A 144,179-nucleotide genomic window follows, 5' to 3' on the forward strand; every position below is an offset into this window, starting at 1 on the left:
GGGAGAGGACCACACCATCCACTGACCCATCTTGCTCCTTGACTGCCAGGAGGTCAGGGAGAGGATCACTATCCTCCTCCCCTCCAGCATCTGTAGCCATGAGCATAGTCACTTCCGTCCTCTCAAAGTGGGTTTTGAGGCGGTTCACATGCAGCACTCTCAGGGGCTGCCTGGGAGTCTTCAGGTTAACCAAATAGGTAACCTCGCTCTTGCGCTCCACCACCTCATATGGCCCAGACCACTTGTCACGGAGCGCACAAGGCTCCACTGGCGCCATCACCCACACTTTCTGACCAGGTTGGAACTCAACTAGAGAAGTGTTCTGGTCATACCACCTCTTCATTTCCTCCTGGCTAGCCTCCAGGTTCTCTTGAGCGAGCTTCCTGAAGCGCTTGGTCTGGTTGCGAATGGCCAGCACATAGCTGAACACATCCTGAGGGGTTTTCCCACGGGATTTCTCCCACCCCTCTTTCACTAGAGTCAGAGGCCCTCTGACAGGGTGGCCATACAGCAACTCAAAGGGACTGAACCCTAAGGATTTCTGAGGCACCTCCCTGTAGGCAAACAACAGGCATGGCAACAAGACATCCCATTTCCGCCTCATGGGCTCTTCCAGGCCCATAATCATGCCCTTCAATGTGCGGTTGAATCTCTCAACCAAACCATTTCCTTGAGGGTGGTAAGGAGTGGTGAATTTGTATGTCACCCCACACTCACTCAACAGGGACTTCATATACTTAGAAATGAAGTTTGTCCCGCGGTCTGAGACGACCTCCCTGGGAAATCCCACCCGGGAAAAGATCCCCATCAGGGCACGGCCCACCACTGGGGCGGTGACTGTCCTGAGCGGGAGGGCTTCCGGGTACCGAGTGGCATGGTCCACCAAGACCAGGATAAACCTGTTGCCTAGGGCTGTCTTGGGATCCAGGGGCCCCACGATGTCAATGCCCACCCGCTCAAAAGGGGTGCTCACCACGGGAAAGGGTTGGAGGGGGGCCACGCGCTTCCCTCCACTCTTGCCACTGGCCTGACAAGTCTGGCAAGATTTACAAAAGGCAGAGACGTGTGTCTTCATCTGGGGCCAGTAGAAATGGGTGATAAGCCTGTGATAGGTCTTGTCTTGCCCCAGATGTCCTGCGAGAGGCACGTCATGAGCCAGACCCAGTAGGAAGTTCCTGAAGCGCTCCGGTACCACCAGCACACGGGCTGCACCGGGCTCAGCGAACTTAGGCTCACTATAAAGTAAGTCATCCTCCCAGTAGATCAAATGCTCCTTGGACCCCAGGCCTGCGGCCTGGTCGGCAGCCTGCTGCCGCACACCAATGAGAGAAGGGCACTCCTTCTGAGCCTGGCAGAATTCCTCCCTGGAGGGACCACCCTCTTGCTGCCACTGGGACAGCTCAGGCAATTCCTCTAGTTCGGCCACCTGCTCCCCTGTAGGTTCCAGGGCATCCCCCTCGGGGTCTGCCTCCTCCTGGACCGTGGGAACAGTGGGGGCCGGTTTCCCGCGCCCTCTACCCCTTCCTCTCTTGGCAGGTCCCTGGGCCATTGTTCCAGGCTCCAGTTCTGCTAGACCGCCCTCTCTGGCTGTCATTGCACGGGTGGACACACAGATCCACGCAGGCAAACCCAACATCTCCAAGTGAGTCCTGTGCTCCACCTCTTTCCATGGGGAGCTCTCCAAGTCATTACCTAATAGACAATCTACAGGCAAGGCATCACTTACAACAATTTCCAAAATACCGGAGACTCCTCCCCATTCAAATGGAACTTTTGCCAACTTGCAGTAGCGCACTGAACTGTCAGCTGCCACCACAGGCCGGAGTACCTGGGGAATAATTTGCTCTTCAGACACCCACCGACACCGGACAGATGTCACGCTGGCCCCTGTGTCTCTCAGAGCCTCCACCTCCTGTCCATTGATGGTCACCTTCTGCCCGTACTTCTTAGTGTTTTGGGGCAGCAAGGTTTCCTGTGCCATCTCTTGGTCTCCTAGAGAGACAAGGGTCATCAAGGCTAACCCCTCCTCCCCACTAGAAATCAAATTCCCTCCCAAAGCTACACTGGCTAACGCCGGAGCTGGAGCAGGAGCACCAGTGGGTGCTGATTTCTTCTTTGGACAGTTTGGAGCAATGTGCCCCACCTCCCTGCATGAATAGCAAGTAAGGGTCTTTTTGTCCTGCGGGCCCTTATGGGGCCAGGACTTCTTAGGCTTGGGGGGTTGAGACACCTTCTCCTGGGAACTACTTTGGGGCCCTTTAGAAGACTCCTTTTGATTACCCGTGTCCCCCCCACTCTTCTGCTGGGGACCCTGTCCACCTTTGGCTGGGGTACTTACCACCCCCTTGTGGACCCTGGTGCTCGTCCACCGGTCCGCCTCTTTAGCAAGCTCACTGGGATCAGTTAACTTGCTATCCAAAAGATGCTGGCGCAGCTCTGGGACACATAAACTACTTAAGTGCTCCCTACTAATCAAGTGACACAACCCCACATAATCAGTAACTTTGCTGCCCTTCATCCAACCTTCCAGTGCACGCGTGTACATACTCACACACTCCACCCAAGTACTTGAATCAAGCTTCTTGAAGTTCCTAAACTTCTGGCGGTACTGTTCAGCAGTGAGCCCATACCTGAGGCACAAAGCCTCCTTCATGGCGGAGTAGGACAAAGCATCCTTTGCTTCTAAGGGTGCCAAAACATCCCTCCCAGAGGCCTCAAAATGCTTCCACAATCCTGCTCCCCAATTCTTCTCAGGCACCTCATTCATCTTTAAGGCAAGTTCATACGCTCTGGACCACGCATAAATATCCTCACCCCTCTGATAATTCTGTACCAGATCCTTTGGTATGTATACCTTACCCGCCTGTACTGGTTGTGCGCTGCCACCATTAGAACTGGACACCCTCTCTTTATATTTGAAGTCCAACTCCTTCATGCTCCTCTCATGCGCCAATTGGAGCTTCTTTTCCTCCAAAGCGAGGGTATGTCTTCTCTCCTGCGCCGCTCTCTCCTGCGCCTCTTTCTCAACTTCCAGGCGCAGTCTCTTCTCATCGGTTTCCGCTCTGAGCTTCAAAAGCTCAATCTCATGGGCCCTAACTCGCTGATTCTCCTCTATTTCCTCTGGAGACATAACCCTACTGGAGTGGTCGCTGCCAGTCCTAGACCCTGGCTTCCTCACTGGCAATTCACTGGGCAAAAACCCATTCTCCTGTGTGTCTCCCTCTCCAGTAGCAGCTTCCGGGTCACCATGTTTGACCTCCCACCAGGCCCTCAGAGCTGTCCGTAGCTCTTCCTTATTTGCGCCGCCCCTTACTGGGCATTCAAGCTGTCTGCAGACTTTTCTCAGTTGCTCCTTGTTATAGGTTAACAACTCCTGGATTTCAAATTCCACTTCCACGTCTCCATTCACGCTTGGCGCTTTCCGAGACATGATGCTTCCTAACCTTTTCAACTAAAAAGGTTTCACCAAAAAGAAAAAAAATCTTGTGCAACCTGTGCCGCTAAACTAGACTAGTGATGTACAAGAGATCACTGCCGGTCAAGTGCACTTATTAGTTCAAAAATCCGCACCGCGAGCCACCAATGTTAGAACCCGGGGTCTCTGGTTGGCAGAGGTAAGTACCTTAGACCAAGTAGGGACCCTTGCTTCTAGTCAGGGCGAAGGAATAACCCTCTGAGATAACCCCTGCTCACCCTCTAGGTAGCATGGCGCGAGCAGTCTAGGCTAAACAGAGGCAATGTGGATAACATTTGCACTTAACACAACAATAATCTCCCATCCACCACAAACTGAGACCACACAGGTAAGTATATATAAAATATGGGCCCGATTCACAGAACTAACTTAAGACAAAATCCTAAACTTACTACCATTTACGTATTCACAGAAGGCACTTACTCATTTTGGTATTCACAGAAGACACTTACTCATTTCGGTATTCACAGAAGTTAGGACTCCTAACTTTAGGACTCCTAAATGCCTTCTGTGAATACCGAAAGTCTTAAAATTAGGATTTTTCTCAATTTAGTAGTAGTGAAGTTAGGACTCCTAACTTTAGGACTCCTAAATGCATTCTGTGAATACCGTAAATCTTAAAATTAGGATTCTTCTCAATTTAGTAGTAGTAACGTTAGGACTCCTAACTTTAGGACTCCTAAATGCCTTCTGTGAATACCGAAAGTCTTAAAATTAGGATTTTTCTCAATTTAGTAGTAGTAAAGTGAAGTGAAGTAAAGCGATCTTGGGGGGGGGGGTATTCCTGGCCCCCGGGCCGCGGTGGTGACACAGCTCACAGTCGTTTTCAGTGCGCCTAGCAATGGGAAGGCCCACAAGTCCCCGGGCTGCCACACACACACGCGTGTCGATGAACACGCCGATCTTGGCCCCTCAGCAGGCTGGGTCAGCGCGGCGCTCTCAAGCAGATGAGAGAGCAGCCCACGCACTGATCGGGCAACCTACAGGATTTCACGATCTCCTCGCCACACAGCAGCTTCAGGGGGCACAGCAGGGTCCTGTGGTCCTTGGGCAACCTTTATGTTCCTGGGTTGCAGACAGGGGGCCAGCTCTTCTCAGGCCCTTGGAGATTCAAGATTGTAGACACAGCACACAGCAAAGTCTTGGCAGTTGCAAGCAGGCAGGGTCACAGCACACAGCAAAGTCCCTTTCTCCTCCTCAGCTTCCAGGTAGACAGTAGAACAGGTCAGCAAGGCAATCTTCCTTTGGTTCTCTAGCCGTCCTCCTTCCAGCCGAGGTTCCTTCTTGGTTGCAGAATTTCAGAATCTGACTTCTGTAGTCAGGGGTCCTTTCCTTATACCCCTCAATGTCTTTGAAGTTCTTTGAAGTCTTTGTGCATGGAGGCCCTGGGTCCAGTCTAAACCAGTTCTGGGGGTTGCGGAGCACTGAGGTGTCTCTGGTTTTCTTCTTCCTGTCAGCTTCAGGGCCAGAGGTGTCAGTTGACCACCAGGAGGGAGCTAGCAGGGGGAGGCAGGCCAGCGCAGCCCAGCACTTATAAGGCATTCCTTCCTCCCACCTCCCAGGCAGGCAGATGTGCCCTTTCATCCCCGGGCTGGCTCCGACCCTCTCCTCCGGGGCTCTGCAGCCCCCCCTGTCACATCCAGACCAGGCAGGCATTCCACAAACCCAGGCACACAGAAAGGTTTAGACAAGAGAACAGCCACTTTCTAAAAGTGCTATTCTCCAACACAGGATTTAAAAACACCCTTCACTAAAAGATGTGTCATTAAATTCTGAGTTCAGGGATATCTTTCACTTATGTCCCATCTTGTTCCTATGGGAGGATAGGCTGGCATCACATGGGGCCAGTCTCCTCCATGTTACTCTATGGAGCAAGAGAGCCTTACAGCAGTGAGCACATAAAATGGCTGCTGCCCACTACCAGAGCATGTGACCTGCACTAGTACATGCTCTACCTTAGCTATACACTGCACCCTGCCCAGGGGGGTACCTTGAGCCTTCCATAGGGGTGGCTGATGTGCACAGACAGGGAAGGGTTAGGCCCAGCCAGTGGAGACACTGGCCAGGGGGACAGGGCAGTCCACTGACTGCACACAGGCCCTGCGCTGGCAGGCCTGAGTCACTATTTTAAAGCTACTCATGTGGGTGGCGCAATCTGCGCTGCAGGCCCACTAGTAGCATCTGTCATCACCAGCCCTGGCACACACAGTGCACTTTACTAAGGACCCCATGGTGATACAAATATGCCAATCAGGTATATTCAATTAATATGGCAATTTACAGAGGGAGCACTTACACTTTGACACTGATCAGCAGTGGCAGAGTGTCCAAAGCATCTAAATCAGCAAAAACGAAATCCAGCACAGCATCAAAACACATGAGTCAGAGGCAAAAAGATGTGGGAAGAACCACGCCAAAAGGTGTCAGGTCTAACAAATACTGATAAAATATCGCAGTGACATTTCAAAAAGACCGGACAGTCTTTTCTTAAAAGGAAGAACAGAGGAAGAGGATCACCCCCAAACGTTATTAAATCAAGACTACTTTACTATTAAGAACATTACTTACATAGGATTGATCTAGATTGAAAAAGATAAATCAAAAATCAGAAAGATCAGAAAAATTAGTAGAATAATCAGAAATCTCTCATGCGTGGAACATTCTAATCCTTTCTAAAAACATTTTATTCTAAGTTTTACACGTGAGGTGATATTCATAGATGTTAACAATAATTCTAACTGTGACCAAAGTTCTTCCGTTGTGTTCAGACCTGTGGGTGCCAAGGTATTTAGTTCTATAATATACCTTGATTCCAATTCTGCGTAGAGTTCTTACTTTATCCCCTCTTCTTTCATGTTTAGGGGCATGGTCTATACAGAAGAATTTCATGAGATCATGGTTACTGTTATGGAAACTCTCGAAATTGCGTGCTACTGGATATGTGGGATCCTTTTTACTTATTGCACGCATGTGTTTCAAGATTCGTTTTTTTGTTGGATGAATGGTACTGCCACATATCTTTTGAGACCAGGACACTACAAACAGGATACCGTGCACTACGAGTTGCAATTGAGCAACAGATTGATCGTTCTCATTTTTTGTTGACCCTTATGTTGAATGCTATGGTTATTGACTTTCTGGCTGTACTTACACGCCTTGCACTTCATACAAGGAAAAAACCCTGTTATGGGCTCTTTCCGCCTTGCAGATGTGACGTAGTGACTGGATACCAGATAGTCATTCAGGGATTTGCACCGCCTGTGTGTAATCAGTGGTCGTTCTGGGATGACTAACTTGAGGACAGGATCAGCTTTAAGAATGTGCCAATTTTTTGGGAAAATAGGCATTAATTCCGGTGTTCCAGAGCTTTATCGGGTGATCATTCTAGCGGGCTGCACTGTATTTTTAAGTCCTCTGCTCTGAGATTTGGGGACAAGAAGCTCAGACCTATTTAGAATATCTGCCCTTTTCGCAGCAGTTTGTAAAACATGTTGTGAATATCCTCTGGCTTTAATTCGTTTAAGGGCCTCACTCTTAGCAACATTATATTCTTCTAGGGATGTACAATTTCATTTTAACCATAGGAGTTCTCCATACGGGATGTTATTGGTCATCCTTCTGGGATGGAAACTTTGCGCATGTAAAACGGAATTGCCCGCTGTAGGTTTACGGTACAAGCAGGTCATGATTTTTCCACCTGTTGCGTAGACTTCAAGATCTAAATAGATCTTGTTTCATCGATGTGGAAAACGATGCAGTTGTGCATTTGTGGGGGTTTGCAACCCCCCCACGACCCGCCATTGTCAAGCGGCTTGGGTTCTTCACGAAAACGAGTGCTGGATATATAAATATATATATATATATATATATATATATATATAGCCAAATATTTGGTAAAAAGTTATTTGATCATTTCTATCTCTTTCACAAACCCTTTTTTTAAAGAGAAAGGTGAAAGAAAATATGACAGTGTAGCCTTACAGGCTGCCCTTATGTAAAAGTGAAAACAGCGTCTGCTGTATATATCTTTGTTACCCTTATTAGGTCTCGACTGGTGAAAGCAGCGTGCATGCGCTGCTCTCGTCATACGAGAGCTGCTTGCAATCAATACAGATTCCAAAGCTCTTGGAGGCGAAGTTGAAGCCCTGCCCATCTTTTTGATTGGTTCGCATCATATTGTATACAAAACACTGGCTTTTCATTGTAAAGGAGGCTTCTTAGTCCCTCCTTGTTGCCGCCTTGTCTCCTTTTGGCCCCGCCCACCGGGATTTGATCTTTTACGTGCGGCGTGACACTCTCTCCTTCATTAGTCCCTACACACTTTTTTTTCTTCATTCTGCTTTGGCAAAGTCACTTAAAGTGAAAGCGCAATCCGAAATTAAACATGCGGCTGACTTTGCGGTACCGTGCTTGTTTTACTTGTTTAAGTTAATGACAAAGATTCGTTTGGCGCGTAGACCCACCTAACCCAGTGTTTGTATTCCGCACCATAGAACACTGCAAGCTGTCTAAGAATGCTCGCGGGCGCGCGCTATATAGGTACTGCTATAAGACAAAATTGCTAAACTAACCAATAGGTCTGTATTTGATATGCTAATGCTTGGCATGCACACATGCTGCTTTGTTACCACGCTTTGGCTTTGCCATTGGTCGTTTATTGTCTGGTGTGTTTATAGAAACAAAAATTATTTAGGATATTCACATTATAATGCGTTTAAATGCCTGGCGAAGCCTCACCATTAACAAACAGTGACGAACCACCTTTTGCCCCAATCAGGTTGCGGAACGGGCAAGAGACGCAGTGGCCATAGGTGTGGCTAGGGAGGTGGGCGGCGCATCAGGGTAGTTTGCGCTGAGTCTTGTTACAGAGGTAGGCTAGTGACGTCGCATGTACCACAGTGATGGAGCAGGGGCAGTGGTAGGGGCAGCGGGGTTAAATGGGAAGAGGGATTTCCACCCGTGAATTATCTGGAAGGACCAGAGAGCTCTGCCTTCCGAATGACCCGGAGGGCAATGAAGGGCCGCTGCCCTTTCGCCTGTCTGGGCTGAGGCTCCACACATGGATGCGCTGCCCACTTCCAGGTAAGGACATCTCTTTATCAGGTCCCCTCATCGTCCCCAACCCTCGACTGCATCACATACCCAAGACGCAGCGTCACAAGGGAGTGTCTGATGGGAGGCCTACTGTGTGATAGCGGTCTCAGAGGTCCTAGAATTAAATCACATGGGTGTGGATGCCCTGTGCCGAGGAATTGACGAGCATTGAACTTGACCGGGGACGAGGAGGCCGTCATTCAGACGAGTTGAACTCTGCCCCCCTGCCTGTCCTCCATGAGTGCACTGCTGCCCCTTCATGCATGTCTCGCCTTCATGCATGTGTGCTCCAGGCAGCCTTTCATTAATTCTTGCATTCAGCCCTGTTTGCAGTTCTTCCACTCACTATGCAGTGAAACCTCTAGGCTTTGCGTTCCTTCATGCAGTCATTACTTCCTTCATGAAGTAATTCTTGCATCCAGTCCTTTATGCGATTCTTCCATGCTCCATGCATTGAGATCCCCAGGCTTTGTATTCCTCATGCAGTTCTTCCTCCATGCAGTCATGAATTCATCCTTGCACTCAACCCTTTATGAAAATCTTCCACTATTGTATATCTGAGGCTTTGCATCCCTTCATTCAGCAGTTCCTCCATGCATTCACGCCTTCCTCAAGTTCATTCTTTCATTCCAAACATTTCCTCGTTTGTTTGACACATAAACTCTCTTATTTCTGGCTTTCTTAACTTCATCCACAGTATCACACCAGTGTTCCTGCATTTATTATTTCCATTTGTAATTGTTATGCATATATTTATTTCATTTGTGAAGGTGTTTTTTAAGGTTTTTGTTTATTCAGTCACTCCTCTCTTTACATGCCATTCATTTTGTGCGCGTGCTCCTTTATCAATGCATCCATGATGCATCTTGGCGTCACATAGGATTCCTTGGGGCTTATTCCCTGCACATGCCGCCTGTTGCTGTCGGTCACCCCTTTCCCTTTTGTTGTTATCCGCACTGGCTAAATATCTCGGGCCTCATTTATGAGAAATGACGCATCGCTGCGTGAAAGCAGCGATGCGTCACTTCTCAGTGCGTACTCCTTGCGTTATGATTGATGCGTCATATTTATAATATGACGCATCATGTCGCAAGGAGTTACAGATACGTCAGTATTTCTGACGTATCTGTATGCGCAAAAGTGACGCATAGCTGGGGTGTGTCACAAAAGTGACGCAACTCCAGCAATGTGTACTTTCACATGGGCATGTCCCATGTTGTTAGTGCCTGCGTCAGTCTTATGCCTGCCATGAAGCAGGCGTAAGATTTTGACGCATTAGCAGCCAAGAAATGGCGCAGTGAAATCTTATAGATTTCACTGCGTCACTTCCATGACCCTTTCTTGCGTCAAAACGCCCCCCCTTGCATACATTATACCTGGCGCAGGTATAATGTGGCGCAGGGGTTTACAAAGTGACACATCTACCTAGATGCGTCACTTTGTAAATATGGCGCAACAAGGCGCATTTATACGCCTCTAGTGCGTGACAAAAAGTGACGCACCGGCAGCGTAAAAGTGACGCACAGCCTCATAAATGAGGCCCCTCGTGCGTGCGTGCACCGTGAGCGTGCCCTTTGCCGTGTGCCCTGAGGTGGTCAACGTACCATTTCTGTACAGTGTTCGCCATTGTCACCCAGAGTGTTTTTACATTGTAGATATTACACGCCGGCTGTATCAGCACCGAATACTGATAGGCCAGGGTTAACTGAGCTCGGGGGATTGTCAGAGTAAAACGTGCCATGCGTGTAAAGGCTTCCGTGTGTGTGTGAGCATCCCACCCCCTGCCGTTCCTAATGATTGTGTCAGAAGAGGGAGTGGAAGGAGGGAGAGGACAACAATGGGCTTTAGTCGCTAACCTTGAGGGTGTGTGCGCACCGATGGCTTCGGCTCGGCGGAGCCTGCATCTGCAGAGAACGCACACACCGCAGCGAACGTACCACAACCAGGGCGCTGCTCATTCACAGACAAGCGTGTGCTAGACAGATGGCAAAGAACAGAGGGTCCTCGCTTTGGGTATTTCTTATGAATCCGCCTGGGGGTGGGGACTGACTGTTATTTTGGAAGAGGATAGCTGCTCCATCTTTTAAAAAAAAGCATTAAAAATGATATAGGTCTCGCCTTTGATTAAGTTAAAGCCATTTGCTTTGCTATACAATACCATTAGCAAAGCAAATGGCTTTAACTTAATCAAAGGCGAGACCTATTGCATTTTCAGTGCTTGTTTAAAATGCAATCTGAAGAAATTAGCCAATGTAGCCTTTCTTATAGGCTGCACAATATTCTTGAGTGTTCCTACAGGCCTTTATTATGAAAGGAGAACATCTACACTCAAGATATATTATGAAATGTGCTCTAGGATCTCTGCATGTGAGCATTCGGTGCTTATGGCTTCAATGGAGATTCCCCAGAGAACTGGGGTTACAGGCAAGAAACCATATCTTCTTGCAATTTCTATCAGTCTTTTTGGCTGTCAGACTTGTAATTGATGGGACTGGACTACCTTGACAGGATATAGCCTTTCACAATGAAATACTTTAGCTGCTGAATGGTAAGGCTGTGCAATTATGCTTTGCACAGACTTCTTGAATAATAGCCTATTTTATTTTTATAATTGTATTAATAACTGCAAGCTGCCAGTTTCTGGATGAACTATTGCAGGACATCCAATAGACTTGAGGTTGCAGGACAGGAGTCACTGAAGAAACAACCTCCTTTCTCTCCACAAAAGCTATAGGTATAAAATGAACACAAGTCAACTAAATTCATTGAGGTGTACAGACACAGCATGCTAATGTTTCACCCTAGCCATACTCTGCTAATCCACTTCCGACATATTGACAAATGTTTTTTTGCTCCGTTCCTATTTGGTTTTATTGCCATGATACTTCTTAAGATTAATGTTGAGTACTCGATATTTAGTTCATGCAATGTTATCACGGTCACTGATTTTCAAACATGATGTAAGCCATTCGGTTGTATTGATTTCTAATCTAGTTGGCTTATGTTTCTTGGTTTTAGCATTGTAAACTTATTTTAAAGCAGGAACTAACTGTATGAAGTACAGAATATTTCATAGAGCAATATTTGACCTCGGCCTGGACCTGAGAGATGGCCACTAACCTTTAAAGAAAAGTAAATATTTATTTGTTGATTAATTAAAATCATTACAATCGATAAAAAAAACATACATATGCAGTAAAAAACGACATTATAACTTCAAATTCCTAACAGTTCCTAACAGGTAATATATGTATTACATAAACCTGCAAATTAGATGATATCAATAAACTTTACAATCTAGGTAAATGGCAAATTGTAGAGTGCATTTGTGCTGACATTATAATCACAATATAATCAAACTAAAAATCAAGCGTCTTTATTCTCTGGATATACTTATTACCTAGTTTATAAGACCACATCATCACAAGATAATAGTTTTTTTCCAGCTATTAAAATAAACTTAACAAAACGAAAAGTCATTCGTGGTGATACGCCAGTAAGGCATGTGATGGTGACATTTCTACAAGATCTTATGCCCAATTCATTAAAAATGGATTTTAATAGGAATTTCCACTCATCTAATAATTGGGGAGACAAAGTTACAATATGAACTAGTGTTTCATCACATAATCCACACAGCCTGCATACTTTGGAGGGCCATTTTTCCCCATTTTGGGAATCCATCCTTAGATGGGTAACGCCCAAACCGTATTAACATAAATCTGTTCTTAAAAAACGGTTTTAGGTAAGACAACTAACCTTTAATTATCTAAGAACATGGAGTGTTTCTTAATTATCCATAACACTGGCGATCTAGTTTCTGGTAGCAATCAAGAAAGTACTTGATGCAATGTTTAAGCCATGTGTCATGTGGTAACGAAGGTGAAGTGTGCCGGACGGTGGATCAGCTTTGGCAATCACTGTAAAGTTTTATACCTCAAGTTCAAAACTAGAAGGAAGGCCATTGACTATCCCAATATGGGACCTGTATTAAGCTACCAGAAAAAGAAACTAAAAACACTTATTGAAAGTAGATCTTTATTCTCACAGCAATAAAGTTTACATTGAAGTGCTTAGATTAGTTTTGTATAAACATTAAAACATTGAAGGTGTGTTATATGTACGTAAGGTTAAGAAGTCATGATTAGAAAGTCTTGGTGTAACGATTAGTACAAGGTATGGAAATGGGTACAATTGAAGCATGATAGAATGTAAAAGCCCAGCCACTGTACAAACAGTCCTCTAACACCCACCAAGCTTCCTGTTCTGATCTTTAATCGGAGTATGCCAGAGAATTCAGAACTGGTGACTTAAACACACAGCAAAGGATTTAACATGGTGGGCCGGGACAGAAACTCAATGTATTCATTCCTAATCTGAGTAAAGTAGGCACCCCGACCCCATCGCTTCACACTGTTTATGGGGCTGCCTTACGAGTCAAGAATCCATAAACACTACATCTTTCTGAATTTGCACTTGAGGAAACCCGACGGTTTACACTGGACGTAATACCCTCCACCCTTAGATTCTCCAAAGCACCATTAGCCCATGGTCATATATGTATATTTCTCAAGGTACTTTAATTACAGTAAAATCACAGCCCCAAGGTTGATGTGACAGATTTGTAGAAAAACATAAAAGCATCACACGCTGCACTGCAGAATCACAGAATGAGAGGCAGCCGGATCCAAGGCGTGATATCAGGATACAGTTGCTGGTTAGAGCTTGGATATTTAAGAGCCACCTGCCACCATCATTTATTCTGGGGGAAGAAAAGAAATTGGTAATGAGGAAAAGATGTAAACCAAGGTTCTCCATACCTACCAATCACTGTAATTCTTGGCAGCACCCCCCAGGTCAATTTTTTTCAAATCTAAAACACGGATTTACAGGTAGTGTTTGCCAGCTGTGACAGCATAGTATAAAATGTAAGAAGAAAAAGTATTCAATCAGCTCTCTGCTCCAGTGATTTGTATGCAACTATTTTTTCAAATCTTTAAAGGGGCAGTGACAGCTCAAGGATTTCGGGGGCCCTGGGCCAAACGTATTTTGGGGGCTCTTATTCGAAACAGCTTTTGAATTTACGAACCAATGTCAGCTCTTTCATGCACTCTTTGGCCAGCTCACTTACAGTGCACAGGCACACTGTCCAAATTCTAAATGTATTTACTTATAATATTCAGCGATAGTGACGAATTTTCGATATTGTATTGCAGCAGCTCACTAATATTACTGCAAATAAATTCTTTGACAATCTGTCATTTCTCATGTGTGAGCTCATCTTTAGATCTAAAAGGAACTTTTTTTTATAGATGTTGCATGAAACATAAAAGCAACATTTCTTTGCAAACTGACTGTAACAGACTCTCACACATCACCCACATTAAAACAGATTAAATTAAAATTGTATTTAAAACAATCTGTTTATCAATTATTCAAAGTCATTAGGGCAAGATTCTGCAGAACAGAGCTGGCTCTATCAGGGGCCCCCTGAAAGGCTGGGGCCGTTGGCAAGAGCCCACTTTGCCCATGTCTTAAAAGGTCTCTGTATTCAGGGTGATCCATCACATGCTCAATATGAGAGTCATGAACAGCCACCGCCCGTGCAGGTAAGAACAGTGGAGCCGAGTTGGGGGGGATTTGACAAACGACCACAAGGGAAAATTTAATAAATAAATATTTTTCCCTTGTTGTCGTCGTCTTTCGAAATACCCCCTCACCCGGCCCCACCGCATCTACCTGCATGGGCCGCGGCTGGTTGTGTAGATATTTAAAATAGAAACTGGTGGTACAGTGGACAAGATTTGATGAGATCACTAAGTCTTCTCTAGATCCAAATGCTGACATCAATCAATCAGGGTTTTATATAGCGCGCTACTCACCCGAGAGGGTCTCAAGTCGCTGGGGTGGGGGGCAGTTCCGGATCAGTTGAAGAGCCATGTCTTGAGATCTGTCCTGAATGAGTGCAGGGTCGGGGAGCGTCTGATGTTCGCAGGAAGCTCGTTACAGGTCTTGGTTGCGATGTGGGAGTAGGCTCTCCCGCCTGTTCAATTCCTGCGGATACAGGGGACATCTGCCAGGGTGAGGTCTGTAGATTGGAGGTTCCTCTTGGGTGCGTGGAAGGATAATCTCTCATTGAGATATTTGGGTCCGATGTTGTTGAGTGATTTGTAGGTGTGGGTGAGGAGTTTGAAGGTGACCCTCTTCTCGACAGGGAGCCAGTGGAGGTGTCGTAGGTGTTGGGTCATGTGTTCGTGATGTGGTGTCCTGAGGATGAGTCTGGCTGCAGAGTTCTGGATGGTTTGGAGTTTGTGTAGAAGGGTTCTGTTGATACGGGCATATAGGACGTTGCCGTAGTCCAGTCGGCTGGTTGTGAGTGCGTGGGTGACGGTTCTTCTTCAGTCGGTGGGGGATCCATTTGAAAATCTTGCGGAGGATGCGTAGGCAGTTGAAACTGGTGGAGGCAACGGCGTTGATCTGGCGGTTCATGGAGAGGGAGGAGTCGAGGATGATGCAGAGGTATCGTGCGTGGTCCGTGGGAGTGGATGGGCTCCCCAGGGCGCCGGGCCACCAGGTGTTGTCCCAGAAGGAGGTGCGGGGTCCGAGGATGAGGACCTCGGTCCTTTCAAAGTTGAGCTTCAAACCGCTCTCTTTCATCCAGGCTGCCACATTCTTCATTCTTTCCTGGAAACAGAGTTTGGTGTCTTCTGGCTTCTTGATGAGTGAGAGGATGAGCTGGGTGTCGTCAGCATAGGATACAATGCTGAGCCCATGCTGTCTGACGATGTTGGCGAGGGGGGCTATGTAGATGTTGAAGAGTGTGGGGATGTGCGATGATCCTTGGGGAACTCGGCAGTTGATATCAGTGGGTTCGGAGAGGAAGGGAGGGAGCCTGATCCTCTGGGTTCGGCCAGAGAGGAAGGATTTAATCGAATTGAGGGTAGTTCCTTGTATCCCCTCGTTGTGAAGTCTGGCTGCCAGTGTGCGATGTGAAACTGTGCCGAAGGCTGCAGAGAGGTCCATAAGGATGAGGGCCGCAGTGTGTCCCTGATCGAGCAGCATGCGGATGTCGTCAGTAGCGGTCTCTGTGCTGTGGTCACTGCGGAATCCAGACTGGGAGACATCCAGGATGGAGTTCTCTTCCATGAAGGCGGTCAGTTGAGCGCTTACAAGTCTCTCTGTGACTTTGGCCGTGAAGGGGAGGAGAGAGATGGGCCAGTAGTTTTTCAGGTCTGTTGGGTCGGCCTCTGGTTTCATGAGGAGGGGTTTAATCTCCGCCTGCTTCTAGTCGTCTATGAAGATGCCGGACCTGAAGGAGGCATTGATGGTCCGTCCTGGTTCGGGTGCGATGGCAGCGGCGGCCCTGTGGAATATGTGCATTGGGCAGGGGTCCGTTGGGGCTTCTGAGTGGGTTTTCGTCATGGTCGTGGTGATGTGTTCTATGGTGGCGGGATTCCAGGTCATGATGGATGGCTTATCGGCGGCAGGGGGGGGGGTCCGGCATCTGTTCGTTGAAGTTGTCGTAGAGGGCCTTGATCTTCAGATGAAAGTAAGAGCTGAGCTTGTCGCAGAGTTTTTGGGAAGGTGTGATGTTCAAGGCTTCGCTGGGGGTTTTTACGAATTGCGTTATAATGTTGAACAGTTCCTTGGCGTTGGTTACGTTGATCTGGACTTTGTCTCTTATGTCCGTTTGGTGTCTTTTATGTGCTGGTGGAATTCCTCAGGGCGCTCCTGTGTTTGTTTTGTGCTTCTGTGGTTTTCTGGTTTCGCCAAGTTTTCTCTAGGTGTCTGCAGGCGCGTTTTGCTTCTTGTAGTTCTGTAGTGAACAAGGCAGCCTTCATGGGGCGTCGATTGGCGGGGCGGCAGAGGGGTGCGAGTTTGTCGGTACAGCAGGAGATCCAGCGGTGGAATACCCTGGCTGTTGAGTTTGTGTCGGTCGAGGCACTGGGGGGGTTTGGAGGAGGGTGGTGTTGAGGAGTTCCTCTGAGTTCCTCTGAGACCTTGCTCCAGTTCCTTTGTGGCGTGGGAGGATTGGGTGCGGTGGTGGTGTTGAAGGTGAAGTGGACACAGTGGTGGTCCGTCCAGAGGGGCTGGGTGTTGTGGCTGAAGTGGATGTTCGTCCCCCCGCGTAGATTTGGTCGAGAGTGTGTCCAGCTTTGTGACTGGGCATGTTGACCAGCTGCTTCAGTCCGTGGTTGGCGAGGTTGGCGAGGAGAGTGGTGGAGTCGGGGTCGTCGCAGTTGTCGAGGTGGAAGTTCAGGTCCACGAGTAGGATGTAGTGGGGTTCGCGATGGTAGTTGCGGAATGGGTGCGAGGTCCTGGTGGTCTGTAGACGAGGGTGCTGCGTAGCGTGGTCCTGGGACTGGGCTGTATCTGGAAGTGGAGGTGTTCGGTGTTGGAGTGGGGATCACTTCTGCTGGATGTGGAGAGTTGGAGGGTGGTCTTGTGTGCCAAGACGAGTCGTCCTCCTGGGCGGTTTGGCCGGTCCTTTCTCTGGATCTTGTAGCCGTCGGGGATGGCAATGGCGATGTCGGGCCGGAGTTGGCGTAGGTCCAGGTTTTTGTGAAGAAGGCGACTTCGGACAAGAGGGTGTCGATCAAGTCCCAGATATCTACGGCATGTCGGTGGAGGGAGCGCATGTTGAGGAAAATGCATGTTAGGGTTTCGGCGGGGCGTGCATCATGCAGGCCTTCGGCAGTGGAGGTGATTTTGTCAACGGTGAAGGATCTGCGGCAGAGCCTTCAAGAGAACTGTCCCTGGGTGGTGATGCGCGAGGATCGTTCGCAGTCGGTGTGCCTTCCGGGGTTGAGTGCATGAAGGGCCGCAGAGTTGTATGGCGGGGTCCCGGAGATACAGGGTTCCTGGCACTGGCCGGGTTTTGGGTCTGGACATAGGCGCCAGAAAGAAAAAATGTATACAATCTTTCCAGTATACCATATTTAAAATGTTCTTTTAACTTGCATGGTTATAAACCACCCAAAAAGACAAATATATGCAATCTACAAAATTCTACCTCAATGGGTCTTCAAAATACATCGGGGCTTATTTATGAGCCCCATGCAACACTTTTGAGCCAGTGTTGCGTCACTTTTCATGAAGAAGCAGCGGCATAAATAATGCGGCACGTTGCACCATATTTACAAAGTGACACATCTGGGTAGATGGGCTACTTTGGAAACTCCTGCGCCACATTATACCTGCGTCAGGTATTCAGGGTGGGCGTTTGCCTGCAAGGAAGCCTCGAAGAAGGGGCCCAGTGAAATCTGTCAGATTTCACTGCGCCACTTCTAGGACGACACTGCATCAAAACCTTATGCCTGCCTCATAGTAGGCGTAAGTGTGATGCAGTGCAATAGGTATAAGCCTCACCCATGCATTGCTGGAGTCGCGTCATGCTTACGTCACAACTCCTGCAATGGTTGAGTTTCGCGCCGATAGATACGTCAGGATTCCTGGCTTATCTGTCAATCCTTGCAACATGGAGTGCTGTACAGTAGATACGGCCCATGGTGTTGCAAGGAGGGCGCAGTGAAAAGAGTTGCATCGCTGCTTTACCGCAGCGATGCAACACTTTTCATAAATGAGGTCCACAGTTACTTCAGAAGTAGCATTTTCCCTCCCAATATATATATATATAAATATATATATATATGAATCCACAATCCTGAGTGCCAGCAACAGCGCACAGACACGAAACAGGCACAGACCACAAACGAGGTTTTCAAAAAAGATGAAGTGCTTTATTCCATGGATGGAGACAGCAACATGACGCGTTTCGCCCGGGGAACCCGGACTTGATCACATGACAAAACCAGAGAATCATGTGGTTAAATACTAGTTACATTCACAATAGGCTCCTCCCATATTGCAAACATAGAAAAAATACTACCATTTATCACATATATGGCTGATAAATACAAAAATTACATAAAATATAAAGATTGTATGTAAACTCAATATATAGACTAAATCCTTGTTGATAAAGGGCAAGTGCCCAATTGTGTATATCGCCAATACAAACTACATGAGTGAAAAAATGGTATAAGATATAGTAGTTGGGCCATAGTGAAAAACCAGTATCTAAAAGTTAAAACCACATCCTTAGATAGTGCATAAATAAAGTGCAAAAGTACATTTGTCCCAAAAGATTGGGAGAGAGCAATCTAATCTTCAGGCATGAAACCTGTGACAAGATGTTCCTTAAAGTGAAGAAAGTGCAAAGTGCAAAAAAGTTTTTTCAAAATCCGGCAATTTCATAAATATTTGGGGGAAGGAGTCATAATCTTTTACACAACAAGATAAAGTGCAGAGTCACTATGAAAATAAAGTGACGGAAGTTATTACAGAGGCAAGATATAGGATGAGACATAACAATCATCCCATCTATTATACGCTACAGATATTATAATCCTCAATGTTTTGTTTTGATAAAAACCACAGAGTTAGACCTTTCATAGGATTAGCAGTTGTCCTCAACATAGGGTAAAAAATTATTATTATTGATAAAAAATCATATAAGTCAATACAAAACCCATATAAGAAACAATGCATATGATAATAAGAAAATATTGAAAAGTATTTTTACAAGAAATTGTTAAGATCCTCCCCCATGTTTAGGCCATTAGGGATCTTACTGTTAAGCCTGAGTATGTATTGGCTCTCCAACTGTCTAAGTTTCTTTTCTCTGTCTCCTCCTCTTTTATGAAGAGGCACCGCATCGATAACAAAATACTGTAAGTCATTTAAATTGTTATTGTGGACCAATTTAAAGTGGCGAGCCACAGGATAGTTGGGGTCAGAGTTTACTATTGCACGAAGATGCTGCAATATGCGGTTGTATACTTGTAGTTTAGTGCTACCAACGTATAGCAACCCACATGTACATTTCAAAACATACACCGCATAATCGGTCTTACAGGTGTATACATTATTAATTTTGAGCACAGCATCAGTCAAGCCCTCAACAAAATCTGTGGTATTCACACCGAACTTGCAGGCCCTACAGGAACTACACTTCCTGAAACCAGTTTTATTGGAAAGCCAATGAGTTTTAACAATGGTTTCAGGACTAGTTTTTACTAGAGCATCCCTCATAGAGGGTGCCCGACGGAAGGTAATACTAGGTCTGTCTTCCAATAAAGGGCCTAAAATGATGTCAGTTTTTAAAATTGGCCAATTGGACTTCATGATCTGTTTAATCCTCTTTTCTTGGTTGTTAAAGGTGGTAATAAGACGAATAATAGGTTTGTCCGTCTTAACAGTGACCTCCTCTGGTGAGTCTGCAATTGAATCCTCAGTATTTATTACTGTCTGTTGAGACATCACCTGTTTAAGAGAGCCAGTAAGGGTATTTTTATCATAGCCTCTATGTAGGAATCTTTGAAAAGATCCATTGAGACAGTTGATAAGATCAATTTCATTGTTACATATGTGTTTGATTCTTAAAAACTCCCCATAAGGGATGCTTTTAATAAGATGATGAGGATGGTTGCTCTGTGCATGTAAAATAGAGTTCCCAGCAGTGGACTTCCTATACATTCTAGTCATGATGTTATGATCTTTGATGTAAACTTCAATGTCTAAGAAATTAACATTAGTATCTCTGATGTTAGCAGTAAATTCAAGATTTAGAGAGTTGTCATTGATGTTACTGACAAAGTTCTCAGCTGACGATTTACAACCCTGCCAAACTATGAAAACATCATCAATAAAACGCCACATCTTTACAATGCCTGTTTCCTCCTCCTCCAGACAGCTGCGAAGCCCACCAAGGACGTGCCTCTCCCACCAGCCCACGTGTAAACACGCGTAGCTGGGGGAGAAGCACGCGCCCATGGCAACGCCACGCATCTGTTGGAAGATCTCATTGTTAAATAAGAAAAAATTGTTGTTAAGGCATAAATTAATCATGGAAATAAGCATTTTGCTGTGTTCATAATACTTGATGTCTCTTGTAGACAAAAAATATTCAATTGCATTTATTCCATCACTATGATTAATGGAGGTATAAAGAGACGTGATGTCCATAACAAGAAACAAATAGTTAGGTTTCCACACAACTTCTTTCAATTTTACCAGGAAGTCATTAGTGTCCCTTAAATAACTCGGTAAGGCCTCCATATATTCATGTAGGTAGTAGTCGACATATTTGGAAAGGGGTTCCAAAAGTCCATTCTGGGCAGAGGTGATAGGTCGCCCAGGCACAGGCGTGATGCCTTTATGAATCTTTGGTAAAAGATATAGTGTTGGAGTGATAGGAAAATCCTTTTTAAGAAAGTCAAATTCCTTTTTACTGATTAATCCTTCCCTTTTCCAAGATGCCAGATCAGTATGTACCAATGATTTTACTTTATTCAGTTCGTTAAATGAGGCTTTCCTGTAACAGGCAGGGTCACTCAATTGTCTTTCCGCTTCCTGTAAATACATTGTACGTGGCCATAAAACGACATTTCCACCTTTATCTGCTTTGTTGACAATAATATTGCCATTAGATTTGATTTTACGAATCAACTGTGAATATTGTTGATCTCTGAAACTCCTCTGTTTGTTACTCTTAGCCACCGTCCGATTTAGTTCTTTTAAGTCCTCAATGACTCGATCGCTAAAAATGTCAATGGCATCCCTAGGCATCACAGGGACAAAAGTCGATTTAGGACCAAAAGGACTATTCCCAGCACTTCCACTGTTGATACCCATAGAGCCCAAAACTTCCTGGGTGTTGGTAGCAGGGTCATTCTCATCATTGGCCAAAGAATGAGCAACTTTCAACGCTTTAGTATCAGCTATGGAAAAGTTCTTGTTACTCTGAGATTCATTCAAAATCTTATTGGCTTTTTCAGTCTTTTTGTTGGTGGTATGAAATTTAAGAAGCTTCAATTTCCTAATGAATTTAAAGGTATCAATTCTCGCTTGGACGTATTTGAAACCATTGTGTGGACAAAAAGAAAGTCCCAAAGATAAAAGCTGGGTTTCTGCTACATTAAGATTAAGTTCCGTCAAGTTAATCACAGTGTTCTCTACTGCAGTATCAACTGTAGATTTGTCTTTTTTATTTTTTTATTTTTCCAGGTTTTTTTCTTTTTTCTCCTCATTTTCATCTTTATTGATCACCAATTCAGTGAGTGAAGTTGCATCATCTGAAATTAATGTGTTGGGAGAACTCAAAACTTTGCTTATGATTGTGCTTGGGCATTCCCCATTCCTCTTTTCTTTTTTGTGTAGTTGTTGGCGTTTCCTCCTCTCTTTACGGGATTTGTTTCGCCTCTTCCTCTTGCTTGTTGTACTCCCCTCGGTGAAGGGGGGGTGGGGGGTGCACATGGGGGTACCTATGGTACCCCCCTGTATTTGTATGCAGAAAGCGGCAGGCACCGCGCGGTGCCAGCCACTTTCTACATACAAATGCAATGCGTGCATTTTTAACATTGCTGCGGGTGCAGCTTGAAGCTGCACCCGCCGCAATGTTAAAAATAGAGGATGTGACCGCCAGTGTGGCGGTCACATCCTAATAGCACAGGAGGGAACGCCGCAGCCCATGCGGACGTTCCCTCATCCTCGGTGATCGCGGACGGACTCAAGTCCGTCCGCGATCATAATCGGCCCCTAAGTGTGCTCTAACTAGTGAAGGAGTAATTTGCAGTGGCGTCACTAGGGGGGTGCGGGGGGTGCGGACCGCACCGGGTGACACCGTCACTTGGGGTGACACCGTGACACCGACCAAAATGCAAAATAATGGGCCCCCACCGCCCCGCGTACCAGCCTGCACGGCCCTTAACTAGGACATTTTTCATGAAATACACACTTCCTTCCTCCGGCACTGCTCAACGCCTGGCCGAACCCTTGCAGTTACTTTAGTGCATCAGAAATACGCTTTTAAGTGTGGGTGGGATGGGACGGGACCTGAGTCTATAGGTCACAGGTGAAGGGCATGCTACGAAGCACCATGAGAGTATACTGCGGCGGTAGGTTGGAAAATATAACAACGAGGGCTGCGTTTCCGAAGACATTAAAATGATACGAGAAGGGATTCTTGTCAAGAAAAGAACGTTGCCTTGACTTTAAAACAAAAGTCAAAGCGTTGTTTTTAATTATTAACGTGCGCCGACAGTCACATGCATCATTCTCTAATAATAATTCATTCTAAATAGACGTAAAGATTACATTGCTAGTGGTTTTTTTGAGAAATAGGTAAACATCCGTTGTACATTTTAAGGTGATTATGTCTTGTCTGAGCCAGTCAAGATTGCCGCTGCATTCCCCTGAAGAAATGCCACCGGCGTCTCTTGTCCGTTTACAATGTCTACACCTGCTCTCTCTAGTGGCCCTATTAGTTCTGTGACGCCATAACTAGGATTATTTTTTCCTCCACATATTATATTTTGGACACAAGTGTGAGTTCAACTGGTGTGTACCGGGGCCTGCAACCTGTAGCTCGTGTTGGTTGTCACGCAAGCCATTGCTCGGTCGCCCGAGGGGCGTGCCCTCGGCTCCCATGATGCTGCACCGCGCCAGAGCAGAGGCACCTCCGGTGTTTGAAAGTGGAGGGGGCAGGGCTTTAAGTGGGCCGGGTCTGTCCGGGTCTGAGCACCGGCAGTTATTTTTAGGGGCCCTCGAAACGGGTCTCTATCGGGCTCTATTTTCGGGCCATGCAGAGGTAGTCCGTTTTCTTTTTCTTTTTTTCCACGACTATTGTTACACACATACATGATAAGTATCAAGGTGCTTGCGGGTCGGCAGGCCTGAGCACTTCAAGGTTAACCACTTAGGAACAAATATGCTTTGAGTTACTCCTTAAATTGATTGACAACTAATAGGAGGAATTATACTTCATTATTTTGCACCTAAAGCTAGCAAAGACTCGCCTTCTTTTCTTTGGCACAGCAACATCTTTTAAAGTTGCTGCCGAGTGGGAGAAAAATGATCTGTGACCTGTGGATGAATCCTGAACCCTAGCCTAAATACCATAGTGGGTGAGACTGTAACCTCATTGCAGCAGCAACGTGGATCTAATCAGGGACTTTTCAACAACTGTTAGTGATCGTTTGTGTATTTTTATTTTAAGCGCTTACATTTTTGGGGGCTAATTATGGCTCGGGAGAGTGATTATTTCATTTTCTCCGTTCTCACTCTTTCACTTGCAGGTTTCATGGCCCCAGAAAATGACTAAACTTGGAATTCCCTCTCGACCCTCCTACCTGACGTAGTCTCTCTGTCCCTCCCGCTTTGAAGCGCCATCTTTAGATGGTGCTTCAAAGCGGGAGAGAGATGACCTTGAACCACAGGCTGACCCCTTGATTGTGTGAGGCTCCACCCATTACTGGCAGTCCCTTTCATGGGTGTAGGTACTTTGCAACAAATATGTATTGGCCCTCAGTGGTGCATAATTATTTTTAGGGATTGAATTTGTAGTCTTTGATTTCTGGCACAGAAGCTCACTTGGTTTTACACTGCTCTTTTTTCCCCCCATTAGCAGTCTTTGCCCCTTCAGACCTCTCACTGTGTGTCCTATTGCTGACCTGAGCGATCGATGTAAGAAGGGGTGATACGACGACAAAGAATCATTAACAGGCACAGGGTCTTTTAAAGAACTGTGAAGTGCTCGGGTGCGGCTGTGTGTGCGCCAGGGAAGCTGTCTCAGACCGGGCATGCGACACGACACGGGGGGGGGGGGGGAAATCATTAGACCAGCCCCTACTTAGATGGCCACACCCCTTTGAGGTTTGCCCCGCCCCTTTTAGAGCACCCCCAGTTTTTATTTCCCACTTAAAGCCCTGGGAGGGGGGAAATGGTGGCGCGACCTGCGGGCAGTGAGCCAGTGGAGGCCGAGACGAGAGCGGGTGAGGAGACTCAACAGCACCAGGACCGTACTAGGTCGCAGCCCGTGAGTCCCCATCCGTTGGGTGAGTGCAAGCCCACGTTGGAGTTCCTAGGTAGGGTCAGTGGGAGTGGAGCAGTGAGGGTAACTAGTCTAGATATCATAAAAGGCCGGGGTTGGAGACATGGTTTTAATGTGGTACAGGAGGTTTAAGTCAATGGCTTTTAGCAGCCAGCTCCAAGTACAACCCCAACTCCAGACGATGGGAGGGTGCTGGAGTGGCCTGTTCCTCATACTCCTGTGCCAGAGCTGGGCCCCTGGGGGCCAAGGAGCGGAACCAGTGGCAGCGGGGCCCACGGCCGAGACACAGCTCAGGAGAGGAGACTCGCTGGACGGAGGACGAGATCGAGAACATCCTGGGGCGGGTGAGTCTTGCAGGGGGCGTTGTGGTTTAAGATGGGGTTTCTGTAGGTATTGGGGCCGAATGGATGGAGGGCTGGGGTTCTGCGGCATTAGCAGAGCTTTGGAGGGGACCGTGACGACGGAAAAAAGCTGAAAACGCCCAAGAACTTCAGGTTTCTGTAGGTGGTTAGTTCTGAAAACCAACTTATAGTTCTTGAGGTCTCTGAGTCCTGGTGCAGGTGCTTTGATGCTGAGTCCTGGTGCAGGTTCTTTGATGCTGAGTCCTGGTGCAGGTGCTTTGATGCTGAGTCCTGGTGCAGGTTCTTTGATGCTGAGTCCTGGTGCAGGTGCTTTGATGCTGAGTCCTGGTGCAGGTGCTTTGATGCTGAGTCCTGGTGCAGGTGCTTTGATGCTGAGTCCTGGTGCAGGTGCTTTGATGCTGAGTCCTGGTGCAGGTGCTTTGATGCTGAGTCCTGGTGCAGGTGCTTTGATGCTGAGTCCTGGTGCAGGTTCTTTGATGCTGAGTCCTGGTGCAGGTTCTTTGATGCTGAGTCCTGGTGCAGGTGCTTTGATGCTGAGTCCTGGTGCAGGTGCTTTGATGCTGAGTCCTGGTGCAGGTGCTTTGATGCTGAGTCCTGGTGCAGGTGCTTTGATGCTGAATCCTGATGCAGGTGCTGGTGCAGGTGCTTTGATGCTGAGTCCTGGTGCAGGTGCTTTGATGCTGAGTCCTGGTGCAGGTTCTTTGATGCTGAGTCCTGGTGCAGGTTCTTTGATGCTGAGTCCTGGTGCAGGTGCTTTGATGCTGAGTCCTGGTGCAGGTGCTTTGATGCTGAGTCCTGGTGCAGGTGCTTTGATGCTGAATCCTGATGCAGGTGCTTTGATGCTGAGTCCTGGTGCAGGTTCTTTGATGCTGAGTCCTGGTGCAGGTTCTTTGATGCTGATTGATGCTGAGTCCTGGTGCAGGTGCTTTGATGCTGAGTCCTGGTGCAGGTGCTTTGATGCTGAGTCCTGGTGCAGGTTCTTTGATGCTGAGTCCTGGTGCAGGTGCTTTGATGCTGAGTCCTGGTGCAGGTTCTTTGATGCTGAGTCCTGGTGCAGGTTCTTTGATGCTGAGTCCTGGTGCAGGTGCTTTGATGCTGAGTCCTGGTGCAGGTGCTTTGATGCTGAGTCCTGGTGCAGGTTCTTTGATGCTGAGTCCTGGTGCAGGTTCTTTGATGCTGAGTCCTGGTGCAGGTGCTTTGATGCTGAGTCCTGGTGCAGGTTCTTTGATGCTGAGTCCTGGTGCAGGTTCTTTGATGCTGAGTCCTGGTGCAGGTGCTTTGATGCTGAGTCCTGGTGCAGGTTCTTTGATGCTGAGTCCTGGTGCAGGTGCTTTGATGCTGAGTCCTGGTGCAGGTGCTTTGATGCTGAGTCCTGGTGCAGGTGCTTTGATGCTGAGTCCTGGTGCAGGTGCTTTGATGCTGAGTCCTGGTGCAGGTGCTTTGATGCTGAGTCCTGGTGCAGGTGCTTTGATGCTGAGTCCTGGTGCAGGTGCTTTGATGCTGAGTCCTGGTGCAGGTGCTTTGATGCTGAGTCCTGGTGCAGGTTCTTTGATGCTGAGTCCTGGTGCAGGTTCTTTGATGCTGAGTCCTGGTGCAGGTGCTTTGATGCTGAGTCCTGGTGCAGGTGCTTTGATGCTGAATCCTGATGCAGGTGCTTTGATGCTGAGTCCTGGTGCAGGTTCTTTGATGCTGAGTCCTGGTGCAGGTTCTTTGATGCTGAGTCCTGGTGCAGGTTCTTTGATGCTGAGTCCTGGTGCAGGTTCTTTGATGCTGAGTCCTGGTGCAGGTGTTTTGATTCTGAGTCCTGGTGCAGGTGCTTTGATGCTGAGTCCTGGTGCAGGTGCTTTGATGCTGAGTCCTGGTGCAGGTGCTTTGATGCTGAGTCCTGGTGCAGGTGCTTTGATGCTGAGTCCTGGTGCAGGTGCTTTGATGCTGAGTCCTGGTGCAGGTGCTTTGATGCTGAGTCCTGGTGCAGGTGCTTTGATGCTGAGTCCTGGTGCAGGTTCTTTGATGCTGAGTCCTGGTGCAGGTTCTTTGATGCTGAGTCCTGGTGCAGGTTCTTTGATGCTGAGTCCTGGTGCAGGTGCTTTGATGCGGAGTCCTGGTGCAGGTGCTTTGATGCTGAGTCCTGGTGCAGGTTCTTTGATGCTGAGTCCTGGTGCAGGTTCTTTGATGCTGAGTCCTGGTGCAGGTTCTTTGATGCTGAGTCCTGGTGCAGGTGCTTTGATACTGATGCAGGTGCTTTGATGCTGAGTCCTGGTGCAGGTGCTTTGATGCTGAGTCCTGGTGCAGGTGCTTTGATGCTGAGTCCTGGTGCAGGTGCTTTGATGCTGAGTCCTGGTGCAGGTTCTTTGATGCTGAGTCCTGGTGCAGGTTCTTTGATGCTGAGTCCTGGTGCAGGTTCTTTGATGCTGAGTCCTGGTGCAGGTTCTTTGATGCTGAGTCCTGGTGCAGGTGCTTTGATGCTGAGTCCTGGTGCAGGTGCTTTGATGCTGAGTCCTGGTGCAGGTGCTTTGATGCTGAGTCCTGGTGCAGGTTCTTTGATGCTGAGTCCTGGTGCAGGTTCTTTGATGCTGAGTCCTGGTGCAGGTGATTTGATGCTGAGTCCTGGTGCAGGTTCTTTGATGCTGAGTCCTGGTGCAGGTTCTTTGATGCTGAGTCCTGGTGCAGGTGCTTTGATGCTGAGTCCTGGTGCAGGTTCTTTGATGCTGAGTCCTGGTGCAGGTTCTTTGATGCTGAGTCCTGGTGCAGGTTCTTTGATGCTGAGTCCTGGTGCAGGTTCTTTGATGCTGAGTCCTGGTGCAGGTGCTTTGATGCTGAGTCCTGGTGCAGGTGCTTTGATGCTGAGTCCTGGTGCAGGTTCTTTGATGCTGAGTCCTGGTGCAGGTGCTTTGATGCTGAGTCCTGGTGCAGGTGTCCTGGTGCAGGTTCTTTGATGCTGAGTCCTGGTGCAGGTTCTTTGATGCTGAGTCCTGGTGCAGGTTCTTTGATGCTGAGTCCTGGTGCAGGTTCTTTGATGCTGAGTCCTGGTGCAGGTTCTTTGATGCTGAGTCCTGGTGCAGGTTCTTTGATGCTGAGTCCTGGTGCAGGTGCTTTGATGCTGAGTCCTGGTGCAGGTGCTTTGATGCTGAGTCCTGGTGCAGGTTCTTTGATGCTGAGTCCTGGTGCAGGTTCTTTGATGCTGAGTCCTGGTGCAGGTGCTTTGATGCTGAGTCCTGGTGCAGGTTCTTTGATGCTGAGTCCTAATGCAGGTTCTTTGATGCTGAGTCCTGGTGCAGGTTCTTTGATGCTGAGTCCTGGTGCAGGTTCTTTGATGCTGAGTCCTGGTGCAGGTGCTTTGATGCTGAGTCCTGGTGCAGGTGCTTTGATGCTGAGTCCTGGTGCAGGTGCTTTGATGCTGAGTCCTGGTGCAGGTGTCCTGGTGCAGGTTCTTTGATGCTGAGTCCTGGTGCAGGTGCTTTGATGCTGAGTCCTGGTGCAGGTGCTTTGATGCTGAGTCCTGGTGCAGGTGCTTTGATGCTGAGTCCTGGTGCAGGTGCTTTGATGCTGAGTCCTGGTGCAGGTGCTTTGATGCTGAGTCCTGGTGCAGGTGCTTTGATGCTGAGTCCTGGTGCAGGTGCTTTGATGCTGAGTCCTGGTGCAGGTTCTTTGATGCTGAGTCCTGGTGCAGGTTCTTTGATGCTGAGTCCTGGTGCAGGTGCTTTGATGCTGAGTCCTGGTGCAGGTGCTTTGATGCTGAGTCCTGGTGCAGGTGCTTTGATGCTGAGTCCTGGTGCAGGTGCTTTGATGCTGAATCCTGATGCAGGTGCTTTGATGCTGAGTCCTGGTGCAGGTTCTTTGATGCTGAGTCCTGGTGCAGGTTCTTTGATGCTGATTGATGCTGAGTCCTGGTGCAGGTGCTTTGATGCTGAGTCCTGGTGCAGGTGCTTTGATGCTGAGTCCTGGTGCAGGTTCTTTGATGCTGAGTCCTGGTGCAGGTGCTTTGATGCTGAGTCCTGGTGCAGGTTCTTTGATGCTGAGTCCTGGTGCAGGTGCTTTGATGCTGAGTCCTGGTGCAGGTGCTTTGATGCTGAGTCCTGGTGCAGGTGCTTTGATGCTGAGTCCTGGTGCAGGTTCTTTGATGCTGAGTCCTGGTGCAGGTGCTTTGATGCTGAGTCCTGGTGCAGGTTCTTTGATGCTGAGTCCTGGTGCAGGTGCTTTGATGCTGAGTCCTGGTGCAGGTGCTTTGATGCTGAGTCCTGGTGCAGGTGCTTTGATGCTGAGTCCTGGTGCAGGTGCTTTGATGCTGAGTCCTGGTGCAGGTGCTTTGATGCTGAGTCCTGGTGCAGGTGCTTTGATGCTGAGTCCTGGTGCAGGTGCTTTGATGCTGAGTCCTGGTGCAGGTGCTTTGATGCTGAGTCCTGGTGCAGGTGCTTTGATGCTGAGTCCTGGTGCAGGTGCTTTGATGCTGAGTCCTGGTGCAGGTTCTTTGATGCTGAGTCCTGGTGCAGGTTCTTTGATGCTGAGTCCTGGTGCAGGTGCTTTGATGCTGAGTCCTGGTGCAGGTGCTTTGATGCTGAGTCCTGGTGCAGGTGCTTTGATGCTGAATCCTGGTGCAGGTGCTTTGATGCTGAGTCCTGGTGCAGGTTCTTTGATGCTGAGTCCTGGTGCAGGTTCTTTGATGCTGAGTCCTGGTGCAGGTTCTTTGATGCTGAGTCCTGGTGCAGGTTCTTTGATGCTGAGTCCTGGTGCAGGTGCTTTGATTCTGAGTCCTGGTGCAGGTGCTTTGATGCTGAGTCCTGGTGCAGGTGCTTTGATGCTGAGTCCTGGTGCAGGTGCTTTGATGCTGAGTCCTGGTGCAGGTGCTTTGATGCTGAGTCCTGGTGCAGGTGCTTTGATGCTGAGTCCTGGTGCAGGTGCTTTGATGCTGAGTCCTGGTGCAGGTGCTTTGATGCTGAGTCCTGGTGCAGGTTCTTTGATGCTGAGTCCTGGTGCAGGTTCTTTGATGCTGAGTCCTGGTGCAGGTGCTTTGATGCTGAGTCCTGGTGCAGGTGCTTTGATGCTGAGTCCTGGTGCAGGTTCTTTGATGCTGAGTCCTGGTGCAGGTTCTTTGATGCTGAGTCCTGGTGCAGGTTCTTTGATGCTGAGTCCTGGTGCAGGTTCTTTGATGCTGAGTCCTGGTGCAGGTGCTTTGATGCTGAGTCCTGGTGCAGGTGCTTTGATGCTGAGTCCTGGTGCAGGTTCTTTGATGCTGAGTCCTGGTGCAGGTTCTTTGATGCTGAGTCCTGGTGCAGGTTCTTTGATGCTGAGTCCTGGTGCAGGTTCTTTGATGCTGAGTCCTGGTGCAGGTTCTTTGATGCTGAGTCCTGGTGCAGGTGCTTTGATGCTGAGTCCTGGTGCAGGTGCTTTGATTCTGAGTCCTGGTGCAGGTGCTTTGATGCTGAGTCCTGGTGCAGGTGCTTTGATGCTGAGTCCTGGTGCAGGTGCTTTGATGCTGAGTCCTGGTGCAGGTTCTTTGATGCTGAGTCCTGGTGCAGGTTCTTTGATGCTGAGTCCTGGTGCAGGTTCTTTGATGCTGAGTCCTGGTGCAGGTTCTTTGATGCTGAGTCCTGGTGCAGGTGCTTTGATGCTGAGTCCTGGTGCAGGTTCTTTGATGCTGAGTCCTGGTGCAGGTTCTTTGATGCTGAGTCCTGGTGCAGGTTCTTTGATGCTGAGTCCTGGTGCAGGTGCTTTGATGCTGAGTCCTGGTGCAGGTTCTTTGATGCTGAGTCCTGGTGCAGGTTCTTTGATGCTGAGTCCTGATGCAGGTTCTTTGATGCTGAGTCCTGATGCAGGTTCTTTGATGCTGAGTCCTGGTGCAGGTCCTTTAATTCCTAGTTCTGGAGCAGGTTCTTTGATCTCGAGTCCTGGTGCAGGTGCTTTGATGCTGAGTCCTGGTGCAGGTGCTTTGATGCTGAGTCCTGGTGCAGGTTCTTTGATGCTGAGTCCTGGTGCAGGTGCTTTGATGCTGAGTCCTGGTGCAGGTGCTTTGATGCTGAGTCCTGGTGCAGGTTCTTTGATGCTGAGTCCTGGTGCAGGTTCTTTGATGCTGAGTCCTGGTGCAGGTTGTTGATTCCTAGTCCTGGTGCAGGTCCTTTAATTCCTAGTTCTGGAGCAGGTTCTTTGATCTCGAGTCCTGGTGCAGGTCCTTTAATTCCTAGTTCTGGTGTAGGTTCTTTGACTCAGAGTTCTGGTGCAGGTTCTTTGATTACGAGTCCTGGTGAAGGTTTTTTTAATAATGAGTACTGGTTCAGGTACTTTGGTCCTGAGTCCTGGTGACCATTCTTTAATTCCGCATCCTACTTCAGGTTCTTTACTTCATAGTCCAGGTTCTTTGATTCCCAGTCATGGTTCAGAATCTTTGATTCCTGGTGCAGGTTTTTTGATCTTGAGTCCTGGTTCTTCGATTCTGAGTCCTCATGCAGGTTCTTTGATGCTGAGTCCTGGTGCAGGTGCTTTGATGCTGAGTCCTGGTGCAGGTGCTTTGATGCTGAGTCCTGGTGCAGGTTCTTTGATGCTGAGTCCTGGTGCAGGTTCTTTGATGCTGAGTCCTGGTGCAGGTTCTTTGATGCTGAGTCCTGGTGCAGGTTCTTTGATGCTGAGTCCTGGTGCAGGTGCTTTGATGCTGAGTCCTGGTGCAGGTTCTTTGATGCTGAGTCCTGGTGCAGGTTCTTTGATGCTGAGTCCTGATGCAGGTTCTTTGATGCTGAGTCCTGATGCAGGTTCTTTGATGCTGAGTCCTGGTGCAGGTCCTTTAATTCCTAGTTCTGGAGCAGGTTCTTTGATCTCGAGTCCTGGTGCAGGTGCTTTGATGCTGAGTCCTGGTGCAGGTGCTTTGATGCTGAGTCCTGGTGCAGGTTCTTTGATGCTGAGTCCTGGTGCAGGTGCTTTGATGCTGAGTCCTGGTGCAGGTGCTTTGATGCTGAGTCCTGGTGCAGGTTCTTTGATGCTGAGTCCTGGTGCAGGTTCTTTGATGCTGAGTCCTGGTGCAGGTTGTTGATTCCTAGTCCTGGTGAAGGTCCTTTAATTCCTAGTTCTGGAGCAGGTTCTTTGATCTCGAGTCCTGGTGCAGGTCCTTTAATTCCTAGTTCTGGTGTAGGTTCTTTGACTCAGAGTTCTGGTGCAGGTTCTTTGATTACGAGTCCTGGTGAAGGTTTTTTTAATAATGAGTACTGGTTCAGGTACTTTGGTCCTGAGTCCTGGTGACCATTCTTTAATTCCGCATCCTACTTCAGGTTCTTTACTTCATAGTCCAGGTTCTTTGATTCCCAGTCATGGTTCAGAATCTTTGATTCCTGGTGCAGGTTTTTTGATCTTGAGTCCTGGTTCTTCGATTCTGAGTCCTCATGCAGGTTCTTTGATTCTGATTCCTGGGTTAAGTTTCTCTGATTCTGAGTCCTGGGTGCAGTTTCTTTGATTCCAAGGAGTAGACTACTCTCGAGCCCCCCTTCCCACTCCACACGTGGCAGGAGTGGGTGTGTTCAGAGCAGAGGCTGGGGGGGGGGGGCTCACTGCAGAGGGTCCCCACAGGGTCAAAATGTACCCCAGAACAGGTACAACGACTGGGGAGTGCAGAGGTAGGGGGCACAGGGAAAACTTAGAGGTACGGGGCACGGAGGAGTGCGTAGGTATGAGACACAGGGGGGATGCGGGGGTGACACCATGAGTTACCGCACTGGGTGACACCAACCCTAGTGACGCCACTGCGGCTCCTGAATTGTTGTGATTCAACATATGGAACTTGGGACTGAGGCATGTGGTATGTGAGTAAACATTTGCCTGCTTCGTAAGAAGTAATTTAATTGATACATCTATTTCCTAATGGATTCATGTACCAAAGTGAAACTGTATTTTGAAAAAACAATATTCATCTAATCAGTCTTTTTGGTCCAAGGATGAAATGTGCTGTTTGTTCATCTATATATCGCACACACCTTAGCGCCATACCGCTAGGGTGTGTGCATGAGTCTAGCATAGGTTTTGTACAGGAAGGCTACCCTTCCTGGACAAAATACTATGCTTAGACAAGTGAAAACGCTTTTCTTACATGGTATATGTGCTGCTGAGTGCAGCATTCATGCAAAGTCGAAAAAGCATAGGGAAATGAATCATTTCTCTGTTTAATGCCTGCTTTTCAGCAACGTTAATTTTTGGCGCTAAACCCGTTCTACTGATGTTTGAGAATAGGGGTTCGAGTCAAAAAGCATGGGTGGGTAGTACCCATGTATTTATCCATACAAACCAACGCAAATACTAATTTATGTTGGTTTGTAAATCCCAAAAAAGTTTAGCGTCGGTTTAGCATTATAAAAGTAACGCTTAGCCTTTGAGAATCTGGACCCATGTCTCTGGTGGTGGATTGAGGGCAGAATGGGTGTCGATTCAACTACAGTCAGGGCTGATAGTTCTGAACATTCTGCGTAAATGGTTTAACTGAAAAGGCAGGCTATCTTGCAGGATACTTCCAGAAATTAATCATGCCATCATACTGAGATCACATTTATAATCGCTACCGCATCACAGTAGTACAGGAAGGGGCATGAAGACCTAAACAAAGGGAAGAAACATTTGAATCATATCCCCCTAATCGTCAAACTGTCACACACATATAGTTAAGCCTTTGAACATGAAGATTCAAGTGTGGGCTGTTTAAATGGGATCACTCACAGAATCTCGACGTCAAAAATATCAGAGGAGGAATATCGATGTCGAGAATATCGAAGTCCGATCTACATTATGGTAAGTACAAAAATATCGGAAAAAAGTATCGGTTAAAAATATATGGGTAGATGTATCAAGCCTTTCGCAAATTTCGGCATTTGCGAATCGCAAAAGGCTTTTTTGCATTTTTTGAAATGTATCAAAAAATCGGAAAATAAGGAATCGCAAAAATTTGTGATTCCTTATTTTGCTTAAGCATTTAAGGAATCGCAAATTTTGCGATTCCTTAAATGCGATGTATGTGGGTTTTAGAAATTGCGATTTTGGGTTAAGAAATCGCAAATTACCACCAACTTGTATTTGGTGTTAATTTGCGATTTCATTTAAAAATGCCCTATTTGGCATTTGTGAAGGTGGCATGTGACGCACATACATGCCCGTACATGCGCCATATGCACACACATGTGAAATTCAGGGGTGCAGCAGGGTGTCTTTGAGACACCCCTGCACCCTTGAAATTATTCTCAATTTGCAAATTCGCAAATTGCGATTCGCAAATTAAGAAATATTTCACAATCATTCCTATGGGCCTTCTGGCCCATAGGAATGCATGGGAAATTATTCCTTAATTGCGAATTAGCAAATTGCGAATTCGCAAATAAGGAAGACTAAGAAATCGCTAAAAAATAGCGATTTTCTATATACATTCCATTTTGCGATTTCTAAATAGCGATTCCTTAAAAATCGCTATTTAGCAATCGCAAAATAGAATCTTGATACATCTACCCCTGTGATTTTAGGTTAAGAAATCGCAAATTACCACCAACTTGTAGTTGGTGTTAATTTGCGATTTCATTTAAAAATGCCCTATTTGGCATTTGGGAAGGTGGCATGTAACGCACATACATGCCCGTAGGGCATGTATGTGCGCCATATGCACACAAATGTGAAATTCAGGGGTGCAGCAGGGTGTCTTTGAGACACCCCTGCACCCTTGAAATTATTCTCAATTTGCGAATTCACAAATTGCGATTCACAAATTAAGAAATATTTCACAATCATTCCTATGGGCCTCCTGGCCCATAGGAATGCATGGGAAATTATTCCTTAATTGCGAATTAGCAAATTGCGAATTCGCAAATAAGGAAGACTAAGAAATCGCTAAAAAATAGCGATTTTCTATATACATTCCATTTTGCGATTTCTAAATAGTGATTCCTTAAAAATCGCTATTTAGAAATCGCAAAATGGAATCTTGATACATCTACCCCATAGTTTTTTTTAAAAATGTTTAAAAATAATGTAAAATAAATAATACATATAGTTAAAATAAACATAGTTAAAAATAAGTTTAAAATTAGAAGTAATACATATAATGTAAACAAATTAAACATATACATATAAAATATAATATATATATGTACTTAATAATATTTACAATTTATTATAATAACATAAACTGTTAAAAAACATTTCATAATTTATAAATACATACACATACAACAATAATATAAATAAAAATATAAAAACTATATATAACAAATTAAAACATTTTTTTTAAATAAATGATACACTACATTAACAAAAACAGTAAATATTGGATAGCGTAGGGGTAGAAATTACTATGCCCACGCCAGAGTGTGCAAAAGTAGGGAAAGTGTTGGATAGCATAGGTGTAAAAATTACTATTCCAACTCCAGAGAGGGCAACGCAACAGTAGGGAAATTGTTGGATAGTGTAGGGGTTAAAATTACTATTCCAACTCCAGAGAGTGCAACAGTAGGGAAAGTGTTGGATAGTGTAGGGGTAAAAATTACTATGCCAACTCCAGAGAGTGCAACAGTAAGGAAAGTGTTGGATAGCGTAGGGGTAAAATGTACTATTCCAACTCCAGACGGTGCAACAGTAGGGAAAGTGTTGGATAGCGTAGGGGTAAAAATTACTATTCCAACTCCAGAGAGTGCAACCGTAGGGAAAGTGTTGGATAGCGTAGGAGGTAAAATAAGTCACTAATAATTAAAATATATATTTTTTTAATAAATAATAATCCGATTATTAAATAACAAAAATTAATGAACAATACTGATAAATAATTTCTTACAAATAATTACCAATTAATAAATAATTAATTAAATTGATTAAAAATACAATTAAATAATAATTATAAAAAAGTAATTACCAAATAATAATACAAAAATAATTACTTTTCAATACCAAAAAACAAGTTATTAAAAAATATTTAGCAATTAATAATTAACAAGAAATATTGATCAATACCAATAAATTATAGTTAATCAAATGTAATTACCAATGAATTATTAATGAACAATACATTATTTCCCCCCAGAAAATTATTAAAAAGTTATTACCAATTAATAATTAATTAATAAACAATTAATTAGAGGTTAAAGTCTCAAGAAGCCACAGAGATGGAGCGAAGCAACTGGGGGACCACACACCCTTTTTGGGTGGAAAAGAAAGCCCTCACACACCGACCTAGTCAGTGTCATGCTTCATCATTGGGCCCCACCAAAGAGGCCGAATGCCTCTTTGGTGTGCTACGACGCCAGAAGACTGTGGAGCTGGTTGTGTGAAAAGGGCGTGTTGTGAGGTTTAAATTAAAGATAAAAAGTGTCTAAAGGGTATCTACAAAAATGTTTAATGTTTGATCCCTAGGACACGGATAAAAGGGTTATGTGTCTGAATTTACTGCCAAAGGTAATGGATTGGTTAATTCAGAATCTACATTAGTCAGTCATGTAGATTCTGAACTAACCAATCCATTACCTTTGGCAGATGGAACCACAGGAGGGGACAAACAGTACAATGCTTGTATGGATGTATTTTCTCAGATGCCTGTGAAAGTAAACACTGAGCTGTTGCAACAATTTCGCTGTAATGACCCTGAAGCTCAAGCAAGTAACAAATCTGCACCGCCTTGAAAGCAAAACTAAAATGCTTCTATCTCCTTGCTATATCCTAGTCCCGTAGTGTGGGTACCCTCTGCTACTGTTGGTAAGGCCAGAAACTGCTTCTCAGAGGTCTTGGTTCTGAACTTTGAAAAGGCTGCTGTAAGCAAGTGTTTTCTTCATTTTCTCTGCTATGATAAAAAGCTCTTGGTTTAGGTGATATGTGAAGTGTCACAAGCAGTTTGCTGAGGCTAAACCTGCATTCCTTCTCCTGGTTTGCATGGAGAAAGACTTTATGGAAGTTACCTGCAATATGAATATGGTCATCAGTTCACAGGCTCTGATGAATAACCTGATATGCTAACAGAGTAAGTACAGCTGGAGACGTTTGCTGTCATTTTAATGAGCAGGAATCAAGTGGTAAGTAGAGGGACATGGAAATGCAGTGCAGCAGCAAGCACATGTTAAGTCAATGGGAAAGTAAAGAACGCTATCCAAGTGTGCTCCCACATGGCTGCGGCCCACACTAACCATAGACAAATGTTGCTGGTACCTCCAGGGAGTGCGAACGCTTAGGGATGAACAAAGGCTTGCCCTTGACCCACAGGCTGCCATGGTACATAAAAGTGGACCCTGCAGATCTCTACTCAGATCACTCCAGATTACCTGCCCTTTAGCCTGCTGCGGGCCTCTTATGGTGTGAGTCCTAGTCCCCATGTCCTGGACCCTTGACTGGTGTTATAGTGTACCCCTTCTGTTCCCAAACTGCAAAAAGTGAGACTTTTGTCAACTTTCTGCCTGGTGAACCATTGAGGGAGACAGCCTTTACAATGCTGTCTTTACCACACAATGCCTTTAACACAATACCTTTACAACGCTATACCACACATACCTTTACCATGACGTTAGTAAATTTAAGGTATATATATATTCACTGAAAAAACCATAGGTTATAGACCATATATAGTTAGGAATTAGCATTTAAAAAACCTTATTTTACTCACACAAAACCATTGAAATTCCATATATAGTTAGTTGCACTAACTATATATCGCGCACCCGCAATCCACTGCTGATCATGTCACATATTACATCATTCATGACATGGTCAGTGACATCACTGATGACATCACTGATGACATCTCAAATGACATCACTGATGACATCACTGATGACTACATACAGTGACTGTATAATTCTGTAAAGTTAAAATATGTCTTACATATTGAAGAATGAGTGGATGTATAAGTGTCTTGATGAAGGATTTAGTAGGGGCATGGCTGACTGTATGAGTGACTGATTAAATGTGTCTCACTGAGTGCATGGGTTAGTGACTAAACTGTCTTAATTTGTGCATCATTATGTCTGTTGTTCTGTAAACTGCTGCATGTGTTGATCATTAGCTATATGATTAACTGTATGGGTTATTGATTGGTTGCCCAAGCATTTGTATGGGAGACTGAGTGTGTGTCTGGGTGGCTGGGAGGTGTATGACTCTCTGCATAGATGTGTGAGCAGTTGATTGACTAGATGTATGGGTTCAAAAGTGCATGTGGAAACAGCTGTATGGGCGGTTGACTGTGTGCATGAGTGTATTGGTGAGTGAATGGATATCTCAGTGCTACATGTCAAAGTAAGTACATATGTAAAACACAGTACATGTGAGAGTTGACATATATAAATAACTGTGCATAAGAGCCAGTGAATGTGTGAGTGGCTGTATGGATCATTGTGAACTTGTATCCAGGATTGTATAAGTGAGTAAATATGTTTTAGTATATGTTTGAATAAGTAAGGTGTGTATAACTGTATAGTTGAGGAAATGGAGGTGTGATTGATTCTTTGCATGACTGACTAAGTGTCTGAGTAACTCCATGGATGAGTGACAGTCTATGAGTGTCTGTTTACACTGAGTGTATCTAAGGTTATATTAGAGTCTGAAGAGGTTCATCGTATTATCACATGAATGATGTCATCAGTGATGTGATCAGTAATGTCAAATGAGATGTCATCAGTGATGTCATTTGAGATGTCATCAGTGATGTCATCAGTGATGTCATTTGAGATGTCATCAGTGATGTCATCAGTGATGTCATTTGAGATGTCATCAGTGATGTCATCAGTGATGTCACTGACCATGTCATGAATGATGTAATATGTGACATGATCAGCAGTGGATTGCGGGTGCGCGATATATAGTTAGTGCAACTAACTATATATGGAATTTCAATGGTTTTGTGTGAGTAAAATAAGGTTTTTTAAATGCTAATTCTTAACTATATATGGTCTATAACCTATGGTTTTTTCAGTGAATTTTCAAGGTTTTGTAAATGCTAATTCCTAACTATATATGGTCTATAACCTATGGTTGTTTCAGTGAATTTCAATGGTTTTTTAATAGCAAATATCATAAGCTGTCGAATGTCAAGTACGTGGTAAGTGAAAACATTTTCGTGTTTATGCACACTGATCTGCTTTGAATGGTGCCCCCCCCCCTCATTTCTATTAGGAGTACTCTCTCTTTGCAGATAGTGAAAGGTAGTTAACGCAGGCCTTTGCCCCCGTTGTAATCCGTCGTGCCTGCTTCTCTCTCCATTTGATTGATTGTTATCCAAGTATTTACTGTTTTAGAATTAGTTCTCTTTGGTTCATTCTCTATTTACAAACAAACACAGAGTCGCAATACTCTGTTTAGTCTTTGCAGATAACGAAAAATTGTGTAAAAAAAAAGAAAAGGAATCGAGCAAAATCAGTAGGCCACTAATGGGATCTCTTTTTGACCTCGCTAAAATAGAAACATTAGGAACAACCCCTCATGACAAATACAAAACTAGTGAGATGAACTGAACTCCACACAATGATGGCTGCAAAACAGCTCGGCTCCGCCACCCACCACGCCCAAAATAACGATAAAGAGCGGCTGCCATGATTGGTTACGGAATGGCCACGACGGAGCTACGAAATGGTGCTGCTCTCATGCTAACCCCAGCTTCAGTCTGAAACATCCAGAAACACTGTAGACTACCAATTCGATCAGTTCCGGTAGCGCCCCAATGTAACCCGGTAGAGAAGAACTAGCCCTCCCCTCTTTGACTGATGGTTCTTGTTGCCTGTCCCTTCTGTTGTCATTTAACAGAACTATTTAGCCTGCTGAAAGGGGTTGTGTTCCGACCGCTGGTTGGTGGAGACATTTTGACTATATTCTGGACCTGCGTTGTCGCGTAATGCGTCATATGACGCGCCGCGTTAGCGCATCCGGAAGTCATCCGGGGCGCGCAGCGCGTAACGTAAGCATAACAAGTCATGTGACTTGTTAATAAAACTTTTCATTGGTTCATTTTACTTTTCTTATTGTAATGATGAAAGGCTTGGTCATATGACCTAAAAATTACGCTTTTCATTACTTCCGAACATTATTTTTTCTTAAATATATGTTATAATGTTCCAGGCTAATGTACTTTCCCGGAAATTTTACAACTGTCCTGCAAGTAAAATATATTCTTTTTTCGAGAAAAAGAGCGTTTCTTCGTCCCATGACGGAGCCGTTGAGCAAAAGAGGGTCGACCTGCTGTCTTAGTCGCCGATACGCCTGAATATGAGATTCTTATCGATCACTTTATGTTGCAGGAATAGAAAACACAACAGCCCTTGACCATTTATCTTTACTGCGTTCCTTCGTATTATACCTTTTACCCTTCATGTAATTGGTCTGCTTTATTTCACTTGCCTTTTAATGATTCTAAAACAGTCACTATTATTAAAAACTTTACCAATGTATATACTACTACCATGTTTTCTTTTAAAAACCTTTATTGTGAAAATTTCATTATACAAATACGAGCCTATAACCACGTGGGCCTGCCACGGAGCAAACTGTAATCGTATATGATGAATAGACATTTACACTGTAGAGGAACGTAACGGGCGGGCCATTAGGTTGCAAGAACTAAGGTGTCTAACAGTTACGGAATCGGTGGACGTACATTTTATAATTAAAATACGACAGGGCCAGTTACAATAAAATTATCTAGATATACATTTGCGGGCAAGTACCATGGGTGACGTTAATTCGAACTTTCAACAGTACAGTAATCAATAACACATCAGAACTTAATATCAATAGGGATGTCGAAATATTCAATCAATCAATTCTCGTCCCCGCCCGCCATGTGCTTCAAAACTGCATACGTATCTCGTGATTTCAAGGTTCTGCAACCAGTACACAACAAGGAGTTACGAGTCCCATTTATTCCGGCGCCATTTTGGGCGAGGACGGGCAGGTCCAGGATATAGTCAAAATGTCTCTATCAACCATCGACTATGATCATGTTCATATGCTGTATTTATTAGAGTAACACTCATCTGTCCACATGAAATTAATTTGCCACAATCTAAACATGTCATTTTAATCTTTCCAAAGTTCTTCTAAATATTTGGGACCGTTTCCCTTGCCTCTGAAGCTCTCAGTGCCACTTCTTTGATGAATGTACTAGCAGGTCAGGGGTTCTCCTCCAAATCTCTCTTTTATGCAGCACTATAATTAATTGGTGCCACCTCTCCATATGACGATGCATGGTATAGTTACCACAACTATATATTTTTTTCGGTTCCTCTGGAGAGTTCATCGTGGCAGATGAAGCGTGTAACGTACCGGGCATTTACCTTTTTTTGCATGTACAGGTAGGTAAGGGGATGTGTGGCAAGTGAGCTTTTAGGGTTTAGATGTGGGTAGGGTGGTAAGGGTGATTATAGGGATTCAGGGTGTGTAGGTGTACAAGGTTATAAGGATGGTACAGTTTAATGATGGGTAAGGGTTTTGGGTGGTAAGGGTATTTTATAGTTTAGGGATGGTTAAGGGTGTTCCTAGGGTTTAGGGGTGGGTATGGGTATAGGGTGGTAAGGGTAATCTTTCTTTCTTTATCATCTTTATTTCGACAATATTGTCATAAAAGAAATCACAATACATTCAACGATAAAATTTAGCACACTTCAGTTCAATTCATTACATTAAAAACAACCATCAAGTCATATCCGTTGAGCTATATCATCACAATAAAGTACAAAATCGATAAAAAGCATTTAAAAACATGATCATCAGAGAGCCCTGCCCTTATGTAGTTAGTAATCAAACTCCCCAAGGCTATGTACATGTACCTACCCTCTCCCACTGGGCTGAGCATTCAGATAATTCCGTCTCATAATCCACATTGCTGCTAACAATTTGGTTACAGCAAAAACGATTAGAGGGGAAAGATCAGTTTTTAGTATTCGGAATGATTCATGGCTCTGTCTAATCCCCAAGTTTTTACAGATTGGAACTATCCACTTTTTCTTGGGATCTGATATCCAGGGCAAAAAAACACGACATACAATTCATTTTCTGACTCCGCAGAACAGCCTGGGCAGTTTTTTGGGGTAGGTGGGCACCATTTACTTGTAAGGGCTCTGATTGGCAGAGAGCCGTGTCTCCATTGGAGATAGAGTTTCCTGAAGCCAGGACGGCTGGTATAATTCAGATCAGACTCCAATTTGTAGTAGTCCTTAGTCATAAAAAATGTGTTGGTCAGAGTTCCTTTTTGGGCGTTTGATAGGGGGGCAAATAAATTGTATTCAAAGTACAGATTAGCCAGCTGCTTACGTGATATACTAGTACATGCTTGCTCCGGGTTACTCCACATAAGAGGGAGGCTCAGCCTCTCAAATTCCTGTCTTATGTATTTTAACCAGGAGAGTTTCCACGCATTAGGCAGTTTTAGGACCTCCACAAGCTCTTGCCTGTAGTTATTAGGCTCTGGAGTGACCCAGAGTCGCCTCCAAAAGGTCAGGGGTTTAAGGCCCAATTCCTCATTAAGAGGTCTAAGGCCCAGGTCGAGCCTTAGGGGCAGCAATGGGGTGCTAGATGGAAGTGAAACCAGCTGCCTGAGGAACTTGTTTTCTGTGACGACTATCACGGGGGCACAATTGTGGCCCCACAATTCGCCGCCGTAGATTACCGCCCCTCGTGCCTGCAATTTGTAAATTTCTAGCGGTGGTCCAATTGGCTTAACTGTGGCTTTGCTTAAAAGTTTAAGAATGCCCCCCGCCTTTTGAGTGAGCTTTAGTTGAGATTTTATTTGATGTTGAGCCCAGGTCATACTCTCATTAAGAGTGAGACCCAAATACTCACGTCTGCACTCTTTCAAGCCGGGCTCCTCCAATCACAGGACTTGGGCGCGTTATTTTCGGGGGGGGGGTTAAAAATCATGAATTTCGTTTTGGAAGTATTTATTTCCAGCCCCCGTTCGTAACAGAAATTAACAAAGCCGTCCAAGACTCGCTGAATACCCATATGAGTCTTCGAGAGTAATAGGGTATCATCCGCGAACATAATCGCGGAGACCCCAACCCCAGCGAACCTTGGAGCGTCTCTGTTGAGGACCGCATTCAGGTGGGCAATTACCCCGTTGACGAAGAGGCAAAACAGGGTGGGCACCAAGACGCACCCCTGCCTCACCCCTCTGCCAATGAGGAAGCTAGATGACAATTTGCCTTCTCTCCCACACCTGACCTGCGCGAAATTCTCTGTGTGGAGTCGGATTATAATGTTCAGTAGAGGGTCAGGAATGCCCATATCTGAGAGCACACTCCACAATTTCCTGCGTGGGACCAAGTTGAAGGCCGCACGAAGATCCACGAAAACAGTATAAAGTGAACCGCCCTTGATTTTAACCGTTTTCCAAAAAAACATGGTTAATAGGAAAATCTGGTCCGTGGTCGAAACGTTCTTTCTAAAGCCTGCCTGATATGGGCTTAAGATATCAGACTCCTCCATCCAGCCATCGAGGCGATCTAAAATCAACCTCGCGAAAAGTTTCTGTGAGACGTCTATTAGGCTAATCGGCCTGTAGTTGGCTGGGAGCAGAGGTGAAGTACTTGGGACCGCCATGCCCCCTAAAATTGCGTTAAAAATCAACGTTAGATATGGTGCCCACATCCCGGGTTCATGTTTAAAAACATCTCCAGGGACCTTGTCCAGCCCTGGGGCTTTACCAGCAGGGAGCCTAGCGATAGCATCCATGACCTCCCCTTCAGTGAACTCATACTCAGATATAACTGGGACAGAGGTAAGCTCTGTGCCACATATGGGCAAATTCCCAATTGAGTTATCCCCCTGTTATAGGGTATGGAAGTGATCTTCCCACACCACTGCAGCGATGTTGGGTGCTACTGCCAGCTCGGGTTCGGCCGAACCTGTAGCTCTGATTTGCCAGAACTTGCGGGCATCCTTCACTGCAAGGGCAGATGTTAGGTTTGCCCAGTTCTCGTTCCCCCACTCGATCTTAGCATGGTGAATTAATTACCGGTATGCTATCCTCCTGAGCTTTATGAGTGCCCTGTCATTGTTTTGTTTCAATGCCTCAAGGAGTTCTCTTTTCGGCAGTCTACAGGCCCTGTTGTACCAGCTGGGCTTGCTGCCTGCCCTGCTCCCTCTGAAATCATGAGGGTTTAGGATTTCAGCCAGGCTAGTAACTAATACCCTGTTAAGTTCTGCAAGCCTTTGATACATTTCATGTGCCGGATGTTGTAGCTTTAGTACGCCTGCAACTTCTAGTACTGGGATAAGCCGAGCATAAAGCTCCGCCACTTGATCTGGATGAGTGGCCAGCTTGTCCCATCTTACCCTGCGTCTGTTGTTTGAAAGAAGGGCCCTGTTGGCTGGACCAGACTCAAGTGTAGAGCTGCCCTTTAAGACACTGGGAAGGGCAAAATCAAGGATCAGTGCATTATGATCGCTCTCTCCCCTGGGACGCACTCTGAAGTCTAGTACCCTGTGCCAGGCACTACATTCTACTAGGATATAATCAAGGCGTGCCTCCCTCCCTGTTTTATTAAAGGTGTTCATTGGAGGGATGTCCGATTTCACCCTGCCATTGCAAGCCCTGATTGAGTGGTTCAGCGTCAGGGTAGTTATTTGTATTGCCAGAGGCGCCCATGACCTTACCGGGGGCCCAGCCACTTGAGGGATTTTCCAAACATCATCCTCCTCCTGGTTTACACCATCCATCAGACCCACAAGTGGCTCGAAGTGGGAGTTGAAATCTCCCCCTATCACAAGTGTCACTCCCTCAGGAATATCTCCTAAGAATGAGGCAAGCTCCTCAATGGCTCTGGACTCAGATGTAACACTCACAGGTCTGGAATAAATGTTAACCAGGGCGAGTCTGGCACCAGGATCACACATTGCACATCCTCTGATGCCGTATTCATGGCCCTAGCAGTGCAGCCTAAATCGTCTCTTTTCCAAATCGTTAACCCTCCTGACGGTCTGCCCTTTCCCCCCCACCTTGCGGGGACTGAGTATGAGGCAAACCCTATTCGGAATTGTTCTTCCCGTGCCCACGTTTCCTGGAAGAGACATACATCGGTCGTGTCTATGAAAGAACCCCAGTCAGGACAGGCCAGTTTGTTGCTAAGACCTGCCACATTCCAGGAAACTATTTTTATTGTAGTTGGGGACCGATCCCCCAACTCTGCCCGAGGGACATCCTTCCCAATGTAGTCAGTCTACCTGGTTGAGGCAGCTGTACCTGTTAATATGGAAGTAATCAATAGGCCTAGAAGTTTCATAGAGATTTGACCTGAAACCTCTGGTATGACCTCTTGGGCCCACCCTGGTCCACCCGTCATCAAACCCTGAGTCCCGTGGGGAATTTGCGGGTGGGTAGAAAAAGGACAAGGGGAATGGCTGAATTACTGTGTTCCCCGTACTGCCTAACCAGTTACAGATGTGTGAAACAATAGCTGGGTTCCTAAAATTTACCAGGATGCAATCCCCCTTGATTTTCTTTGTGGTGCATCCCACCCACGGAGCTCTTCGATCCATCATGATTTCGCTATTAATATTCGGGGGAAGGGGTCTGTGAATATTCAACCAGCTCGCCACTTTATTTTTCAGGGAAGCAAAGCTTTCTACTGCAGGGTCTCTAAGCTCAGGGACACCGGTTAAGACCACTACGTAAGGAACAGTCTCAGGGGGTAAGTTGACTACATTTTTCGAGTTTGCTCTGCTTGCGTCTTGCGCAGGCCGAGCACCCGAACCCGTTAATTTCCTAGTCAGCCTGTTGGAGTTCGCAGAGACTGCGGACTCGGATATCTGCGCTGGACTAGAGGGAGAAGTTTGCACAGGGGCAGTTACTGGTGTGGGGGCGGTAGGCAGATGAACATTAGCTACAGTGGGGGGGTTAGGAGGACAGGTAATTACTAGGCTAGGGATGTTAGATGAAGGAACAATAGGTTGGTTCGTTGGGCGGGAAATTACTAAGCTAGGGGGGTTAGATGGGGGAACAACCCCCCCCGTTTGCCCCGAACATTCTTTGTGTAGTCCCCATACTTTTCATAAGGTCCACAATGCCCCCGGTGGCCATTTCTAGTGCTTGTAGCCTACACTCAATACAGTCTAGTCTAGCCACCATGGGGTCCAGCAGAGATTTCATGGTATTGCTTAAAGTGCGGGTAAAGTTATCCTCCCCCCCCCCCCGGTATGCCCCTCCCCAAACCTGAAAGCAGCTGGCTGTACTACCGTCAAAGTTTGCGGGGCAGACTGCAAATATCATTAACTGATGGAGGGGAGACCCGATCCGCTGTGGGGCCCGTAGTCTCAGTAATGGTAGAGCGAAGATCTAATTTAAGCTTTTTCCCCACCCTTGGTCTGCCTCCCTCGTTTCCTTTTTGGAACAGCCCCTTCCCCCCCCCCTCGAAGCTGGGGGGAGCTAGAGTCCTGCACCCCTTCAGATAACAGACCATTATCAATCATTGGGACAGAAATGACCTCAAGAATAGCCGGCAGATAGTCACTGGGCAATGGTGGACTAGGCCTTAACTCTTGCAGGACAGATGATATTGTTTGGTCAATACTGTCCAAAAGGGCGTTATGTGAGTCCTCGCCCTTTTCAGGGGTTTTGGCGTTCGCTATTAGACCCAAAGAGGATCTCCTGACACTTTCAATCCCCTGCGAAAGTCTTCTTTCTAGAATCGCTAGTTCATTAGCCACCAGTGAATTAGCTCTAATGAGAAAATTGTCCAAAGTACCTGCCACCATGGAAGAGGATGCCGTGGCTTTGCTTCTCATTTCCCTTGTCGCCATTATCCCTGGTCTTGGCTGAATCTCTAGTTCAGGTTGTGAACGGGCTTTGTGATGTTCAAGGGCAATCAACCGCGGACCGAGAGAGGTGTTCCGGTCTTGCTCAGTCTGTAACAGGCTAGAACGGGCCCGCCCGGGCTTCCACCAGCGCCAACCCGCGCGCGTCCCGCGTGCGTCCCGCGTGCGCGTGTTGAATGAGGCTAAGTAGGAAGTGCTGAGGGCGCGGGGCGGGAAGAGGACCCAGGTGCGGCCGGTGTCTAAGGCGCTGGGCAACCTGGTCCTCGCAGTCCCGCAGCTGGTTCGCAGAAAGGCCCCAAGTCAGCTTTATCCCTGGTAAGGCTGGCGGCGTCCCACTCAGAGCAGCAGAGTCCCAACACAAGTCTTTCAACCTCGAGCGGCTCCCGCAAAGCGCGGGCCGCGAGGCGCTATGTAGTGCTGGGGGGGCGGGAAGAGGACCCAGGTGCGGCCGGTGTCTAAGGCGCTGGGCAACCTGGTCCTCGCAGTCCCGCAGCTGGTTCGCAGAAAGGCCCCAAGTCAGCTTTATCCCCGGTAAGGCTGGCGGCGTCCCACTCAGAGCAGCAGAGTCCCAACACAAGTCTTTCAACCTCGAAAAAGGGGGAGCCAGTGCGCTTCCAGGAGATTTTATATGATTTTTTTTTTAATGTTGCTGGAGGGGCTGCTGTGCCCCCTGCAGCTCTCCACGACATTAAAAAAATGCTAGGACGTGCCTCTTCCTCTTGTTGGCGCACCACCAGGATAAAAAATAATGTCCAAAACGTTTTTACAGGCAAAGCAACTATCTGTTTTTACTAATCTCTGATCATATCCTCTGATAGGCAATATATTCCATGTCATTGATGTCATAAAATTCCTTGTCCACATTGCAATTTCTCCTTGACCTAGTCCGCTCCCCTAATGAAATAGCTTTGATCTGTAATTGTAGATGTGAACTTGAGGCGTATAAGATGGCATTGCAATATGGTTTTTTTCTTCACTACATCCTACTTTCAAATTTTTGGTCCCTTGCATATAATTCTACATCCAAAATGGTAATCTTATTTTTTTTACTATATGTCAAGGATAAGCTCATATTTTTGTCATTTTGATTCAAGTGAGAGAAACATTCAAAGAGTTCATCCTCACTACACTATCTTTAGGATACCATCTTTAAACCTGGTACTGATTTGGATTTTATCAAACCATTTTAAGCTGCTTCTTTTGCCTTGCTGTTTTGAGCACAAAATGTTTTGAATAAATGTAATGTATTTATGACATTGTGCCAAAGTCCGCGGTGTACTGCGCGTGAGCCTACCTGCACGCTACCTGGGGTCCCGACCTGCTTCAGCCTTGCCTGGGGTCCCGACCTGCTTCAGCCTTGCCTGGGGACCCGAGTGACTTCAGCCTTGCCGACCGGAGTTGCTGCCTGTTTCCAACTGCACCAGCTGTCTCCTCCCCCCGCCGCAGCCCTCGAACACCGGGACTGCCGCAGAGCGGGGGAGTAGAGACTACAGCCCCCAGAAGCCTCCGCGACTGGCCCGGAAGTCGCGTTGAGGCTTAGCGCCCGGAGGCACCGTTAAAGGGGCTGGCCTTCCCGCGTCGCGGGACCGCGCGCGGGGCCGTGCTCGGGGCTAAGCCCGGGCAAAGGGCGGGCCCTCTGTGGCCCTCAGAGGCCTGAGGAGCCTAGGCTGGGCCACAAATCCTGGTCCATTCAATTGCGTGCCAAAAGTTAATCATATAACCAACCGAATACAGCTCTCTGTCAATAGCGGATATGGAGCCTAAGCCCAACGCTAAGACTATGGTTAAAAAAACGCCGATTCATACACGCTCGGTTACAAGGAACACTGTTACAGCAAAAACTCCACTACCATCTCTAACTGCAATCGACCGCATGCTACAACAGACAATCGTGGTAGTAGCTAACGCCATTCAAAATACCGAGAGACGTTTATCTTTACCATCCAGTGATTGCTTAATTTTACAGTCATCACAAACTGAAGAACTCACAGTAAATAATACAAATAACATAAATGTGACATCACTCTCAAATGATTCTATATTAATGCAATCTTATACAGGTCTCCCTGGGGCTGAGTTAATTCAAGTGGAAGACCATCTCACAGACCCTGCTGTGTTTAAAGATAGGGAAAGCCGACTGTCTTTAACTCCCAACTTGTTAACCAATGATACACCGGTTGGGGCTTTGGGGCCGAGTAATGAGCTCAATGCCAGCGCGGTATTGATTCCCTGTGATATCGAAGATCTCATCCCTACAGCCGACCCACTCAACAACAGCTGTGCAGACAGCACGACCGACCATGGCTCTGTCCACCGTAGACCTAGACGCACATGCAACAGGAAATTATTGGCCCCAAGTAGGGTGTATGTGAAACAAAGGGGCAGGAAAAAGAAGGCAACATCACCGTTATTAGATCAGGCGAACGGTGGAGAGCCGTCACCACCGCAGCCCAGCTTAAATGTAGGACTAAGGGATAACTCTAACCCAACTGCACTTAATGGGGAGTCTTTAATGTGTCACCTTATGGATGTCATGAAGCTCCTTATCGCCCCTCTAACTGACAAACTGGAGTTGATCTGTAAAAAAGTGGAAAACTTGGAGAAATTGGGTCTCGCCAAGTTAGAAATCCTCGAACACCTGGGTACACAAGTTATACCAAGTTCTTTGCACGCACTCCCCAGGAATGAGGATAATTCGACCGTTAGCAATACAATAAAAATACCGGGTATACCCGCCAGAAATGCGGCCCCCCGTGGCAGCCACTGGCAAGTTCGGCAACCCAAATACCAATAGTTCTGATATTGCTACAAGAGGGCCTAAGGGGGTCAGAGGAAGTGAGGCAACGGGTCATGTGTCAGTAAACGGGAACCCTCCAGCACGCAGCTACTATAACAATACTATACCCGCTGTGATCAATCTCCCGCCAGAAAGCAGACCATATGTGGCAATTCTTGCCAATGTCCCGAAACTGAAACCCTCTCAATTTGAAAATACAGAGGCACTAAAAAACAAAATTCTGTACTGGCTTGCTCACAACTGCGGATTCCCCCTAAGAGGGGCAAGTCAAATCCTCTCAACCCAAAGGGTAGGGTGGGTGGGACCTAGTAAAAAGGAAATAAGCGGGGACTGTGTAATCATAAATTATAAAACCACTGAATGGGCAAGGGACTCTATCTTGAATGCACCGATCCCATCAGATAATGATTATAATACCACCTTGTTCCCCCTGGACTACTTTTATAGGAACCAGGTGGGATTTAAAATTCCTGTGCAGAACTTTAAACACCCCAGAGCAATACATATGTCTCATCCGCCTGTACAGCAGGCACCAGTACAACTAGCTGAGCACCCAAGGATTGCTTATGACTATGGCACCCATTATGTACCACAGCAATTACCGAACCTAATTAGAACACCAAACCCCAATTATTTTAATAACCCCAATGTACCTGGGTCAGGAATTAGCGTTTACGATCAATATGCAGTTCCAACAGCTAACAGGTTCCAGATATTTAACTCCCTAGATGAGAATGATTGACTAGGGGGTACTCACGCCGCTAAGCCACCCGGTATTGAGGCCCCCGGGTCGATGGACACTGCCTTAGCAAACTCAAATGACTCAACCCTGACAGATGTAATTATATGCACTGGCGATAACCAATTGGAAACCCCGTTAACACCTTTAACCACAACTATCATTGACCCACCACATGTAACTTTAGAAGAGAACCTAAGGGCCATTACTTGGAACATAGCAGGGATAGCTTCTAAGGTAACTACCCCCATCTGGGATGATTTCATTAAACAGGGCTTCGACATAATCTGTCTGCAAGAAACCTGGCACATGGATGAAATACACGTCGAAGGATACACTTCTTTTAGTGTGAAGGCGGTGGCATCCCAGGCTGGCAGAGCCAAGGGAGGACTAGTGACCTTGGTATCCACCGCATTGACGGAGTTTAGTGTTAGCCATCATGTAGTAGTTGGAGAGCATGCTTCCGTTTTGCGCATGGCCCATAGTAGATGCAGAGATTTAATAGTAGTAAACTTCTACAATAACATTGTGGGGCCTAAACGGGGAATGATTATTTCTGACATAGAGCGGGCCATTGATGTGACTTTATCAAGAACATCTAAATCAGCCGCAATCTTATGGGTAGGAGATTTTAATATTAAAACATGTAACTATGCTGTGGTATATAAATAAATAATACCGGATCTATTTTTGAATGAATAAATGGATAACAGATAGCTCAATAAATAAGAGTCAAGATTCGAGGTAGTAGGAGTTTTGCAGGTTTAATACAGCATAAGGACAGGAACAGGACGACCTGCACGGGGACAGGATGGCAGCGCTGCCGGGGACAGGATCGGAATCGGCGTGCTAACATTTAATAACAATACACGATCATATATACTAAAACAGTTGCATTACAATACATACGATAGGCGGAGCAGTGGGTGTGGTCAATAGCAGTCGCGAAAGATAAGGGTGAAAGTAGGTGTAACAGAGGCGTATACATAGACATGTGATGCAAACGTAACAGACTATGTCATAAATGAGGCGGACATAAACACCATAGCTGCGGGGCTTCTTTTTAGCCCCACTTCAGTAGCAACTGCCTTTTCTCCTTATTGCATTTGCTTAGTTGTCTTCAACATTGTCCTGTTTTTACTCAAACTATTACACTAATCATCCTCAGATAGCTTCATCCATTTAGTACCTTTCTTCAACTTTTTCTCGTGCAAGGGAATGCTATTTTCCCCATTTCATATGTCTTGGTGGGCCCTCAGAACCTCTCTTCCCAAAGACACGACTGAAGCATAGTTCATTTTTAACAGTTTATTTATCTTCCAATGCATTTCGGACGACATTTGTCCTTCGTCAGGGAACAAACTGTAAATAACAATAGAACGTGTTTTACTGACTCGTTTTAAAAAAACATACATATATCACATTTTCTTTCCATATCACATCTAGTTACCACTCATTTACAACTAAATCGGTTCTTCGATTGCCCGCCCTTTCCCATGCCTTTCACAACTCCCCTCTAGGTACTCACTCACTGTTTTCCCATTCACTTTAACCGTTCTATGGGTCTACCCCCCTCACAGCCTGCGTTCATCTAGCATCGCTTATACCTTTAATATTTATCCTCCTTCAAACAACCTCTAGCGTCTCCGTTCAAATCTCCCATTATTCACCCTTAACTCCAGCATTCCTACTCGTTTCTCCCTTCCCTTTGGACTCTCTTCTATTCTTTCCTTTTAACCGACGCTCATACCTGCTGACTGGAAAGCATCCTTCTTTCTTCGTAAATGCGAACAACACCCGCTAAACCTCGTTCCTTCCAGCTGTTTTAAATAGGAGCCTTCCTACCTCCTTACTGTTGACCCACCCCTTTCTTAACCCGCCCATTCATTGCACTTCCTCTCTACTGTCTAATTCAACCCGCAACTTCAACTCCCACAATCCCCTGTGCAAGGCATCTCGAAACATCGTTAAAAGTCTTAACGCACCACATCAACCGAAACATTTTGTGGCTTATCCAGTGTAAAGACAGTCTTTTAAAACATTATCCATTCTTTTTTGTTCATTACTTGTCCTCTCCATTTGACTTGTGCGCATAAACTCGCTGGAATGAACCAAGTTCTTACTTCCTTGCACGGCATGTTTTCTCAGTCTTTTTTGATACTCAAATAGGTTGGGTGCAAAACCCCACTGGGCTAAACATTGACATCATCACATAAACACGGGTTGCACTCCGTTATTTTTCATCACCAAAGTTTTCTTGCTTTTTTCATCTCTTTTAATCCAACTCTTAAACCTTTATGCGGCGTGCTCACTGCTTTTCGTGCCAGCCCACACGACACGTGTCGAACATAAACACCATAGCTGCGGGGCTTCTTTTTAGCCCCACTTCAGTAGCAACTGCCTTTTCTCCTTATTGCATTTGCTTAGTTGTCTTCAACATTGTCCTGTTTTTACTCAAACTATTACACTAATCATCCTCAGATAGCTTCATCCATTTAGTACCTTTCTTCAACTTTTTCTCGTGCAAGGGAATGCTATTTTCCCCATTTCATATGTCTTGGTGGGCCCTCAGAACCTCTCTTCCCAAAGACACGACTGAAGCATAGTTCATTTTTAACAGTTTATTTATCTTCCAATGCATTTCGGACGACATTTGTCCTTCGTCAGGGAACAAACTGTAAATAACAATAGAACGTGTTTTACTGACTCGTTTTAAAAAAACATACATATATCACATTTTCTTTCCATAAGGAGAAAAGGCAGTTGCTACTGAAGTGGGGCTAAAAAGAAGCCCCGCAGCTATGGTGTTTATGTTCGACACGTGTCGTGTGGGCTGGCACGAAAAGCAGTGAGCACGCCGCATAAAGGTTTAAGAGTTGGATTAAAAGAGATGAAAAAAGCAAGAAAACTTTGGTGATGAAAAATAACGGAGTGCAACCCGTGTTTATGTGATGATGTCAATGTTTAGCCCAGTGGGGTTTTGCACCCAACCTATTTGAGTATCAAAAAAGACTGAGAAAACATGCCGTGCAAGGAAGTAAGAACTTGGTTCATTCCAGCGAGTTTATGCGCACAAGTCAAATGGAGAGGACAAGTAATGAACAAAAAAGAATGGATAATGTTTTAAAAGACTGTCTTTACACTGGATAAGCCACAAAATGTTTCGGTTGATGTGGTGCGTTAAGACTTTTAACGATGTTTCGAGATGCCTTGCACAGGGGATTGTGGGAGTTGAAGTTGCGGGTTGAATTAGACAGTAGAGAGGAAGTGCAATGAATGGGCGGGTTAAGAAAGGGGTGGGTCAACAGTAAGGAGGTAGGAAGGCTCCTATTTAAAACAGCTGGAAGGAACGAGGTTTAGCGGGTGTTGTTCGCATTTACGAAGAAAGAAGGATGCTTTCCAGTCAGCAGGTATGAGCGTCGGTTAAAAGGAAAGAATAGAAGAGAGTCCAAAGGGAAGGGAGAAACGAGTAGGAATGCTGGAGTTAAGGGTGAATAATGGGAGATTTGAACGGAGACGCTAGAGGTTGTTTGAAGGAGGATAAATATTAAAGGTATAAGCGATGCTAGATGAACGCAGGCTGTGAGGGGGGTAGACCCATAGAACGGTTAAAGTGAATGGGAAAACAGTGAGTGAGTACCTAGAGGGGAGTTGTGAAAGGCATGGGAAAGGGCGGGCAATCGAAGAACCGATTTAGTTGTAAATGAGTGGTAACTAGATGTGATATGGAAAGAAAATGTGATATATGTATGTTTTTTTAAAACGAGTCAGTAAAACACGTTCTATTGTTATTTACAGTTTGTTCCCTGACGAAGGACAAATGTCGTCCGAAATGCATTGGAAGATAAATAAACTGTTAAAAATGAACTATGCTTCAGTCGTGTCTTTGGGAAGAGAGGTTCTGAGGGCCCACCAAGACATATGAAATGGGGAAAATAGCATTCCCTTGCACGAGAAAAAGTTGAAGAAAGGTACTAAATGGATGAAGCTATCTGAGGATGATTAGTGTAATAGTTTGAGTAAAAACAGGACAATGTTGAAGACAACTAAGCAAATGCAATAAGGAGAAAAGGCAGTTGCTACTGAAGTGGGGCTAAAAAGAAGCCCCGCAGCTATGGTGTTTATGTTCGACACGTGTCGTGTGGGCTGGCACGAAAAGCAGTGAGCACGCCGCATAAAGGTTTAAGAGTTGGATTAAAAGAGATGAAAAAAGCAAGAAAACTTTGGTGATGAAAAATAACGGAGTGCAACCCGTGTTTATGTGATGATAAATGAGGCGGAAACATGGAGGGGGCTACCTAAGGAGCCGGGACCTCTGACCTAATGGTGCGCGCAAACTGGCAATGACGTGTTACTAGGAGAAGCTGGGGGCTACGAACTCTGTGCTAGGAGCAGAGACTGAAGTCTGGAGAGTCAGGGCGACATGTACCTAAGCAGTATCTAGTATCTGATGTTTAGAGAACATGTTGATAGAATCCAAAAGTTATCGGGGTAAAGGCGAACAGACTCTAAGACTGGAGCATGCATTATTCTACATGTAGTGCGTGATGAAGAATATTAAATGAGCATTAAATACAGTATTTCTCTTACATGGAGACGTAAAGGCTAGACTATGACGGAAACTATTGATGCAGTTCAGTAGCTTAGGAATGCAGAGAAGGAGGACTGAACTGATAACTGGAATCATAACATACTCTTGGCAGACTCAGAGGCAGAGCTAGGCTGAGCCGGGCACTGTGAGGCAGGAAGTAAGTGAAGGGTCGAGGATACAGGTGGGGGCTGTATCGCTCCTCAGCGAGGCTTCAGGAGACAGGAGCTGAATCTGATGTCCGGGCCCTTTTGAGGCCTAGAAACGGGGACTTTACAATGGAATAACGTGTACACTGAGAAACGTGGCAACGTAACTTTACATAGGCCTGATATTCGTAGTATTCACGAGAACTGGAAACTGGCATACTAGAGGTGGACACAACTGTAATTGCGTCTTTAATCGAACATAGGGAATACACATGCATATTAATCATGCACAGATAACATATGATGGAGGACGCGTAGGGACACAGAACATGGCAAAATTTACTTTTCCACATTCCCTCCTTGTCACTACGTTTCCATCAGGAAACATCAATATTCATGATACCATCTATCATTTCATACAGTATCATTTGCTCGTCTCGAATTTTCTTGGAACGGGATTTAGAACGGGGCTGGGGACTAGGAATACAAGAGGTAGCACAAATGCCGCAAATCGCAGGGCCACATTGTATACAGAGGCAGCAGCTGAATATGATCGCTACGGCAATACCTAGAAAGGACAAGACTTTCCATCCCCAGGCGGAAATTATATTCCAGAACCAACCGGACCATGTCCAGGTGCCTGGGTCTTGGTGTAACAGATGGGCAATTTTATGGAGTCTGGTTATAGCTGAATAAACAGACGGCGCGTTATTTGGAATGAAAATGCAGCAACTAGATCCGATGACTCTACAGGCCCCGCCCCTATCGGCCAGTATGACGTCAAGGACGAGACGATTCTGTAAAACGACAAATCTCATAGCAGATTGCTCTTCGGTTAAGTTACCTAGAGCAGAGGCAGTCTCATTGACTACTACTTCAAGGGTTCTGGTTAACCTACGAATAAGCTTACTATTCTGGATAGGTCCTATAAAGAAGAAGAAACCTCTATTGAAATCTGTATACTGTTCTAGAGCAGTTTCAGTATAATCGACAATGGGGGACTCCCTTCTATGTCTAAGGTGTACTAGATGTGTGTTTCTATGATAATCAGATGGGGCTAGGAAAACAGGTGGCAGTAGGAAGGCAATGTAACAGGTTCCCTCCCAATCGAGGGGCAGACGAACATATGCGGTCTGACCACAAATAAAATAAGAATGACGTGAAGCTTTGAAAATAGATTTCCCACTGTCACTGTACTTGACAATAGTAGTACAATCGCTATGTCCTACATGTACGGAACCATTATTTCGTACACATAATTCGCCTTTGACTGGTAGTACTGAAATAGCAGGTAAGTCTGGAGTGGAATCAGACTGAACATTCAGGACCATGAAATTCGAAGAATAATTACCTAAATTGTAAACTTCATTTTCTAGATCTAACCCTGTTCTGTGGGGAAGACCTTGCTTGTCTGGGAAACATGTACTGTTAAGAAAAGACATATCTGTTGAAGATGACGTTAACGTGGACCATGCTCCACACGAACCATTATGTGAAAATGGATAAGGAAAGAGTGGCAGAACTCCCTTCGGTGTCTGGAAAGGGGGGAGTCGACCACACACCCAACAATTTGTGGCATTGCTGGTCTGGTGTGAATAATGTAACATGCGGATGAAAGAATTGTTACGCATAGCGAGGCGGTAAGAAAGTTCATGAGGAGGCAGATCACTAAACGTGTGCTCTACTGTAGCATTAGAAGACTTATTTACATGAGAAATTGGAAAATACAAGTAGAATGCATAACTGGTGCAGGAAATCATAACACTGAGAAATAATATGAAACATAGAAAAACGATACATCGGATTGAGTTTTGACTAACTCTCTCACTATGGGGGTCTATTTTATACATGTCAGAAACCGGTCTAACCGTTTCACCTAGGGGAGGACTTAGACAATCAAACTGGCTGACTTATTTTACTAGACCTTAACTTAAGCTTATACTCCTGTTGCGGAGTTTTCTCTAACAGGGAGGGTGCAGTATCATTGTCTTTTGCGGGACAGTCCTTAAGAATAGTACTTTGGCAGTCCTTTGAATCCTGGGAAATGTTCTTTGAGACTGGCTTCAATCCATAAAATTTTTTAATATGCGAAAGATGCACCCAGCCTTTGCGTCCCTCCAACTTCACGGCTGTACGGGTGGCCAGGAGGACCTGTCGGGGCTCCTTCCAGCGAGGCTCCAGTGGACTTGAGCGATCGAAATTTCGCACTAGGACCATGGATCCGGGAACGATTTCATGCGGTGCCACCTCGGTATTGTCTGGAAATGCGGCAGCAACCTGTGAACGACAAGAGTTGAGGGCAGACATCAAGGAAGCTAGGTAATCTGTCAGCATATTACTTGAAACATCGGTAATACTTCGGGGTCTAGGAGTACCCCACATGTTAGGGGGGCGGCCAAAAACGACCTCATACGGGGACAGGCCTGATCTGGAATGTGCGACCATGCGCATATAGAACAGGGCGACCGGCAGAGCTACGAGCCAGTCCACACCTTTCTCTTGACAAACCTTTGCAATTCGGATTTTCAGGGTCTGATTATGTCTCTCTACGAGACCGGCTGCTTCAGGATGGCGTACACAATGGAACTTCCACTGGTACCCTAACAAAAGGGACACATGTTTCATGAGTTCAGATGAGAATGGCTGGCCGTTGTCAGAATATACGACTCTAGGGAGTCCGTAACGGGGGAAGAACTCACGAACCAACTGCTTGGCAGTGGTCGCGGCTGTGTAATCTGGGACTGGATATGCCTCCGTCCACCTGGACAAAGCGCATACAACTACAAGGACATACTTGAAACCTCGACATCGCTCCATCTGAATGTAATCCATCTGGAGGACTTCAAAAGGGTGGTCAGGGGGCTGGAATCCACCTTGTTCCACCGGGACACTTTTACCTGGATTGAACTGACAACATATCATACAGGTACGGACTTTCTGCTTGGCTGCAGCTCGTAAATGCTTGTTGAACCAAATATTCTGGATACTGTCTAACATAGCTTTTTCTCCTAAATGTGCTGGACTATGTGCGGTATTAATAATGACTTGAACCATGGAGTCGGGGAGAAACCATGTGGTTCTACCCTTTGTTACCCATCCCTGATCTGTCTGGACCCCTCCTTGTTCGGACCATTTCTTGATTTCCTCGGGAGTAGCATGTAACTGGATATCTATGACATCTTGAGTAGGGTCTTTAACTGTCATGCATGTAGTCGGATCTGGAGTGTGCGTCTGTGTCTTATTAACTGGAATGTCTGGAGTCTGAGCTGTAAGCTTGGCTGTGCGATCTGCTAGATCATTACCCTGGGAAATGGTGTCAGTAACTTTCGTATGTGCTTTGCATTTCATGATAGCAATGGATGTCGGTAAGTGTATGGCATCTAACAGAGCTTGAATAAGGAGACCATGCTGAATCTTGGTTCCATGAGAAGTCATGAAACCTCTCTCTTGCCAGAGCACTCCGAAGTCGTGTACAACTCCAAATGCGTAACGTGAATCGGTGTAAACATTAACTTTCAGGTTCTTGGCGTGAATGCAGGCTTGTGTCAGAGCAACTAGCTCTGCTGCTTGAGCAGACAGGGTGTCAATACGGTGCGTCTCTATAACATCAGTGTCAGTAGTCACTGCATACGCGGCTACTAGTTCTCCTGTACTAGTTCTCATGCATGAACCATCCACATAAAGTGTCAGGTCGGGATCTGGTAATGGAATATCTGTCAGATCTTGTCTTGGCTTTGTCATGATGTTAACTACTTCCACACAGTCGTGTGTGGCAGAATTCGAAGTAACTGATGGTAACAATGTAGCAGGATTTAAAACGTTGCAGCGTCTGATTTCTATGTGTGGCTGGAACAGTGTCAATTCATAACCTGTTAAACGTGCAATTGTCAAGTGCTGAGTTTGTGTTCGGTTTAAAAGAACTTCCACGGAGTGTGGGACTTGTACTGTCAAGGAATGTCCTAATACTATGGAATCACTTTGTCTGATAGCTAGTGCTGTGGCTGCAACTGACTTGAGGCACGCAGGCAGAGCCTGGGCTACAGGATCTAATGTGCTCGAAAAATAAGCACAAGGCTTGTACTGTCCTGCTTGATCTTGTGTGAGAACAGATAACGCTGTACCTTCGCGTTCTGTGACGAAAAGTGTAAAAGGCTTACTGTAGTTCGGTGTTGCTAGAACTGGAGCTTGGCATAGGGCTTTCTTTAACTCATTGAAACTAAGTGTATGTTCAGATGTCCAAGGGAGGACAGTCGATACGGCTGCCTCCTGTGTCGTTAACTGTATCAGTGGTTTGGCTAGAAATGCATACTGAGGAATCCATTGTCTGCAATAAGAAGGAAGGCCGATAAAAGCACGTACCTCCTTCTGGGTCTTGGGCTGAGGAAGACTCGCTATTAACTGGATACGGTCTGGTGTCAACTGCCTACCCCTCTTGGACAGTAAGTGTCCTAAGTAGACCACTTGCTGGACACAGAATTGAAGCTTAGACGGGGACACCTTGTGCCCCATCTCGGCTAGGAAATACAAGACTGTAAGGGATGCTCGCTCGCAAGCACATTCAGAACGGGCTGTGATCAGGAGATCATCGACATACTGGAGCAGGGCAGTGTCAGTTGGCATGTGAATGTTGTCTAGTTGTCTCTTGAGTGCTTGACTGTAAATACTAGGACTTTCTGTGAAACCTTGAGGAGCGCGTGTGAACATATAGCTCCTTCCATTTAAACAAAATCCGAAAAGGAACTGGCTGTCTGGATGAATGGGGACACTAAAAAATGCGTTCTTGAGGTCTATGACAGTAAAAAATGAAGCTTCGGAATCAATGGCTGTCAATAGGGAAGAGATATCTGGGACAACTGGATACTGGGGAATAATACATTTATTAAGTTCTCGGAGATCAATCACTTAACGATATACTGGAGGTGCATTTGGATCAGCACGTTTCATAACAGGAATGATCGGAGAATTACATACATTGGAGTCAGTTTCTACAACTACTCCTTGAGCCATGAGCTCGTCAATAATTTTGGATAAGGCTGCTACAGCCTCAGGTGGCAATCTATACTGTCTGATTCGTGGCAGGACTACACCTGGCTTGAGAGTCACACGATGGGGTGTGATTTGCATAAAGCCAACATCAGTTGGACCTTGCGCCCATAGATGCTGTGGAACATTAGACAATCTGGGATCAAAATCTCGTAATACATAGTGACCCTTGAAGTCACGTAGGAACAATCGTATTCCCTCGGGGGAACAGCATATAACTGCACCTAATTCTTTCAGTGTTTTAATACCTAATAGATTTTCTGGACATGACTTAGTAAGTAACAGATCAGTAGTGCGGGACAGTGGACCTACTTCTAGAGTAACTGGCTTTGATATTTCATTTACAATAGGTTTTCCTGAAAATCCAAGGGAAACATTTCTTGAGCCTGAGAGCGGAGCCCCTGGAACTTCGGCGTGACTTAGAGTGGTCCTACTTGCCCCTGTGTCAATCAAAAACTTTCTGTCTTTCCCTAATACTTGACTATGAACATAGGGACCTTCTTGATCTACAGGTATCTCGATGAGAGGCAAGCCTACCTCCCTCTCTAGGCTGTTTCATGAATACGGTTGATACTCTGGATACTCGGACTGTGCATACTGGTACATCTGCTGTGTAACATGCTGTGTTGCAGCGATAGGCTGCGGAGCTGTAACTGTCTGTGGTGCAATCTGTGACTGAGGAGTCTGTGAAACTTGCTCTTGTCTCGGCGGACATGGTCTTTCTTTACTCTTACCGGTAGCTATGTTGTGTTTCAGAACTGCACACTCGTTTATAAAATGACCTGGCTGTTTACAATAATTGCAGTTTCCTTTAACGGGAGCTGCAGGATGACTGGCTTGATTTGGTCCCCTCTTCTGACTATCTTGAGGAACAGATTGTGCAACTAGTACTTTCATTTTCGTGTCTTTCATACGTTTTCTCTCATGATCTTGTTCTTCTCTGATTCTATTCTGGTGATATTGAAGCATCTGTAACATTTGGGACGGGGTATTAGCTTGCCAGGTACTTTCGACTTTCAAAACTCGGTTTTTAATTTGTGGACTTGAATTCTCGACTAATTTAGTAACAAAAAGATGAGGGTATGACTCGCTACTTGTCTTGAGGCCACTGTTTATGGTAAAACATTTCTCAAATCTGGAATAATAATCACTAATATCTTCGTCTTGTTTCTGTTTACAGGCTGAGATTGCATCCCAGTCTTCTTTTCTAGTTGTCAATAACCTAGGCAAAACTTGTATTAATAATTCTGGTAATTCTTTACATTTATCTCCAAGACCGGTACCTGGTACTCGTGCCTTGTCTTCAGCTTCTAGAACTGTCCAATCGATCTTTTTCTCTCCCACCTCCCATTCTTTTTCTTTGAGTTTCTCATATACCCCTGCGGGCAACAGGACTTTTAACATTTTAATAATATCTGGATACGTGTATTCTCCCATACGGAGCATGTCTTTTAATTCTCGGTGGAACACTGCTGGATCTTTATCATGACAGGGAATTAACTTTTTCATCTCTAAGAGTTCCATCTTTGTGATCGGGGTGTAAACAAACACTCGTTGCATTTCACCACCGTCTGTCTTAACTGGATGTACTTCTCGTAACGGATTCTGTCTGTCTATGTAAAAGGGTTTACTTTCTGGGGGTGAGGCACGAACAAAATGCGGGTTCAGAAACGTTCTGTATTTGTGGCGCTGTTCTAGAATGACACTAATCAAATCGGTACCTAAACCTTTCCATTTATACTGGAGTAACTCGTTCAGGACATCGTGTAACGGACCTGGATCAGAATGTTGACCCTCATATAAAGTAATGAGGTGCTGGATCATATACATACCCACCAGTCGTTGCTCGGCTGGGGGCAATTTCAGAAACATTTGTGCCACTATTTCGTCTGGAAAAGTGGTAGAATCAGTAGTCCATCGGACTGCTGATCGGGCTAGTTCTTGTTCATGCATAGTACTTAACTCGTTATAACCGATTCGTGATTTCAAAATGTGATCGGTAGCTTGAAATACTTGTTCCAGAGAACCTTGTTCTGGTGCTGGATGATGAAAAATTGACTTGTGTTCTAGGCGCAAATGGCGATCTGGAAATCTAGATTTTCCTACATACGCTATTCTGTCGGGATTCTCGTCCTCTACCTCTTCTGTAGAAGAGTCATTTTCTTTCTCGCTTACTTGTGCTTCTTTACGTTGTTCGTGTACCCTTATTATTTCTTTACGGATTTTCTTGTACATACTCTCTATACTACTGATAGTCTTATGCTTACCCTCGGCTATATTATCACTCCACCTTGTCAGGACTTTCATTTCGGCTCGATCTTTGGTCGGATAATCTTGTTCCCTTATTAGACAATTGATCAGAAACTTTAATATCATGAGCTGGACTTCAACTTTTCTTTGGCACATGACGTCACTAATACTTTCTGGATCATTCCCTGTACGGATGAAACGATATATTCTGTCTAGATCTTCTTTCATATCTGGTAGGGTGACTAGATACTCGGTCACCTTTCTCACGCGTAATGAATATAAAACCATACTATCCTCGCCTGGGACTGGATCATAGCCACATTCGGTAAGGGCTTTTCTTATTTCTGCAACAGACTGATACCTGGGCGTACGCTGTGACGCTTGTGCATGTAATTCGGCTAACGTTAAACGCTTATGTGGCGGCGGGGTTTGAGGAGGACCTCCCCCTGCGGCCCCTAAACTAGAGTCGTCTACTGATGCTCTTCGTCCTGGCAGAGTGGGAAATGGAAATGTAGGCTGGACTTGTATGGCAGGCTGGACCGGGGGTACCGTAACAGGTACTCCGGTGTCTGGAGGAGCGGGAAGTGCCAGATTTACAGGGACTGGCGGAGCAGGAACAGGATTTGCATATTCTGGGACTGTGTCGTCCAAATAGGACGAAATGAAAATATCAGCTGCGGTCGGTTTGTGACGTAGCTTGGTCGGAACTAATGGTGGCGGGAAATTACTGGATGCCTCTGGGGTCGCTTTTGGCAAACCCTCGGCAAGAAGAGGATACATACCCTTAATGAGGGCGTTCCTCTGTCTGTCTGTCTGTTCGGTTTTGACTCGTTCACCTATCTCGATTAATTCCCTTTCTTGGGCTCGTTCTAAGGATTCTCTACTTAGTTCTGACTTTCTGATTTCTTTTTCGGTTCTTTTATGAGATTCTTTGCGCCATAACTCAATGGCATCTTTCTGTGACTGTCTGGCTTTCTTTTTCCATAATGCTTCTTCTACTCTCATGATGCACTCGGCATCCCATGTACCCGATACGGGCCATCTATACTTTTCCTCTAACTGTTTGGTATACTCTACCCATAAATCTAGATACAATATGGCGCTTATGCCATGCTTCTGATACATAAAATGACCTGGACTGTCCCTAGGCAGAACAGGAACTGCTGCTTCTAGCAGACCTTTTCTGGTTTTTAACTGACGCAGTTTTGAAAATAGCGGCATGACTGAACTATAATCTGGACACAATACAATACACAATAAACACGAGAATCACTTCGCACTCATACCACGACATTAAAATACATGAAGAACATTATGAATAACAGTTCGAACAGAATACCACCTGGAATACGGAAAACAGAATACATGAATTTTCTCGAGAACAGAACTGACTAGAACAGAAACTAGATGCACTGCTGAAACAGTACGAAACTTACCGGTCTCATACAGAGACACGTCAGGACCCGCATCCACCGAAGTGGACACTTCGTTTGTGGGTCTGTGTACCACCAACCCACGGACCAGAGTCAATTAGATTGACCCTGTCTAGATACTACCCCAGCAACGGTACTCACCGGGCAGCAAGAACGGAAGGCCTCGGACTGGACTGGACTGCTTCGACGCCGGACGGACGAACTTCGGACTTCTGTTACGGGTGGGCCTCCGGATACCTCGGACCTTGGACTCTCGGCTTGGGCTCTGGTCGGGACTCGCCGCGTTCCTCCACCGTCTCGTCTGGATGCTGGACCGCCTCCTCCGTCTCCTCCGTGGGCCTGAGGGATACTTGAAGCAGAAATATCTGCCGGTGCGCAGAAGAGTTCCGTCACGACTGCAGAGGGTCAGGGGGCCGGCGTGGCTTCACCGACGCGTGGGGAAAGGGCAAGTCCCTATTCGGGCGCCATTATGTGGTATATAAATAAATAATACCGGATCTATTTATTCATTCAAAAATAGATCCGGTATTATTTATTTATATACCACAATGCTCTTAAGGGGGCCTGTGGCCACAGGGAGGAGTATTCAGGAAGGGATACTAGTGTATATAACCATTTCCCACATAATAACTATGGCAGCGCATTAAATAACCTATTAGCCAAATATGACCTGGATCTTTTAGAATGTAATAAGAACAAAAACAATGTTATGTGTCCAACATTCCATGGGAGAAATAGCCAATCATTTATTGATCACATTATGATATCCTGTTGTGTAGTTTACTCCAATGTGTGGGTAATCGAACAATCAGTAAGTGATCACAATAGTGTAACCGTTGAACTATTGGGATGGGGGGCCAAAAGGAATGTCTATAGTCAACCAATTCATGACATTGCGGCTGAAAGACCAAACGGGATGAGGGTGAAATGGATAAAAGTTGACCCAACTCATTTTGTAGCCAATGTGATCTTAAAATGTAGCAGTGAGGTTGAGTATTGTCTGTCTTCTAATACATGCCCGCGAACCTTGTTATCCAACTTTCTAAACATTACAAAAATGATTGAGAAATCCTTGATATACAGTAATCGGAAATTAAGGAAGGTCAAGGCTGTGTGGTTTGATGAACATTGTGCCCAGTCACTAAAAAAGCTAACAACATCATTAGATGCTATACCAAGAGATGCTAGTAAACTCAGGGAAGAGCGGCACAACTACAAAACTGCACTTTTAACCAGGAAGAAGGAATTGCAGGATGAGGCATGGGCAAAACTAGACTTGGCTGCAGATACAAAAGATCATAAACTTTTTTGGGAAGAACGATAACATTCCAGAACTAACTTCGCACGTCAGTTGCCGGGCCTGGATAGCACATTTTACTGGGATTTTTAACTCTGATTTTACTCCTGATTTTACTCCTGATTTTAACTCCGATGTTTTAACCATAAATACTGACGTTACTACCTGCTTTAAATGGGAGAAAATATTGTTTACTGTGACAGTAAGCGAGGTGATTGAGGCAATTGAGAACAGCAAGGGGGGAAAAGCCCTTGGGCCCGATGGGGTCCCTGTGGATTTTTATAAATTTGAGATCATCCTATGGGCCCCCATTCTGACCCGTTATTTTAATGCTGCAATTGAAGATAAGTTACCGACCTCATGGGGACAATCAATCATAGTGCCACTATTTAAAAAGGGTTCCAGGGCAGAAGCACGAAACTATCGCCCAATTTCACTCTTGGACTCGTCGTTAAAGATTTTGAGTCGCGTTCTCCTGGTGAGACTAGAAACCTGGGCAGAAGACAATAATATCCTCTCACCTATCCAGTATGGGTTTCGAAGGGGCCTAGGAACTATGGAGCAGTGCGTGAACCTGGAACTTATTATCGGCAAGTACACGAAAGCCAAGGAAGGGAATTTGTTTATGTGCTTTGCCGATTTAAGTTCCGCATTTGATCTGGTGGAACACGTGCTGCTCTGGCCAACACTTCTTGCCATGGGCGCACCACCAGAAATCATTCACCTCCTGGCCAGAATGTATAGTAGTCTTTCAAGTAAGGTTAGATTCGGAACAGATGGTGAATGTACCCCCTTTTTTAAAATCGGAAGAGGCATCCGACAAGGGTGCGTGTTAGCCCCACTTTTATTCTCTCTTTTTATTAATCATGTTGATCAATTTTTACGAGAATCTAATGCCGATGCACCGATAATTAATGGAAAGCAAATACCCGTCCTTTTATACGCGGACGACGCGGTCCTGATTTCCAGGACCGCGAAAGGACTGCAAAAGTTAATTGACAGGTTCTATATTTTTACACAGGGTAGAAAGCTTAAAATTAACAAAGGTAAGACGATGACTATGACCTGTGGAAAGAAAATGAGGAAAAATAAGGCATTCTTTCTGGATGGGGAAAAACTTGAGGCCGTCCGGAATTTTTGTTATTTAGGCATCACCTTTTCAGGAGATGGGAGATGGGCCAATGAACAATCATGTGTTGACCTGAAAATGATCAGAAATGTAAATTGCATTTTCAGATTTGCATCAAAACTCGGGGGTCGCAGAATTCGTGAGATTATCTCCATCTACAATTCAAGGTGTATGGCCTCTGCCCTGTACGGAGCTGGGATATGGGGTTATAACCCCCAAATTGCCCTGTCCATCCAGCGGGAGGAAAACAAGTACTTAAAACGATTATTATGCCTCCCTGCTGCGGCCTCTAGCGAGATTACACACAGAGAGCTTGGCCTAAATTACGTTACAGATTTGATTGCATTGCGTCCCTTGTCCCTATGGCGATCTATATGGTCCAAGGAAGAAACAAGGTTCACACAGGAAGTAATTGTGGATTGTATTAAACTTGATCGTCACTCCAATATCCCTTGGCTCAAAAATATACAATTTTGGTACAAGACCCTCTTTTGTCAGGATATTTTTAAAGATACCTTAACAGAGTCAATTTTAACAAAGCGTGACCTTAAATCCACTTACCTGGACCATGCAAAAGGGACTAGAATGAACAAGTATGCCATGCAAAGTACGTTTAACTTATATATGGAATACAACCTTAGCACAGGTCTATCTTCTTATCTTACATTTGTTAGTATTAACTCCCATCGCTTTGTCCTTGCGCGTCTGAGGCTTGGAATAGTTCATCACTTAGTGGCTTTCCCCATTGCAAAAAAACCTGGGATATGTCCGTGTCCATGTGATGGAAAATCCAAACAGAGCATCTGCCACTTCTTACTATTCTGCAATTTTTATACTGGTTTTAGAAAGTTTTATCTGAAGCAATTGTTTCTAAACTATAATATGTGCAATACAAGAGCCGCGATGCAACTGATGTTTAATTTATCTTCCCCAGACGTGTGTTATTATGTGGCCACCTACATTTTAAAATGTATGTCACTAAGGAAATCAATCATAATATGATTTTTATAATATGAATGTGTACTGCTTTGTGTGTAATTTACGGCCTGAGTCAAACTGTTTACATATGTATTTATTTGCTATGCACTTTACATTGCATATTTGCACCTGCCGAAAGTACCATATGTATACGATAGGATTGGTATTTTGCACTTTACACTAGCGTCTTTGCACAAACTTTTCTTACTATAATAGTTGCTGCTACAATGTTTATAGTGACTGAATAGCCTTTTTGCACTCAAATGAGACATGCTTTGTATAATAATATAACGAAAAATGGGTTTGGTGTATAGATATTGATATAATTTAAACTGTTTCATCATTTAAAACCTACATAAATGTGAATTTGAAATTGTATTTATGTATGTTGCTATATGGTTGTACTTGTACAAACCGAATAAAGCATTTTGAAACGATATAGTAATTTAGATTATATATTCTCTAGCCCTGTTTAAATCAGTTAATGACGAAACACACTGGCTAGAATGGAGAAATAAAAGGAGATTCCAGAATACCCTCAATGAATTATTCTGTGAATTTCTTTCAGACAACGGGAAGAGAAGGGTGCTCGGTGGACCAATAATGAATTGTTTGGGAGTTTTTCTTCTGAGTGATTGACAAACGTGACAAGCATCAAAGATGAATAATAATGCTTACGTGCATTTTTCAAGTTACAGGTATCCAAGCACTGTAAATAAAAGGTGTTGCTATTATTCAACTTTAATACTCTCACTGAAAGATTCCTGTGCTCTTACAAGAAATGTTATCTGTAATAGGAATACACAAACAGCAGTGGGGGCACCACAAAGACATTCCGTGCTGTTCGAAGACGGCGAACTTACTGGTAACATCTGCCTATGGCTACCCACCTTTGAATTATTGCCCACCAACTGTCCAATCGGAAATAAAGAAAATATTTAAGAATAAGTGGTATCCATTAATGTGTTTTTTTGTCTAAGTGCGTTACTGGAGGCCTTGTCAGATTATTTTCTCTAGGGATCATAGCATCACGATGCCAGTGTGTGATAGTGCACTTTAAAAGTGAATATATTTAAAACATGTAAATGGCACAGATGAGAATGGGAAAAAGATTACCAAGAGTTGATTCTTGAAGGTTGTCCTCCATCATCCAGCCCACAGTGGATCCTTCACGATCCAAAAAACCTAAGGATACAGAAATAAGACTGTCAGACTGCCCTGGTGTGAAAGGCCTGCTGTGGTTGGTGCTCATCAAATAGGGCATACCTGAAACCACCCGCAAGCTTCCACACAGTCTCCCATATTCACTCTTTCTGTTTTGATACCAGGCTTGTTGTTGAGATTTATGCGAGTAATCCATGCTTCAGATTGTGCAAGTTAATTCCTTGCAAGGATGCTTTGGGATGCTAGTACCATCTGTAGGGCCCTCATATCAAGGTACCCATGCTACTTGCCCTGGCTCCCTTCACAAATGTCCACACTCTGCTTCTTCATCCATCCATGCCCTTAAAACCTTAAGCAGCAAGCAGTAAAGTGACAATGAATGATGGTAACACCAAATGTCAACCTTGGGATAGTTTCTGTGCCTCAGCGAACTGCATGGATACCTTTTCAGGTGGTCGTCGCAGGTTTCTATTTGTTCCATTGTTACAGTGTGGAAAGGGCATGGGCTTACAAGACAGTGCCCCACAGAGACCCTAACCTGTCTCTATATGATAAAGACCAGCAACAGCCCCAATAAACACTTCATAGAATGCTCTCATGTATCTTTCCTCTATGTAGGACTGCAGCAGCTCCTCTCTTGCTATTAGTTGTTTGGTTTTTCATTTCCTTTCCTAGAATGTGCTTCCAATTGAATGCATGAGGGACTATTTTAAATCTAAGCAGTATACTTAATCATCACAATTTTTGTAACATTCAATTATGGATCCCTTTTATGCATTGTATACGGACAGCAATTTTTTTTGCTATTTTTTTTCATCCTTGGCAAAGTCAACAGGTCTGGCCTTAACAGCATTTGTTCATATAGCGTTTGCGCATAGCTATGTTTGCATCTGTTAGCACAATAAAATCAGAACTACTGACATTGCCAATGCTTGATTCGTCAGTCAGCCTTCACTTTCATCAGCTGCAACTGGTTAATTACTATGTAGGGAGCTGGCTCTGTATATTGTATATGACCAGGTGATTATACCGTGCACACAGTCCAACGATTCCCCCAAAAGTGTATAGGGCTCAATGCAAATCCAAAGTGCTCTATTTGTGGTAGTGTGGGCGAGGAGCCTTAGGCCTAACACAGAGGAGTGTAAGACACTTGTTGTGCACCCCTTGACCAATAAATAACACACAGCTCAATAAGGAGATCCACACCAATTTTATAAAAATAAGCTTTGTTTAAAATATATTTTAAGACCAAGATTTTAGCAAAAAGGTAAGTACGTTTTCAGAAAAAAATACTTTAGTCTTTCAAAAGTCGACACAGTGCAATTTTCAAACAATTCAATGTTAACCTATGGAGGAAAACAACAATGCGGTTTCATGGGTATGTACCCAACTTACTGTTCCAGTCTTTGGGTTTTAAGATCAGCAGAGGGCACACCTCAGGTAAGCACACAGTCTGCACCACCAGCGGCACAGAAGCGGCCAGGTGCAGAGGTGAAATTCGAAGAAAGGCCCAATGTATTTCAATGGAGATTGGGGGTGCTTGAAGACACAATGCTTACAGGCAAGGAAATCGGTTGCAGGGTCCAAGCTTTGGGGGTTAGAGCAAGCACAGGGGGGGCCACAAGGCAGAACCAATCATACACCACCAGTGTTACAGGGGGACCCGGGTGCAGGGTGCAACTACAGCATCAGGCACCCAATGCTTTTCAATGGAGACGCTCGGTTGGACAGACGGGTTGCAGACGTCGAGCACAAAGGAAACCAGCAGCAGTAGAGGTAAGTTGAGGTATTGTGGGTAGTAGGGACACCACAGATCGAGCTACCCAAGGTCCAGGAACTTCAAGTGCTGAGTTGTCCCATGGATTCTTCTTACCGGAGCCGGCCGGGGTAAGCCTTTGGATTCCCACTGCAGGCGTTGTCATGGAGTCCAGGAGGGGTCAGCCAACGCTAGGATTGGACTCATGATCGCTGGGGAACCTTTTCTGGATTGATTGGCCATCTGGACACAGGCAGAGGCGTTGATGCAGAGTGGTCAAGGATCGCAGATCCAGAGGGCACCAGAGTATTGGGGTTGTTTTCTTTGTGGACAGAGCCACTGTCCTCTGGAGTTCTAGTCTTCTTCAGAGGCCGGCAGTCCTCCCAGGGTTTGTGGAGGTTGCTGACTGCTGGACTGGCATTATTTCTTCACAACATTTTTGAGGGCTGCAGACAGGCCAGTAGGGCTGGGGCCAAGTCAGTAGGCGTACTCAGTCTTCTTCTGCACAGCGTCTTCTTCATTCTTTTAATTCTTAGGTTGGCTGGAACTAGTTTCGGGGACTGGGGAGCCACCTAATTACTACATTTAAGGGTGTTTTAAGGGACTTTCAGGTAGGGCCAATGGGCACCTGTCCTGGGGTGACCACACCCTCAATTATGCCAACCTCCTTTGGGAGAGGGCATCGTCCAAGCCCTGATTGGAGGGGTTCCCCCCCATCTTCAAGCGGGTGAGGACTGAAAGGTGTACCTCACCTCCTTCACCTTAGGGGTGGAGTTGGCTGAGGTGGGCACAACTCCTATTCTTTTTAAAGTTTTCCTGCTGGTTTTCCCGCCCAAAGTGTGGGTGTAAACTGAGGGCTGCCATCTGCTGCTAGCAGCAGAGGCGGGGGGACCTAGGGGTCCAGAAACATTTCTGGTGGTGGCAGGCTGCCTAAAGCCAGTCTGTGGCCACATAGGGGTAGTTAGGTTTTCAAAGAGCACATCTGAGGTAACAACTGAGTACATATTTCAATAAATCCCACACTGGCCTCAGTGTGAGTTTGAGTGGAATACTGTGGTACCAAACACTCCTGGGTTCAGATAAGCCATTATGGTGATGGGGGACTCGAGTTGTCGAGTTTCCGGCCCATGTACTCTCTATGGCTTCCCTGTCACTTACAATATCTAAGAATGGACTTAAATATTGCTGGGGCATATCTGCTCATGCAGATATGCCCACACTTGGGATACAGTGTACACTGCCTGAGGGTTGTAAGGCCTGCCAGAGTGGTGACTTACCTATACCTTAGGCAGTGCTAGTTGGCATGACACACAGGAAGTATACCATGTCGACTTTGTTGTTTTGTCTGCACCAGTTCACACATGCTGCAGTTGCAGTCTGCATGGCCTAGGTGAGGGCTACTTAATGGGCCCTTTTCAGTCCAAATGCTTTAGGTACCCAGGTACCATTTACCAGGGACTTACAGGGGCCTGTAGGGCCGATTGTGGAACATTTTTAGGGAAGAAGCAGTGGCACAGGGGACATAGTTTTAAGTAGAGGTTGTATGGTGCACTCCTGTTTTCTCCGCTTGTGTGTAGACTGCTATTTTCAATTTTTAAAGGGGTGTGCTGGGCAGGGAGGAGGAGCCACCCTCCACAATGATAAAGTATGAATTTAAACTAATAACTGACATCATTAGACCCTGCTCGCACTACTTATGGCATAAAATCCATCTGCCTGTTTAAACTATACGATTCTCAAGTTTGTGTATCATCTCTGAAGTTTATTGATCGTGACCAATCTTTTAACAATTTCACATTTCTAAACATACTGTATATACATTTGAAGTAAACAATCAATGTTTCTTAAACCTGTTCTAGACATTGCATTTAACAGAGTACATAAATAAATGTCAAACCTGCTTGGCCTGAGATTCAGAAGGTGGGATATATGAAAAACTATTGTTGCATGGTTGAAAGTTAAAAACTCAAGTAGACACACTATGTACTAAATATTAATAGGGTTTATCCTTACCAAAAGATAGGAAACTGTGGAGAACTTGTGAAGGAGACTGCTGTTATAGGCAAACGCCTGAACTGTAAGAGTTACTATGGAGAAAAGAGAAAAAATGCGGATTCCTGTAACTGATCTGCCCTTATAATTGTAAAGAGGAAAAAACTTAAGTCTCGCAAAGCATACCTATCACTCTTTAAACCTCGAGTCAAATGTGCACTACTGGTGTAGAGAAACCTCACACAGAGGATCTATGTGGAATACTGAAATAGAATCGTATAGAAAAAAGGGAAAGGATTGTTTAAATTTAGAAACCATGTGGTTATCCAAAATATATGAGCCTGTTAAAAAACCATAAATTCGTACCCAAAACGGTGAGATTCAGAGGTTACAGGATTCCCTATCGTCGTCTTCTTATGTAAAATGCCGGTTTGTGGACTCCAGCGACTAAAACAAAAATAGAATGAATTGCAGAAATAAATTGCAGTGATGGAATAGGGACCTGTCTAAATAGCAGATGGCCAAGAATGAAAGATAATAGTACCTGTGCCGTCGACAACAAAGTAGAAAACTTGTTCACGTGAAGTGCTCTCAAAGCAGCCAGAATTAATATACGTCTGTGCGGTACTGTAGAGTGAGAAGCAGAAAGTAGAAACGCGGTCAGAATTTTCTAAATCAACGGAAGGTGGAAAGCCTCTATTCTAACGTGATGGATCGAGGTACATACCTGATTGGAAAATCTTAAAGTCCGAAGATGGGGGTCTAATTCAATAGTTGAAGAACCGGAGATCTGCGAGCATCACCGCGCACTGACGCGAGCCGACAGCGAATGACGGACTACGGAAGACGTCTATGAGTTTACTTGACCTTGTGAACTCAAAGGAGATGGAAAAAAGACTATGAATAAAAGATTCGCTAAGAAAAGTATCCGATTAAAAATGAATAATAATGAAACTGTAAATGACACCGCCTGTTGGTGACAATGAAAAAAATTTAAAAAATAACTGAATGTGTTGAAGAAAACCCTAGAAATGGGCTGGATCAATGAAAACACGAGAAAATTCTTGACAACTCAAAATCCACGATGCCCGGAGCTGTATATGCTCCCTAAAATTCACAAAAATGCCACTGATCCACCAATGAGACCCATAGTCAGTGGGTGTGGGTCTCTGTTTGAACCCTTAGGAAAATACATTGATGAATTTCTTCAGATGTTCGTGCAAGGGTGGACAACGTATGTGAGAGATACGGCTCATTTCTTGCAATCTTTACAATCAGTCAATTTGGAAAATAATAACATCATGCTGTGCACCATCGATGTGACATCACTATATACCTCAATTCCGCTAGCGGAAGGGCTAGAAGCGTGTGAGTGGGCATTGTTACAGACTCCCCAAATCAATGCCAATAAAGTTTTCATTCTTGAATTACTTCAGTTTTGCTTACGTCACTCATACTTCAAATGGAAAAATGACTATTTCTTGCAAATTAGTGGTACATCCATGGGGTTTTCAGGAGCCCCCTCTTTTGCCAATACCTTCATGGCCAAATTTGAAAATGACTTCATTCTTACTGAGAGAATCTGGAAAACCCATACCGTTTTTTATAAACGGTACATTGATGATATATTCCTACTATGGAAAGGTCCAAATTCTATGCTGATTGAAAAAATACATGAACTGAACACAAGGAATCCACGAATCCAATTCACGTTTACCATCAACAGGCAAGAAGTACCATATCTGGACGTATTGGTGCAACTACACAACAACAGAATAGAGACTTCAGTGTACCACAAACACACAGATAGGAATAACACCTTAGCTTACAACAGCTTTCATCCTAAAAAACCTACCATATTCTCAATTAGTACGAATTAAACGGATTTCTTCAAACGAACAAGCGCTCAATGCAGAATGATCACAACAAAGACAAAGATTTGAAAGTCGAGGATATCCCAGTGAGATTGTCCAAATAGCGGAAAATAAAATCTCAGAATGTTCAAGGGATGAATTGTTACAAACAAAAGCAAAAGGCCGAAAAGATAGACAAGTATTTGTAAGCAAACTTTCGACACAATCAAAAGAAATTAAAAAAATCATTAATACTCGATGGGAACTACTGCAACAAGAGGAAGATTTTCATGAAATTTTTGCAAAGAAACCTCTTTTTGCACACACTAGAAATTCAAATCTTCATGAGTTGGTCACCAGGAAAAATAAAGAAGGAGTGGCGCCTCAACCAAACTTAGGCATGAGAAAATGTTTCAATTGCACTCACTGCAACAATGTAATGGAAGGACCTTATTTACTACATCCGCAGAGTGGCAAAAAAATTAAACTCAGACAACGCACCAATTGCAACTCCTCCCATGTCATTTACAGTATTAAATGCCCATGTGGCAAACTTTACGTAGGAAAAACTGATCGTAAAGTGAAAGTAAGGATCACTGAACATAAAAGTCGAATAAGGAACAAAACGTTAACCTCCAGCTTGTTATCTCATTGGACTGAAATGAACCACACTATTCCTCAACTCAGATTTCAGGTTTTAGAGCAAATCCAGATTTCACCAGAGCGAAATAATGAAAAACAGTTGCTGCAGAGAGAAATATGGTGGATAGATTTTTAAAAAAACCTTAACTCCTAAGGGACTAAATGACAAAATAGATATGTCATGTTTCCTCTGAGCTCCAAATAACAGCCTTAGGCTGGAATAATTATGATATTGACTATTGCGTTCTGTTCCAGATACATTATAGTCAAATCCACTCACTATTTAGACTAGTATTTTTCATTTATTAATCAATGATAAAACAACACAGGCATACTTCCCCTCCTATCGAGGGAATCAATAACATACAATCTAAGGTACGCACCCCTCGGGACGTGAAGGTTCATTTCTACTCCATGCACATTGAAAGGGACAACCAACACTTAAGTATTTACAGAATGTTTATTAACATCTTAATATATAGGTCTTAACATTCAAGCTTTGGACATATGGTCTTCAGTCCACATTCAAGTTTTATTAAATGCTTAATGTATATTATTAATCATCAAAGTCCCAAACTTGTGTTCTTCAGTTTACATCTATGTTTTACGTTTCGTATACGTCTGTTTTCTGTTGTTGCCAAGTGTCTTTAATGTGTTAGTTTACCCTTAAAGGTGTTATTTGCACTTTCAATATGGCAGACCCTACTATATTCAAGTAGTCCGTTTTCTAGGTCGTTGTTTCCCAGCACACCCATGATAGTTGTTTCTTTTCAATCATGACGACATTTCTATGTCAACACATTCATTTATTTTTTAAATTTTTTTCATTGTCACCAACAGGCGGTGTCATTTACAGTTTCATTATTATTCCTTTTTAATCGGATACTTTTCTTAGCGAATCTTTTATTCATAGTCTTTTTTCCATCTCCTTTGAGTTCACAAGGTCAAGCAAACTCATAGACGTCTTCCGTAGTCCGTCATTCACTGTTGGCTCGCGTCAGTGCGCGGTGATGCCGCAGATCTCCGGTTCTTCAACTATTGAATTAGACCCCCATCTTCGGACTTTAAGATTTTCCAATCAGGTATGTACCTCGATCCACCAGGTTAGAATAGAGGCTTTCCACCTTCCGTTGATTTAGAAAATTCTGACCGCGTTTCTACTTTCTGCTTCTCACTCTAGAGTACCGCACAGACGTATATTAATTCTGGCTGCTTTGAGAGCACTTCACGTGAACAAGTTTTCTACTTTGTTGTCGACGGCACAGGTACTATTATCTTTCATTCTTGGTCATCTGCTATTTAGACAGGTCCCTATTCCATCACAGCAATTCATTTCTGCAATTCATTCTATTTTTGTTTTAGTCGCTGGAGTCCACAAACCGGCATTTTACATAAGAAGACGACGATAGGGAGTCCTGTAACCTCTGAATCTCACCGTTTTGGGTACGAATTTATGGTTTTTTAACAGGCTCATATATTTTGGATAACCACATGGTTTCTAAATTTAAACAATCCTTTCCCTTTTTTCTATACGATTCTATTTCAGTATTACACATAGATCCTCTCCTGTGAGGTTTCTCTACACCAGTATTGCACATTTGACTCGAGGTTTAAAGAGTGATAGGTATGCTTTGCGAGACTTAAGTTTTTTCCTCTTTACAATTATAAGGGCAGATCAGTTACAGGAATCCACATTTTTTCTCTTTTCTCCATAGTAACTCTTACAGTTCAGGCGTTTGCCTATAACAGCAGTCTCCTTCACAAGTACTCCACAGTTTCCTATCTTTTGGTAAGGATAAACCCTATTAATATTTAGTAAATAGTGTGTCTACTTTAGTTTTTAACTTTCAACCATGCAACAATAGTTTTGCATATATCCCACCTTCTGAATCTCAGGCCAAGCAGGTTTGACATTTATTTATGTACTCTGTGAGTTGTCTTGTTATTTTGTTGTTTACATGTGGGACACGCAAGAGATCTTTAATGTTAATAAGGTTCATTCCTTTAGATTGACAGAATACTAGGTTAGGCTCTCATGAATGTATTTGTGTATCATTGGATATGCTTGTATCATGCTAGCAATGTAAGTGCTGAATGTCCATTTATATTATGTTTATACATGTATTCCACATTATGTTTTTCAGCGCCCCTGACGAAGGGAATCTTTCCCGAAATGCATTGGGACTTGATTATCTGTTTATTTTTAATTTTCCTTTCTTGTTTAGACAGTTAAATGCAATGGGGCAGATTTATGATGACTGGCGCATCCCCAGGGATGCGCCAGTCATCCTGCGCCGCTGCTCCGCCACCCATGGTGCGCCGCATTTACAATGCGGCGCACCATGGGGCAAAAACGGCACAGATGCGTGACGCATCTGTGCCGTAAAGGTTGCGCATTGCTGGAGCTGCGTCGCAAGCGCGACGCAGCTCCAGCAAGGCTGGGGGTGCCCCATCTCCACAATGCTGCGTCAAGACTTACGCCTGCTTCAAGCAGGCGCAGGGTTTTGACGCAGCATTGTCCTGAAAGTGACTGAGTGAAATCTCATAGATTTCACTCAGCCACTTTTAGGAGGCGTTCCTGCGCAGGAACGCCCCCCCCCTGCGCAGGAACGCCTCCTTATGGCGCAGGGCTTTACAACCTGACGCATCTCCTAGATGCGTCACATTGTAAATAGGGCGCATTGTTTACGCCGCCGTTGCGTCAAATAAAGTGACGCACCGGCGGCGCAAGGCCTTCATTAATCTGCCCCAATGTCTAGAACAGGTTTAAGAAACATTGATTGTTTACTTCAAATGTATATACAGTATGTTTAGAAATGTGAAATTGTTAAAAGATTGGTCATGATCAATAAACTTCAGAGAAGATACACAAACTTGAGAATCGTATAGTTTAAACAGGCAGATGGATTTTCGGCCATAAGTAGTGCGAGCAGGGTCTAATGACGTCAGTTATTAGTTTAAATTCACATGGGACATAGTTGGCACGGACCCTGTGCCCTACAATCTAAACCACATCAAATACCAGGCAAAAAGTGGGGGCTATCCACATCAACAGAGGCACTTTCTCACCGTAACATTTTTCCTTGTGCAAGCAATATGCAAGAAATGTCACTGACAGACACCTTAAATATAATACCGTCAGCTTTACTCCACGTTGTCGACTATCAGTAAGAATCCCCTGAACCTCTCTGGTCATGATGAGACGACCAGTTGAAAATGTGTAGGCACCACACCAAACATGTTACAGGCCTTATGGGCCCACAATATGTATAAGAGGTCCAGAGGGACTAACCAATGAAATGTTGTTACTGCATGATAATTGCCAATATACTTGGCTTGAACATTTAACCGATGCAAGCTTACATCTCAATGGGTGCTTCTGGCTCCAGAGTTACTAGCTGGTCAGATTGCATGGTGAGGTTTGTCCTTAGATGGTTCCATGAAATACACTTGCATTGCCACGCTATGCAGCTTCCAGCTATCCTGAATGCCTCTTTAGTTCTTAAACACACACCTTCCACACTCATTTCTTGCCACACTCAAGTGTCTTTTGATTGCAAAGGAACAGTGATCAGGTACTTACTGCAGTCTAGCTGCCCACGGGTACTGGTTCCAGGGATCTTTGTGCCATTCTTGTAGACACAAGAGCAGAAACCGGTGCTGTGACAACATTGCTTGGGGAGGTACTCTCCACTCTCAGCACACTCTGGAAGGCATGCACCCAGAAGTGGGCTATGAACGCCTCTGCCGGTGGCCTCTAGCTGACATTTGGTGAAAACTGGAGCTTCTGTAAAGGATGAAGAAGAGGGCAGGGAAATAAATCATCTTCTACCCAACGCAGTACGTCCATATATGCCCAATACATTACGTACTTCATCACAACCCAAACATAACATAACAGTGAGTTGCCCAAACACAGTGCCTCCATCTTTGCTGACAACCCAGCTTGAAGCATATAACTTCCCTGAGGGACACTTTGCAAGTTCTCCCAGGCCGATAGACACCGGCCTGCTGATATATCTCTGTCTTCTACCCGGGGCAGATGTCAGTCTGTGGGGGGCATCTACGTTAGAAGTTAGTATGAGTAGAATAGGTATAAGTAGGTGAAGTTACCTGTAATGGGAGACTGTTCCTCTTCGTCTGCCTTGGATTCTTTCTGCAAGGGGTTCTGGACAGAATGGAAAAGCAGCCAATGATGCATCCATGATTTGAAATACTGAAAAAAGAACAGTTCCAAGAGGGGGAATGCATAAGATATCCTTACCATATTCACCCTAGTCCATGCAAAATCTTTTTTTATATGGTTTTTACATAGTTATGAGTCTAGGTATAGAGCCTCCCGGTAGCATGCAGGTGGTGTGCACAGATGTAAATGTAAATGTACTTGAGCTTGTAAAGCGCACTGCTACCCGTCTGTAGGTTTCCTGGCGCTGTATAACTCTGGGGAACCCGTCCTGGCTTTCCCTGGGGGATGGTCCCTGCTGGGAGTCCCCAAGGTGGAGCCAGGCATCCCCGGAATTGATGGGGCCGTTATGGAGATTAGGCAAGCTAATGCCCAGAGTTGCCGAGTGGAACCCCTCATTAGAGTAAGCACCGAAGCGAGAATTATCGAGTCTGCTGACCCAAGTCCACGACCCTGCCGCGTCGGGATTTGAACCCTGGTCCCGGGCCAACTTCTGCTCCCGGGTCTGCCGCCTCTAACCAGTGAGCCACACTACTCCACACTTTTCATGTTCTCTTTTCTCCCACCACATTTTTCCATTGCCCAGGATCTTGTTAGTCCTCTGCCATTGGGGGTAATTGGCAGTAGAGCAGGGTCCAGAGAGAGTTTTGAGAATGTAACTGTTTATAGAGATTTCGACCTGTTTTTTCTGTACCATTTCCTGGCCCTATTGGTTGGACATATTTAACCATGCCTACTGGCCCATCTGTGCATTGAGACTTTAACTGCCCCGGCGGATTTACTTCCTTAGGCTCAAGTTTCACTATTTAATGACCGTGTAGAAGTGTTATTTTTTTCCTAAGTTAGGCACTGCCATACTAGATTAAGGGAATCTCTAGAATAGTTTGATGCAGTAATATTGCCCGGGGATACAGCAGGGTGTGGTATTTCCACAGGTTACAGCTCAGTGTCGAGTTAGGAGGTAGAGATCAGGCACAGCATGAAGTATTGGAGTTGGCACCTCTGACTACTGTGGATTTTGCCTTTGCAAATGTCACCGCATTTTTCCTGTTGAAATGTGGACATGGCAAACAACTCAAGAGTGAAGGACATCTGTATTATCTGTAGCCCTGATTTGGGATCAAACTCTCATTTGAGCCCAAATAGAGAATACCGGGACTCTAATAATCAGACCTACAGTGCCAAAGGCGAATAAAAATTTTGATTCATCCCTTAAAGTGGCAGAGAAAAATCTTGTTTGAATAGAGGACTGAAAAGGCAGTCAATACAGAGAATCTCACTGCACGTTCACCCTGATCATGTGACCTCTTCTAGCAAGACGGCCTCCTACAGATTGTGTTATATTATCAGAGCCCGTCTCAGAAACCGCAAGTCCCAAATTCAGCAAGTCATCCTTGCTGATGTTTTCCCCAGCAAACAATGATGCACTGCTCCCTGTGACATTGAGGGGCATATTTAGAAGCTCCTATCGCCACCACAACTTCACTTTCAGTGATGTTGTGGTGGCGATAGGGGCCTCGCCTTAATAACAAGGCAGCTTTAACCCACTTAACGTGGCTTAACGCTGCCTTGTAAATAAGGCACCCATTCACGCTGATATAGCGTGAAAGGGGAGGGCATTGATTTTGAGGCTGCCCCTATTTACAAGGGCAGCGTAAATAGGAGGCAACGCCAAAATTAAGACCAGGGAAAAACTGGTCTTAAACAGGCAAAACACGGAGAAATGCTTTATTTCTCCTTGTTTTTGCTATTTCTATGTGTGCTGCCTATAAGTTACAAAACGGCATTTAAAGATTGTTTATGTGCAGGAAGGTGACCTTCCTGCACATAAACAATCTTCCCCTCAAAACAGGCAGTCTTGCACTATGGTGCAAGGGTTCCTGCGTTAGCGCTAGGCAGCTAAAGTTAGCGCCAGCCCAGGGGGAAACGCAGGGCTGCACCAGTTTCTAGTAAATATGGTGCAGCCCTGCGTTTCTAAAGTGTTGAAGCGTGTCGTTAGCCTTCTTAGCTTAATGACACGCTTCACCACTTTATTGTAAAAATGCCCCTGAGTGTGTACTTCCATTTTAGACTTTTGAAGGTAACTAAGCAGACTTCTGTGTACACAGGGGAACATTTTGTGTGGTTTTTGTCTGTGATCTACTTCAACGCTTTTTGAAAATAAGACTATGGCAAATAAATGTTAATGGTTTACAAGCTCTGTTTATTATTGAATCATGATTTACCAAATACATTGTTTCCTTCACTGGGGGGTGAGGCAAGTAGTGTGTTCAACAGTGTGCTGGAACTGACAATGAGTCACTCGTAAGAGATACATAATGGCTCTATTTTTCACACTGTAGAAAAGAAAGGGTAGGTGAGTGTGCATCCGTCACCGGAATGACACCAAACATACAGAATGCATTGGTCTCTCTTGCTACCATATATCACTTCACACATAGGAAGGAACGGCTATGCTCATCAGCCAAGTTAGGCTTTACATTTTGCTGTGGAACTATTCATTAGTCACCTTGGTATCCCCATTCTCCCATAATACGAACATAAATTAATTCTGTGAAAAGAGGCAAGTTGTGTTAAACAACTTTACCAGAGAATCGAAGCTATTTGTTGGTACGTTGTTTGATGGATACTTCTAACCATAGATTCCTCACCTTCAGACTATCCCCAAGCACCAAACTGTATCTGGAAGATTTAAACAGCAGTGTCCCCTTCCTTCAGCAGGGGGCGCCATGCAGCTCCTTGTTGTCTTCGTTCCTCCCAGAATCGATGATGGAGCAGCACATACGCACCACCCAAGCATATCTCCTTCAGGTCCCTTCTTTCTGCCCCTTCGGCAGTTAACAAGTTTTTACCAACAAAATAATTTTTTCTGTGTGCAGTCCCACCACTTTCACGAGAACATCAAGGAGCCTTGCGGCCTCTCTCTGAATCCCCTGCCAAGGAGTAGATCGTTTACTGATCCAATGCATTGCGAGTTACTGGGTCCATTGGCAACACTGTAACAGATTGAGGCCTGTGGAGATGCCATATTATAGATTTGTGGCGCTCCATCTTGCACGCCTTCAGGCCCCAATAGATATGCCTGTAGGGGACAATCGGCGGGTCCACCCTTAATCCTACTGAACCCACCTCGATTTCTGCTCCGACAATGGAACCGACTTCCAATCTAGCACCAAAATCCACTTTGATTTCTTTGACATTAACAGCACTGGAAGAAGCACCCATTCCTATAGTGCTTTAGAAGTCTGAGCTAAATTAATCTTGGCCCCAACCTAGGGGCATATTATCAAGGGCAGTATCGCCGCTTTAGCGGCACTTTTTGGCACTAAAGCGGCGATAATATTATTGCCCTATTAACAAGGCAGCGCTAACATGCATCAGCGCATGTTAGCAGCTGATTTTCTAACGCTACGCATCTTAGCGATATACATCACTAATGAGATGCAAAGTAGGCGTTCCCTAGCAAAACTACATTAAAAATATCGCTATCTGTCCTTCGTGGTATTTACAAGCCCGCACAGTACACCCATAACGATATTAAAAGCCGCGCTAACCGCGGTTATCGCAGGTCATTAACGTCTGTATAAATCCTGACTAACCTATCTTTGACATGAGAGGTGGATTGATTGGCTAAATTCACATCTCCCTATCACTAAGGATTCATCTATCACTGCAGGATTATCGCTGGATTCCCAGCAACAATCCTGCATTTCGCGGCTATCACCGGATTTTACATCGCTGTGTAAATAACACAATATCTCGGAAATCTAATCCGGCGTTATACAAAAGCACGCTAAGCGCGCGCTGCAATATTTATCGCTGTTCATTGCTGATATGCCCCCTAGTTCTATCCCGATGCCATACTGATGCATACAGCCCTAGCTCAGAGAAGCTAGGGTGGTGGCTGGCAGTTTCAGGTAAGTATTCCTTTCTTTTTAATTATTATAAAACTCCCCCTCCCACGCTTCCCCTCTACCCACCCCACAAATTTGCCAACAAGGAATTGCGGTGGGCATCATTAAAGGTTATCTGTCTGCCCTTTTGGACTTTTTAAGTGGACCAGATCAGCCATCCTTTTTCAAATCACATCTTGTGATATGTTTTCTGAAAGGTTTAATATTTGTTTCACCACAAACCCTTTGTGATTCCACAGTGGGAAGTTAGTTTTGTCTTAACTTTCCTCATGTGCACGTCATTTGAAACCATGCACAGCTGTCCGCTACATCTCCTGGCTCTGAAGTCTGTTTCCAGTCACAGTGACTTTGGCTTGTCCCATGAGTAAACTCCAACCTCTATTAGTGCAGCTGCCTTATGCCACCTTTTTCCAAGACAAAGTGGTGCTGAGGACCAAGGCAACATTTTTGCCTAAAGTTGTGACTGTTTTACATTTTGGACAATCCATCAAATGCCCAACATCCTTTCAAAAGAGAGGAGAGAATCCATTGACTGGAACTTCAAAGAGCTTCAAGCATTTACCACTCATCGCACCAAAGACCATCAGGTAGATGATCAGCACTTTTGGGGGTTCTCTGGGGCAAAGAAAGGCAAGGAAGAGCAGAAAAGGACTTTGTCAAGGTAGATAATCATCTGCATCAATATCTGCTATGACCTGGCCAAGAAGCAGTCTCCGGAGGGGTTAAGGGCCCATTCCACCAGGGCCAAGGCTGCTACCACTGCACTGACATGCAGAGTGCCTGTCCTTGGCAGCTGTCTGGCTGTGACGTGGGCATCAGTACGCATGTTCATAAAGCACTATTGCCTTTGCAGCCAGATCTGAAGGGAAGGGCATCTTGTCTGTATGATCCTGCAGGACTTTTTGATATGAGCCTTTCCACAAGGCCCACCGCTGTGGGAGTTACTGCTTTGATATTTATTATGAAGGTGAGGAATCTACAATTAGAAATATTCATCAGAAGAACAAGTTCCTTACTTCGGTAATGCTCTTTCAGGTGGATTCGCAAATCTAACTTCAGATTTCTCAACCCCCTCCCTCCACCCTGTTCCAAGGCAATGTTCTCTTACCCTCCCTGTTCCCTCCACACCCCTATTTAAGAGTCTCGATTTAGAGAGTTGCACACTGGTACCTCTGATTATTGTTGGGTTGTGTGCCCAAGTGTGTGGACAGAATTCAGAAAGACACTGAAGTTGATGTGCAGGGGTGGTGCTTATATGCGGCTTCATCTTCACTTCCTGGGTGAAACAAAATCAATGTGGAGTGGCACTGTGCCACCTACCAGTGTACAGGAGCAAATCTGTTTAAATCTTCCAGATCCAGTCTGGTGGCTGGCTTTATTTTAAAGGTGAAGAATCTCCAGTGGTAGCTAGAATATCCATCAGAAAGAGTGTTACAGAAAGAACATAATGTGCTCTTCTTTACTTTACCACTACAATTTATAGCTGTGCCCTTAGGTGCAGATGCATTCGTGTGAAAATTAAGCTAGGCCTCAGATCCTCTTTGATAGTCAGTTTTGCTGCCTGGAATGGCAGACAGAATCTTAAGGGAATGTTGTTCTAGATTGCATGAGCACCAGGTAGTTTAGCGATAAGAAGAAGTGTTTTAGGTGGGTGCCGTTAAGTGGGAGCATAGATCTTAAACACATCACTAGACTAAATTTAATTAGGGGGTGTAGAGGGGGCCGAAGAAGATGGCTAGGAGGGAGTACTGATCCTGACTGAGAAACCAGCACTTTCAGAACACCTACCTTCCACTCTGCATCATTCATGGACCCCTTCAACTTGTTCAGGTTCTCTAGGTAGGTGTCATTCAATTCTGGCAATATCGCCTGTGGATTGTCCTTCTGCAAAAACAAATGGATGAAAAAGACTTAAGACAAGCTGGTCAAGAGATTGAGGGGCATATTACCAAGCTATAGCAATAATTATCGCTAAGCTTGCTTAGCGGGTATTAAAATATCGCCGCGCTCCGACGATTTTTACCGCTGAGATACCTTGATATTATCAAGGTTTATCTCAAAAGCGGTAAAAATCGTGGGAAATGCATGAATATCGCTGTAAAATCAGCGATATTCATGCATTATCATGACAATGCTCTTAGCCATGTTATCCACCTTCCATTGGATAACATGGCTAAGAACTGCTCTGGGCAGGCGTTAGCTTTTGGAGATAATCACGCTTAGCGCGATTATTTCCAAAAGTTGGTAATAGGGGATAGCGATGTTAGCGACTGTTTCCAGTCGCTAACATCTTGGCACACCCACTCTGCATGTCATTAGCGATAATCATCGCTGACATGCAGAGTGGGCCCCTAAATGCCCGCTATCGCCTATTAGCTGTCGCTAACTGGTGTTAGCGACAGTTAGGTAATAGGGCGAAACTTATCGCCACTTTAGCGGGAATTTTTCCCGCTAAAGCGGCGATAATACCCTTAGTAATATGCCCCTGAGTTATGTGGGAAAATGTCATACTTGCATCCTCTGCCAACTTTTATAAGCCTGCTTGGATAAAGAGGCATACAAAAAACAAAAAGTGGATTTTTCTAGTGTTCACTGTGATATCTGTGCATACAAAATAACATTTCTGTCTTTTTTTCTTCACAACAAAACTGCCCAAATTTCCAGCAATAGATCTATTAGCCATGGAAAGATCACATATAAACAAACAAAGACTGTTTCCCTTCCTGAAAAGAAGCTTTTATGCACTTGGCAAATGTGGGTGCTCCAACCTAGGGAGGAATACGCTGGGCCTTCTTTACAGTGGGTATGACTGTAGAGGGGCGGTCATTTTTTATTTGAGATGCTTATCTGCCTTGCAGTTCTTAACTAAGGTCAAAATCTCTGTTATCTAGAGGCTGAAATATTTATACATGAACAATATCTACATACACACAGGCATCTCTGCTTTCAAAATGCAGCCCCACTTAGAAGTATCTCTGCTTCCTATATAGATATACACACAGATATCCAGCTCTCCTATGTAAGATATAGGTATATTTACCAATAGAGCCACTGTTCCTGGCCAGTGACAGACATATTCACTCATGGAGTTACCTCTGCATTTTGCAATGGGTCATATCCACACAGTGTTGAACTGCAGTCTACAGACTAAGCCACATAATGTGCATATCTGGAAAAGAGCCTTTGCTGCTGTCTAGAGAAAGACGTATCAAGCCATAGAGCCATCACTTTAGTCAAAACACCAACATAACACACAAAGCCATTGCTGCTGTCTAGAGATGGGCATATCAACACACAAAGCCATCTCGGTTATGTTGCATGCTATTTGTTAGCTAATTACTTCAGCTCTTGGCGCTTTATGCCAACATCACTTGACAACTAAAATTCAAAGCAACAAGATAATGTCCCCCACGTTCCTAATAGATTTTCTTTCATACTACCCACTCACCACTCATCCACACACTGGGGGGCATATTATCAAGGACGGAGTTAAAATTATCGCCGGTTTAGCGGCAGAAAACTACCGCTAAATCGGTGATAATGGGCTGGATATGCCCTGGAGAATTCCAATAGAAGCCCATGTTCACACCAGAACATGGACTTCTATTGGAATTCTCAAGGGCATATTATCAAGCCCATTACCGCTGCTTTAGTGGCAGTTTTCTGCCGCTAAACCGGCGATAAGCTTTAATGCCGTCCTTGATAATATGCCCCTAAATTTCTGAACTCTTCTACATGTGACAATGTTTGCTATGTTGCTGTTTTTGTCTCAATTTAACAACACTATTAAAACTAAATCTATAGAGAAATTTTTAAAGGAATTTTATATAATCGCATCTGGCTTATAACCACTACAATTTAAAAACATGTACATGTTTTTAAATATTAGTGGTTATAAGCCAGATGTGATTATATAAAATTCCTTTGTATTTGTTCGGTATATAATGTGGTTATTGTAACTATGTATAGATATTGACTGATGAATTGTATTCATGAGGCATTGACATCTGGAGGCAAACTCCAGTTGATATAATAGCCTCAATCTTTTTAACAAAAAAAATGTTGTTTACATGTGTGATTACACTATAAAATCTTTTTTATAAATTGTTCAAACTGAATTTGCTCCTTAAAAGATTTCTCTATAGAATTTGTTTTAATAGTGTTGTTGAATTCAGACAAAAAGCAACATAGAAAACATTCTCACATGTTGAAGAGTTTAGAAATTGACTGTGTGGATGAGTAGAGTGATGAGTGGGTAGTATGAAAGAAACTATGAGGAACGTGGGGACATTATCTTGTTGCTTTGTTATTGACGCTATCCCCTACGTTAGTAAGGTTACATCTCACATTGCTGTGACAACTAAAATTCATCCAATGGAAGCTGACAACTGGAGGGATTTTGTGTCATACCACATTGATGTGGGTGAACAGTTTGGAGAGTGGGGTTATTGTCATGAAGGTGTACTGTTAAAGGGGAGGAGAGGGCTGGTGACCTTCCAGGACGTGTGAGAAAAGTGGTTTATTATAAGGTGTCGTTCTGATGCAGGGGATACAGGATGCTAAAGATGCTGATCAAGAGTCTTCCTGGGGCTACTCCTCACTCCACAGTGACGGGGGGGAGGCTTTGGGCACAGAGGTCGATGTCTCTTAAAGTCTGAAGTCCAGCCAAAAACCAGTTGACACTGGTCTACTGGCCTCTGGTTACAGTAAAACCAGTGGTTCCCTTTAACAGGGGATAACATCCGCCTAGGGTGACCAAATTGCACTCCAACAAATCCGAGACTTGGTCTCCCAGGCTTCGCAAGGTACGCTTCTTTAGCCTTTGTGGCCCTGTCGCTGTAACAGGAAGTCAGCCAACTAACTTTTGGAGTCACTTCTCTCTGAGGGTCAGAGACAACACTTCTTCGAGCAGGGCACCACAGGCACAGTCCTGTCTTTTGTAGCCCAAGAACCACCGGGTGAAGTCCAGTCTTGGTGCAGCCTCTCATTGCTGGGTTCACGGAACAGCAGGGCAGGCTTTCTTTGCTCCACACTTCAGTACAGATGTAATGTGAGATCTGGGAGCCACTTTTATGCCCAGTTTGTGCTCTTGGGGGATGTGGCAACTACAAGATAATGGACTATTAGATACCCCTACCTAGTGACGACTTCCTGAGAAGCATGGCATCTAGCTAGCCTAGAATGCACCATTCTGCCCACTCCTAAGATGGCTGAACTCTTATCTTGGTGTGTAGAACTTCCTTGCCCACCCTAGAGGTGTGGCTGCCTGGGGGCTACACACCCACTGAAAAACCTGTTTAGCACAGCTTTCCCCTCTCTGCCCTTGATGCTAACTGGTCTGCAAGAACAAAAGAACAATCCCTCTTGCCCTTCAAAGGCAGCTTCCCCTTTGGAGGTCGCCTTTTGAGCACACAGCCCGTTTAGCCTTCCTGCCAGGAAGAGGTCACACCTCATCCAACAGCAGGCCCTTTGTGTTCCTTCCTGAGAGTCGTCCACAACTCCACCCAGCAGGACTGAAGGCTTGTCTTGTGTTCAGCAACCGTAATGGTCCCTAGAACCTTTGGGCAAAAAATTGGCTTGTTACTAAAGTTGCCATTGTTCAAAAGTTACATTAAATTCGACTTGACCATCAAGTCATGTTTAATGCATCAATTAATTATATTTAGTTGTCCCACTCAGAAATTAGAACTGCTGAGTTGTCAGCATGTATAGCTCTTCTCTCAAATGGGGCTATTAGCTTTTCTATAGTAAAAATGACTGCTGTTTTCTTTTGTTACTGTCAGGAAATGTAAAATTAAGACGCACATGTGCAAACTTTTAATGTAATGCACCCTGCCTTTAGAGCTCTGTAGGCTTGCCTTGAGGGTGTTTTATAAATATTAAAAGGGAAGGTTCGGGCTTTGCTGTTACTTTAAATGGCAAAGTAGAGTTAGCACTTGACAACTGCTCTGCCAGCTAGAAATGGCAGGCTGGGAGTCATACTTTGCTTTCATTTTACTTTTTTCATCAATGGTTAGGAATTGTTTCTTTGTTTTATCATTCGAATTCTGGGATGTTATTCATTTATAAACATTCCTTTGTGATACACTAAATGATTTAACATTTTGTGTGATCCGCCAGCATGTTTTGCTCAGTGTCATTATGTCCTGGAACTTTTCAAAGGCGGTAACGAAATAACAAATAAAATGGAATACAAGTCATATCCTTAATGGAAGTATTTCGTAGGAGCTCAAGAGGAGAAAGTACCCACAGGGACAAGCCCTTCTATCACCAAAAGTGAGTTATTAACAGAAATATTATATGCTCTAGTAACCAATGTATTTATTGCATGTACGCACGCGCGTCATACTTTATGCATGGTATGTTGGTATTGTTAAGTAGTATTTGTGTACTGTAGAGTGTACAGTCTGCCAGTAGGAGTCATTTAGGCACTATAAACTACACACATTATAAGTAAATAGAAATACAACAGAAATGTTTCACGGAACAGGCTGCCAGAAATCTTCAGCTAGGGTAAAAGTGCATTTCCAATCCACAAAAATATGGCCACCAAGGACCAATAAAAGCTTCATTCATTTAAGATGAAGCTTTTCCACCAAATTCCGCACACATTCTGGATCATTTTCTAGAATATTCAATTGTTAAGACTTACATTCGAAAGATATTACTTTTTTAGGAGCAAACGTGTGGTGTTTTTTTGTCTTAAGATAATGTGTCAAATACTAAAACTAAACGAACTACTTAGGGGTTTCTACAGGAAGCCCCATGGAGGTCTTACTACCAACCAAGACATCACCAATTCATGAATGGGCACAAGAGGCCAAGCGCCACATGAGGCTCTCGTCTGTCTATGGCATTGCCCAGATTATAAATTATAATTTATAACATGTCTCACAACCACACACACCATGGATATCTAAGACCTCCCTCAAGCTGTACTCAACCCAAATTAAGTGTGTTCTCATCTCCAATGATATTAAGCATTTGGAGGAAATTGAAGGACACAAAGTAGAATAATAGCCAGACTGTAATCCAATGAGTGCAAGCAGTGCAAGACCAGAAGACATGCCTTGACATTTTACAATCCGTGGATGTGGAAATCTAACTCAATCATAATCCGTCAAACACCATCCCACATCCGCAACAGAAAAAAGCAACAGAAAAAAGCTTAAGAGCCTACTGATCAGACAGCACCTCATTCCATGGCAACATCCTGTTTATCCTGTAAGAGTACAGCAAACATTGACACTGGTGCCATGGGAGACACACCTATGGGTTCATAGATGTGCAACTGGTTAGTTAACATCCTGTTTACCAACATTGCATAAATGCTTCCATATACCCCTTTCTGCAACCCCACACATATGCTTGCTGCTGCACCAACCATATGGCCTACTGCTCGCACACCTTGCCTGCTATCTGGCCGGTCGCTCCTTCCCCAAATCCCACAATACCCTACTTCCCTTGCAGCAGCGCCCTGCCAAACTAACCTTTACCTGTTGATGCATTGTAACCACACCTACTATAGAGTGCTCTGTTGCTTTATAGCTAAGTTTAAACTGTTTACGGGCCTTATTATGACTACACACCGTAGTCGTGGTCTGACTACCTCCACACTGCTGGACTGCCCTCAGTATTACAGCTGTGGCGGTCAGACTGCCGACATTGCCCGGATCAAGGATCCCGCTGGGTGGCTGGTCTTTTCTTGGGTAGAATATGCTGGCGGTGATGCAGCTGGAACAACCAAGCATATTATGAGTTGCCTCACCGCCACCCTTTTCATAGCGGTGTGACCACCATAAAAAGGGTGGCAGAGAGGCAACTATGGGGGCCCTTCAGGGCTCCAGCTGCCTCTGTTTACAAGGGTGCCCCCCGTATTTCTGCACCTCCAGTTTCATCACGGAAAGAAATGCACGACATGGTGCATTTCTTTCCATGCTGGAACTTGCTTTGGTGGTCCCATGGCGCTGCCTTTCTAAGGTTCACATATAAGCCTTAGAAAGGCACAGCTGTGGGACCGCCAAAGCACTGCCTGCCAGACCAGGATGTAGGTCCTAATCTGGAGGACGTTGTGACTACGGGTTTGGTGTTCTCACAGTGGGGGCACTGGCATGACGACCCACTACGAGACCGCCAAACTCATAATAAGGCCCTTGGTCTGAATACATAAATGTGATTTAGCAACATCAGATCTTGTCGCAATAGCCGGTGTCTACGATATCAGAGGCAGTAATCTATTATGAGGAAGTGGAGGCAAAAAGTCACCGATACCTGAGAGTATGATTTGGGTTAGGACTGGGGCCAACTTGGTAATGATCCAAAACGGATACAGCTTTAAACCTAACACAGAAGGCCTCTTTCCCCTCTCTGAAGGAATCCTGATTCAGGTGCATTGAGCAGATTTGCAGACGTTACCGCTTGCCAGAGGTTTCTCCCCCAAACAAATCCCAGCAGAAGGGAAAATACTATACATTCCAAGATTTGCTCCTTGATATAGGGAAAAAATGCAGCAGTACCATGGTATCCTCTCCTGAGATGCACAACTAGTGCACTAGTATTGTACTCAGTCAAAAACAAGCTCTACACTATTGGTATTTTTGGGTGCGGGATTACCACATGTCTGGGCACATCATTCACCCTGCTCAAGTGTTTGCTGCATACATTGATCTGAAGCAGAATCCTGAGGCCATGCCTCCTCTTCTATATGAAACAATAATGAAATCCTGACAAAGACATATACCAGTGTATGGGCAGATATGTTTTCAGAAATGTGAATCTCTCACCGCCACGATGTACTTCACGTGATCTTCTATTTTGTTGCTCCTCTTAGCCGTGTTCTCCAGTTTCTGTGGGTGGGGGAGAGATTGGGTGTTATGTGCCAATATGGGTCTTCTTAAAGGAACAGAGCCAAAACTTTACTCTAACCATGTTCAATTGGACAGAGGAATAAGAAAGCTATTGCAGGGGTGCTGCACACTTTTATTATAGTCATGATCAGCACAGCTTGGTTGCGATAACAGCCTTGCAGGAGACCGGTGAGATACTGCAATGGTATTATAGAAGAAAAAGCAAGAGTCCAGTGTGAGGCCAGTACTAATACTGAATCTAAGCAGGGCAGGTAATAGTCTTGGATGAGGTAATATGAAGAATGAAATACTGCAAAACAGAAACGCCCATGAGAAGCAGAGAATGCATGAGGCCAGTGTGAGATTTTAACACTGGTGCAGCAGTAAAGCACATGCAGAAAGGATGTCCGTGTAGAAGCATTAATTATAAGGAGTAGAAATAAAGTACAGCTATTAGGAGAACGACGCGAGTCTGAATGAGGAGCGAGTCATGGCAGTACATGCTGCAGGTCCATGTGAGATTGGAAGAAGACGAAATCTTGATTGGACATGCAGGAGTGCCTGGTGAGGCTATGTGAGGTGTGAAGCAGAGAAGAACATGCAGGAGGATCAAGAGAGGGTGCAAGAAAGAAAGAAGCAGGGAATACGTGGAGCAGGGTGGGGGTGTAACAATGGTGCAGCAGAAAGGCACAGGTAGAGAAAAGATCCATGTAGAACTGCAAGAGAGAAGTGCAATAGGAGATAGAGGACGCCTCTGTGAGCCTGCATGGCTAGTGAATTGGAACTGAGCATGCAAATGGCATGTCAAGCTGTATAAAGAGCAAACTGCATGTAGTACAAAAGGCCCATGTGTGGCTGAATCAGAACAGGACATACAATAGGCGAAAGTGAAGCTCTGTGAGGAGTCTGCCATAGCAGCACATGCAGAACGCTCAAGGGAAATTGCATTAAGAGGGAGTCCGAGAAGGACCTGCAGAAAGCCTATGTTAGACTGTATGATGAGCAAATTATAGAAGAACATACTTAAGACCTCCCATGAGACTGTGTGAAAAGAAAAACAGAGCAACCTATGCAGGAGGCCACGTGGTGGACTGTGGGAGCATTACGTTCCACAAGGAGCAGGAGAGGAGTGATGCATGCACAAAACCCAAGTTGGTTCAGAAGACCCCTGATGCCTCTTACACCACTTAAGACTCACCGTTAGGTTCACCTTGAAAGGACGCTCGTCTGTGTCTGCAAAGGCCAATGGCATGCTGGCCATAGCCATGGCCATCTGCATCTTCTTATGAGGAGAAGGGTCTGCAGAATGAGGATGACAATATTGAGAAGAAGAAAAGGGAATGTACGGCAGGGGATAGAATAAAGAGAGATGAGAAAATCAAAGCAAGAGAAAGAGGTAAGAGTGGGGAGATAGAAAGGTGATCAGCTAAGTAAGGCAAACGGGGAAGTATAAAAGAAGAGACAGAATTTAACTAGGTACATATTGAGCCTATAAAACTAGACTGCTTGTATAATCGAGGCAGAAAGAGTAAATTGTTCTGATGAACCAAATTATAGCAAGGGAAAGAAGCACCCATGCGGATTACATAACCCCATGAAAATCTTCCAGGTGAATCAAATTACATTTAATAAAATATGCAACAATCTAGCTTGGAGACACTAACTTAACAGTACTAAATGAAATGAACATTCCGGTAATGCTCATGGGTGTGGCTACGTCATGCAGCGGGATGGCCGCCTGCTGAAGGGGTTCTGCAGACCAGGCCTCATTAACTCTGAAAATCAACATTTTAAATCAGAATCTACTAATGCCTACCGACGGAAGGTGCTGCTGCACCGACACGCACTGCCTAGGCGATGTTTTTGCAGACGGGAGTGGAGTTAACGCCGAGAAATCTCACCCGATTCACTGCGGCCTGGCCGAGAAGACATCATGGCTGCCGCGCAACGATAGAGAATGCACCTAGAATGGCATACCCTTGGAGCCAAGAGTGACGCTGCATAAGCCGGACCTTGTATCCGGTGGAGCCGAGAGCAGGCATTTCGGGCAGGATCTGTGGTACGTGCCTGATTCCATCCTGCGGCAACCCTTGTGACAGGTGAGAAGCTCCGATACCGGAGGTGGAGGCGCTAGTGGTGCTCTGGCCCGTGCTCGAGGCCTGGTGCTGCGAGGTTGGGCGGGCCACAAGAAGAGTCAGAGACTGCTGAGCCTTCGCGTACAAAGAGGCAACCGGATGAACAGGCCTGCGGATAAGGAGCCCCGGTGAGACCAAGCGGTATGGTAAGTGGGACAGGGGCGCTGTGGCATTGCGGAGTCATGCACGCTTCTCCTGCGCTAGCTCAAGCCACATTCGGTTTGTGGCACCGTTGGGGCTGGGGTGGTTGGTGTGCTCGGGCCCATGGTGCGGCATCCCCTGGCCACGCTTCCTCACCTGCTGAGCCATTGTGATGCTTTGGTGCCAGGGTGAGTGGGGCATCGGGTGAGACTCTATCTTCCCCTGCAGACCTCCGGTGCCTGAGAGCTGGACGCGGAGGCCTGGTTTGGGGCAGTGGGTCCCTCTTTGTCCTGGCTTGCTCAAGCGCCGCTGGGCGCTCCGTACTGGCCTCCACCTGCGCATCACTGAGACGGCTGGCTCCCCCTTTGAGATGCCGAGCTAGACAACCGCCTGAGGGCTGCAATCTTTGTGAGCAAGCCACACTTACAGGTCTGACGGCGAAAGCAGCAATCAAAGTAGTCTCTGCCACTCATTGGTACTGGGGAACGTGACAGCAGCACTGCTATCCTGCATTGGCCCCACGTCATCCAATGCCCATTTTCTCTTCCTCTGTTCGAACAACGTACTGACACCAAGCAGGCGAAGCATTTGAGAACAAGTGCCAGACCAGAACGAGTGGTGCAGGCCCCGAGCTGGACACTGCGCAAGGGTCCAAAGAACCTTTGGAACAACAGGAAAAAGACCTGCGCACCACCCTGCTGGACGTGCGCTCCAGTATTAAAACTGTAGACAATAAGATAGATGGTCTCACATCAAGTCTTGAAATAGTTAAAAAACGTGTAGACTTACAGGAAGGCCGGATTGAAACCCTGGAAAACAGGTTGTCGGACACCCAGGATTCACACGCTGAATATAAAATTCAAATCCTAAACATGGAAAAAGTGCTGGCGGTGATAAAAGCTAAAAACGAGGATTTGGAAGCACGCTCTCGGCGCAACAATCTCCGTATTATAGGTCTGCCGGAATCTACAGCAATCCCGAAGATGGAACCCGACATAGAGGAACTGCTACGAGACCTCTTTGGGCTGACTCTCTCGCAGGTTCTTATCACTGAGAATGCGCATCGCTCTTTGGGTCCCGGATGCCGCCTGGTGCCCCGCCTCGCCCAATAATTGCACGTCTTCTGAATTACAGGGACAGGGTTGCAATCCTCAGAGCGGCTAGGGATAAGAGCCCTGTGATTCCTCAAGGTAACTCTGTCTCCTTTTTTCCTGACTACACGCCCGCTGTCCAGGTGGCACGCAGAGAGTTCACGCCAGCGAAACGTATCTTGCAGAACACCTCCATTCCCTATGCTATGCTATACCCAGCAAAGCTCAGAGTCACATTTTAAGGGAAGGCACAGTTTTTCACTGACGCTAAGTCAGCACTTAAATACGCTAAGCTCATATATGCAAGGCAGTCGCCACTGCATTTCTCACAACTCCCCGTTGCATACAGAACTTAAGTGACAATGACTGATCTGCCTCTCAAATATAACTGCACCTAATCTCGCCCATAGCTTCATAACTGTGTTAATTACAAGAAATGTGTTTGTTGTTTCGGCCACAGTTGAACATGATACACTGTTCATGTTAATGCAAGAGTTTAAGCTCTTCCTTTGACAGATTCCTCAACAAACGCAAAAGCCTGGTCACCCTGCTTCACGGCAGGTTACAGCCGACGTCCCAAGCTCCACAGGGAGATCTCCCATGTGCCTTTGTTTTCAAGGGTGGGGGGTGGCAGTAAGTCTCAACCTGATTGGGAGGTTGATGTGGTTGGAGGGTGGAAATGGGAAATATAGTATATCCAGACGCATGGTGTTTCACTACGTAGAGCACGCATGAAGTGCCTTACAACTTTGTTTTTCTCACAATGCAGTTTTTGTCTTTTTTTACACACGATGTACAGCAAGGAAATATTGCTTATTCGATACTTTGTGTTGTTCTAATGCGCAATCTTCTTACACACACTGGTTCCATTTAAGGCATATATTGAGTAATGGGCGGGACTACATTTCTCACTTGGAACGTACGAGGGATTAATTACTTTAAGAAAGCACGGGTGGTCCATACTTATTTAAGCAGGCACCACATAGATGTATGTTTCCTCCAAGAGACTCACCTGAAATCCGATTCTGCCCCTAAACTGAAGAATAGATATTGGGCTGAGATCTATTCGCCCACTATTCTAACTACAGCTGGGGGTAGCGATATTGATCAGACGGGGACTTGGCTGGACCATGGCTCAAGCACTTAAAGATCCTGAAGGGCGTTATCTCATTTTAACGGGTACACTCATGACAACAAAGATCACCTTACTGGTAATTTACGGTCCGAATGTGGATGACCCACAACTTTTCCTCAATGTTTGGGCTAAAATAATGACAATAGGAAAAGACACGATAATTTGGGCCGGGGACTTTAACGTCACTCTTAACAATGACTGGGACAGAATAGGTGCTACTCGCAACCCACATGCTAGGGCTGCCCTACAACTTAATAACATTATCCTTGAACATGAGCTTATGGACATCAGGCATAACAGTAACCCGACCACTAGGGAGGGAACATGTATTACTACGCAACATAACGCCTGGTCTAGGATAGACTATTGGTTAATTACCTCTGATATTGCCTCATGGACCATAGACACCTTAAATCTTGCACGCACGTTGTCTGACCACGCTCCAGTGATGCTTCGTTGGAAGATACCTCAAACATTACCCTGCGTATTCACTGATAGCCAGAAACCGGTCCTAGGATGCTTGATTCCGGTCCAGGGAAGACATGGCTTGGCAGTTCGGGCTGGACTGTTCCCATGAGGCACAGGGTCAAGATTGATTTGCATATGGCCATGTCTGAACTGGGGTGGCTTGGTGAGCAAAATAACGATGGATTAAACCCAGATCTGTGACTGGGGGTGAATGTTTTGCCATTGTGCAACATTCCGTCCATCATCTTGTGTGTTTTGCTGTTCACCCTATATGGGAAGGGTATGCCCAGACGTGGGTCCCGTGCTCACTACGCCAGTGGAGTCAAGCTATCCTGTCTGAAGACGGCTGATAGCCAGAAACCGGTCCTGGGATGCTTGATTCCGGTCCAGGTACGACATGGCTTGGCAGTTCGGGCTGGACTGTTTCCATGAGGCACAGGGTCAAGACTGATTTGCATATGGCCATGTCTGAACTGGGGTGGCTTGGTGAGCAAAATAACGATGGATTAAACCCAGATCTGTGACTGGGGGTGAATGTTTTGCCATTGTGCAACATTCCGTCCATCATCTTGTGTGTTTGGAGTATGCCCAGACATGGGTGCCGTGCTCACTACGCCACTGGAGTCAAGCTATCCTGGCTGAAGACGGCTGATAGCCAGAAACCGGTCCTAGGATGCTCGATTCCGGTCCAGAGAAGACATGTTGGAGTGTGTTAAACTCCGTGCTCATACACCTTGACACCACTGTGGGAGACTCGCGCCGTGAGCGGTTAGCGCTCCAGTTGTTTAGACGCCTCCTGCACGCCGCACGCCCATTAAGCTATTTAATGGACTCGGGACGGACACGCGCAGCGCGAAGGCATGCCAAAGGCAAGCCCGTCTGCGCCCGTCCACGCCAGTACAGGTCCAGGGGCCATGAGCCCTGCTCAAATTCTATCTGCCCCTCATATCTACTCATCTAAACAACTGTGGGATCTGCGGTCTAAGGTTCATACAGATTGCACCTTGCTGTACCCTGTTTCTCTGGATGAAGTGTCTGGAAATTGTAGGAAATGTGTTTTTATATTGCTTCTTCCAAACATTAAGGGTCAGTCTGACCTTAATGGTTCTCCCCATACTAATAGATGTGAGGCAACCCGTATTTCAAATAAAAAAAATGTTATTTTATTTTTTATAAACTTTTATTGAACAGTAACAAACAACAAACAATACTTCACAAGGCAGAAAATATATACAGAGCAATATCATGGATTCATGTGGGCAGAGCTCAAGATAAAATCAACACATGACAATCAGTTAAAATAGGGGTAGGGGCAAGCGAGGAGACAAGCAACAAATGCATCAGTGATAACGAATGAACGCCAATTAGGGGGATAGGGACACATCAGCAGACAAATCGTGGGGGGAGTGCATATATTACCCCGATATGTGTTCCATTGGGACCAGACATGACCCCATTTCTTGGGACGTCCCCGGGAAAGGTACACAGTCTTTTCTCGGAACATGCACCAATCCATGTTGTCTTTCCAGGCGGACAGGGTAGGTGGCCTATGCGAACCCCAAAGCTGGGCAATGTCCCTTTTAGCAACCATATTACCAAGGGTCGCCCAGATAATTTGTGCGGAGTTGTAATCATTAGGCTCCCAAACATTAAGTAGGCAACGCCTGGCTTCGGGCAGCAGAGACACACCCGTAACAATCCTCATAACATCGTGCACTCGGGCCCAGAATCGTACCATCACCGGGCACTCCCACAATATGTGAAGAAAGGTACCAGTCATACCACAGCCACGCTTGCATGACCCATCCATGGAAAACCCCATCCGAACCAAGCAAGGCCCAGTGACATACACCCTGTGTAGTATCTTCAATTGGACAAACCGCAAACGGGCAGGGATAGCGACCTCCTTAGGCGAGGACAAAGCCGATTGCCAATCCTCGTCGTCTAACTCCAGGCCGTCAGAGCACCATGCTTCTCTAAGGCGAATCAGTAAATCCGCTCTGTTGTTAATGAGCTTTTTGTAAATTAAGGAGATCGTACTATCAGGTACATGTCCATCCAGAATACGGTCCTCCAAAGGGGACGATTCAGGGATATCAGTACCCACAGGGAACACAGACAACAAAGCGTGACGGACCTGAGCGTATCGAAAGAATTCAGTACCGCCCAGGTCATACTCCAGACGCAGTGCATCAAAGGACTTGACCGTCCCCTTCGACCACAAGTCACCTACTCTACAGATGCCAATCATGTCCCATTTGTCAAAGCCTTTCGTCCGCCACAAAGAACCCAAACATTCTGAGTCATACAGGGGGGGGTGGCCCGAGTGAATCTACCACTCCAGCCCAGGGCCGCAGTCGCATCACGCCACACTCTCACAGCAATCTTAGTGGGACCGGTCAGCGCTCCACGGCGACCACCGGAGTACAGCGTTCTACTAAAATACCCTCCCGGGAGGAGAAGCCTATCCATTGAAAAAGCCAGAGATGGGCCCGGAGCGTAAGTTGCGTGGTTAATTGCGCTGAGTTGGGACGCCCAGTAATAACGTCTAATGTCCGGGAGGGCTATACCGCCATCGTACCACGGAAGTGTGAGCTTGGATAAGGCGATACGGGCACGTCCGTCCCAGATAAGTTGCCTCTGCAGATTTTCCACTTCACGAAAGTAGCTGGAGGCAATCGGGTCAAAGGAGTTCTGTAGCGCGTACAAGAAACGGGGCAAAGACATCATTTTAAAGAGCGCCGCTCTGCCGAGGGGCGACAATGGCAACTTACGCCAGCGAGCTACATCAAGTTTAAGCCGCTGGAGGGGGGGCAACAGATTGAGGTCATAGCGCAGAACGGGATCTAGGGAAATATAGATCCCCAAGTACTTAAAACCGGTCCTCGCCACCTGGATTGGAAATCTACGGGGCAAAGGAGGGAGATCTCCTGCCAAAACGTAGACGCAGGATTTAGCCCAATTGATAACGAGACCGGAGTTCTTGCCAAAGGAAGCAAGCACATCGAAAAGTACATTAAGGGATTTCCGCGGCGAGGTAAGATATAGGAGGATATCGTCTGCATATAGAGAGACTCGATCCTCGAAATCAGGGGACCATCAAATGCCCCGCATGGACGGTTCCCAACGGAGCCATTCCGCCAGCGGTTCAAGAGCGAGAGCAAAGAGCAGTGGAGACAACGGACAGCCCTGCCGGGTACCCCGTCCAAGCTCAAAGACGCCAGAAACTCGTCCGTTAACCACCACCTGGGCCAGGGGATGTTCGTAAAGAAGTTTCACCCAGGCTATAAAGCCTGGCCCAAACCCGAATTACAGGAGGGCCGTCCATAGGTAGGGCCATTCGATTGTGTCGAAGGCCATGGTAGCGTCGAGAGAGACCAAAATGGCCGGTTCCGTAAGCGTCCCAGCTCTCGCGAGAACCCCATGGAGTCTACGCAGGTTCAAGGCAGTGTTGCGGTGCGGGATAAAACCGGACTGATCCGGATGGATCAGGTCTCCGATCACAGTGACCAATCGATTAGCCAGAGTTTTCGCCAATATCTTGGGTTTGGCGTTGAGCAAAGAGATAGGCCTGTAGGAGGTACAACGGTCTCGAGGCTTACCCTCTTTAGGAATAACGACAATAGTGGCAAGTCGCTGGTCCACGGGGAGGGAGCCCGACTCCAGGGCCTCGAGAAACATGTCTCGTAAATAAGGCGCCATTTTGTCGGGCCGCAGTTTATAAAGCTCAATAGGTAAACCATTGGGGCCCAACGCCTTACCCGAGCGGAGCGATCGGATCGCCACCGCGATTTCATCCACCGTTAGCGGAGCATCCAAAATATCCCTATCTGAGTCAGAAAGGCAAGGCAGAGCTATGTCCCGCAGCAGTAAACAAGAGTCTTCCTCGTCTCGAGCACAGACTGAGGTGTACACAGTCTCAAAGTGATCCGCGAAGCACTGAACGATCCCAACGGGGTCTGTGACACACTCACCGTCAAGCTTCTCAACCACTGGGACCACGCGATTCACTCGCTCCTTCTTATCCAACCACGCCAACAACTTGCCCGCTTTATCACCCACGTCATACAATCGTCCCTGCTGCTCCCTGTACATCACTTTCGCTGCATCCGTAACCAGAGCCTTATAGTCCGCCTGTTTCAAAGCAAGAGTGTGAAGCTTTATGCTAGATACATCAAGACTAAGATCCTCCTCCAAAGCAGCAATCTCAGATTCTATCCGAACAACCTCAACAGTGGCGGCCTTTTTCGCTGCGGTAATCATGGACAAGGACTGACCACGTATCACAGTTTTAAACGCTTCCCACAACGAAACAGATGAAGAGACCGACCCCACATTTTCATCAAAATAGTTCTCGATGGCTTTAACAAGGCTGGAGCGGGTCCGGGGATCATGAAAGTACCACGGGTTAATCGGGGCCACTCTACCCTCGACTCCCACACCAACCTCGCAACGGAGCCATAATGGGGAATGGTCCGAGATACCCCTGGGGAGCTGACGAATTTCCCTGATAGAAGTAGACTGAACTGCGGGCAATAAAAAGTAGTCCAGTCGGGACAAACTGCCATGGGCCCCAGAGTGGAACGTGTACTGCAACTGTGTAGGGTGTAGCAGCCTCCAAGCATCGACAAGCCCAAAAGTCTCCAGGAAGTCGGTAAGCCACCTGTGCGCCCTAGGCAGGTCCCTGGGTGGATGTCGGTCAGAAGCGCCAGATACAACAGAGTTAAAGTCCCCACCCAGGATCAGAAGCCCTTCCGGTAAACCCAAAAGGACACCACACAAGTCAGCGAAGGTTAAGGTCTGCAAGCCCGGGGGAACATAAACCGAGAGAATGGACAAGGTCCTCCCCTCCCATCTACCAGTGAGCACAGCATAGCGCCCCCTGTCATCAAGTGTGACGTCATCAACTGCAAAGGGAAGGGAGGACCGAAGAAGGATGCCAGTCCCCCTAGACCCAGAGGTAAACCCCGCGTGGGCCACTAGGCGGTAACCACGTCGATTAAGAGCCTGACAAGCGTTCCCCATTAAATGAGTCTCTTGCAAGAGGACAATATCGGGGGAGTGCCGCTTAAGGTATCTCAAGACAATACCCCGCTTAATCCTGTCACCCAAACCATTGACGTTCCAGGATAAGAGTCTCAACTCACCGCCCCCCATCCCCAATGCATGAGAGGAGCAGAACCCACATAGAACACCACAATCAATACGATGCCTCGTGAAGAAACAAAAACACACAAACTTACCCACGGTACTCCCCCCGCCCTGCACCCCTGCGTAAGACTAAAAAGCCACCCCAACTTGCAGTGTGCCTGTCGCCCCATATCAAAACTTACTACGCTAAGAACCCAGGAGGAGGAAGAGTCCCCGTTTACCCCCCACCACCCCCGGGCTGAACAGGGTCTAAAAGGTCCCAAGGACAAACTCAGCTGACAAAAAGTCCAGACGTCGGGATCCACCGGCAAAGTCCTCACTCGGCCACACCCCCGTCGGCGCCGCCAGGGTGTCCGGAACGATCCTGTCCCTCAGGGAGTGTATCAAGCCAGTCACTGACATTATCAGGGCGGTCAAAAAAGAATGTACGTTCCCGATACTCAATCCACAGTCTGGTGGGGAACAATAAGGAGTATTTCAAACCCAAGTCTCGCAGGCGCCTCTTGACCCCCTGAAATCCAAGTCTCTGCTTCTGAACAAGCGGCGAATAGTCAGGATAAAAGGAAATAGAGGCATTTTCAAATTTCACTGGTCCTTTGTCTCGCGAAGCCTGCAGCACAGCGTCCCGATCTCGAAAATGGAACAGCCTGGCGATGATGGGTCTCGGAGGAGCACCCAGCTTGGCCTTCCCGCCGGGAACACGATGGGCCCGTTCCACCGCAAAAAATTTACTAAGTCCCGCAGGAGCCAAATGGTTGGAAATCAGGTCTTCAACCAGGAGATCAGCCCCCTCGGTCTCAGAATCTTCCGGAACGCCAATAAGACGTACGTTGTTGCGGCGGGCCCTATTTTCGTAATCCTCAAGACGGCGGGCCAGTTGGTCATGGGAGGATCGGAGATTACCAAGTTCCGCTTGGGCATTCGAGACATCAGTGACCAAACTGGAGGTCTTCAAGCCCAACGATTCCACTCTCTCGTTGGTTTTCGAAAGATCCGCTCTAATCAGCGTGATATCGATGGCCACCGTGTCGATCTTGGTCACCAAGGCCTCATATTGTTGCCCCATAGAGGCCTGCATGGCGGCAATGGCTCCCATAACATCCTTCAAGGACGGGTCAGAAGTCTCCGGAAAGAGGGTCTTAGAGGCGTCCGAAACACGGCTCACAGCACCGGGCGAACCCTTGGCATGTGCATAGTGGTCCATGGTGTTGGTCTGATGTTGGCCGCCACGCAGAGGCGCCTTGGTCTTCCGCTTCTCGAGAGGCTGACCGGTAGCCATCTTGGAAAAGGGACCCCGGAGGGGTCCCTGCGACCTGGTGAAAATGGCCGGGAGCAAGCGTCCAAACAATCAATAAGACCAAGTCCAAGACTTTGCGGACCAAAGTAAATGGAGCCGTGGGCAGGTAGCCAGGGAGCCCCACACAGGAGAGAGGGCAACGGGACGATTGAAGCCAGCGAAAGGCTGCACCCCTACCAGTGGAGTTGGGGAATCGAAATTGAAAGTCAGGAGGGGTCGACCCGGCGGGGACCCTCGCAGCCGTTGTTGATCAACTGCTCCTCGGCTCGCTCCAAAACCGAACCCCCGGTCTGCCTCAGGGTGGGCCTCAGAATGGAGAAACAGCGTAAAAGTGGACCCCGACGTCCAATTTCGATGTTTCAAAGTGTCTGGCGATCAGCGAGGATATGCGAACAAAAGCCCGTCAATGAAATCAGGATGTTGCCAGGATAATCGTAGGAGGTGGCACAGGTCCGGGGAGCTCTGTGCTCACGCGTCCATCTTGGATGCCCGCTTAGCTCCTCCTCCTCAAATAACATTTTTAATAAGGATGGCGAATTTAATTTTTTCAGTTTGAATTGTCGCTTACTCCCAAAGCATAAAGCTGATATATTTGACCTTTTAAATAGTGAACGTCCTGATGTGGTCTTTTTAACCGAGACATGGCTCCATGATAGCTCAGGCCCGGATGTAGCGGCTGCGCTTCCAACTGGCTATTCTATAGTCCGAAGAGATCGCGATGGTAAAATAGGCGGTGGCTTAGCTATAATTTTTAAGAATGTGTATAAATGCTAATTTGAAACACTTGACTGGAAAGATAGTGAGGCTATGTTATTTAAACTTGCCCTTGGCCCACAGTTTACCTTTTCAGGAATATTACTTTACCGCCCACCTGACTCTGCGGGTTTATGGGCCTCTACTCTCCCTAACTTGGTCTCCCCTTATTTGCTTAGTGCAGCTAATTTCACTATTTTAGGTGACTTAAACATTCACTTTGACGATCTGTCTTGTCCTGCAAATATATCTTTAAATTCTGATTTAGAGGCTATGAACTGTGTGCTGATTAATTCAGGACCAACCCATACAGCAGGTCATTTATTAGACCCAGTTTTTTCTAATCTACCTAGTCTGCGATGTATTTTGACCCTTCCTGTCACCTGGTCCGATCATTTTATAGTCACCTTTCGACTTACGGTAGAGCATACCAATCAATTTCTACCTAATTTGGGGGATAAATTTGAGTCTAGAAATTGGAGCAAACTTGATATGGCTCCCTTTAACCACCATTTAATGGAAACCATGCCCTCTATTAATCACACTTCGAAGACCGACTTAGGGACTATCATGAACTGGATTTCTAACTCAGTGGATATTTGTATTCCTCTGTCCACTCAGAAGGTGAAAAATCACTGTCCCCCGGCCCCCTGGTACTCACCCACTTTACAAAAAGTGAAAATCAAGTATAAAGCAATAGAGAGACACTGGAGGAAAGACTATGCTCCAGAATCTAAAGTAATATATAAACAATCAATCAGAGAATATCATTCTCTCTGTAATATTGCTCGGGCAGAGTACGTCAGTACCACTATCTCGAGTGCTCAAAACTGCCCTAAAGTCCGGTTTAATTTGGTTAAGGAATTGTCTGGTATGGCCTGTCAAGCTCCACAATTTACTTTATCAGACTCACAATGTGAGGAGCTTGCAATATTTTTCCTTGATAAGGTGGAACAGATCTATTCTAGATTAAATATTCCTACTGGTTTATCAAATCCTGAAATTCAGTCAATGGCTCTGGTTGAGAACAGTATGAATAAAATTGAACACTGGACACTATTTGACACGATTTCTTTGAATCGTGTTTTTGATAGTGTTAAATCAGGTTCTACCTGGGATCCGTTGCCCATTACTATATTGCAAAAAATGCACCCTTCAACTCTAGATCTGATTAGGGAACTACTTAATGCCTTTTTACGTGAAGCCCTGATACCTCCTGAATGGAAGCATGCGATGGTCCTTCCATTGTTCAAGAAGCCTAATGCTGATCCAGCTCAGCTTTCCAACTTTCGACCTATTTCCCTGCTCCCAGTTTTCTCCTTGTTATTGGAGAAACATGTGAACTCACAACTAACTCACTATGTGGAGTCCCATAAGCTACACCCATCTCAATTAGGGTTTAGAGAAGGGTACTCGACTGAAACCATACTTTTGGGAGTGAGTGAAATGTTGGTTAGCCATTTGGATGATGGAGACACCGTGGCGCTCATATTGTTAGACCTGAGCGCCACATTTGATACGGTGTCCCATACTGTGCTTCTGCAAACACTTAGATCCATTGGCGTGACGGGAGTCGCTCTGAAATGGATAGCAAATTTTCTGTCCAGTCGCACATTTCAGGTTTCTTTCTCTAAAGCAGTTTCCAAAGTCCATGCTTCACCCTATGGAGTGCCACAGGGCTCGATTCTCAGCCCTTTATTGTTTAACATTTATGTTAAACCATTGGCTGATATTGCGGAGGAGACGGGGTTGTCAATGGTTTCCTATGCTGACGACACTCAAATTGTCTTCTCCCTTTCTGCTAAAGGAGCCTTTGGGCCCTCCTTTCTTCAAGTCGGATTGATTAAAATCATGCAGTGGATGCAGGTCAATTTGCCTAAGCCTAATGGAGAAAAGACAGAGGTGCTCATTCTGGGGAAAAATAAAGAACTCTGGGGCCCCCAACATTGGCCTCCTGAATTGGATGTCACCCCTCAGCCCACTAAACAAGCCCGCAATCTGGGTTTCATAATTGACGATCAGCTTTCAATGAGGCCTCAAGCCATTAAGGTAGCTGCAACTTGTTTCGCCATTCTTAGATGCCTCAAAAAGATTTTTTATGGATGCTGCCGGAATCTACAAAAAAGAACTGTCATCCAGGCTTTGATTACGTCTCGCCTGGATTACGGCATCATCCTTTTTCTTGGAGCTACTAAGGAGGTGATTCATAAGCTTCAAATTGTTCAAAATGCTGCTGCCCGATTGCTCTGTCAAATTCCCAAATTCTCTCCTGTGTCTAGTTCCTTACGTGATCTCCATTGGTTGAAAGTGGAGAATCGCATTAAATTTAAGACCTTAACCTATATGTACAAGATAAAAATGGGTAAGGCCCCCCAATATCTGAGATGTATTGCTCAACTGTACGTTCCTCCTCGTTCCCTTCGTTCAGCTAGTCAGACTAAATTTGTGGTCCCTAGATATAGATTATCTAGAGTAGGCGGTCGCTCCTTCTCTTATCTAGGGCCTACTTTGTGGAACTCTCTTCCTTTGTCTTTAAGAAATGAGCCTAGTTTTGTACACTTTCGTAGGATGTTGAAGACCTGGCTTTTTAATCAACAGGCCTCCTTCCGTATTTGTCTCTGACCTCTGCAGGCGGTGCCGGGAAACCTTTGGGTAGCTGTGCGCCTTATAAAATTAAATAACATAACATAACATAACATAACATGGCTTGGCAGTTCGGGTTGGACTGTTCCCATGAGGCACAGGGTCAAGACTGATTTGCATATGGCCATGTCTGAACTGGGGTGGCTTGGTGAGCAAATTAACAATGGATTAAACCCAGATCTGTGACTGGGGTGAATGTTTTGCCATTGTGCAACATTCTGTCCATCATCTTGTGTGTTTTGCTGTTAACCCTATGAGGGAAGGGTATGCCCAGACGTGGGTCTCGTGCTCACTACGCCACTGGAGTCAAGCTATCCTGGCTGAAGACGGCTAAATATGCGACGATGTCAAGTATTTACAACACCTTTGCTGACATTGTTGCACCTTTCCAAGACCTCCCCCTAGGAGAACGTTGGGGTATTAGACATGCATCTTAGCCTGGTGGATGCATTGACACCCCTCCTGAGTAAAATCTATGAGAAAGAAAAGGGATCCAAGAATAATCAACCTGTATTAGGTAATCCCTGGTATAATAAAGAGTGCCGATCAGCTAAGACCTCCCTGATCCAGGCAGTAAAGAACAAAGATATACAAGAAATAAGAGATAGGAGGCATGTATATAACAAAACTCTTATTGACACAAAGAAAGCCTGGGATGAAGAAATATGGTCTGATTTACTTGCTGCAGCAAAACTCAGGGATCAGGCCACCTTTTGGAGTTTAATATCCAAGGGAAACAAGACAGGCAGGAGCCCAAAAGACCTTTTTCTAGATGAAAAAACATGGGTTGACCACTTTTCTAAGCTCTATTCATACACCTCAGGGGGGTCACTCATAGTAGAAAAAGAAATAGAAGTAGCATCAAGGGCACCTATTTTACATTTTGATCTGGAGGAGACTATCCAGGCAATACAGGCCATTAAACCAGGAAAAGCCCCAGGACCTGACAAGATTCCTGACGATCTATTAAAACATGACGTAGAAGTCTGGGGACCCTATATAAATTTTCTATCTAATTCAATACCAGCAGGTACACCAATTCCTGATTCATGGAAAGGGGCTGAGATTGTCACAATTTTAAAAAAAGGAAATCGGCACGATCCAGGAAATTATCGCCCTATTAGTTTAATCGATATTTTACAAAAAGTTTTTGCCAGACATATTTTAAATAGACTTTTAGAATGGATGGAAGAGTCCCACGTATTATCAAAGTATCAAGCTGGTTTCAGAATAAGAACAAGTACCACGGACCAAGTTTTTAGATTTACATGTATTTGCTGGAAGTATATCACTTTAAGGAAGGGCAGGCTGTATGTTGCTTTTATAGATTTGAGGGCTGCCTTCGATCTAGTCCCTCGAACCCTATTATGGGAGACATTAAAAGATATAGGGGTCCCAGGTGAATTACTTGTCCAGCTGATTAAACTCCACACAGGGAATTATGCTAAAGTAAGATGGGGACCAAGAGGAAAATTATCCAAGGCTATACCAGTGAGACGGGGTGTGCGACAAGGTTGCGTGTTGGCACCCACGCTTTTCTCACTGTATGTAAATGATATTCCTAACTATCTGGGTAATTGTAATCATGACTCCCCAAAACTTGGGGGTGAAGCTATAACAGCATTATTATTTGCTGATGATACTATTCTTATTTCCCAGACCCCTAAGGGACTCCAAAGTTTAGTGAATTCATTTAATAACTACTGCGTGGAGAAAGGTCTGGAAATTAATTCAACCAAGACCAAATACATGTCTATAAACCTGCAAAAAACTTTTAGAAAGAACCTAGTTTTAAATAACCAAAAACTGGAATATGTGGGAAGTTTTAACTATTTGGGAATTATGCTAGATAGCAAACTATCCTGGAAGGGTCAGCTAGAGAAAAACAGGATAATGTTTCGCCAAAATTTACTCCCAATACTTAAAAGGCATGGAGATAGCCAGTCTAAGGCTATTTCACCTGCCTTGGAAGTGTTCACAGCCAAGGCCCAATCAGCGACACTTTACGGGGCCGAGATTTGGGGTCCGTTTTGCAAAAAGAATTTTGAACCGGAGGAAAACAATTTTATATGGAGATTACTGAAAATTCCAACCAGAACACCCCTAATACCGGTATTTTTGGACACCAACATTAAACGTACTGACCACTAAGCAGTTTTAAGACCTTTACTATATTGGATAAGGTAATGGACCACTCCAGAGCTGATTAATTATAGAGATGGTATGGTAGAGATCATGCAGATTAATGGGCATAAGAATATCCCCTTGCTAAAACACATTTCATCCTGGGTGAACAAGCTAGGTTTAACTTACTACTGGGAAGAGCCCTCAAGATTGACACCTCTCTGCAAGAAGCTCTTAAAGTCCACTTTCTGGTCCTACATGAATAATCAACTACTACATAGTTCATCTATGGGATCACTCACCCTGAAGTTCCTAACATTTAAAGATGACGCTTCTTTCGAACCCTTTATGGATGAGATAGGCCCCCCGCTAGCGAAATCTTTATTTTTAAAATTTAGATATGGAATATTGCAAATAAATGCATATACGTCTAGATGGAGGGGCTCCAAAGAAAATGACTTATGCACCCTTTGCACGTTGAAGGCCAAGGAAAATGATGTCCATCTACTTTTCTTTTGCCCAGCCTACAAAACTGCTCGGGACCGATCGATCCGACCCCTGTGTAGGAATTTGGGTGTAAGGATTTGCAGTGAAGCAGAACGTATATTGAAGTCCAATACCTCGCGATTGGTGGTATTCTGTACAAGTAGATTTTTGCATAAAGCGTACTTGACTAGGAAGAAGGTTGGATTAAAACTCTGGTTACATAGCCCCACATTTAATGAATTTCGAGAATAGGAATATTTGCACTTGCACTTTATAAAAACGGATTTTTTTGTAATTTACAAAATGCCTGGCTTTTGAATGAATTTTAATGTATTTATGATATCAGAGGGTAGGTTTTATGGCGTAAATTGATCATGTGAACAAAAATTGTATGACTATTTCTACCCCTAAAACTATTGTACCTGACCTATTGTAAGATCTGTTATGTAAATTGTGTGTAAACATTTTTTTTATTGTTTCTTTTATGGCTAAAAATAGCAGAAATAAAGACAAAATGAATGAATAAATGAGTAATATACGTGCTCTGCAATGATGAATAGAAGGAAACAGAATAATGTAATTAATATTTTGAGAATGTTGAAAAAGATTAATACTTCAACCAATGTGCTGATAACAGAAAACAATATGCTTGCATACTAATACTGTAATATAATGTACTCATAGTTAGCGTATACTACCCTAGTGTGTCTAAGGGGAGGGGATCTGCTGTTCTGATGTTTAAAAGCCTGCATCACTGTGACCCATCCTAGCCAGCTTCTGTGACCTATCCAGGCTAGGTTCTAAGCTCCAGCAAAACACCTTTTGGCCCCCCACCTAAAATTATCTTAGAGCAGGTGACTGTTCCTTGCATACTCATGTGAGCGCACAAGGGAATATTAAACTGTGGATAAGAGCTACCTTACTCACTTACCTTATATATATAATTATCAAGTTTTAGAGTCAAAAATGTGTTTTAAATGTTGGTTTTTATTGTTAGTTATACAAAACTGCAAATATAGGGGCGCATTATCAAGGTTTTGCGATGCCCTTGCGCCACACAAGGGGGGCATAAAACCTAAATGAGCTTTATCAAGTCACGCAAGGCCACCTTGTGTGGCCCTGGGTGGGTTGGTAAATCTAGAGTAACACAAGGCAGTGCAAATCGCTGAATAGCGTTACTCTTCGACAGGGAGGCGTTCCATGGCCACCCATGGATTCTGATACAGTTGCAAATTTACCAACGTTGGTAGACTTGAGAATGCATCAGAATTATACGCCTCTCCACCAGAAACGCAACAAGAAGAAATATATTTATTTCTCCTCGTTGTTTCCTCTTTCTAAGGCGCTGCATTCTGCAGAACACTTAGAAAGAGGAAAATGCTTCTGAGGATTGTTTTGATGCAGGAAGGTGCCCCTTCATGCATCAATACAATCCTCTCTACAACGCAGGCTTCCTTGCAACATGAGGCAAAGGTGCCTGCGTTGGTGCAAGACAGTCAAAAGTGTGCCAGCGCTAGGAAAGGACAAGAGTGAGCCGTATATTGGTAAATATGGCACTTTCCTCCCCTTTCACGCAGCCCAGAAAGGTGGCTCGATGCATTGCACTGCATGAAAGAATGATACATCTGCCCCTAATTGTACAACTAGACTAAATCTTGATAGACCCGACACCTGTTTTGCTTCAAGCTGGTATGCTACTGAGTTTTATGGAGTCAAAACAATATTCTTCCAGTTGTGTGTAATAATATGACCGAAGCCTCTTTCAGGACCTTGGAATAACCTCCTGTACCAATCATGAATAAATTAGCTCATGCCATTTTGGCACTCGAGATGTATCTGTTTAATCATCCAGTTTTCCACTCTCTATTTGCACAAAGCACTTGGATGCCCCAAGGCCTAAACAGCTATGTATATCTCATGATGATGAAGCCCCTGAAAGCAGTTTAGGCTTGCAAGAGATATAGGTACATACATTGATGAACTCTTTAACCCCTTGGCCGCAGCGGTAATTCCGCTGCGGCGCTAGGGGGGGCGGCACGGCGCACCCATGCTCGTGACGGAACCACTCCGTCACGAGCCGCGGTGGCGCTGTGCTTGTGACGGAATGGTTCCGTCACGGCCCCGCCCCCGCCCGCCTAATAGAAAGCTCAGCGCAGGTTGCAAAATCAGTGCCGCGCAGGCGCGGCGGCTGGCCCGTGACGGAACCATTCCGTCACCAGCACAGCACCACCGTGGCTCGTGACGAAATGGTTCCGTCACGAGCATGCAAGGGGTTACATGAGGACAGAAGGAATAAATTCATCTACCACCATTACACTGAGCTGCAAAAGCTGCATTCAATGAGTAAGACACCAATTCCAAATCCAAATAACACAGCATTCGCTAACTAATGAGAAGAAAAAGCGGTGTTAAACAGTGGGTAAGCACAACTGAAGAGTGTGTTGGGTGTTCAGGGCAGTGGTACTCACGGCTCTTGGCCAACTGATCTGACAACATCTTCAGCTTCATCTCAGTATTGAAGTCCTTTAGTTTGGTGATCTGGCCATGTTGCTGGGCTACAAAATAAACAGTGGCGACCTGGCCAGCCAACAGCAGACCCACGAAGACCGACAACACCGACATAATTGTTCCCCGACCACAGGAGACCCTGAAGGACACAAGGAGTGAGAGGGAGGAGAGAATTAGAGGTACAGAAAGATTGAGAGGCGAGAAAAAGTTGTGAGGTAAGTAGGGCGGATGTGAGCGCAACAGAGGAAAAAGGGGTGTTGATTGGACAAGTAAGGAACGAGGAAGGATAGACAGGGTTTTAGAAATAAGAAGGACAAACAGGGAGAAGTCATCCAGCGAGAAAACAAGAAAGCAGAGCTAGGAGATATGAGAGACATTGATAAAACATATGATTATTTTCGAACTTAATAAGTTAAATAATGAAAAAAAGCTGAAACTGTTGTTTCTTTTTAATATTGAGCAAAACCAAAGGGGATGATGGACGGAGTGTTGAACATTGCACGCACTCACCTCCAGTCAACTGATCTGGGTTTAATCCATCATCATTCTTTAGCTCACTCCGCCAACCCAGTTCTGCCTGAACTGGGGTGGCGGAGTGAGTTAAAGAATGATGATGGATTAAACCCAAATCAGTTGACTGGGGGTGAGTGCTTGCAATGTTCAACACTCCATCCATCATCCCCTTTGGTTTTGCTTTTAATATTGAGGCCATGTATTTTTACCCACGTGGTGCTGCCTCACGTTATGTACTGCAAGAAGACAGAAGGATTATATTGCAAACAGATGGCAAATTATGCAGATATTTTTAATATAAATATGTAATCGTAAAGTGGAGAGAATATTTCAGTCACATGTTCTCGCTGTCTCAATCAATTTTTGGGAATAGCCTATTACCTGTGATCCTTCACAATAAAAAAACAGAAATGTGACCATGGATTGAATGCTATGCTATTTACTACCATTGTTAAGTGTGAGGAGGAGCCATGACTCACGAGTCGTGAACCCTTGAGTGAGTAATGATGCACCTCTCCTTCCTCAACAATAAACAGCATAATATACACTGCGTATCTGCATACATGGTTTATGCCACGGAATTTTTGCATGTGCATTTGTATTAAAAATGTACTCAATCTAAACCAGAATCCAATGGGTGAATTTTGTTCAGGAAGCTAAAATTATAATTGTTTTTCTTTCATCTCCGCCATGATAGCATGATTCATTTTTGCAATAATCTCTAAGTTAGCTTGGCTGCATGTTTGTAAATGTCCATTATAGTAAGGATTGTAACTTTGTAAAAACAAACATGCAGTCACCAGTACATGCTGATTACACTCAACAAAAATCAGGGTAATTAAAGAACATTCATCCCCCAGCCGTACTCCTACCCCACAGACATATACATATGGGTAAGGGTGTTTTAGGGTTTATGCGTAGGTGAAGGTATTGTGTGGAATTTGGGTGGCAAGGGTATTTTTAGAGTTTAGGGGGTGAGGGTATTTGGGTGGTAAGAGTATTTTTCGCTTTTATGGTAGGTGAGGGTATTTGGGTGGTAACAGTATTTTTAGGGTTTAAGGTGGGTGAGAGTATTTGTATGGTAAGGGTATTTTAGGATGGGTAAGGGTATTTCGGTGGCAAAGGTATTTTTAGGGTTTTGGGTCGGTGAGGGTATTGGAGTGGCAATAGTTATTTTTAAGGTTTAGGGTAGGTGAGGCTATTTGGGTGGCAAAGGTATTTTTAGGGTTTAGGGTGGGTGAAGGTATTTGAGTGGCAACAGTATTTTTAGGGTGGGTGAGGGTGTTTGGTTGGCAAGGGTATTTTATGGTTTAGGGTGCGGAGAGTATTTGGGTGGCATGGGTATTTTTAGGGATTAGAGTGGGTGAGGGCATTTGAGTGGCAAGGGTGTTTTTAGAGTTTAAGGTGGGTGAAGGTACTTGGTGGCAAGGGTAATTTTAGGGTTTGGGTTGGGTAAGGGTATTAAGGTGGTAAGGGTATTTTTAGGGCTTACGGTGGGGAAGGGTATTTGGGTGGCATGCGTGCTTCTAGGGTGTGGGGTGAGGGTATTTGGGTGGCAAGGATAATTTTAGGGTTTAGGGTGGGTGAGGGTATTTGGGTGGCAAGGGTGTTTTTAGAGTTTAGGGTAGCTGAAGTTACATTTTTGTTGAAAAAGTATGCATGTAAAGGCATATGCGTGTTAAAGATTTGATTGATAAAGACATGCGTTGTCAAGGCAGTTGTATGGAAATGGCCTTGTTGTAAAGGCATGTGTGTTAATTGTATGCGTGGTTCCGCCATTCAACATTACTACGAGAGTTATTTCCATGATTAAAATAATTGTTATATACTATTTGTGAGGAAGTAAAAAGGGTTTTTTGATGTCACTTGCTGTACTGTGGTAATAAACTTGAATTTGTGAATGCAAGTCTATGAGTATAATTACTCTAACTAGCATTTGTATTGGTCCACATTTATTTTCACTGCCATGGCATCAGAGACAGAAAGGAGTAGATTTACTAGGTGGATTCTCATGGAGCGCAGTGCAGCAGCCACAAACGCTGCGCTGCATGAGAAGGAGATAGCAAGAGAGCGCCATATGTCTCTCTACTCCCCCCTCTCTAGCGCCAGCACATACTTTACAGTGCAGTATACATACAAAGTCAGAAAAGAAAGGAGAAATTAAAGCATTTCTCCTTTATAGTGCCTATTTGAAATGGGCACTATTTTCTGATGCTAAACCCTGTCTACTTTTTTAAGTAAATAGGGCTTAGCGTCACAAACCTTGGGTGGTTGCATGGGAACGCCGATGCACCAGCCATGTTCCCCCCCTCTGGCGCTAAGTAATGCAAAGCTGTGCTATGCGCTCCTTTGTGTTACTTTCAAGTTATTTTCCAGCGTAAAACAGGTTTTACACTGGAAATTAAATAGGTGAAAAAAGATTTAGCCTCGTTTTGCGTCACTTCAGTGAAGCAAACACGGCGTTAAATCTTAGTAAATAGACCCCAGAGTGTGTGGAATGATAGAATTACGAATCTTAACTCCACATATATGTACCTTGACACTAAATATATGCTGTGTACACACACACGCCCACACCCACACCCACACACACACCCACACACACCCACCCACACCCACCCACACCCACCCACACACACCACTCACACACACACACACCCACCCACACACCACACACACACACACACACACACACACTCACACTCACTCACACTCTCACTCACACTCACTCACACTCACTCTCACTCACTCTCACTCACTCTCACTCACTCTCACTCACTCTCACTCACTCTCACTCCCTCACACTCACTCACTCTCACTCACTCACTCACTCACACTCACTCACACTCACTCACTCACACTCACTCACTCACAGTCACACACACTCACTCACTCACTCACACTCACTCACCCCCACACACACACACACTCACTCACACGGTCAAGGTAAGCCTTGTGGCATATATACAGTGGCACTGGTCATACGTCGTTGTCTGACTGCCATATTCTGACTCATGTTATATTTTTAAGAGCTCTTCCTTTCAGTTTACAGCCTCCTGAGGAATTACTGCTTATTTCCTGATGCTCTCATAAGGGCACTCCTTACCCTTTGCATATCCCTTTTGGCTGCCGAAAATCTGCCCGCACCGTAACGACCATAACGGATGCAGTTTCTGAACTGGACCCTCTCTCTCTGTCATATAAGCCATTGAGAACTGAGAACCTCTCTCATTCAGAGCCCACTAGTCAGTGATACTTCATATACTTCTGTCCTCTGGGGTTTCCATCTCCTTAGAAAATTTCACTTCCCAGTCGGATAGGACTACATATCTGGGGGCTTATTTACAAGTACTTTGCGCCGCTGGTATGTCACTTCTTCTTATATTATAAGTGACACACTGGCGTCACTAGGGGCTTGTAAATAAGCCCCCTGGTTTCAAAACTGCTGATTTGGGAGAGAAGGAGGAGAATGGAAAGGATGTGGCAGTAAATGGATTTCTAAGGTTGGTGAGGGTCTTGGGTGTCAGTAGTGGAGGGTTGAGGAAGAGACTCACAATGGTAGGCGAGAGGACCAAAGGGCTTACATGGGGCAGAAGCCCTTAGATGGCTGGAAAAAAAGACTCAGACCTATGATGGACTGGAAGAAGAAGACCTCTTTTGGCTGACTGGTGAAATGATATCTGTGGTGGAACTCATAGACAGGCAGAAGCACTCTGGTTTCCTTAAGAAACAGCGAACTTCTAAGGGCTGAAGAGCAGGAGTATAACTCTGATTGCTGGGGAGTGAGAGGATAACTCAGATAAAAGCAGAAGAAAGAAAGAAGTTATCTGATGGTAGAAGGGGCGGTGAAGACCACTTGATAGCAAGAGGGGGCTTCCAATGGGTGAAAAGAAAGACCGGAACGGATCTGCCTGGAGAGAGGAAGAGGGTTCCAATGGCTCAATAGAAGAAGAGTGTATCTACAGTGGCTAACAGCTGAAGTAATTGGGCCGCACCAGGATACCAACCAGTACTTTAGTTTTCTTCCCCGGGAGCACTTGGGCTATTGTGTGAAGGCATCATTAAATCCCCCTGTTTTCATTGGAAAGTCCGACTTTCCACCGGCACTAAGCGAAGACTCCCCTCCCATTTGAAAAAGCATAAATCCATGCCAGCCGTGGACCTCTCTCTAGGACTTATGTGTTTAGAGGGAAAACTGACACAGATAAGCAGAACGCAAATCTGTTTGCTTGGCAGGTCGGCTAGTGTATTTTTATTATGCGCTTCTGATTGTACTGCACATCTTGGGACAACAAGAGTCTCCAAACCCCCAATTTTCCAGAAATGCTCCAGGGCCTCCTCTACCATTGACCTGGGCTGGGGGATTTCAACCGTGGGTATCTAAAGACACCAAGACCTGCTCACATTCATGACAGCCCTGACAAACTGAAGAACATCACAATTACTGAATTGTGGTTTTGTTTACAAAACATGTGGTTTCATTCTGAATAAGCTTTATATGGATAAAAGTGACAGAAATTATTAGTATAAAGCCAAATCAATAATACAATTGTGTTACCCTGTGAACACAATAAAAAGGATAATCACTTGGAGTTTGAATAATATGATTACCCAACTCTAGGAGAATGAGTCACAACTGAGACAAGCAGGTTAGACACTTTGCATCTGGCACTAAATCACCTCACCTAGAAGACAGAATACTTTACAGAGATTTTAAAATAGGCTGTACTTATCAAAGTGGGAGCCCCACCCCCAGCGAGAGAACTGGAGCCACCCTTAGGCCTGGTAGAGAGTTCTGTGGTAAATGAAAGCTTTCAAATTCTGGAGCAATCTCTAAACACGCCAGCTGAATTTACTCCATCAGAAGCATAGCACTTAGGAGGAAATTAAGCTGATGTTTTTTTTAATATGTATTTAGAGTCATCGGCCACCTCCAGAAATTGGAGGAGTTCCAGTTAAGACTGAACTTGAAATCGGGCTCTTGTCTTTGCCACTTTAACTAAACTCTGCCTGACAACAGGAAGGTCATGGACGACCAGGCTTCTGATTGGTCAGGCAGGGGATTTCCAGTCTTCTTGGAGCTCTCTTAAATATTCTCCCTCTGTGCATTAACTGTACAAACAAATAAAGGTTTTGACTGCTGCGGATACCAAAGTGACCAGGCCATATATTTAACACTGCACAACTGTTTTTCATACACGTACGGCACTTGACCGCATTTTGCAGGTCCATCCTGATCGCGCCCTAGTGTCTTTTTATGGTTTTAAATTAGCAAAGAACAAGTGCAGGCCCTGGGCAAAAAAACACTGTTCTATTTTCTGCAATACATACACGACAATTTTTAATAACCCAGAGAACAGGAGGTGTGTGTGGGGGGGGGGTGTTAACAATACAGATAACAAACAGTACAACAGTAACACTAGTGATAGCATTAATGCCACAACTAATTTTAATGAAGACAATATTAACAATATCCATACTAATGATTTCAATACTATGATAAATACTATTAAAAGTGTACAACTACTTATAATAACGACACTGCTACTCATCAGGGTGATCACGAATGCTATTAAATACGTGTTGTCAGGAGTTCTCACACCCATGACAAAAGTATTAATGAAAAAAACAACATTATTAATACTGTCTGCCATGGCGATGTCGCTTTAATTAAAAGATGTTGATACTGTCCTGAAGAACGGCTCCAGGGATAGTGAGTGATGAGGCGGCATTTGGCATCACCACCCAAGCCCCTCTCCTTGCTTGGGGCCAGTCACACATTTTCAGACCTAAGAAGTAGGCATTTCAAAAGGATGTTTCTGTCTTTGATTAATATCATTTCAGTGAGGAGCTGAAGCCCTTGCATTCCCTTCCTCGCCAAAGGCTTCTCTTTTTCAACAGGTTATTTGCGATGTATTGGTTTCAAGCAAGAGGGCGACGGGTGGAGCTGGGGGGGGGGGCAGGATGAATCCTGTTGCAGTCCTGAGTCCAAGCACAGTTATCTCACAACTACAGCCAGGAGACTTTCCATCCCCACAAGTGAAATGCACCAGCAGAGTGGACTGGCCTGGAAGAATCCTCAAGCATTGACAATACCAATAGTTCTGGGATTAATAAATTGGCTGATTGATGCCTACTGCGTCATCATGAAACAGAGATACATAGGAGGGAGCCAGTAGGAGCGGGCACTGAGAGATCTAGTTGTAAAGTAGTCACTCATGCAGATCAATTCAAGCACTCGAATGGAGGTGGAAGGATACATCAAGCAGCCAACAGTATTTAGCACGAGATGAATACTCCCAATGGCTGAGCTAAAACGTCGTTCACTAAGTCTCAAGCAAATAGCTGAAACATGGTTGGAAAATAAAACAATGGCTCAAAGGGATAGAACAAAAACCCACTCCATGTATATTGTTAGCAATAGGTGGAGAGGAGTTGGCCTAACGACTAGGGCAAGGTCGACCTCGAATCTGGGGAACTGGGTTCGAGTCTCGACAATGACGCTGAACATCAGTGTGAATCTGGGCAACTCACTTAATCTCCCGTGCCTAACAACAATGAATGTGTGTTCTCATTTAATGTAACTGGTGCTGTGTAAAGCGCTCCGATACCCGATTCGGGTCAAGTTCACGCTAAATAAAACTCTGCACTAAAAAAAAACCCAGACCTAACAGCAAGTGTTAATTTCGATATCAGTCGTGAGATGGGGGCAGTCACGCACTCTTTGTCACACTCCATCTTCCTTGTCGGCCTCTCTCTCTCTGCACAAAGGAAGAAACAAACATGTGCTATTCTCATCTCCTCTGGCGATTGAATGTAAACCCGTAAAGCCACTGTGGAAGGCTGCCCTGCCCCTGCTGGACGATGTTATGAGTTGGCACCGATGGGTACTGGTGGGCAGAGTAAAGCGGGCACAGGTGGGCAGTGTAAGAAAGGGCACTGTAATGAGATGGCACAGGTGGCAGTATGAGTATGAGGGTTTAGTGGTCAAGGTGAGGCGCTGGACTAGCAGTGGGTGGCATCAGAAATAAGTGTCCCTAAATTGACACCCTAAATTCTCCCAGCCGAGTACTGACGGGTTCCTTGACAGGGTGCGCGCACGGAGTCACATCAGACCCGCTGGCAGGTTTAAACCCTTCTTAAGCAAGAGCTGCGTTACTGCATACAGGATGCATCTTTGACAATGCATAAAATAACAAAAACCAGAACACAAGCTGATACAACAAGCTAGTGGTGAATTCCAGCCATACGTACCCCCGGGGAGCGGGCTCGCCCCCCACGACGGAGGGCATCTCCTGGTTGGCCAGTAGGTCTTGGCGCTCTTCAGCCATCGTCTGTGCTGGTCCAGTTACTCTCGTTCTCGCGATCCGTGCAGAACTAGCTCTCAAGTTGTGGGCGGCAGCCGAAACTTTTGGTGGGTCGACGCTAACACAATGGGGTGGGAAATGAAAGTGCAGGCGTCTCATAAGCTGTAAATTCCCCCTGCCTGCCTCAGATTTAGGTTCAGGTGCGGGAGGAGCCGCTCCCATTGGCTGCTTGGCCGCATCACTTGTTTCTATGTAGGGAGAGCTCCGATTGAGCCGCTCACGGACCCACGATCTGTGTATGTGGCGCAGCGACAGGAGCACCAGAAACAGACGGCGCGCAACTCCTGCTGACGGCAGGGGTGTAACACAGGCTCCTGCAGGCAATGCGGCGCAGGGAGGCCTAGTCCTCCAGGGGCGACCCCTGCCCTTCAAAGTGACCCCATTCAGCCCATGTTCAGTGAAGATATGGGAGACACACGGTGGCCCTCAATCTGTATTACTCCACTGGGGCTTAAGGCTTTACCATGTATCGCAGTTTGTGCAAAATACTCGCTCTCACCTATATTCGCTGTCCTAATTCAGGAATATTTGCAAACAGCAAAAAAATTATAAGAAATGAGTTTAACGCAACTTTCAAGGCTGAGCTAGAAATTAAAGTCCAGATTATGTAATGCTTTGCGCTGGGATATTACTTCTAAAATGTAAACCCGAGGCACAGTGTAATATGGGGGATTGTTTCCCAAAGTAACACAGTTGCGCACTTTGGGGCAGATTTACAAGCCCATTGCACCACTTTTGTGTCATTTTTAACATGGGAAAAACGACGCAAAAGTGGCGCAAGGGGCTTGTAAATCTGCCCCCTTGTGTCATCTTGCATCAAGGCGGTGTCCCAGGTGGTGCGTGGCTGTTCCTAAACAACCATCCAGGGAGCTGGTGCAAATCCATATCTACAAATAATTGTTGGCAGGGATCTGTACCAAAATCCAATGCAACCCCGAGGCAGGAGCAATGAGGAGAAATATCCATTTCGGTGCATGAGCGAAGAGATTACTTCATCCATTCAGGGCTGCAATGAAAAATAGAACAACTCCTAGCGGCGTTTCCTACACAGAGATGAGTGCGACTGGGGACCTTGCACTCTAGCAAGTTAACCCAGGTTGTAGTTGATTACCTTGCAGAACCAAGTGAAGTAGGGAATCCACTTCAATATAATCCACCCCACTCAATCCAACCCACCACAGTTAATCCAATTCACCACAGACCAATCTAATCCACTCACTCCCCAATCCAATCCACCATAATCCACCATACTCCAATCCACCCCACACCAATCCACTCTATTTCACACTGCTCCAATCTACCCTACTCCAATCCACCCCTCTCTAATTCAATCCACCCAACTCCAATACAATTCTCTCCACTCTAATCCAACCCACCCCATTTCAATCAATACAGCCCACTCCAAAACACCCCACTCCAATCCACTCTAATACAACCCCCATTCCAATCCAATACACTTTACTCCAATCCACTCTAATTCAACCCACTCCACTCCAATCGAATATACACCACTCCAATACACCCCACTCCAAGCTACTCCACTCCAATCCAATATACACCACTTCAGTACACCCCTACCAATCAAAACAAGTGCAAAACACTAGAGCACATGTGGAGATTATCTAAACTAGATATGGACGGAAATGAGACTACAAAAATGCCATCAAAAACGCCCAAAAGATTTACTTCGCAAAGTATGTGAATGACAATAGCAGTTCACCGAAACAACTCTACAAAATAGCTAAAGAGCTATATAATCCAGCCAGCTTTTCCCAAGTCCTGGCACCCTCCCTTGAGGGATGTGAGGCAATCAGCAGATTCTTTGCCGATAAAATCTCGGTGATTTATTCTTCATTTAGAGATCAGCACCTACCATATGACATGGATTGTTAAACTTTAGATCCACACCCTGATGCCCAATTCCATCTCAGTAACTTCGACCCCTTTACAGAGGAGGAGGTTGCAAAAGCAATGGCTGAAGTTAAATCAGGGTCCCCATTAGACCCTTGTCCTCATTTTATCTTTTCCCGGATTGCACCAACCATATGCCCTTACCTTATACTTAACCAATCCCTACATACTGCAGTATTTCCAGAGATCTGGAAAAGCTACGGTAGTACCCCTACTAAAAAAAGTGAGTATCGATGGTCAAACCCCTGCAAATTACCCACCAATATCTCAGCTTCCACACCTATCCAAAGTAATGGAGAAGTTGGTAAATAAACATTTTAACCAACTACCTCGAGACTAATAAGCTCCTGGACACCACCCAAACCGGCTTTAGAACTAATAATAGCACTGTAACCACCTTCCTGGCAGTGCTAGACAACATCAGGTCTGTGGTCGACCAGGGGAGAGCCACCGCCCTGATCCTGCTGGACTTGTCGGCTGCTTTCGATACTGTCTCACACAAACTCCTGCTGGAAATCCTGCATGATAAAGGTATACACTCAAAGCCCTTCAGTAGCTCTTCTCCTTTTTAGGCAACCGAAACACTGACCATACAGTTGGGCGCCTTTTCCTCAACCCCAAAACCAATCAGCTATGGAGTTCCACAAGGAGCTTCCTTGAGCCCTACCCTCTTCAATGTTTACTTGTCCTCACTAGCTAAAATCAGCGAAAAATGGGGCATCAGTGTCTGCTCTTACGCAGACGATACACAACTGATGATTGCTCTTAATGGACACAAATACACAAGGATTAGACTCACTAGCTCTCTTTCGGAAATGGAAGCCTGGATGTCCGACCACTGTCTGAAACTAAATGCAGACATGTCGGTGATTCAACTTTTCGGAGGAGCACATTTAGTCTGGAATGCAACTTGGTGGCCCTCATCACTGGGTAATGCCCCCGCCCCCACACAAGTTGCAAACAATCTGGGTATTCTTGTTGACAGTGCACTCACCATGCAGGACCATGTACATGCACTCTATGGGAAAAGTTTTGCAACACTAAAATTGCTAAAATAGACTCTTTCAATGGATCCCTATCGCTTGTAGGAGAACTATTGTCCAAGCCTTGCTCATAAGCAGGTTGGATTATGGGAATGACTTAGTCGCCTCTGGCTTTTAAATAACATAGAAAAAAAGAAAATAGGCTCATTTGAAAAATAATACTTTGGATTGCCCTTATTCAACGCTCACAAGCTTTCAGCATCAGGATCACTCTACACACAGCGTTATTTTAGATATAGGAATTTATAAACTATACTCAGATAAGGATAACAATTGGAAAACAATTTCTTCCCGAAATCGATTTTAAGGGTGATTATATTTGACCCCTGCACCACGACAGATATCAAACGTAGTCTTGACAAAGGTGGACAAAATTGAGAAAAACCACCGAAACGCGTCGACGCACCACTTAGTATAATTCACGACCCAGACATCTTTGTTGATATACTGTATTTTGGTGTACATAACCCAGGTGTCAGAAATAGAGTCTGAATATACAACCAGTATTGTACAAATTCTATGTCTTACAGCCTTCCTGTCTCTGTATTTCAATTTTGCTGGTCAATATTGAATGTCGAAAAATTATTTTTCTTTATATTTTCAATAGTGTTGAGTGGCCTCACACGGGTCCACTCGTTTTAATGTTTTTAATGCTTGTATTTTCAATAAATTGTATGCATTCATTTTATATACGTATATCTTGTTATTGGTTTTGATTTTTAAGTGTATTTTATTTAGTTCTCCCCAAGGGAATTTCCTTGTTCCACTGTTATCTAGGGACCCTCTCTTAGAACTCCTCACTTAGGATGTGCTCTCCTAAGCGCCGTGATATCCCTATGGATGAATGTTATGCTCTATAAATAAATAAGTAAATAAATAAAATGGGGATTGCGGGGGGCTGGGAAATTAAAAAAACGCACCTGCATCCGTCCCTGTGGCGCTCTTCTGCTCCTCTTTACTGCATGAAGGCACAGGCTCCCAGTATGCCCTGCTGCCAATTCTCAAGTTTCCTCACGCATGAGAGCAGCTTCGGGATTGATCTGAGTGCACTCGATTTGCACTCCAGGACAAACTGGGAGTTTGTGCCTGCTCTCTCCAACCCTGCTGCGTTGCTGTGTTGGAGAGAGCTTTCACTGTGCATAACGGTTTGGCCGGCCTGAGACGGCCAGCCAAACCGCCATGCGCAGTGAATGGAGACCGCTCGGAGGAGAGAGTAGGCGGCGGGGTAGCCTTGATTGCCCGCAAGGGACTCCATTTTCAAACACTCGTGTCGCCCACGATACCTGCAGCCGACTGCCTCGTAGTCCGCTCAACCTCCCTCAAGATCCCAATTACCTGCGTACTAACATATCGGCCACCTCAACCATCCTCAGGCTTTCTCTCTGCCTTCCAGGACTTATTGGCCACCTTAGCAGTCAATAATGCCTCTGTTCTCGTTTTGGGTGACTTTAATTTCTGGCCCACCGACCCCGCCGAGTATACTAAATCCAAGGACTTCACACAACTGCTTCTCAGCCTCAACTTTACCCAGCATGTCCAAGGTCCTACCCATACTCGGGGCCACATTCTTGATCAGATTTGGACTTTAAACATCCCGATTTCTGCTCCAACCATCTCGCCCTGCCCATGGTCCGATCACTCCCTGCTCGCCTTTTCCTTGGATCTGAGCCAAAAAACCATACCCCTCTGCCCTAAAAACACCCGGACAAGGAACTGGAATCGAGTCAACATTCCATCTTTGTGTAACTCGCTATAGCTGCCACATGCCCGGACCTATCGGGCCTGACCCCACACTCCCAGGCCTCCACCCTTGATCGCTGGCTTTCTAATGCCTGCGACCCAGTGGCTCCCCTGAAGCGGATTACCGTCAACCGCACCCATAATGCCAACAAGTGGTTCAGCCCTGGTCTTAAAGCGAAAAAATTGGAGCTACGGCAGGCTGAACGGGCTTGGAGAAGAACATATTGCCCAACCCGGAAACAATACTACTCCACCACTCTTAGCGAATACAAACTAGCCATCTTGGCAGCTAAGACCGAATATTTCTCGGAGCGTATTCTAGCTGCAGAAAGCCAGCCGCGTGAGATCTTTGCCACCGTCCACCAGCTGGCATCCTCGGACAGAACTCAGCCCAAGATCCCCCCTCTCAGGCTTTATGCGATTCGCTCAATGAATTTTTCATTGATAAAATAGCTTGTATTAAAATTAACATCCCCCCCCTTCGCTCACTTTTTTTTCCCCCAGCCTCCTGGCAATAATCTGTCCCTTACCTCCATCCCCGCACTCACCAGAGAATCCTTGCCCCCCTTACTCAGTCGCGTTAAGTCGGGCTCCCCAGCTGACATCTGCCCGGCACGTATCCTCCGTCAGATTTTCTTTGAATGCCCATCCCCCGCTCTCACCCTCCTCAACGATTGCCTTATGTACGGCTCTGTCCCTGCTACTTTTAAGACTGCCATAATCCTCCCCATACTGAAAAAAACTGTGGCAGATCCTTCCTCCCCGGCAAACTACCGCCTGATATCCCTTCTCCCCTATCTGGGTAAGGTAGCTGAGTCCCATGCCACCCAGGTACTCAGCACCTTTATTGAGGACAGCAACTACCTTACTCCCTGCCAGGCGGGCTTTCGCCCCCGCCACTCCACTGAGAAGGTGGTCATCTCGGTTATGGACAAACTTAGGGAGGGACTTGACACCAATACCCCTCAGGCCCTGGTCCTCCTAGATTTGTCCGCCGCCTTTGACACGGTGGACCACTCCATTCTTTTGACCCGTGTCAGGGCGGCGGGCATAGGAGGACAAGCATTGGCCTGGATTGGCTCCTTCCTAGCTGACCGCACCCAGGCCGTCCACTTGGCCGAATTCTCTGCTCCACCGCGCAGGGTGCAATGCAGTGTCCCTCAAGGCTCTTCTCTCTCCTCCCTTTTATTTAACCTCTATATCTTCCCTCTTATTTTTGCGTTACAACAAATGGAGGTCACAGTTTACAACTATGCTGATGACCTCCAACTTATTTTCAATCTTTCCTCCCCCGTATCAAGTGTCACTGCCTTCCAGTCTGTCATGCTGTTTATCCGGGACTGGATGAGTGCTAACCATCTCAAACTCAACCCGGATAAAACAGAGCTGATTTTGACTGGTGGCAGTGGCAACCCCTGGTCTCCTTCATTCTGGCCTCCCTCCCTCGGCTTATCCCCCACCCCTTCTCAGTCTGTTAAGACCCTTGGCATCACACTTAATCATCACTTGACTTTGCACTCCCACATTAGTTCTGTAGTTTCTTCCTGATCTTTACCCTTCGCATCATTAGGAAAGTATCCCGGTTTTTTTCTCCCTCTGCACTTAAACTGATTGTAATGTCCATGGTCTTATCCAAGATCGACTATGGGAACATTATTTATAATGGTTTTCCCGCCTATGCACTTCAACGCCTTCAACTGGTGCAGAACCAGGCAGCCCGCCTGGTATACGGCCTATCTAAATATCATCACTCGTCACCCCTCCTCATTGCTCTTCATTGGCTTCCCATCAAACAGCGGGCCCTTTTCAAACTTGGATGCCTTACTTTTCAAGCCCGGACGGGCACGGCTCCTGCGTTTATCAACGCTGTCATCACCAACTACTGCCCTTCTAGAGGCCTCCGCTCATCTACCAAATCCCTACTAGTCATTCCCCGTTTTAAGAAATCTAGATCAGGAGGCCAGAAATTCATGGTTCTTGCACCCACCTTCTGGAACACCCTCCCTCCCCACATCAGACTCTCTCCCTCCTATATGGAGTTTCGTAGGGCTATCAAGACCTTCTTGTTCCAGCAGGCGGTCAACCTATAGCCCTCTTTATTCTTTCTTGCCCAGGAACCCCTCTAGCGCCATGAAACTGCATTGTGAACGTGCGCTCTACAAATTCCTAAAAAATTCAAATTAAAAAAAATTATAATTCCCCTCAGTGTCTGTCACCCCTAGAGCCCGCCCCAAGACTCGGCAGGAAAGGGACAAAAACCAAGTCTTTTATTTTTTCCCTTTTTGGTGGGGGCAACACTCCTCCGCAATAACAGAAGAGCTACCGCTGGGTTTAAGGAGAGGTTTAGGGAGAGACATGCACTCACCCACAAAAGTAATTCAAGAACTGCACTTCTAAAGTTACTACAGCAAAAAAGATCCTACAATAGTAGTAAATGTACTCCAGCTCAGACCTGGAGTAAGCCCAACACAACACATGGAAAACCACTTGTACTGCAACACCCCCCAATGGAAAATAATGGAGACTGTAGCGCTGTAGCATTATTTGCATTTTGCTCTACATTTAAAATAATTATATAAAGTTAAATTACATTAATATTTCACATAAAAAAAATATTTTTTTAAATCAAGTTGTTAAATTTCCCCTACACTTTACTGTAGGGAAGTCTCTGCCTGCATGTGAAAAGTTACAACTAGTAGTTGGGACCTTTATGCCTCTAGTTTGTAGTAAATTTACACTTGGAAATGGTAAATAGCCAAAAGTAGTAAATTTACTGTAAAGTGTAAGAGTAAATTTACACATGTAGAATTACTTACGTGTTAACATATCTTTGTGAATAGAACCCTGTGGGCCATATTTATGACTCTTGTGGCGCAGAGCAGCAAGTCACCTTGTTGCGCTGCCCTGCATCACAGGGAAAGGGTAGGAATGTACCGTATTTATCCAATACGGTGCATTCCTGTTCTTTCCCCTTGCGCTGGCACAGTTTTGACAGTCTAGCGCCATCGCAGATACCCTTGCACCATGGTGCAAGGGTGCCTCTGTTGTAGGCAGGATGGTTTTTGTTCAGGAAGGGACTCCTTTTTGCACAAATACTATCCTGAGAGGCTGTTTCCTCTTTCTAAGTGTCCTGCAGAATGCAGCACACTTAGAAAGAGGAAACACGAGTAGAAATAAAGATACTTCTCCTCTTTACGCCTCGCCTGGGGAGGTATATTTTTTGGGCGCATTTCCAGGTTTACCAGGTTTGGTAAATCTGTGAATGTTTCAAAAACCATGGGAGATATGTGGGAACATCCCTCACAACACCCATGGAACAGCTCCCTTGTGCAGAGTAATGCAACCCAGCGATTTGCGCTGCGTTGCATTACTCCATATTCTTCAAGCCTTTCAAAGCCACGCAAAGCGGCTTTGCGTGGCTTCAAAAATATGACTTTAAGTTTGTAACACACTTGCACCACTTTGCGTGGTGCAAGAGCAAAGCAAGCTGGGTCATAAATATGGCCCTATGTGTCTAATTCAGAGATGACATACTACTAGAGAGAGGCAGTCCATTCAGTTTCTTTTTCACTGCAGAGGCACATGCCACAGAGAAACCTTTTGAAGGCTTCTTCTTTTCTGGCTACTGGAAGACATATCAGTCAATCAATGTGGGGGGACTAGGGATTTAAGGGTCTGTTTCATTCCCCAGGGAAAGTACAAGGTTTATCAAAGAGGAAACAGACACTTGTAACACTAAGCCATTGGTTGTGTAAATTTTAGAGTAACCTCAAAAACCCTATGCAATTTGGAGTATAGCGGTATATATGGTTCATCCGCCCCGCATATGGGTTAGTGGCCGTTATCATTGGTTACTCTAAATGAGTGATTTAGCCAGCCTCAACCGGAGGCACCTCTGGCATATAGTGCAGTGTCCAGAGAAGGAAAAAAGGTGGTGTGTCAAAAACAAAAGAAAAAAGGGAGGTTTGTTAAAATAACTGGAAAATCACCCTAAGTAGTTTTATTGATTGGTGTGATTTCCAGATTGTTAAAAAACTGGTACTACTCAGTTGATCGAGTTACTGGATCACAGTAGTTATTAAAAACACTTATTACATAAACGTCGACATGTTTCTGCTCCGTCGGCCCATAGAAGCTAGTTCCGGGGGCAGAGTCAGCACTAGACGCAATTGCAGGCACACGCGGCTCTGAGTCCTGAGGGCCCCCCGACGCAAGCAAGTACTCTCTGTTACAAGAAACCAGAGGAGTAAATACCCTGCAAAATATACAGGTTATTAACGTATTGCAACACAAAAGGTGTGAGTAATCCAAACACTGTTTGTCTATTTTATTGTTAGTCCTGACGAATGCTCTATAGACCCCTATGGGCCGACGGAGCAGAAACATGTCGACGTTTATGTAATAAGTGTTTTTAATAACTACTGTGATCCAGTAACTCGATCAACTGAGTAGTACCAGTTTTTTAACAATCTGGAAATCACACCAATCAATAAAACTACTTAGGGTGATTTTCCAGTTATTTTAACAAACCTCCCTTTTTTCTTTTGTTTTTGACACACCACCTTTTTTCCTTCTCTGGACACTGCACTATATGCCAGAGGTGCCTCCGGTTGAGGCTGGCTAAATCACTCATTTAGAGTAACCAATGATAACGGCCACTAACCCATATGCGGGGCGGATGAACCATATATACCGCTATACTCCAAATTGCATAGGGTTTTTGAGGTTACTCTAAAATTTACACAACCAATGGCTTAGTGTTACAAGTGTCTGTTTCCTCTTTGATAAACCTTGTACTGGAAGACATATCCTGCCTGTGACCATGGTTGGTCAAGACATAAAACACTGCAGAGACTGAGGTAAGTTTTTAAATTGTAATGAAATGAATCCCTGGAAATATATGATGGAAGACGAATGAGATGATGGCAATAGATGTAGCAAAAGGGGACACAACCTGAAATTAGTAAGCTGATCAAAAAAGTAAAGAGCAACAGTTTTCAGTGATTACTTATAATTTGTTGTTTCTGCAAAAAACTCAGCAAACAACACACAGGTATCTCAAAAAGAAATTGGAAGGAATGAATATGAGTATATACAGTGGCCCAGATTTACGAAAAATTCATGCAACGCAGCGCAGCAACTAAAGGGAGAGAGCAGAACAATGCCATATCTACTTAGATATGGTGCTGTTTTCCTCTCTTCCCTCGCTGGAGCACATTAGGTTGCCAAGCACCAGAGCACACACCATTGTGTCATAGTGCAAGGGGGTGTGCGGTCTGTAAGGAATAGTTTTTGCATAAAAAGGGGTACTTCCAGAACAAAAACTATCTATTAACACTTTTCCTGGTTTTTACATGTGCTGTGCAATACAGCACACATGCAAAGTAGGAATAACAAGGACAAAGAAAACATTACTCCGCATTATGCCTGCCTCGAGGTGGGGTAAGATTTTGGTGCAAATCCCTGTCTATGAATGTTTATAGATAGGGATTTGCATCAAAACCCACAGGTAATAGCATGGGTAATACCCATGTACTCCCAATGGAATGCCCACTTGACACAAATTAATGCAAAGCAGTGCGTATCACAACTTCGGGTTACTCTGGGAAACTACCCAAAGCAAATCTTGATTTGCATGGGATAGAAAAATCCCAGCATAATACTTTGCATTGAGTTTGTGTTACTTTTGTAACACAAACCTGGCATAAAGTGTTAGCAAGTCTGGGCTGGCGTCTAGGAAGAATGAACTAGTTCTATGTGCTGATTTAAAGCATGCAAACAAACTGGACAAGAGAGGAAGAAGTGGTCCAGGAAGGTGGTGTTTCAGGCCAGTCCAACATTTTATGTGGTAACATTTCTTTTTTTTTTGTAAATTTTTATTGAGAGTTCATAAGCATACGATGTAATACACAAACGTTTTTCATTGTAAATACATAAATACATAAATACCATCATTGATAAAAAAAAAAAAGAAATTCTCCAGCATTATAATAAAAGGAGGAACTGAAGCCAGCCGTACCAATACAACTTAAAAATAATAGGCATACCTTATACCTGCATTAGAATAACAGCCATTAAACTCTTGCCGCCCTCCAGGCTGCAACTGGTGCCCAAAGTCGTAGACCCATTTCCCTTGTTTTAATGCCCTTTAGCTCATACAGTGCTTCCTCAATATTGTGTATACCCAGCATCCTACAAATCCACATTTGAAAGGTTGGTGCTTCAATATCCTTCCATGCTGCACTAATTAAAAATCCTCAATACTGCTGCAGCTATAAAAACTAGAGCTTCAGCCTCGATGCTCAGAGTCAATTTCACATCGCACCCAATAATCAGCAGAGTTGGGGATAGATTAATTCTAACCTCTAGCAGCCCCTCTAAAAACACCTCTATCTCAGCTTTGATAGTATTCAGCTTATAACGGAGCATTAAGCGGAGGCAAGATGGCGGCCGCAACTAGCGGCTGAGCGGCAGCAATAGCAAGGACGCTGGATTCAACATGATATTTGGTACTTAGACCTCAAGAAACCGGGGTAAAAAAAACCCCGAGGAAAAGTAAGGGAAACTAAGTCATAGTTATCGGATGGAGACGACTTACCGGCTCTCATCTGGCCTGATCCGTGTGCTAGCGGGGTTGTGTGCCGACAGTCCTCTGGCGTTTCTCGGCAGCACATTAGCTGCAGCAGGCGGAGCTCACGGAGCTCACGGAGCGGAGCGGGAGGGCGGAGCGGCTCCAGAGGCTCCAGAGAATCCAGAGTGTTCATCGTCCTCAAGATCAAGGCGGAACTTGCAGGCTGGGCGATTTCAAAGCGGAGCAGTCTGAGTGAGAGGCGGCGGTTCAGTAGGCGGCGGTTCAGTAGGATGCCTCCGAAACAGAATACTGGTGGGAAGACCTCTGCCAAAAGGAAAATGGGGGAAAATACAAATCCCACTACAACTTTGCAAATAAATGCTGACGGCATTAACACTCAAACCGAAGCAGAAGGCAAAGGAAAAGGGAAAATACAGGAGCCACCTAAGGAAATGAGACCCCCAACAGCCAGGACCAGGCTGGCCACTGCCAATTTGAGTATCGTGGATATGTTTAACCGAGCTGGCAAGGAGAAGGAGACTAGAGCTCCAGGAGGCGAGGCAGACTTGGAACCGGAGACAGAGACAGAGGCTGAAAGACTGTGTGAGACTGAACCTCTGGAGCCCATGGTAAGCCAAACAATGACTGGTGATTCTGAGGGCTTGATTGGGGGCATGATTAAGGGCCCGGGGTCTGCGCAAGACTTGGGCACATTCTGCGTGTCAGGAGGCAATGAGAATAATCAGGGTGAGGACCCGGGAAGTGAAAATAAGAGATTAATGGGGGTCAATAACAGTACCGACACGTGCCCCGCTCTGGAGAAGGTCACGAGCAGTACAAAAAATCATGATAAGATACAAGTAGGAATTATGCAACACAATGTTATCCCCCAGCCAATTATGGCCCATGAGCAAGAGAGGGAGGAGGAGAAGACTCCAAGCGAGGGTTTTGTCTCAGTGCCGGAGGAGGCAGACTGGTACGAGGATGAAGAGGAACAAAGTTCGGACATAGATGCCAGTAACCCTGAGACAGAGAGTGACCCAGAGGGGGATCTGATTACTACGGCGGTTAAAACTATGGCCCCATCTAAAAAGCAGACGAAGTTGGCCTGGGATCATTCGCCGACAACAATGCTGCAAGGCAATTCGATTCGTGAAACTAATTATGAGGATAGCCAAGAAGCTAGCCAAGAAGCTAGCCAGCGAGTAATGCTGGAAGCAATTCATCATGAAATAATTGCACACCGGGAAGAAACCAGGCAGGACAGTTTGAAAGCACAAGCGGCCATGAGAAAAATGAAAAGTGTGGTTAGAAAGTTATCCAAGGCCACTTCGAATGTGGGGGATAGGGTGTCGAACCTGGAGGAAAGGGTTGTCGCTACAGAGAATGAGGCCGCTGCCGCCACTACTAAAGTAGAATGATTCGGAGCTCAAGCACAGGATGTCCAGTGGAAGCTGGAAGATTTGGAGAATAGGCTCAGGAGGAACAATCTAAGAGTCCTTGGTGTTCCTGAAGGTCGGGAAGGGGGCGACGTTAAAACCTTCATAGTCAACCTATTTGAGAAAGCCTTTCCTGAGCTGGCCAGCTGGAACTGGGCCCTTGAAATCCAGAGAGCACACCGGACACCGTTTAAGATCCGTCGGAACACAAAAGAAGGGGATAAGCCCAGGGCAATTTTGTTATTCTTCGGGAATTTCATCCTGAGACAATCTGTGGCGGAGAAAGCAAGACCGGATGCTAGGAAAACCAGCGAGGGGGTCACCTTCTTCGTTAGACCGGACTTTTGCCATACTACGGTGGAACGACGATGGAGGTTACGACAATTAATCAAACCTTTCCAAGATAAAAAAATCCAGGTCTATCTCATAAATCCGGCTCAGCTTAAAGTAATGTATCTGGGCAAAACAATGTACTTTTCTTCGGAAATTAAAGCTCAAGAGTTCCTGGACTCTATATAGTAATAGTAACAGAAAAAAATTTAATCACCTAATTATGCATAATTTCGCACTAGGGGTCATAGACATTGGGGGGTAGTGCTTTGGTGAATAGTTTTCAGTTATGTACTGATTTCGTTTAAAAGATATGTATTGATTTGGTTTGGTTTTTGAGGTTTACACTATTAAGTAGGTTTAATGGATTCCACTGCTATGCTGCATCCATCACATGCACAGACTTTGTCTGCGCGCCTCACCAGGGAGGGTGTGTGGGGTGGGGTCTAAGGGGGGGGAGATAAAGTTAAGGGGGGAGGGTCGGATGGTGGGAGGGGGGTGAGGGGGGGAGGGAGGTGAAAATATAAAAATGAAGAGAGTTTGTATCGTCAATGTATTCATAAACGCAAGAGTAATGCTGAAACAAAAGTTGTATTTCTATCATGTGCCCAGTATTTATCTAAATCGGTTGATGAGATGGCAATGTTTGATATATAGGTATGCCTAAGCTCAGGATTGGATCTCTTAATATAGGAGGTTTGAATGACTGGAAGAAGAGGGGCAGGTTCGAGCAATATCTTTGTGTAGTGGGTCTAGATATTATATGCCTACAGGAGACCCACCTACCCTGGAAGAAAAAACATTGGCGAAATCTAAAAGGATATGAAATCCTGTCTTGTTCTTCCCAGACCTCTATGATAAGAGGGGTGGCTATTATCAGTAAGGTTGGTCTGGGGGGGGCCAAACGGTGTAAGGCAGATGCCATGGGTAGGTGGGCTATCTGTGAAATGAATTTGGGATTTACTATATGCTCGCTATATGGGTCTAATATAGATGATTCGGAGGTCTTTAATCGTATAGAGAATGAACTGACTGGCCAACTCCAATAGTATTATGTGGGGACTTCAACATCTCAGCTAATTTTTTGGATGGTAGTCTATATACAGGTAGGAAGCCGAGGGTTTATAGAGCGGTAACCTCAATAATGCAATCGCATGGATTAACTGATGTGTGGGGGAGCTTAGAGGCAGGTGACCCAGGGTTTACGTACTTTTCCCACCCTTTTAATAAATATACAAAACTTGATTATTTTATGATCTCGGCTACGCAATTAAGCAGGGTTAAAATCATTAAACTCCCAAAAATCGTGTCTGATCATAACCCTCTAGTTCTAACTATGGATATCAATAAACCACGAAAATCTCCCAGGCCCTGGACCTGTGATAGGACACTATTAGCAGATGTGGAGTACATTAGATATATGAAGGGTTGGTCTCAGGCCTTCTTTGATGCTAATAGGTATAGCGCATCCAGGGGTGCAGTTTGGGATAGCTACAAGGCAGGACTAAGGGGGGAGACCATCAGCTATACTACTCGGATTTGGAAAAGGGCTAATCAGGAAAGAGAACTTCTGATGGGCAAGCTGATTGAAGCTGAGGCACAACATAGACGAGATACAACTCTAGGGGGACAATCCATTTTGAGCCTAGAAAGGATAAACTCTATAAAAGCAGAGGTTCAGAAACAACTGGCTAAAAAAGCGGCAGCAGAATATCAGTCGCAGAGGATCAGACTATATGAAACGGGGGAACAAGCAGGAAGAGCGCTGGCATTACGAATTAGGCAGGTGGCTTCCAAGAATACAGTCACACAAATAAAATATGAGGGTCAAACGTATGACAAATCGATTGAAATTCTAGATGCCTTTAGGAAATATTATCAAGCATTGTACCATGAGGAGGCGGAAGCACTGGTCCCAGACACAAGGTGGTTAGAAATGGGTACCAAGCTACAACAGGCCCATATAGATTCTTTGGAGCAAGATATTACTATGGCTGAAGTATTAGAGGCCCTGCAAGATCTGGCAACGGGGAAGGCTGCGGGTCCCGATGCTATACCGCTTGAGATCTATAAGAGTCTAAGGGATGAAACAACTCCAATGCTTCTGGATCTGTTTAAGGGAGTTATGAATACCGGAGTAATACCTGAGTCATGGACAGAAACTAATATAGTGATTTTTCACAAAAAAGGGAAACCAAAGATTAATCCCGGTTCCTATAGACCAATATCCCTGATAAACAGTGACAATAAACTCTATGCAAAGATCATGGCTACTCGTATGGGGAGGATCATTGCGACCTTGGTTTCCCCCTGGCAGCATGGGTTTATCCCAGGGAGGGGTACTACTGACCATATTAGAAGAGCTATTACTTTATTTGACATTGGGGCTGCCGGGGGGGGGGGAGGGTCGCAATGATCCTCCTCGACGCGAAGAAGGCATTCGACCGCGTTAGATGGAGTTTTCTATGGAAGGTTTTGGAGGAAAGGGGATTTGGCCCAAGATTTCGACAGGCAATTCAGGCGATGTATTCCACACCAACGGCAAGAATTCAGTTGATGGGTGAAAGATCTGGGAAGATAGATATAACAAGGGGTACGAGACAGGGGTGCCCGTGCTCACCAATCCTCTTTGCGCTATATATTGACCCCTTAATTACCCAAATAATGAACAGTGTTGCCATTAAGCCGGTAGTTACCAATGGGTTCCAGACCAAACTTCTCACATATGCAGACGACCTAGCAGTTATCACTAATGATCCAGAGTCAGCTATGAGAGAACTAGTCAACATTACTGGGCAGTTTGGTGGTTTGTCGGGCTATCGTCTAAATGTGGGGAAAACACAAGTATTGTGCTCTAAAAATGTAGTTAAGCAGGATGCCAGGTATGTGGATTCAGTAGTTTACCTGGGTATAACAATAGATGCAGAACCCGGGAAAATAATTAAGGACAACTTCTCACCGCTTATGAGCTCAATGGAAAAAGACTTAAAAAGGATGGACTCACTCCACTTATCGATAATTGGAAGGGCTAACGTCATTAAAATGACTATGTTTCCTAAGGTTCTATATAAATTTAGGTCAATCCCCTTCAAAATTGAAGAGAAGGTCATCAAGGATATTGAAGCCATATTTATGAATTTCCTGTGGCACTATGGTAAGATAAGGAGATCAAGCAGATATATGTCATTGCCACAGGAAAGAGGTGGGTTGGGGCTGCCAGATCTTAGGAGTTATCACTGGGCGTGTCTTCTTATTGATATGGCAATCCTATTCCATCCAGGGGGGCCAACCTTCAGACAGGAGGATATACCATCGATCTTCCAGTTAGCATTGGGTAGTGAAGCAATTGGTGTGCTGTTGAGGAGAACTCAAAAGAGCTATTATAATAAATTGGGCTTTAAAATATTGAAAGATGTATGGCGGGTGTGGTCAACTGTTCAGAAAATTTTAGGTATACCCAGGTACCATCATCTTACACCACTCTGGAATTCGTCACTCTTCCCAAATCTGAGCAGGGATGGACGGTGGCGGCACTGGGAGAGACAGGGTATTGTTACGCTGGGGCAAATAATGGTAAAGGACGAGTGTAGGCCCTTGAAAGATCTCAAGTTGCGGTTCTCGCTACAGGGCTGTCAAGAGCTCAAGTATCTACAGCTGGTTAATGGAATCAAATCAATAAGGCCTCGTATTGTTCTGGCAAAGAGCTGTGAATTATTGGAGTATTTGAAGGCGGGAGGCCATAGAATTAGGGATATATACAAAATATTCATAGAAGGGTCATCGGACGATATGGTCAAGATGGAATCAGCCTGGTCCACAAAGCTGGGGGACCCGGAAGTAGATCTGGATAGGGCCCTTGCAATGGATAAAAGATTTTTGCGATCATCTAACTTAAGGGCCCAACATTTTAAAACCTTATTCAATTTGTATTACACGCCGGCAAAACTATTCGCCTGGGGGAAGAAGGCGGACGAGGTGTGGAAAAGGCCCAGCTGATACTATACACATGTTTTTTGGATGTTTATGTGGTAACATTTCTGTTGTTAAGTTGACAGTAGACCAAGTCTGAGACCCATTATCATAAAGCAATGCCCTCCTTGAATGCTCTGATTAGTACCTGGAGTTGGTGCGTGTATGTATGATAGGCAGTGAACTGAGGAGGGAGGTAGAGCTAGTGGAAGGAGTGAGAAGGCAGCCTATCAGAGGAAGAGTTCTTGAAAGGGTGAGCTTTTAGTTCCTTTCAAAACTGTAGGGGGTTTGTGCTGTTCTGATATGGAGAGGACATTTTTCCAGATCCTGGGGGCTGAGAGGTCTTGTTTCTTATTCTTGACATGTTGAGTCTCCAATCTGGCAATGTTGGAGCTCCTCATCTGGAGTTGACTTTCAGATATTGTTAGTAAGTTAGCTAAGAAAACAGGTGCCTTCTACTCCTGCTTCTGTTTATGTCTCTAAAACCAAAGTTTGGCTGCAGTAGGACCAGGGAAAATTTACACAAGCAAGGCTAGCTGAATGGATTGCATTATGGCACTCAGAACTTGAGGGCCCAAAGAGCACGTGTTTCTACTTGGAAAGAAGTCATTGGTAACGAGGGTACCGATAAAGGATCAGACTCGCATTTAGAGCAAGAGGCAGTAGTGGAATACAGTAAGATGGGGGTAGGGTGGGCAGAAGCTTTAAAGACCCCAGAAGAAGCTCTGAAAACTTTAGCGAAGTGGGGGTAACTTACATCTTGAATTGTAGAAGAGTTCCAGTTTCTTCTATGCAACGATGGATATGGTTGCAAGCCAACTAAAGGGTTGAACCAAGTCCTTAAGACCAACTCTACCCTAAAACAGAGTTAGACAGACAGGTGTCCAAGGCCAGGGACTGGGAATCACTCTGTTGCCAGACTTCAATAGATAGAGCCCCCAATCTAGCCAATGTGAACCTCCACGAATGGCCTCTGAATGCTATTAAATCTATCTCAGCCAAACCATCCAAACAAACAGCTGGTGGCTAAAACCTGGTGAAAGGGACCCATGAGATAGCAAGGCTGCGCAGATATACCTCATGGCCTATGCTGCTACTGGGATCTTCAGTGCCCATGAGGGTCAGACTGAGTAGAACTTTAGGCAACTTGTTTTGGGCTTTGAAAGTGCTCATAGAATGCCCTGCTTTTAACCCAACGGGACTCCTTGAAACAAACATTAGGATTACACTTCTGCAACAACCAAATTAGGTCTTCCTCTGGTGATCCTGCCCTTGTTGGTACTCTCTCAGGGCACGGAAACAGGCAGCATAACAGGGTTTGACGGCCTTCTGTTTCGGGTGCATAGGCTAGCTTGAAATGGAGATTGTGGCCTTGGAGAGGTTTGTGTACATCGACACCTGCTGTGTGACTAGAGGGAATGTTTTACCTAGAGGTTACAGCCATGCTCTCCATGTTACAGCATCTCCACCAGCTTCAAATGGTGGTCTTGTGTCAGGGAGACGCCATCAGTTATAAAAATCCGATTGTCTGCATTGCTGATTTTAACAAGAATGGACTATCTGTTTAATCAAGCTGCTGTGGCAATGCACATTGATGCTCAAGATTAAGGAAAGGGTTGCATATAGGAGTGGTGAGCATGATATGCTACCCCAGGTAAGAATACACGATGGGGGGGTGGATTTCTTTAAAGTGTGAATGTGCCTCTCCGGGAGAGTAGTGCTTCACAAATGAGGTTGATCAGAACCCTCACAGCATTCTCTACATTGATTCGCTTGCGACAAGGAAATCATGTACTCGTGAGCTGGATCTGTATTAGTGACAAGATTGACTGGCAATGTTATATATTCAGGGGCATATTACCAAGGGCCATTATCGCCGCTTTAGCGGGACTTTTTCCCGCTGAAGCGTCGATAATTTTATTGCCCTATTTCCAAGCTGTCGCTAACACCAGTTAGCGACAGCTTGTAGGCGATAGCGGGCATTTTGGGGCCCACTTTGTATGTCAGCGATAATTATCGCTAATGACATGCAAAGTGGGCGTGCCAAAATGTCAGCGACTGAAAACAGTCGCTGCAATCGCTATCGCCTATGATCAACACAGGCGTAGTTTTGAAAATATTCACGCTAAGCGCGAATATCTTCAAAAGCTAACGCCTGCCCTGACCAGTTCTTAGCCATGTTATCCAATGAGAGGTGGATAACATGGCTAAGAGCATTGTCACGGTAATGCCTGAATATCGCTGTATTGACAGCGATATTCACGCATTACGCCTATTTTTTATCGCTCCTGAGATAAACCTTGCTAATAGCAAGGTATCTCAGCGATAAAAACAGGTGAAGGGCGGCGATAGCAATATTCCCGCTAAGCCAACACAGCGATAATTATCGCTAGTTGTTGGTAATATGCCCCTCAGTTCCTAATTATGAAGAGTGGGATGAGCAGCCAGTTATTGCAGAAGGCTTGGAAGCTCCCGTTTAGAATAAGCGCTAGCGTGGGAGCTAACTTAGCTGACGGAAGATGCACCCCAAATGTTTGGTGGTGTAAGATCTGACCGTAATGTGATGTTTTTCTCTTTACAGGGAGCTCCTGAAGAGGATGTGGGTTATAACATCTAAAAGCACCACCTGCTGCTCAGTAGAGCTGCATGGGAACAGGGCCTGCCCAGTGTATTTAACTAGTGTCAGGTTTCCTGCATTCTCGTCCCTGACAGGTGCTGTGGTAAGGCTACAGAGGAGGGGTCCCTTGATGACTCCTTGGTGTGCTCCAGTAGAGGTAGGCTTTGATCACACCTCAGAAGTGTGGTACGCATCATGAGAGGGACCCCAGTGAAGTTGGATCCTGACCACACCATGACTAAATAGCCATTTCTGGTTTGCCAGGATAAACCCTTTAGAAAGAGCCGTTTTCCTGGTTTAGGGTCTGTAGAACCAAAGGCATCAAACCTCATCTGCGGTGTTCCTTGTTGTCCTTTCTACTTTGACTCTTCGAAATGCAGCAAAGCCCAAGTGTTCTGTGACAATGTCTAGCCATGTGCACCAGAAACAAAGGGAACAAAGGGCACAGGGGAAGAATCAGAAAGGTGAGAGTGGGGCAGAGTTAAGAACGCTGAGCAGTCCTTTCCCAAATGTGTCTACCCAGTGCAAACAATGTTTTGATACCCTGGCTTGATGCCAAGACATCAAATGATTTTAGAGGAAGAAAGTCTGACCTCTTCAAAACAACCTAAAATACCAAAGAATCAGAAGCCAGTAGAAGGAACAAGAGGGAGTTTCCTTCTTGTGAGCAACAAACCAAAACAACCAAGAAAGGTTTCACATCCGATGTTTCAGACCGCTACAATGTACGAAAAAATCTTGCTGACCAGATCTTGTTTCAGTTTTAATTACTTTAATTCTGGGATGTCTAAGGTCAGTCTCGGAGGGCCCTCTCGATTTCAGACTTTCAGGATACAGGCATGAGCTATATTTACATGCACGGGAACGTTTTATTCAGTGATTAGCCTATAAATTTGGCATGGTTCGGGTCATCCTCGACCTATGCTGACCATCCCCGTTTTAAGGGAAATAATGTTTGTGATCGCATATACATCGGCTTGTGGACCACTTTTGCTCCTATAAAGGTTTGGAAGTTACGGGGCAGATTTACAAGCCCCATACGCCACATTTGCGCCGCCGTTGCACCACTTTTGTGATGCAGCGGGGCGCAAAGCCAGTGCCATGCTGCAGGGTACTTACAACGTGACGTATCTAGGGAGATATGTCACGTTGCAAAGCCCTGCGCCACTTGTGGGCTTTCCGGCACAGGGGGGGCGTTCCGGCCTAGAAATGCCTCCGAAAAGTGGCTGAGTGAAATCTACAGTCACTTTTACAGCCATGCAGCGTCAAAACCCTGCGCCTGCTTGAAGCAGGCGTAAGGATTGACACAACATGTTAGGAATAGGGGCACCCCGAGCCTTGCTGGAGCTGAATCGGGTTTGCCGGGGGATGCAACACGCATCTGCCCATCCGTGCGCCACGGTGCCCCGCATTGTATATGAGGTGCATCGGTGGTGGCGCACGGGTGGTTTGGCGTGACGCAACTGTTCTTGCGCATCCCTGCTGATTAGCAGAGATGCGCCAGAAGTTGTAAATCTGCCCCTACATGTTTAAGCTGGCAAGTAATCAAGTGTGTAAATATTCTTGCAAAGGGGGACATGATGTGTGGGGTGCAGGCATCTTCATACTTCTCCATTGCACACTGCCACATGTATCGCATTTCAAATTAAGGGGGAGGGGGGACAAACTTTGGCAACTCTAAAAACATTATAAGATTGCCACCGTGCGTTAGCAAGCATGCACATTAACAGGTACTGTGATTTTTTTTAAAAAGAAAAGTCATTCTAAGGTGGCAACTGGTGCATGCACATGTATGTTCACGAAAGGCAGCCACCATTCAATACATTTGTTTTATATTCTTTATTCTTTATTTCCCGTTCTAAGATGAAGCACTGCCGTTCCGGAATAAGAAACATTATTGTGTTGTGGTGCTGTGCAAAAAGAAAGAAGCGAGTGACCTAGCAGGAGAGTGTTTCTGCCAAGTCCTCGCAAAAATATATCGAACAATAAAATTAAGAAAGTAAAGAAGGGCCAGAGGAGTGGTGTATGCCGGCACTTGAGGCGTGCAGCCCTGTACAGTGTGCAGCTGACAAGACCTCAATTTTTTTTAATTAATTAATGAAATAACTGGGGTGAGGGGTCAAGGGAGGGTGCAAGGAAATTCTGAAACACAAATAAAAAAAATAGTCCCTCCTATCAGCAGTGGCGGGATGTAAATCATCCAATCAGATACAATATAGAGAATAAATACTCCAAGGAAGGGACAAACACAATAGGGAGGAAAGTCATTGAATAAGGGGCAGGGAACTAAAATAGACAAGAAAGCCATCAAATCATGAGCAAGGGAGAGACCTAAAGCTCAGTCTACGTATTCCATTATAGAGAAAAGATCTTTGAGGTAAGTCTCAAATAGATACAACGAAGAAAACATTTGAGAAAGCCAGTGAACCCCTGTGTAACCTAGCATCTCTTCCCTAGCCACCTGTCTGTCAATTTACAATAGAGTCACATCAAGTCAGACTGTGGCAAGTACACTTCTTGTGCTTCATTTGCTGGTAAGGAAAATAACATCTTTTCCTGTTACTCAGCTCTGAGTCTTGTTATCTGCCACACAGATGCCATAACTTTCATTGTTTGTCTTCTCTAGAGACGGGATGGCACTGTCTGTGGCCAAAACCTGTGTGGTTACTCGCAAATGTTGTCATCTGCTGTCTCGGTTTTGCACAAAGTCGTTTTTAGGTCGAGCCTAGGCAGTGTATGCGCTGCTCTGCAAGGCATGCTGTATTCGAGTATGGACTTAAAGCTCCACCCACTCTCTGCCCATATTTTTCATTGGCTTCTGTAATTGTCCCTTTAAATCGTGGCTTCTGATTCGTGAATGAGCTTGTTAGTCCCTCCTTAGTACCGCTTTGTCTTTTTTTGTAACCTCCCATGAGGACTGTCCCTTTTACTTCAGTTGTTACACAGTATGTCTTATTTAGTCTAAAAGCACTATTTTCTTTAATGCGTATCTCCTACTGCAGGCACAACATCCTTCCCTTGCACGCTTTCACTTTCCAAGCAGCCCTGGACAATGGCAGTAGTGGTCTCGCATTTACAAGAGTTTGAGCTATTGGTAATGTAAATGACAAGTCCTTTTACTTATGTGTTAATTATCAAAACAGATAAATAAAAGGCATTGTCATTTAAAATGCCAATAGCTTAAACTCTAGCAATTGCGAGACCTATTGCATTGCAAATGCTTGTTTCTTCTGTTACACGTGGATGCGTACAGGCATAAAAAAGCTTGTCATCTCACTTTCATTCCTGGTATAGCGTTAGCATAGGCCCTCATTACGAGTGGCCACCAGGATAATTATGACCCCCCCTGCCCAAATCTCTATTCGGGCATGAATCTGAATTTCAAGTGAGGCAAAGTTGAGCATACCCGGTAATTAAGGGTGTGTGAAATTTTGCATTCTTTGTCAAATTTAGATAGGTCAAACTTGTTGAAATTTAACAGGGCAAAAATGCGCATTACTCCAAATAGGTCCTATTTATTGTACTCAATAAATACTGACCTCAAGCGGTTAATCATAATGATGGCCTGAAGCTTTCAATTAGAGATCCTGACTCCATAAAGTGGCAGCTGTAAATTACTTTGGACGTAAATGTGGAATACTAACACTAAACAGGATTACTGTTTGTTGTCTCCATTTAGGTTTTAAAATTCTTAACCAAATGTATTAAAACACTTCTCAAATGTAGTACAATTATTAGTGCATGAGAGGTACTAACCCTAATTCAACAGGACGTTCTTTGGAGCTGACTTACAGCTTAATCAGGGATATCACCCCACAACACATATAATAGTACCACAATCAGGGAGAACAAGCTGAGCACACGTGCAGCATTTGCAAACAAGTATTGCAATACGTGTTAAAGAAGGGGAGTCATCTGCCTGTGGGTTTGGTAGGGGTTTGAAGGAAATTAACTACAACTAAAACTAAACCTCAAATTTACCTATCAACCTGTGTTTTTAGAAGAATAAGTGAAATATCTATGGAACCGGAAAATTAATGTTGAACCTTTATTAAGACAAATGCTCAAAAGTTTACAGACGCCAAAAGGAGCCACTTCAATCAATCAATCAAAAAATATTTATTCGGTAACTGTTAGAGTTAACCATAAAAGTTCACATACAAACTCCTTAAAAAATATATACATAATGTTGTTAAGATCACATCAGGATTGATTTGCAATATTTAAAAACATTTTTTTTAAAAAGCAATAACAGAGGCAATAGTAAATTAATTTTCTAGCAGTTGCAGGATCAAGAATGCTGGGTGACATTGTCTCTCTCATACTAGATCTTTTTAGTACAGTGATAATCCATCTCCTTTGCAGGATTGAATTAAATTTACAGAAAAACAATATGTGTATCGTCGATTGTGCGGAAAAATCGTCGCATGGGCAATTTCTTAAAACTCTCGACCAATCATTTTGTACATGGAAACTGAAGGACCTATGTAAAATATTCAATCTAAAACGTGTTAGCAGAAACCTTTCATAATTGTTAGTTATTAATCTGATATATATTTGCATAGATGTAGTCGCCAGGGCCATTTAATATTTTTGAACTGTTGGTTTCTTTAATTCTAATGTGGTTCTAATTTTGCCCAAATGGCGCATACAGCTCACTTTAAGGTCTTTATTGGACACATTACACATGGTTTGAGGATCTTTATAATATTCAGGATGGCCTAATTTAGACAAGAACATTTTTACATATTCTAGCCATCTTATACGGTTAACCCAATCAATCGCCAATGCGTCTTTCAAAATGTGACAGTTAAAAACTGAGGTCCAAACTCTATGCCACAGAAGGACTGGCTGAATCTTAAATATGTCCTCAAATATGGCATGCCCAGTTCTTGATGGCATATGTAAGCTGATGCGCTGTCTAGGACTGCCACGAGAGACCTAATAAACGTGTGTTCAGCTAACTGTAGTGGATTTAACCCAGCATAACCCCATATTCCCGCTCCATAGGTGGCAATAGCCACACATTTTGCTCTATAGATCTGTAGCAGTTCTGCGGAGGAGGTCTTCCTAGTTTTCTGCTAAAATGTAATAAAGCCATCAGGGATTTGATAAATAGCAGTCTTCTGGCTTTGATCGCCTGAAACCCAGAACTTGATTGATCAAATAAAATCCCTAAATAGGAAAAGGTTTTAGTACATTCTAATGCCTTTGAATAAATAAAAAGAGTATTAGTCTTCTTTTTTGGTCCAGCCCCGCAATTCATTGCAAAGGTTTTGGAGCAGTTAACAGTAAGACCCAGACTGAACATAAAATTAACAAAGCCATGAACCACCTTTTGAAGACCAATCGGTGTGCGGGCCATGAGGACCGCATCATCCGCATACAGGAGCACTGGAATGGAACGAGTCGCTGCAGCTTGTAAGTCCTTACATTCTTGGACCA

The 144,179-nt window shown here is 45.1% G+C and overlaps 1 protein-coding gene across 2 annotated transcripts; it reads right to left on the reverse strand.

Annotated features, from left to right (window-relative positions):
- Positions 1-12,593: 12,593 nt before the first annotated feature.
- Positions 12,594-119,345, reverse strand: CD74 (CD74 molecule). Of its 2 annotated transcripts, none has more exons than XM_078653597.1 (9): positions 119,002-119,345; positions 111,195-111,373; positions 92,501-92,601; positions 91,240-91,302; positions 84,245-84,340; positions 78,473-78,575; positions 77,943-78,146; positions 68,069-68,137; positions 12,594-13,331 (listed from the first exon to the last, which is right to left on the reverse strand). In XM_078653597.1, exons 1-9 carry the CDS (start codon positions 119,274-119,276, stop codon positions 13,327-13,329), a joined length of 1,095 nt encoding a protein of 364 aa, XP_078509723.1. In that variant the 5' UTR covers positions 119,277-119,345; the 3' UTR covers positions 12,594-13,326. The 2 variants fall into 2 exon arrangements, with proteins under 2 accessions (XP_078509723.1, XP_078509724.1); XM_078653598.1 differs by having other exon boundaries at positions 78,473-78,527; positions 119,002-119,272.
- Between the last annotated feature and the right edge of the window lie 24,834 nt (positions 119,346-144,179).

The sequence above is a fragment of the Lissotriton helveticus genome, chromosome 7 (assembly GCF_964261635.1).
Source record: "Lissotriton helveticus chromosome 7, aLisHel1.1, whole genome shotgun sequence".
Lineage (NCBI taxonomy): Eukaryota > Metazoa > Chordata > Amphibia > Caudata > Salamandridae > Lissotriton > Lissotriton helveticus.

What these genes read in the sequence shown, in the direction of transcription:
- CD74 (XM_078653597.1), bottom strand. Translation starts at nt 119,276, where the DNA reads ATGGGAGCGGCTCCTCCCGCACCTGAACCTAAATCTGAGGCAGGCAGG. An exon ending in CTTTCAAGGTGAACCTAACG is followed by an intron (nt 91,303 to 92,500) that starts GTGAGTCTTAAG and finishes CCCCACCCACAG; the next exon opens with AAACTGGAGAACACGGCTAA. An exon ending in CCGTGGGCAGCTAGACTGCA is followed by an intron (nt 68,138 to 77,942) that starts GTAAGTACCTGA and finishes CTGTATCCTTAG; the next exon opens with GTTTTTTGGATCGTGAAGGA.